Below are 144179 nucleotides of genomic sequence, written 5' to 3'. Positions count from 1 at the left end.
GAGGAATACATATGTAACAACAAATGCGAATGCTTGTTTACTATATTCTCCACCATAAATTCCTATGAATTTGCAATTATTAATGTATATAAATCACCCACAACCCCTAATTCAATCCTCTAATCATCATTATAAAAAATGATAGACAATATTAAAAAAACAACACACACTACCATCATAGGTGATAAATTACAACATCTCCAATAACAACACAAATCCAACATTTGCATTTCTTGAACAACAAATTATTCAACAACCAACTACAATACATGGATCAACCATTGACCACATATGGACAAACTCTACTACAAAAATGAATTAAAAGGAACAAGCTACATTTAATGGCCCGACCACTCTCTCCTTTACACAACCATTGTTGTTCCTCGAGGGCATGCCTTTTGAATGTAATTCACCCTGTTATGTGTGTCGTCAAAACTTGCTTTCGAAAAAAGTAAAAGCAATGCTTTTTTTGGTGCTTTTCAAACCCCGCACGCACGCTTGTTAAAACCACATTTTGAAACCTAAGTTCTCTCTCTCTCTCTCTCTCTCTCTCTCTCTCTCTCTCTCTCTCTCTCTCTCTCTCTCTCTCTCTCTCTCTCTCTCACACACACACACACACACACACACACACTTTTTGGCCTACCTTTGTAAGGGTATAGGGAAGGTTGGCTGCTTCCCAAAGGTAAAATAGGTATTTTTAAGACATTTCTTTTTATTTTAAGATGATTGGTCCAAAAATGCTCCTTGTAAGAGACTTTAATGCATGCATTTAGTGACTTCGTCCCCTTAGCCTGCCCCCCCCCCTCTCTCTCTCTCTCTCTCTCTCTCTCTCTCTCTTTGTCTCTCTCCCCTCTCCCCTTTCTCTTCTCCTTTTCTCTCTCCTTTCTTTCTCCTCTCTCTCTCTCTCTCTAGGCAAGCCCCCGCCCCCTCCTCTCTCTCTCTCTCTCTCTCTCTCTCTCTCTCTCTCTCCCTCTCTCTCTCTTCTTCTTCTTCTCTCTAGGCAAGCCCCCCCCCTCTCTCTCTCTCAATGAAATTCATCTTGTTAAATTTTGGACCATTTGCATTTACTACTCTTTGTACACTCTTTCCTTTTCATGCCTCCAATTTTATGCTCTCTCTTAAGCATTTCACTCACCCACAGGTAGGCCCAATGAATGATAGATATATATCATTCACCTTGTTTTGTGTGAAGAGTCTCTCTCTCTCTCTCTCTCTCTCTCTCTCTCTCTCTCCCACACACACAAACACACACACACACGCATGCACACACATATGAAGGGTGCTACATGGAGGGAGAGATTATTAAGCTTAGGGTGCTTTTTATATCCAAAGGAAAAATTATTATATGCTTCCAGCCTCTCTCTCTCTCTCTCTATACACACACACACACACACACACTTTCTCTCTCTCTCTCTCTCTCTCTCTCTCTCTCTCTCTCTCTCTTCTCTCTATCTCTCTTAAAGACTATCAATCAAGCGTTCCCCTCCGTTTTCTTTATCTTCTTCTACACCTCCATCGGTATAATAATCACTTCCAATTTTTTAGAATGTGCCATCTTTCTAGGTAGAGAAATCTCCCAAACTTGCAAGTTGAGATGGATTGGGTTTTGTGGTGGAACGTCTATGTCAAAATGCTATGACGAGCACTCATCTAGGCTATTGCAAACATTTACTAATTATCCAGCATGAACATCAATGACTGCACGAATTGCCACAGCCGTCTACCACATCAAGAACTTCAATATGACAGTTTGCCAAGTCCCCATAACCATGCCATGAGGAGTCAAAGACACACCCATCATCAACACTGGCAATTGAAATGTTTTAAGTTGGTGTAGGCTTTTTGTTGTGAAGAGTACACTCACCTCTTGCCTTGGAATGGCACCTACATTATGGAATTCACTTTCAGTTTCCCTTAGGTGCATATTCACTTGGGGGATCAATTAGTGTAATATGTCTATATCATGTGCATTCAAGGATTCTTTTATAAGTCCCTATGTAACCTATATCTTACATTTCCTTATACCTCCTCTGTGAAATTTTATAGAATTTATAAATCCCATACCGTAAATGTATTTTTTTCCTAGAGGAAATTTAAAAGTCCTTATGTGAGAGATACATTATGACTTTTTGAGGTACATTATTACCAAAGGCAATATGAGAGACTCGAGATGTAAGATATCTACATCGTTGAATCTGCATACATGAAAGAGAGGTTCTAACTACAACAAGTAGTGCCCAATACAACCGGGTTCAACTCCTAGTGATGCCAAAAGAAGAGGAAAAAAACGCAAAGCCAATTCTGAATCTAAAACTACGCAATGGTCAGTAGACATGCTCTAAAATGAGTGACCAGAGACTCAAGCTAGTAACAACCAAAAGTGGGAAATGGCCATGTTGGGTATCAACTCAAGTGACTCAACTTCTTGAGAGCTTAGATCAAGTTGATGTATTCTCTTTTGTCTCATAAGTCATTTTCTTTTGTCTCATAAGTCATTTTGGTGTTTGGAGATGGTACTCTCTCTCTCTCTCTCTCTCTCTCTCTCTCTCTCTCTCTCTCTCTCTCTCTCTCACACACACACACACACAATCTTAAATAAATTGCATCAAAGTTTGATGGAGAGTTTTAAGGCACCATTAGGGCATACCATGAATCCTAGAGCTTGGCAATGGACTTCTTCTCAAAGCCCAACATGATTGTGTTTGTTGGACATCTCTCTAATTGCAACATTTCCCTTTCAAATGGCCTCCCTTTCAGTATACTCCATCTATCACCTGTGGGTATCACAAGCTCAACCAGGTCATTCGAGAGGATATCCTATAGCTACACACATTCAAGACTTGGTTGGACCCGAGAGAGCTTCCAGTGAAGCTCATCTTCTATAGAGACCACTTCTCGGAGGAGGGCTTTGTTGTCCCACCAAAGTACACTCAAATCCACTTACCGCATTCACTAAGGATCTCCATTGGATAGTTCAAGTCTCATCGTATCAACTCAATATCAAGAATGGATGATCTGACAAGAGAGCCAAGGAGAGCCAACTATGCATGTTATGTGATTGGTAGGAGGTTAAGTTAGAGGATCACTTCGTCCTCAGGTGCCCCATATACTATGAGATACGCGGTTGATAGTTTCTTTAGGGACAACTTTGGGCCCCTTTCCAAACTTCTTTCATACCCAAAGTAGAGGTGCCTCACTACTTTCATCCATGAGGTGGTTTGACATTGAGAGCTTTTGCTCAGGATGCAGAGACAAACCTCAGGCACACTATCTGACTCATCTCAAAGTAGGATCAAGTAGTTTTTTCAGTCCAATCACATGAATAGCATGCGGTCACAGATATCAGGCACAACAAAGATCCATTTTCAAGACCTCCGCCTCTACCTCCACATCTACAATCTCATGGCCATCACATCCGCACATACGAGGACATGCATGCCACCCATTTTTGGAAGTTCCACTCAAACCTAACTCGACTCACTCCCTGCCAACTGGACCGCTACTACGTAGTCCTCCAGACGGTCCTCTCCACCCACCTCCTCCAGTGCAACTGATCTGAGGGTGGCTCAACAACAGGAAGGGGGGCATGTTAACATCCATAGGGTACGATTGCAAAATGCAGGGTAATCAATGATTAGAGGTGATTAGGCTTCATGATTTACTTCAACGGTTATAGCCATGGAAGGAGTATAGTGCAAGCTTCATGGGTTTGAACTGTAAATAACTCAAGCGATTACAAGCCTTAGGGGGTTTGAGCCCCAAATAACTTAAGCGGTTATAGGACTCAAGGGGTTTAAGCCACAAATAACTCAAGATCGGCCTCGCCACTCCAAGCTTTGCACAAGCAAATCCACCCCAAGGTTGTGATGCCATATATGTTACTCCGACAGTTCCAATACAACAGCTTCAAGCCGAGGAAGTGGATTCGCCATTCGAGTATGAAGCTGAGTACCCAGTGTACTATGTGGAAGGGGCATAAGGTTTAATACTAGTCTATGCGAATCAAGTTTGTCCCAATACATATCAAGCACCAATAGTTGTGGAGAGAATCACTGGATCACAAAGTGCCCTCATCGTGGTAGCCCCACTGCTTTCCAACCACTCTAAAGAGATTGTGGCATAGGCTATGCCTGTATGGATTGTCCCATGAAAAATAAGGTCCCACAACAAAATGAGGCTAAGCCTGATGTCCCAATTGGCATTATTGGGGTGGACCATCAAAGTCTAGGGCCGGCAAACATATTATCACAACCCGTGAATGTAATTACCAGCCAATAAAAAGAGGCCACCAAGGGCCCTAATATTCCAATTTAATCCATACGACCTCTTCAAAAGAAAGCACAAGTGCCTCTGCCTCTACCATGCAATGAGTAGCCAAACTCATCCACATCGGCTCTCAAGCCTCAAATAAAAGAATCTCCATACCCTAATGCAGAATTGGAGAAGGCTCGATTTCAGGCACTTCAACAATGGATGCAAAAGGAACAAGCTCAATTTGAGGCTGAGAAGCAAGCACAAGATCCATTCCCTAACTTGGCCCCACCGAGTATTAACATTGTATTTGAGCCTCTACTCCAACAACAAAATCCACCACATAATGTACCACCATGCCAACTTGAAGGAGCCGCACTCTCTAGCATTCTAAGTTGCCCTATGTCAATTCCCATTGGAATCCTCTTACGGAATTGTCCCAATCTCTAGGAGAGTTTCAAAGACTGGATTGAAGTAGCAAATCCCCCTCCACCTATGGAAGACATAGAAGATATCCCTGTGCGGATGGGTCAGATAGATAACATATGCAACATCATTGTGCCTTTGATTCATAAAGCATATGATGAAGTCCAAGCCATAGTGGATGGTGTAGTAGGTGTAAATGTCCTATATCCAAGGAGCTCTATGATGAATGGGGTCTCCTACCAATGCAAAAATGAATGGCATGTCAACAAAAGTCATAGGAGTCCGCTTTTCTCTTCAATTCACAATCTTGGATCTCCCCAAGAAATCCTATCAAATCTTGCTAGGACGTCCTTGGTTGCATGAAGCATCAGTCCTCCATGATTGGGGAACTGATAGACTGACAATCCAAAATCGTGCGACACAGCAGTAAAAGTCAATGTGGGGATAGGAGCAATAAAACCAATTGTGCCTAAAGCGTTGGATGAAACCTCTTCAACGATAATATCAAGCAAATCAGCTCCCCGCAACAGCATGCTATAGTGGGCAATACACAAAGCAATGCCAATAATTGGATCCAAGCACTAGTGACCATTGACAACTGCCATTCACTACATCCCATCTTCTCATAGATTGATGCTAAGGTCATGCAGGTAAATCCTCCACTCGCAGATGAAGAACCAATCAATCTAGAGCTACCATCCTTTATGGTTGACCTTGAGTGGAATAGTGAATCTGAAGAAGGTACCCATACCAATAAGGACTCAGATTTTCCTTGGGACCTTGAAACAGAGGCTAAAAATTCTCAATTTATCTTTGACAATGACACAGCCATTTTGCATGCCCTAATGGTGGTCAAGCTTCCCAAAGTTGAAACTCCAAAGTTGAATAATAGTAGAAGATCCGACAAGAAAGCTGAAGGAGGATATCGCCACAAAGCCAAGGTCGAACACTTCAATGAGCTCGAATGAGTCCAAGCTAGGATCATTGAATTGTATCTTACCAAGCCAACTTCCTCAAAATCTGAGCCACCTCCTCTTGAATGGTCCCCTAGTGTTCTTGAAGGAGTATGCACAACAAATGAACCCTTACTTGGGAATACTTTGCCAGTGGAAAAGTTACCCCACAGTTCCCAACGTAAGAAGTTTAAAAAGTATAAGCCACATGTGAAGATGAAGCTTGATAATAACGAGACTTCAAAAAAAGAAACTCCACAAGATCCTCAAAATTTGGTTAATGATACTATGCCACCCAATACCCATAGCACATGTTAGGCTAGTTCAACACCATCAGAGGTTGATCTTTGAGAAGTGCCGGAGTACTTCAAGAACTACACAAGTGGTAGTGTCCGAATAGTAATGCCAAGACCGCTAAGAGAATCTAAAGTTCAAGAAACCACTGATAGCATTGGAGAGACTCCAATCTATGAGGGACCAACCAAAACTCACACAATAAACCTCGCCCTTGAAGGGGAGCAAGAAAAATTGGTATTCATTGGGAAACAACTTACACAGGAAGATGAAACAAATCTCAAAGCACTCGTAATGGAATACCAAGACTGCCTAGCATGGTCATACAAGGAAATGAAAGGAATTTCACCTGAGAAGTGGCAGTACACATGATACCTATAAGGGAAGATGCCCACTCTAAGGTATGTGGACCTTATTAAACAAATCCAAAATATGGCACCATGGTTTATGAACGAACTAGAAAAACTCTTAGATGTCGGATTCATCTATGAGATCGAGCACACTGATTGGTTTCACCCATCGTCATCATGCCTAAATGCAACAAGAATGTGAATGTCGCCACAATCAAGGATCACTACCCCCTACCCTTAATAGAAACATTATTGGAAAAGGTGGTTGGATCAGAGATATGGATCAGAGATATATAGCTTCTTGGATGGCTTTAGTGGCTACAACCAAGTGCAAAATGCTCTTGCAGACCAATCAAAAATAGCATTTGCAACAGAATGGGGTATGTTTGCCTATAGTGTCGTGCCATTCGGCCTTTGTAATTCCTCGGCCACATTCTAGAGAGTCATGTTCATAGCTTTCAAGTCATTTTTGAATAAGTTTCTACAGGTGTTCTTAGATGATTTGTGCATCCACTCGAAAAAAAGACCACTTCAAATGTCTTGAAGCAGTTCTAATCAAATGTAGGGAGTATGGCATCTCCCTAAACCCAAAAAAATACTAGTTCACCCACAGAGTTGTTTTAGGACACATCCTTTCTCAACATGGGATTGCACCTGAAATGGACAAAATCAAAATCATCATGGAATTACCTCTTCCTACAAATTCCAAAGGTATATAGGTCTTTATGGGACATGCCGGCTATTATAGAAGATTTATCTTGTGGTATGCCATGATAGCCAAACCACTTTACAAATTATTAGTGGAATTCTTATGCACAGAAGAGTGCGACCAAGCCTTTGAGCTTCTAAAGTGATGCCTAATCACAACACCCATCCTTATATCTCCCAATTGGAATATTGATTTTCATGTTCATACTGATGGCTCCAAGTATGCAATTGGGAGTGTGCTTTGCCAACTTGGTGAACATAAGAAAGACTACCCATTCTACTTTGCCAGTTGTAACAACTCAATGATGCAGAGATCAACTATACCACCACGGAAAGAGAAGCCCTCGCAATGGTGTATAGTGTTAAGAAATTTCGACACTATCTATTGGTAAATGATCTTCTACACATATTTTTACCCATAGTGCAATTATCCCAAGCCTCCCACACTCTTTCTAATTCATTTTCTAGTAAAAACTCTTTTAGGAAGGCTTGTTCAAACTCAATCCAATACCTAGGAATTTTATCACTCTCCCTGAGGCTCATCCACCATTTATAGGCTTTATTTCCAAGGGAAAGACTTGCTTCCATGACTTGACTTTTAGGAGGAGTATTCCTGAGTCGATGGAAGTCTTGCCACTTTTGCAAGAACGTATTAAGCATCTTTATTATGCGCCTTTTCTTCCCCATTGAAAATTGGCAGTTTTAAGTCCTTAAGAATGTTCAAGGTTTCTCTAAGTTGAGAGGTGGACCTTGTTGAGAGTTGTGGTGCCATGAGCACATGTAGAGCAAAGGTATGGGCAAAGGATAAGCTGCCACATGGCATGGAGGAGATATCCCACATGTGAGCAAGCAAATGGATGTAAGTACCCTCACCTATAAAAGGGAGGTTCATTTGAAGGAATATCAATCAAGCACTTTGCACTATCTCAAGATTCTCTTTATGAGTCCAAGCTAATCTATCTTGGAACCTAATTGACTTGAGATACATGTCATGAGCACTCTCTTCATCATGTTTCCACACAGGTTCCATCCACCTTAGAGTGCTCCATAGATCTTGAGGCACACATGTTTTGTCATGGTATCAGAGCTTAGGTCTAGGTCTCCTAGTTTAGCTCATTAGTAGTTTACTAGGATTGCTCCCATTCCTAGATTAGTTTTAGAATGTAAGATTAGTTTTAGATCTAGAGAGTTCTTTAGAGTGTTTCTTGAGTAGTGAGAGAGATCTAGATTCATTCTTCTTGTGAAAGAATTCCGTCCATGAGAGTTGAAGATTTCCGTTCAATTGTTTTGTGAGAGTTCCATTGTGAAAAAGAGAGAGCTCTTGTGAGTCCACTCTTTGTGCTGAGAGAGAGAGATAGAGAGGTGAGGGATTTTAGTCTGAGTGCTAGCGCTCCTTTCAACAAGCAAGACAGCGCTCCTTCCAATGAGCAATAAACTCTGCAGCTCCCCATCTCCAAGAGCAAGCTATCAAGTGCCTCCATAGATGGCTCTCCATTGACGTGCTGCAGCACGACCTCTACTGAACCAACCTCCTACAGTATCTCTTGGCGGCTCCATGCACACGGGCTAGCTCCAGCTTCCAAATCTTTAACTGTTGTGACACAAAAGCCATCTCCTACGAGCAACGCTTTGCAGTCGACTGCCCTGCACACACGAGATCTGACGCTCAGCCCGAACAACTCCCAAGCAGCTTCTACAGTGCTCTAGCCTAGCCTAGCGTGCCATCTATGACCTCAACGACCTCTCCAAACGTTGCCAACAGTCGCCATCAGAGCTCGCAGCAGGAAAGCCTCAGCAGCCCAACACACTAGTGTCTAAGCGCTACTTCTCGACTACCTAGCAATAGACTCAACTCCAAAGGTGACTCTTCTACGAGCCCTCTTAGCTTTCAAGTGCCATAAGCAACCCACAGTATCGCTCCAAATGGTTCATACCCAACCTCTATGGACAGCACCAGTGCAGCGCTCAAGCCTCTACAATGCGCCTTGGACTGACTCCCGCGCCTCCAGCAGTGTGCTAAGCCGACGCTCCTCTAGCCCGTCCATACGCGAAGCCTTCCATGCTGCCACAAAGCCTTGACGGGCTGCTCCCTACAACCTCGGAGATTCACGGGCGCCTCTGCATTGTCGTCGCCTCAAAGTTCTTCCTCAAAGTGGTAAGGTTTCCCACACAAAAAGACACGTGGCAGGATAAGAACTAATCGTGGTTAAGTTAATCTAACTACAGTGAACCTTGGTTGAGTTTGAAATCACTATGGTTATGTTAACCTTGGTTAAAATTTATGGTTAGTTGGACCATGGGAAAGTTAATGTAACCTTGAGTTTAACCAAGTGAGGTTCAAAGGTCACCACAGTGTCACCTAAGCACACAGAGCCTCTTGCTAAGCATAGCATGGAATTCAGCATGTGAATCCCTGTGCCACATCATCAAAGGCTCTCTTCTTCACAGAATCTTCGACAAGCCATAACTTGCAATCCAGGAAGAATTTGAACACGCTCCAAAAAGGAAAAGTGATCGTCTTTTCGAGCTCTACGCGCCTGTCAGATTAGAATCATTGTATGCAATTAGACACTGCCAATATTGAAAGAAATCAATTGGTAAGACCTTTGCAACAAATGGAAAAGCAAAGCATGAATGCAAACATCGATGTAAAAAGCAAGCCAAAAGCACAAGTGCATGAGATGACCATAGCACGAAGCATGGCATCCACACAAAGCATCAAGGCACATGGAAGAAGCAAACGCCATCGACATGAAGCATTGAAAAACAAAAACCTTGCCAACCTTGCCTATATGTTTGTAATCAAACCTGACCACCTGAGAGTAGCTATGAAAGCACCCAGGAGAGGTATTGACATGTAAAAGCCACACTTGACCACCTTAAGTAGCAATGCATGCACTAAGGGGAGGTGATGGAATGTAACTCACATCTGACCACCTTGCAGTAGCCAAAGGATCATGGCACCAAGGGGAGGTGTTGAGAGTTGTGGTGCCATGAGCACATGTAGAGCAAAGGTATGGGCAAAGGATAAGCTGCCACATGGCATGGAGGAGATATCCCACATGTGAGCAAGCAAATGGATGTAAGTACCCTCACCTATAAAAGGGAGGTTCATTTGAAGGAATATCAATCAAGCACTTTGCACTATCTCAAGATTCTCTTTATGAGTCCACGCTAATCTATCTTGGAACCTAATTGACTTGAGATACATGTCATGAGCACTCTCTTCATCATGTTTCCACACAGGTTCCATCCACCTTAGAGTGCTCCATAGATCCTGAGGCACACATGTTTTGTCAGACCTCTCAACTTGATTAGGAGGAATCGGTGATTTTTCAGTAATAGATACCGATTGGGAATCGGCTATCTTAGTTATAGCTTCAACTACAGTTTTCAATGTATCACTGATAACTCCTAGTTGTGTTTCTATATTTTGTGTTCGAGTTTCAAGTTTAGTGAATTTCGTATACGGAATTCCATAATCACCATAGTCTATGTCCTCCATTTCCACGTTATCCTCTTGAGTTTCAATTGTACCTCCTCATGTATTTCCTCTCCAACAATTGCTTTTCCCTTTCTAGCCCTTCCTCGGCCTCCCTAATCATGCCATCCCTTTCTGGAGTTGTCATTTTAAAGATGTATATTTTCCAGGAATTTGCTAAACTTTTCATCACTAGCACAATATTCATAATAGTAAGCATTTTGGTAATCTCATCAAGTAGTTGGTATTTTTACTAAACTTTGGTTTTTAAAGTTAGCTTTAAAAACTGCATTAGGAGTGTATTTGAGATTTTTGGACTTTTCTTTAGCCTAGTTTTGAAATTGGACTTTACACAAATCTAAAATTTTTGAATAGTGTGTTCCTTTTCAATGCTTCCATTCTGTTGTTGTTTTGGTTCTCAATCTTCCCTTAGAGTGTTTCGATATCCTTGTGCCAACATTGACTCATGAGGATGATTATACAATGTTTGTGCTCTCAAACTTCTCAAAACAAGTTCACCTCCCTAAATTAAAAGAATTTAGTGAGAATTAATTCAAAAAAGTCACATAGAAGAATGGAACTATATACCCTGAAAATCATTTAGTGAATGGACTCACAAACTAGCCAAAATGGAACTTGCACCTCATCATTCAACTCAACTTCAGGTAAAGGACAAAAGTAATTATATCTCTTTATGTGAGTGATTGATATGTTGCGTAGTCTCCTTATTTTTTCTTTGCATTGTGCACAATCACACAAGACCTGTTGTGATAAAGACTCACTCCACTATCATCTTCTTTTAGATTTTGATGAGCTTGAAGACATCTTGCCTATTACATAACTATGTGATTACATTATCAATGCATGATGGAAAAAAATGCATTAAATGGACAAAACAATTGAATTTTTTGCTAGTGCTATGTTCAGTTGATATTTCCATTGAAAGCCTCTACGGAAAACTTACCAAATTTGATATTTTTGTTGATATTAGCATCGATAAAGTGTCAAATTTCTCTTTTTTTTATAGGACTCTATAATCTTACTTTGATGATTATAAATATGTTAATATAACTCATAAAACTAATGGGGGAAAATTACTATGTACTTACAGAGTTTGTTGTGGATTAAATACCGTTATGGTATACACTGACTATTTTCCAAGTGATAGTGAGACTTTCTTTCCTAGCAAAACATGCATCAGTTGGTCTTCTAGCCATGCAAATGATAGCTGATGGCCATGATATTTTCCATAGGCATTAAAACTACCTACTTTAAGGTTTTTGCAAAGAATCATGCCCATCGGGTACCATTTGCATGGCTTGGAAATAATATATCCTTAATCATCAACATACATCATGCATGAGCATAGGAAAACATGCATCGATGGTCTTCCAGCCATGCAAATGTACTGAATGGGCATGATACATTGTGTATCATGCCCATTCAGTACCATTTAGGAAAACATGCATCGATGGTCTTCCATGTATCATGCCCATTCAGTACCATTTGCATGGCTGGAAGACCATCGATGCATGTTTTCCTATGCTCATGCATGATGCATATTGAAAAACAAGGAAATATTCTTTCCAAACCATGCAATTTGTACCCAATGGGCATGATACTTTGCATGCTCCTTAAATAGGTGAGTTTAATGCTTTTGCAAAGTATCATGTCCATCGAGTATGATTTGCATGGCTAGAAGACCACTTGTGCACGTTTTGCATTAAAAATGCATGATGCATGGTGGAAAACAAGGAATTACACTTTCTTCATGATGCAAATGGTACCAGGACGGGCATGATACTTTGCATGAGCCTTAAAATAGGTGATTCTAAGTCCTATGCAAAGTATCATGCCTATCGAGTACCATTTTTATGGCTAGAAGACCACCAATACATGTTTTCCTATGCTCATGCATGATGCATTTTGAACAACAAGGAAATATTCTTTCCAAACCATGAAAATGGTACTTGATGTGCATGATACTTTGCACAGGGATTAAAATAGGTGAGATTAAGTCCCACGCAAAGTATAATACGCTTCAGGTACCTTTTTCATGGCTAGAGACCACCGATGCATGTTTTTTGCAAAAATAATTCATGATGCATGGTGAAAGACGAGGAAATGTTCTCTGCAAGCCATGCAAGCGATACTCAATGGGCATTTTATTTCTTGTTTTTCAACGTGTACCACGCATGAGCATAGGAAAACATGCATTGATGGTCTTCCAAACCATGCAAATGATACCTGATGTGCATGATACTTTGCACAGGTCTTAAAATAAGTGAGTTTCAAGGCTCATGCAAAGTATCATGCCCATCAGGTACTATTTGCATGGCTAGAAGACCATATATGCATGTTTTTCATAAAAAATACATGATGCATGGTGAAAAACAAGGAAATATTCTTTCTTAATCATGCAAATGGTACCCGATGGGAATGATACTTTGTGCAAGGCTTAAAATAATTTTTTTTATGTTTTGTACAAAGTATTTTCCCCCATTAGCTACCATTTCCATGGTTAGAAGCCTTACCCTATCAAAAATTTAGTGATGTTACGTGTGGTAAAAAATGGGATATGGACTTTAAAACAAGGCATCATGCTACTCCAAATGCAACAATACCTATCATGAATATTTGTACCATCATTAGTTAGGGGCTTGCCAATTTTGGTCCTATTTCGACCATGGAAAAGCGGCGGACCCATAATGCCCCACTGCTTGCCACATAGGATCTTTTTGATTTATTGGATGTGTAGAACTATTTTGTGGACAAGATTAGGTACAAAGATGGGGGTCTTAGTTTCACGGACCTTAAGGTGTCATGCTACTCAAAATGAAATAACACCTAGCATGAATATTTGTACCATCATAAATTTCTTGCTTGATCATGGATGCCCAACATATGGAGAACAAGAATTCTACAATTGCCTCTTCAGCCCCTTCTCTTCCTTCCTCCTCCTCCATATTTCTCTCATTCACCATCCTGAACTTTGGAGAGTCACGGAAACTAGATGGGTCAAACTACCCAATCTGGAAGGTGAAAATTAGAAGTCATTTAGTGGCTCAGAAGTTGTGGAAACTGACAACGGGGGTAGAGTCAAAGCCAAAAGATATGTTGGACAACAAAGGGAAGATTCTCATTCCAATATATGGAGAGGAGCTTGAGAATTGGGAAGACAAAGATGCCCACTCCCTAGCATTAATCTTAGGGTCCGACCACAGTGGACTCTATTCTTTCGCACATCCAGATGGCTGAGACATCTATAGAGGCATGGGCTATTCTAAAGGATCTATATGAAATAAACAACACATCTCGTATCTTGCTTCTTGAATATCAACTGTACAATCTGGATATGAATGAGGCAGACAATGTTCATGACCATCTGACAAAAGTCAAGGTGGTAAGGGACCAGCTCACTGGCAGTTGGTCAAAAGGTAGACTCAAGTCATCTACCATTTTTGACATTACACAATCTACCTCGCAGTTTCAAGAGTTTTGTGACTATGGTTATTGCAGGACAGAGGACCAAACTATTGCAAGAAGAGGCTTGGGAAAAGCTATTTACTCAATCCTATGAGAAGACTCTCATGGAAAGGGACAAGCCCAACAAGGGTAAGTTCAAAGGCTCCAAGAACAACAACAAGACCGAGGATGCAGAGAAAAAGAGGCAGATGAATTGCTTCAACTATGAGAAGCTTGGTCATTCTACTAAGGAGTGCTACAAGAAGAAGCCAGACCTCAAGTAAAGAAGGAGCCAAGTCCAAGGAGAAGCCAAAGGCCGAATCGAAAAATGTCACGACCGGCACTCTCTTCATCATTACTAAGTATTGCTCTGCCTATGTAATAAGTGAAGGAAAGGAAGGTTGGTACGTCGTCGATAGTGGAGATTCAAAGCACATGTCCAACAAGAAGGAGTGGTTCAAATCCATGGAAGGTATGCATCCCAATTCCAAGGTCATTGTGGGGGATAACCAGATATGCCCTGTGAAGAGTGTTGGTAGTATTCCATTCAATAGGACTGCACAAAATGAGGAGCTGATTTCAAAAAGTACTATATGTACCGAGCTTGTGCAAGAACCTTTTGTCTATTAGTCAGATGGACAAGCACAATATGTCGGTCTTATTCAACAACAACAAAGTCACTATCACATCCAAGGCAAACGAAAAGGTGGTGGCTTAAGGAGTCGAGGAGCATGGTCTATGTCGGCTCAATGCTCTATTGGTGCACGGGGACCATGGCAGATACAAATTATGGCATGAGCAATTCGACTCACGTCAATTATGGCACTCTCGCCAAGATGCAAAAGTCAAAGATGTTGGATGTACTTCCACCAATTGCAGGCAATGATCGTGTTTGCAGGGCTTGCTTAGAGGGCAAGCAACACAAGGACAAGTTCCCACAGGAGGCCTCGTCACTGGCCAAGAAGTCACTCAAGTTGGTTCATTCCGATATCTACGGACCAATGTCGACAAAGTCATTCGTAGGTTCACGGTATTCTCTTTTATTTGTGAATGATTTCAATCGCATGACATGGGTATTATGCTTGGCCAAGAAGTCTCATGCTTATGAGAAATTCAAAGACTGGCAGGCTCAAGTAGAGAAGGAGATCAGGGAGGTAATTAAATCCTTCTGCACCGACAAAGGGGGAGAGTTCACTTCTATCAAGTTCAATGAATTTTGCAAGAAGCACGGGATCAATAGACATCTCACTATAGCTCGCACATCTCAGTAGAATGGAGTTGATGAGAGGAAGCATAGGACCATCACACAGATAGGTTTGCCATGTTGCGGGGGAGGAATCTCTTGAAAGCTTACTGGGGTGAAGCCATGAACACTGCCGTTCACATCCTCAACAGAACCAAGACCAAGGCTGTTGATGACAAGACTCCATATGAAGCTTACTATGGTAAGAATCCCACAATATCTCATTTATGGGTCTTTGGTTCTAATGCATTTGTTCATGTGCATAAAGATGAGTGGACAAAGCTTGACTCCCATAGCCGAAGATGTATCTTTGTGGGATACAGTGAAGAATCCAAGGCCTATCACCTTTTTAACCCCGAAAAAAGAAGATCCTTATCCGCCCGCAAGGATGTGATCTTTGAGGAGTCAGAGCCACTACAGGTGCATCATGTCTACCACTAGCAACCTCAATTTGGAGGCATTTGCTAAGTTGGATAATTCAAACTACAACACATGGAAATACTGAATGGAGACCATTCTCGTACTTCAAGACAAATGAGACTATGTCAATGGGTCTATACCTAGACCATCTAGTGTACAAGCACCAACTCCCACCATTGCAGCAGCATAAGAAGAAGGGTCTACACCACCACCAATGGTGTCCACACCTGCAGTAGACCCTGCCATTTTCAAAGCACTAGAAGAATGGGATAAGAAATACAAATATGCATACCATTCAATCAAACAAAATGTGCAAGATGTCATGCTTGGACAACTCAACACACTGAAGACATCAAAAGAAGCAACGGATATGTTTATAGCACTTTATGAGTCTAAGGACACATCTAGGATTCTCACACTGAGAAAACCAAAGTTTTTGCAACATTAATGAAACTAGTCATGCTTATGTACTTTGAATCAAGGATTACAACAATCAACTCACAGTAGTAGGAGAGATTAAATCCTGTAGAGATGGTTCAAGCTAATTTGAATGGACTAGGAGAGGGATATGAGAATCTAGTATAGAGTATTGCCATTAAATGGCAAATGCCAACACTAGAAGAGTTATAGTTAGTGTTACTTGGTGAATAACTTAGGAATTTGACCATTCAAGCATGCAAAGTTCATCCTAATGATCAAGCATTCATAGCCTCAGATAGAGGTAGAAGAAGAGGTAGAGGTAGAGCCTAGGGCACCAACTCAATATGTAATATGTTACTACCTTCATCCAAAATATAGGGTATGGGAGGACAAGTTCCATGTATAATATGCATAGATTTTCTTTAAATTTTTCAGATATGCAAGGGAAAAATATGAAAATTTCATGTCCCTCCTCCCACAAAATATAAGGCATATATCTTGAAAAATATGCAAGATTTTAAGATTTGTACATATTTTTCATAGTATGAGGCCCAAGGGGGAGGGGGGGGGTTCTTTTGGATGAGGAGGGGTAAAATAAAAAATACACTAAAATATGAAAACCCAGGCTCTCCTTTCAAATTAATGTAACTTTTTCATGTGTTATCCAAATTTCAAGATGTAAAGACATATTTGAAGCTCTTTTAGTATAGAACACAACGATGTTAATTTGAATAATTTCTACTCATGGAATATACTCAAGATTTTGATAGGTTTTCTTACTAAAGGGAGTTGGCACCCCAGGAGGTAGAGCATCTCAAAGAAGTGGTCATCATTAACAAAATCAGCATCAACAGGATCAGCATCCACAATAGTATCAACATCAGCATCCAAGAGGAAATCATTCCAATAGAGGAAGACTTCAAGGAAGGGGGAATGCATCCACCAATCTTTCAAACATGCAGTGCAATTGCTATCATAAGTTTGGACATTGTGAAAGAGATTACCACAAGAAGCAATACGACCAAGGAGGTCAATCTAGTAGTAATAGAGGAAATTTCCATGGAAGAGGAAATCACCGTGGTGGACATCCACGTCATGGTCATTATGCTAATGAAAATATGTATCTTTCAAGTGAGAATATGCAAAATATTGAAATAGTGTACATTGACATAGATTGTAATTTTAAAGGGGAATGTAGCTATCAAGTTGATCAAGCAGATCAAGATCCCTGGTATATTAACAATGGCACATCATCTCACATGACAAAGCATCAAGAATGGTTTACAGAGATGAAACCATTATAAGGGCAAAAGAACATTATCTACACTTCAGATAACACATTGAATCCAGTTTAAGGGAAAGGAATTGTCCCTATGAACCATAGGTATGAAAGGATTGGTAAAATATGTACTCTATATTTTGAAGCTTAGCAAGAACCTCCTATCACTTGGGAAAATGAAAAAACACAACTATCGAGTCATCTTTGATAGAGATGAATGCACTATTAGAGACAAATCTAGAGGATATCAACTAGTAAGAAAAGCATTCAAGGACACTTGTTTAGAATGCTAGCTTCAGTATCAGACTTGCATGCCATGTCAGCTCAATAACAGCCAATGCCACTTTTCGTTGCATGGAATAAGAGATATGGACATGTCAATTTCAAAAGATTAATGCAATTAAGAAATCAAAATATGGCAATTGGAATTCCTAAGCTGTAGTTTCTTGGAAAAGTTTGCGAAGCATGTTGCTTCAATAAACAAAAGAGAACCAGTTTTGGTAGAATAACCTCTTGAGCAAGAGGTATTCTTAACTTGAATCATTCAAATGTATGGATTTATGCATAGACCCACAACATCAATGGTTCGCTGTACTACTTGACTTTCATTGAGACGACTACAACAAATATTGCTGAGTCTAATTTTTGAAAGAGAAATCTGAAGTTTTATCTAGATTTCAAGAATTCAAAGCCATGATTGAGAATCAAACAAGCAAAAATATCAAAGTCATGAGATCAAACAAAGGAGGTGAGATGAATACATGTCTTTAGCATTCATGAACTTTTGTAGAAGTATTGGCATTTGAAGACAAGTCACATGTGCAGATACTACTTAGTAGAATGCAATAGCCAAAAGGAAGGATGGGAGTTTAGCAAATAGTGCTAGAGAAATGCTCAGTGAGAAGCATCTTCCAGGGCAGAAGCAATTGCCACTGCAAACTACTTGCTTAATCGGATTTCAACCAAATAGATTCAAGGTATGACACCTTATGAAGTATTCACTGGATACAAGCCACACATTGTGCATCCCCGCATATTTGCTTGCATAGTATATGCCCACAACATACATGATGATCATCATAGAAAGTTGGATGTCAAGTCATGTAAATGCATCATGGTTGGCTACAGTGAAGAAAGAAAAGCATACAAGTTGCATGATCCCATCAACTAAAGGTCATTATCTCTAGAGATTTCATATTTGATGACGAATAAAAATGGAAAACATCAAATACATAGGAGATAGTCACACCTATTACTCAGTCACGTACTAAAAAGGTTGATGAAGAAGAGCAAAAATTACCAGAGGATCCACCTTAAGAAGAGCAACAACTCAGATTGTCTACCAAAGGACCACTAGCGAGATTGACATATGCTCAAAAAGGCAAAGCAATTCATTTTAAAACCACCAATTATGCGCTTATGAGCTATAGAAGGGCCAATGTACTTTGAGGATGCCCTTAGTAAGCCAACATGGCAAACTGCTATGAATGAAGAAATAAAAGCTTTGTATAAAAACAACAATTGGAAATTATGTGACCTTCCACCAGGATAGAAGGCCATTGCAAACAAATGGGTTACAAAGTGAAGTACAATCTAGATGGAAGCATTGAAAGATATAAAGCCAAACTAGATGTTGCAAAAAGATTTGCACAGCACAATAGTCAAGATTATGATGAGACTTATATGCTCCAATAGCAAACATGGTCTCTATAATATTTTTCATATAACTAGCGACACTTAGCATATGGAATGTGTACAGTAGCCAGATGCCAAAAATGCTTTTTTTAATGGTTACCTAGACCAGGAAGTCTACATGCAGCAACAGTAATGTATGTTGAACCAGGGAAAGAGAATCAAGTTCGCCATCTCAAGAAAAGTCTCTATAGCTTAAAGCAGGAACCCAAAAGTTGGTATAGAAGAATCGAAAAGTATTTTGCTAATTTGGGATACATTAAGTCCAATGCAGATCATACTCTCTACTACAAAGTTCAAGGGGAAGACATTATTTTTACACTTTTATATGTAGATGATCTAATTGTGACTGGAAGTAATGATAGTTTCATCAACAAGATGAAACAAGACTTCTCTGCAAAGTTTAACATGAAAGATCATGCACTATTGTCTTGGAATTGAGTTCTGCATAGACTCACGCAACACCTTTATGAGCCAACCGAATATGTGGATAGTCTCCTAAAGAAGTTTGACATGGCAGATTGCAAGATTGCAATGACTCCCATGGAATAGAGTTTGAAACTTGCTAAACATCTAGAAAAGCCTACATTGAATGACAATTACTATTGGTAGTAGTAGCTGATCGGATCCTTTATATATCACAAGGCTGTTGGAAATAGAGAATAGAATCACTCACACCTCACACTCAAACAACACTCAAGGAGATGGGGAGAGAGAGATAGCAAAACTTTGATATATTCTTCCACAACAGTGGGCTGACAAAAGCTCAAGAGGTGAGCATATAAACTAGCAAAGAGATGCTATCCCAATATTTGAAGCTAATCCTCTCCCTGTGCGCTTGCCTGTGCAAGGCTGGTCAGTGCAGATAATGAGGAATGAGGGGGGGAGTGGGGGATTTTTATAGGCCCTTTGCTGGGCTCTGAAAACTGACCAGCAGCATTGACCTAATGGGTTCCACCACCAACTAGGCTTGTAGGCCACTTGGAGGCTGATCTGGCTTGCTTGGGCTAGACCTATATAAAGGCCTATGTGCCCAGCAGATGGGCTGTTGATGCAGTCTACCAACCCCACCATTTTCTACTCCATGAGGTGCCTTTATTGTGCTGCACCATGTCTACCCGTAGCATGGGTTCCATGCCAAGTAGGCCCTCTTGCTTTCCCCCAGCCCCCTATAGTCTCCTGCCCCCTTGTCCCCTCAAATCGGGGGCTCACAGGTGGGGTAGTGACATTCTAACACCCCCTCTCAACAATGACACAACTATCGGCCTTGAATGAGGTGTTCCATCTACTCCCTGGGAAGTGCCTTTGTGACGATATTCGAGATGTTGTCGTCGATCGGGCAGTACATCAACTCTATGACTTCTTCATCAATGAGTTCATGAACAAAGTGGTAGTGGACCTCAATGTGCTTTGTCCATGCATGAAACACGGGGTTGTTGGCAATTGCTATGAAACTTTGGCTGTCGCACATAACCACCGGGTAACCACCATTGCATCTTCTTGGGCCACATTCATGTCCTCCAAGATGCACCTGAGCCACAATGCTTCGCATACCACTATACAAGCAGCCCTGTACTCCATCTCTGTAGATGAAAGGGCGACTATAGGTTGTTTCTTGCTCAGCCATGACATAACTCCTGATGAGATAAGAAACAATATCTAGAGGTCGATCTCCGAGTATCAATATCACCTACCCAATCACTATCACAAAAACCTCCCAACTCAATGCCTCTTGTATAAGTGATGCCGTAGGTGCAGGTACCCTTCAAGTACCTTAGCACCCTCATACCTGCATCCCAATGGGCCTTCTTAGGTGTGGCGGAGAACTGATAGAGCAATCCAATTGTGTAGGAAATATCCGATCTCTGGTATTGGTGAGGTAAAGCAAACTCTCCACCATGTATCGATATAGTGATGAATCAACCGGCTGAGATGGATCATGCACACTCAGCTTCAGACCAATTTCCATGGGAGTCACTGCTGCTTTGCAATTTTCCATCTAAAAGCATTTCAGCAGTTCCCTACAATATTTCTCCTATGAAATAAAGATATAGCTCTTTCCCTGCTTCACCTCAATCCCAAGTTCAAGTAGTGAAGTATGCCTAAGTCAGTCATCTCGAACTCCTTCATGAGAAGTCTCTTGACCTAAGCAATCTTCTTTGTATGATCCCATGTAATGATGAGGTCATCCACATATAGAATCAATACCAGCTACAAATCCCCATCTATGTCAAGATAAAGATTTGCCTCTCATGGACTTCACTGAAGCCCGATCTTTTGAAAGAAAACATATATCCGCTGGTACCAAGCTCTAGGGGCCTGTTTCAACTCATCTAAGGCCTTCTTTAGTTTGCAGACTTTTGATGGGGATCTTGGAATGTAAAATCTTGGTGGCTGTGCCACATATACCTCCTCCTCCAGGGTTCCATTAAAAAATGCAGACTTGACATCCATCTGAAAAATAGGCCAACTATGATGAGCAGCTAGGGCAATGACTGTCCGAATGGTCACCATCCTAGATGTGGGGGTGAAGGTCTCATCAAAGTCAAGTCCTTCTGACTGTGCATAGCCTTTCACCGCCAATCTCGCTTTGTACTTGTCCAAGATCCCATTTGACTTGAACTTAAGCTTGTACACCCATTTAGTCCCAATGACCTTCCGCTTAGTTTGGTTTGAAAACTAAATCCCAGGTGTCATTTTTCAAAATGGCATCCATCTCTAGCAGCATGGCTTCCTGCCATTTTGGAATATCCTTTGCTTCTTAGAAGGAACGGGGCTTCTCAAGCTGAGCCACCATAATGTAGTTCATGGAGGGAGTCTTCATGTTGTGTTGATACTATCGTACTCGAGAACTACTCTTAGGAATATACATGACCCGTGAGTCTGATAAAGTCTTCAAATACCACTGAGGTAGCTTCTTGTTTGATGGAGGTGTCTTTGTTGGAGTTGCCTTGGGAGCCGGGAATAGCATGCTCCTTCTCCTCCTCCTCCTCCTCCTCCTCCTCCTCCTTGGGGTCTTCGGTTATCTCCACCGGTCAGCAATATCCAAGAGGCTTTACAATGCTCAAAATAATGTGCACAAATGCCAGAAAATAGCCAATAAGGCTTTACAATGGTGGCATGTGAGTGCAAGAAAGAACTAATGTGCAATCTGCCCACTGAACAATCTACCAATACCTCTGAATCTCTAGAATCTACTCAATTGATGTGTAGACGGTCAGGTTGCAAGACATGTGATAATGTGAAACTACATGTGAGCATAGGGACTGACTCCAAGTAGTAGGCACTAGTCAGAAATTTTTGGGCAAGGCTTTGATTAGCTACTTTGGAGTTTTCTCCTCTATGGATGAACTATTCTACTCTGATCTAGAGCTAAACCAACCATCAAGCAATGAAAATAAGAAAATAATTTATTTTTCTTTTATTCCTTTTAGGTGTTCCATGGATCATATGCATCAATGTAGAGGCTTAAATGTGTGCACAAAGTGGATTTGATGCCGAGGCTAAAAGTTATGACATACAAGTTTTGAAATGTGTACGGGATGTGATGACTGTGTAGAGCACAAAAAATCGATCATTTTTCCTTTTTGGAGTACCCTCAAATTCTTCTTGGATCAAGAGATAAGGCTTGATCTATGTGGAGGGGCAAAAAATGAGAAAATGATAATGTGGCAAGAGGGGTCACATGCAGAATTGTTCTTATGAAGGGATGTTCCTATGGAGCACTGTGTGATTTGCCAAGTGGATGCACATGCAACATGCAGGGTGTTCAGGTGGAGAGATAACTATGCCTAGTAGGGGCCTGGGCCATGTGGCAGTGAATGAGGTGGCATTGTGCTGATGTATCATACTATCAACTATTGATGATGTGGCAGGTATGTGGTGACGTAGTAGATAAGGCTACCACAATGATAACATGGCAAGGTGCAGGAGCTAGCAGATAAGAGATAAGGTAGTTGTTGCTCAAATGCCACATGTCTTCTAGTTATGTTGCCACGTGTCCATTAGGAAAAAAGGGAGATCATTTTGGGGCCTTTTAGCCTAGAAGGAAAATAGCACTCCACCAATCAAAGGAGGGCCAATGTAACGTTGAAAATTTTAGAAAAATAAATAAATAAATACCATCGAGTATGCATTCAATGAGGATGCTTGAGATACTTTATTATATCTAACATACGATGTAGAATTTGGGATTTCTAACATCACCAATGCGTCCGGAGCAGACCAAAACCTTTGGAAGGACATTTGAAACATCAAAAATAGGCACCCGAAGGCTTGAAAAAGGCCAAAAAGGCCCGGAACACCAATTGTACAAAAGAATGCAATTGTACAAAAGGTTGGCACCATATGCATTCTTTTGTACAATTGGTTTTTCAGGCCTTTTGGCCTTTTTTGAGCCTTCGGCTTCTCATTTTTGGCGTTTCAAAAGTCCTTTCGAGGGTTTTGGCCCGCTTTGGACACGCCAATGATGTCAGAAATACCAAATTTTGCACCTTATGTCAATGGGATTATGACATATTTTATTTTATAGGAAAAAAATGAAGAAATCATGAATTTCTCTTAGGGCCCCAAAATGAGCTCCCGTTTTTCCTTTGGAAGGTGATAAGGTTCCCCATAATCTATGAGATTTTGATAGAATCTTTGTAAAATTCCATCAATGCCTATGGGGATTCCATTGCTACAGCGTGAGCTTGTGAGGTGCTAGTGTTAAGTGAATTTGTGGAACTTGTTGGGCGTGCACCGTGTGGATTTTGAGTCGACTGTTCGTGAGCTTTTTGTAGTCAGCTTAGAGATGGTGTGTGTCGTCTTCATTGCAGCCTTTGTAGATGGGCTTGTCTGCTTGTTGGTGCTATTGATGGCATCACCTTGAGTCATTGAGACTAGAAGATGCATGTCGCTTGAATTCGTGGTCGGTCTACTGCTATCGGGTTTGTAGCCATGTTGTTGGCATTTGGAGGGTTGTTTGCCTTGTTGGAGTGTTGTGTTGAGGTTGGTAGGAGTCCATCATTGAAGCATTAAAGTGGTGCTGCTAGAGTCTGTCTGGTCCGGTGGGTTGTAGATGGTAGAACGAGAGTTAAAAGTAGTTGATGAGCATCATGGATGCTGATTGGTCGGCTTGAGGTTGTGGGAGTTGAAAGGGCCACTGTAGCTGAGAGTCGCATTTGGCCATTGAAGGTCGATAAAGCCTTCATGTGAGTCGAGGGCACTGTTGAGAGTTGTAGCCATCAATGGAGCTTGCTTGGGGCTCATTGGATTAGGCAATTCATTATAGTCAGGGCTTGTAGCTTGCTGTATAGAAGCTCATCTGGTGCATTGCCTTAGTTGCCAATAGTAGAGCTATCCTCGCGCTTAGGATATGGCAGAGGAGCTGCCAGTTAAAGGAGCCGATGAAGGTTGCAGTTGCTTGCCTAGTGCATAGTGATGTAGGATGTAGCTTTGACGTGTAGAGGCTGCAGTAGTTGTAGAATTGCAGTGGTGGTAGGCTTGTAGCTTGTAGATGGTCAACTTTGGCTGCTACTAGTCGACTTTCTTGGTCACTACAGCGCACTAGGGAACCATGTGCTTTGCTTCTTGGCTAAGCTATGGATAGGACTTTAGGCTACAAGCTTGTAGTAGAGGTCATGCTTGCAAGTCATGTAGAAGTTGTTGCCCATGCTATTTTGCAGAGTCCAAGTGCTTGCCTTTGAAAGGCTTTGTTTACTAGGATCTCTCAAACTCTTTGAAATCTCAAAAATCTAGGAACTCTTAGAAAGCTCTCAAAGCATCTATCTCTCTCATGCTATGGATTTCCATTTCCCTTCCCCTTCCCCTTGCCCTTCCCCTTTCTTTTTCCCTTTCCCTTCCCCTTTCCTTTTCCCTTCCCCTTCCCCTTCCATTTTCCCTTCCCCTTCCCTTTTCCCTTTCACTTTCCCTTTCCCTTTCCCTTTCTTGGTGATACCTCTTGATGGAAGGATCTAGTAACAACTGCTCTTCTTCTGACTCATGAGAAATGAAGAACCAAGAGGCAGAAGAAGAGTAGTGATGAGTCCTTTTTTTGCCAAGAGGTGAGAGGAGACTGAGTTGAAGAAGAAAGGTTGCAAGCTGACAGCAAACATGGATTTCTGTTTCCCTAGCCATGGATTTCCCACTTCCCTATCCATGGATGTTTGTTTTTCCTTTCCATGGATTTTGGTTACCCTTCACCTTCCTCTTTTGTTTTCCCTTCCCCTTTCTCTTCAAAGTGTTTAAATAGAATGCACGTTTCCTTGTTTAAATAGAATGCATATCTTTTTTAAGTGAATGTCACATCCCTTTTTATGGGAACTTGCATCCTAAATTTTAAATGTAATGTTTTCTTTGATTTTGTGAAGGATGGCAAGAGGAGAATTGAGTGGACGGGGTAAAAAGAGACCCTCCATTACTAATGCCTCTAAGTAGCAGTATCGAGAAGGCTCGCAAATTGCTCATACGCTTGGATCCAAATGATAGGGAAAGACTCGTGCATGAATTTGAGCACGAGAGGCATCAAGTCTCAGATCCACCTACTTCCATATTGATATTCCAAGCTACCATCCATGGTGCAACTAGGGGGGGGGAGAGAGAGAGAGAGAAAGAGAGAGAGAGAGAGAGAGAGAGAGAGACAGAGAGAGAGAGAGTCAACGTAGATGCTCTAGCTCTTATATAGTGAGTGCCACAAGGGCTAGTTAAGTAGAATTCCAAACTTCCACCACCCTCCCCTATTCGGTTAATAAAGAGTTTGAGATACTTATGGATACTTGAGGTCAGTAAATTATTATCGAAATGCATGGGGCCTTTGCTCATAGGAATTGAAGGGGGTAGTGATGGACTCTTGCAAAAGCAGCCATAAAAGAAAAAGATTATATTTTGCACACATTGAGGGAGGAGTTCTCAGTGCCTCATGAGGAGCTGAAGTTCGACTCCCACTGGATGTTGAACAAGATGGCTACTATACTTAAGTCCTGACAAGACCAAATGTATAGAAAAGAAAAGAAATGGGAATCGAACCCTTCTTGGTTCCACCAGGAAGATTGGAAAATCATAAAGAAAGAATTACAAGATCCCAAGAAGTATGATCAACAAAAGCAGGCAACGACTGCGTGGAAGAGTAAAGTGGGCCAATCGTACTTAGGCTTGCATGGCAAGGCTTGATTTTATGCATTTTTTGTAAGTACCTATTGTTCACTTATTTTAGTATTTAATTTTGAAATGCAATTGCATGCAAGTAAAACTAACATGTATTCTTGTAATGTTAGGAAATGAAAATAGACAAGCAGTGCACAAATGACAAGTACTCATATGTGTACAAGAATGGCACACAAGCTCTCTTTGACTTAGCCATAAAGAGAAGGCAATTTGTGCCCTTCAGTAATGAATGTAAGCCCTTATTATAGCCATTTATCTTCAAATGTCAGAATCAAACAACTATAAGATATACTAACCTCTAATAGGAGGATGGAGACAAATACTTGGCTCTGAGCCCACCAAGATGACAAGAAGGTGGAGGAGCAAGAGGAGAGGAAGGTGGCGAGAGCAAAGATGAAGGTGGAGAGAGCAACAAGGAGGAGGAGGGGAGAAACGAGTTCGAACTAAAGCTTTTATATAGGATGTAGATATGAGTATGCTAGAGTAGGATGATTTTATACTCACACAATGTAATAGGAGATTTTATACACAATATAAACCATGTAAAATGGCAGTGTAATACAGACCTTTATACAAAAGGGCAAACTAGGGCTTGGACAAGCCCTAATCTATTCTTAAAAAAATTTGCCAAAAATGCATAAACATGGATATTTCCATCAATACAACTTCAAAAAATTTTAACAGCATCAATACTAACATGTTGATAATTTGTTACCAGCGTTGATATTAGTGTCAAAAATAGATGTTGCAAAAATTTTGTAACTGTAAAAAATAATGATGATAGTGATGTTGATATTTAGCAATTATTGACGAAAATATCAATGTGACTTGTGATGTATAATTTGATGCTTTTTTATCGACAGCTAATATCGACAAAAATTGTGACGCTTTCTAGAGTGGAAAAAAATTCCATTGTAATTTCTATCAAAAAAAGCATCGATAATGGAGTCAATGGTTGTCATGGGTGTTTTCCTACAATACATCGTAGCATATTGCTCAAACTATCTATTTGACAATCCATCTAAGGATGGTAGCTTGTATTTAAAAACACTCATGACCATTCATCTAAGGATGCTAGCTTTTTCTAAAAGTCAACTTATTGCTAGTCCTCTTCCATAAGGTTTTTGCAAATAACCAAGAAAATGAGTGTGCATAATTGAGGCAAGTACTCTTTGGTAATTGGAGAGCATTAGTTGCCGCTTTACAAGCAATGAGATGGACCACCTTGTTGAACTTCTCAACAAGCATCAAGGTGACCTATAAAATGTTACATGGGCTTTATACAAATTCATGTTCTAAGGACACATTTTAAAGCAAGAATAAGCATCATCTCATAGGGGGTTTATTTTATCCAGTTCATTTAGCTCGAGGGGGTCACTATATATAAACCGTCTATATCACGTGCATTCAAGGCCTATTTTTAAAATCCCTTATCTATCAATTTTTCATTAATAAAATGTACCCCTTTTCTATACAAATCTGTAAATTTTTTCCAAAACTATTTTAAATAGTCCCTTATGTATATTTATTTCTATAAATTTTAGAAATAAAAAATATATTTCTCTTGAACTCACGTGATAGGGTTACATATGATGAGTGACCCCCCTGAGTCATTTAGAAACAATGATAGGACATAATGTTGACATTACATTATATGGAAGTGTTTCTGTGATACTATTTCAAGAACACTCTCAAGATTGGGCAACAAAGAGTGGGTATGAAAATCTTGGTTAAAGGCAATCACAAGGTTGGTGATATAACATCCTAGTTTTAAGATTGGGCTAAAATGCATGTTGAAAGGGGAGAGGCGTTGATAATTCATATCTTCCCAAATATTTTTGTTCAAGCAAAAATTTATAGTTCAAAAGGGAAAATAGAAAGGGTTGAGAATGTAAGAAAACAATACAACATCTATGCTCAACACATAACAGGATCTCGTATGCAAGAGAGAAAAGCAGATAGTATGGAGAATCAAAATTTTGATTACTGTAAAACTGATACAATAGATGGCACTGCCTCCCAGCCGTGTGCTCCTGTGAGAGAAGCTTCGATGGCATGCTGGAACCAGTAGAGGACGAAGGCTAGATGCTAAGAAATCAGGGTTGCTGTAGCCAGTGATGATGATGGGCTTCACGAGCTTGCGCTTATATAACCACCAGTCGTAGTCGGTTAGACCCAATTGGGTGACCGACCCAGTCCACCCAAAACGGCTGACTAGGGGGCCACCGACCACAGCTCGCGTACAAAGTGATATTGAATCTCAATGTGTTTTGTGCAAGCGTGGAACACAGGGTTCTTTGCAATTGCCATGCAACTCTGATTATCACATGATAACTGTGTAGGCTTGTTTTGCACTGCACCCATGTCCCCTAAAATCCTCCTCAACCACACTGCCTCACAAGAAGCAAAGCATGCTTATTTGTACTCAGCCTCGGTCGAAGAAAGAGCAACTATAGGTTGCTTCTTACTAACCCATGACACAGCTCCAGATCCAAGTGAGAAACAGTAACCTATCACTGATCTCCTGCTGTCCACGTCTCTTGCCCAATCCGAGTCATAGAATCCGATCAAGGTGCTGCCCTTGGTATAGGTGATGCCATAATCAAGTGTGCCTTTGATGTATTTCAGCACCTGCATCCTTGCCCTCCAATGGTTCTCCCAAGGCTTATTGGAAAACCTGCTTACTACACCAGTTGCAAAACTGATGTCCGGCCGCGTGTTGCACAAGTAAATCAAACTGCCCACAAGACCTCTATACTTCGCTTCATCCACCAGTGGTGATGAATCCTCATTTGAGAGCTTCACGTCAACCTCCATAGGCGTGCCAACTGTCTTGCGCTCAGCCATGTCAAATGCCTTCAGTATCTCTCTAGCATACTTCAGCTGTGAGTTGAAGATCTGTTTTGGCTCTTGCCAAACTTCAATCCCCAAACAGAAATGCATCAGTCCGAGGTCTGCTGTCATTTCAAACTCTCTTCCTAGCAAATGCTTTGTTTGCGAGATCTTCTCTTCATGGTTCCCTGTTATGACAAGGTCGTCCACATAAAGGACCACGATCATACACCTGCCTCCTTCTCTAAAGATATACAAATTCGCATCAGATGGGCTCCTCCTGAACCCGTTTTGCAGAAAGTAGGCATCAATCCGCTAGTACCGCGCTTGTGGGGCCTGTTTCAGCCCGTAAAGTGCCTTCTTCAGTTTACAAACTTTACCTCTTCTGAACCGGGGATGAACTGGGGATCACAAAACCTGGTGGTTGTTCCACGTATACCTCCTCCTTGAGATCTCCATTCAAAAAGGCGGATTTTACATCCATTTGAAACACAGGCCAACTTCCCTGTGCTGCTAAAGCCAAAATACTACGAATTATGGTTAATCGAGCTGTGGGAGCAAAAGTATCTTGATAATCAAAACCATGTACCTGTGCAAATCCTTTTTTCATGAGCCGAGCCTTGTACTTATCCAATGTGCCAGTCGGTTCCCATTTGGTCCTATTAGCATCAGGGACATGCACAAAACAGTCACATCCAAAAACTCTGAAATGTGCAGCTGAAGGTTTCTTACCAGAAAAGGCCTGCAGTGGAGTCATCCCGTTCACAGCCTTCGTGTAGCTACGATTCAAAATGTAAACTGCCATGTTACATGCTTCAGCCTAGAAAGTCTTTGGCAAATCTTTCCCTTTCATCATACTCCTACGCATTTCGCAGATGACGCACAGCTTGCACTCTACTACTCCATTTTGTTGTGATGTATGTGGCGGGGGTTTCTGCCTCTTGATCCCGTGACTTTTGCAATAACTTTCGTATTCACTTGATGTGAACTCACCACCTCTGTCTGATCTCAACTTCTTCACCTTCCTCCCCGTTTCATTCTCGACCATTACATGCCATTCTTTGAACTTACTAAAAGCCTCATCTTTAGTCTTCAGGAAGTATATCCATATCCTTCTACTATAGTCATCGATCAGCGTCATGAAGTAGTAGGAACCACCCAAAGCTTCCGTCTCCATCTTTCTGCAGAGGTCCGTGTCAACGAGCTCTAGAGGAGCCTTTGCCCTACTGGCCTCTTTAGGAAAGGGCTGCCGATGCTGCTTGCCCATCATGCAAGCTTCACATACATCGAGCAAATCTGTAATGTCTGGTAGGTCTACAATCATTTCACTTTTATGCATCTCCTTTAAAGAGCTAAGGTTTAGATGGCCAAACCTCTCATGCCACAGCTTAGTGTTGCTCACATCAGCTCGAGCACTGAAAGCTGAGAGTTCGTAGATGTTGTTGCATCGTGTACCTTTACCAACGACCTTCCCTTGAAGATCCAAAATCTGTGTGCCATTCTTATCGAAGTGAACTTTGAGGTCCCGACGATCCGTGATTGCAAAAACGGACAACAAGTTCCTTTTGATATCTGGCACATAAAGAACATCGAACAACTATTTTACAACTCCATCTGACTTGAGAGCAATCGTACCTTTTCCTTTTGTTGGACATTTTGCATCATTGCCGACTACTACCAGGATGTCATTCCCTACCGGATGTAGAGAGGTATACCAATCCTTCCGACTGGTCATTTGGCGCGATGCACCATTGTCAATAATCCAAGGTTCATCCACAGCTACATGAACTGCCTCCATGCAAATCTCCTCAATTGCTATGAACAGCTCTACTTGTACTGCCTGTGCGCTGTTGCTGGACTCTTTCTTTATGCCGTTCTTCTCATCTGCAATCTTCTTCCAGCACTCATTCTACTTGTGCCCTGCCTTGTTGCAATAGAAGCACTTGACCTTCTTCTTTCTCTTTTTATCATCAGAAGAAGATGGGTTACCAGAGTCCTTACCCTTACCTTTCTTTGATCCTGTCGAGAAAGCCGAATCTTCTCCAATCCTGATCTTTTGACGGATCTCCTCCTCCAGAAGCATTGCGCTAAAATCCTCAAAGTTGAGGGGTGGATTTCTGTTCTGCATATTCAGCAGTGTAACAAGATCGCCGTATAACTTTGGTGGGAGAATCCGTATGCACCTTCGTGCTAGATTCTCATTGGTGATGATGATGCCAATCGCAGTCATCTGATCGTTCAGATTCTTCACCCTAGTGATGAACTTCTATGCCGCTTTAGACTCAGACAGTTTCTCATTCGCGAGTTGAGTCTCCAGATTCTAAATCCGCGTCTGATTCATGGTCTCATACTGATTTTTCAAGACCGTCCATGCCTCCTCTGCTATGGTGACATGTTGAATTAACGCCATGATAGAGTCACTTACACTGCAGACAATAGAACACAGTGCATCTGCATTTCTTCTTGTCCACGCGAGAATCTCATCCGCATTTAGTACTATCTATTGTCCTGCATTAGCTGGATTCTCGGTCTCGCAACCGGCTTCACGTCCACCCCAAAAGCAGTATCCCAAAGCTCGTATGCACTTAGGATGGTCTTCATCTTGAACTTCCAGAGTGGATAGTTAGTGCCGTCCAACTTTTAGCTATCACCGAACGGTGGGATTCGCAGTCTTGCAGGCTGGGCCATCTCTCACAATCTACTCACAAACAAAAACACACTACCAAATCTTCTTGCTAGAGCCCAAGCTTTGATACCATGTAAGAAAAGAATACAACGTCTGTGCTCAACAGATAACAGGATCTCGTATGCAAGAGAGAAAAGCAGATAGTATGGAGAATCAAAAATTTGATTACTGTAAAACTGATACAATAGATGGCGCTACATCCCAACCGTGCGCTTCTGTGAGAGAAGCTTCGATGGCATACTGGAACCAATAGAGGACGGAGGCTGGATGCTAAGGAATCAAGGTTGCTATAGCCAGTAATGATGATGGGCTTCACGGGCTTGCTCTTATATAGCCACTAGTCGTTTATCGATTAGACCCAATTGGGTTCCCGACCCAGTCCGCCCAAAACGGCCAACTGGGGATTGGTCCCGAAATAGATCATTGACCACACGATAGAACCGTGGCACAAAATAGAGCAACTGACCTATGGTAACCGTTCGGCCTAGAGCCATCCGGGATCACCTGGGGCTCCAAACGGGCCCCGCAACGCGAGAGTGGGCTACCCCGAGAAATGCTCCATCTACCCTCAGTGCGGTCAGTCATGGGATGCCTTCCCACACTTGCATGTAGCCTAGTTGGCAGTGTGCCAACTCTATCTGAAGCCGTCCAGCCATCAGGCCACACATGGCCCCCATCTGGTATCCAAACCAGGACCTACTAGATAACCGAGCTACTCAAATGCCTTCTCTTCATATGGGGGGGCTTACAAGTAGAATTAGCTGGTTCCCGCATAGTTACATGAGAGTGGAGCATTGATATCTAACAAAAAGGGAAAATAGAAAGGGTTGAGAATAATGCTTTTAAAAATTGGCACTCTTAGAGTATTTATTCCCAAAAGAAGACGTAAACATTTTTTTGTAGATAGAAAAATCAACTACATTTAGAGCACTTTAGGTATAAAACCAAATAAGGGCCTGTTTACTCTATCAATTAAGATAGATTGCTTAAAAGATTTTTATGAAAGTGTGCATTGGGTCTAGTTAATATGTTGAATCTCTTAGAAGCATGTTAAAGATGCTTTAAAATTTAACCTCTAAGAAATACACGCTTTAAGGATCTTTTTTGAAGGGATACAAGTTTGAAATACAAAAAAAAAAGGGTTTAACATAACGTTGGGCAATGGGAATGTTACTTTCCTTTTAAAAATTATTAAGTAGTTTTTACGATCAAGATAAAGTTAAAACTTTACACAAGATGGGTACTAGTTTGAAAGCTCAGAGAATGGACATCATAGATATACCATTTTATGTAAAAAAGATCCAAATTTCTTGTTAAGACCACTTTATGCATAATATAATGAGTAACCAATGGAAATGGAATTGTTATGCTAAGTGTACTAAAATGACATAATGGAATGTGTGAAAAGGCCCTAATCAAGGTGCACAAGGGGGTTACCAATTGGAGGGGTGTCCATGAGTAACAAGTTGTAGAGTAGCCCCAAACTCTACTAGGAGGATATGGTGTAGGACTGAGGGCTTGCTACTACGGATCATTTGTGCAACAAGAAGTAGCATATGTAGTCTCACCACTCTCTCTCAGGAGCAACATCAAGATTAGACATTATATCCCAAGCATAAATCCAAAGTACCTGGACCGTGAAGCTCCAACTATAGTTCTCTTGACTCACGGGGAGTCTCTCTCACATTGATTAGAGACCACCATTAGAATCACATTGATTAGAGACCACCATTAGAACCTCCTTGTAATCCCTTGACTAGGGACCAATGTGTGTGCTGATAGATTAGAGAACACCATCAAGATTAGGCTCCAACACACAAACGGTTTGGAAATTTGCCCAAGTCTTGTCTCCAAGGGGATGTGGTGACCATCCCCACATGTCCTCGGCAATGTTGTAAACAAGAAGCCATGGGTAGAAGCACTCCCAAGGAGACATGGAGTACCTGGTCAGCCCAGTCATGCACACATAGTCGTGATGGCAGATGAGCGTGGAATCGTTGAGACGATTCAGAGCACCGCGGGGTCCTCTCAGGAACCGGGGGGGTGTCCGGGAGATCTCAATCCAGGTGCAGGTAGAGTGCTTTGGAGATGGTGGGCATTGCTCCTGCGACTGTGCTGTTTGAGGTGGAGATGGGTGTGGTGCGAACTGGAGTGGATTATGGCGAGGGGGGTGTGGACGGAGGGGCAGTGGTTGTGGGTGGCGTGGAAGACGATGAATCTGCGACAGAGATTGTGCAGATGGAGGGAGGAGGCTGAGCGAAGGAGAATTTTGAGGGTGCTGAGGAGGATCAAGATGCTCCAATGGTGGCGGTGGAAATGGGCATTGTTGGAGGTGGTGATGAGGAGGACGGATCAGGCTGGGTAGATGAGAATGATTACGGCTATGGTGGAAATTCTGATGCAGAGATTGCAACGCTAATTGCTGCTGCTGCTGCTGCTGCTGCTGCTGCTGTTGGAGATCAAGGCTAGATTGGAAATTCTGTGGTCGGATCAAATGAGAGTGGCCATCGAGAAATTGCTGCTGGTCACCGCTATCGAGGCAATTGTTTTCTGTGGAATGAGCAATTTGATGCTGAGGTCGTTCAGATTGTTGCTGAAGATCACGGTCGTGAGGAGGAGAATTCTGATACCGAGATCGTTCGGATTGGTGCTGAAGATCGCGGTTGTGAGCAGGAGTATTCTGATGCCGAGATCGTTCAGATTGTTGCTGAAGATCACGGTTGTGAGTAGGAGAATTCTCACGCAGAGATCGGACTTCAGGTTGTTGCTGAAGATCATGCTGCTGGCGATGGCGGCGCTGCAATTCCCAGATTGCGAAGCCTTGCGAGGCAGTGTTGCGGCCGTCGCTCAACGCCAAGACGGCGGCGAACAGGACTCTCGATCGACCTCGCCGATCTTTCTGTTGAATCACCGACGGACATTTGAGACGGAACGGATTCGTCACCGGAAGCTCCGACTCCATCCATCGATCGCCTTCCACTTCGTACCAGTAGATCTTTTCCTTGGAGCTGCTGCGAAAGCCTCCGAATCGCGGCCTCACGTCCGTCAATTCTTCCGGTGGTTTGCTTCCCTCCGTCCATCTCCTCGTTCTCGATTCATACACCCTCACATCTCTGTGCCTCGTATCGCACAACGCCACTTTGTACTCGCCGCTCGCATCATCCCTCCATATCGCCATCTCCAACGTCGATTCGCTCCATCCTGCCGCATACGGAGGGTTCGGCAGTACCTTGTATGCCCTCGTTACCGGATTGAACACCACTATCGTCTTCCCCCCCCGCTTCGTCGCCCTCCCGCCCACGCAACACACCAGCCCTCCCCCGCTCTTGCACGTCGCGAAGTCGCACTCCATCTGCTCCACGAACCGCAGCGGCGGAAGCAGCCATCGCTGCATCGATCGGTCGCACAGATAGAGCTTCTGGTTGGGCGCGCTGGCTCTTCGCACGACGAGCAGCCATGGCTCGGGAGCACGGATTTGCCAGTGCAACTTGGCAAAGCCCGGGGAGTTGATGAGAGAATTCCAAGCTTTGCAAACCAGTCGCAGCCGAAGCAAACAAGCAACAGACACTCTTGCAAGAATTTCCTCCGTCAATTCTCTGGGGAGCATGTCGTAGCACGTCTCCATTGTGCCTTCAGGGATTGTCCTGCGCCAATTCGTCTGGAAATCTGTCGTAGCACGTCTACATTCTCTTTTCAGGGAACATCTGTCGCCACGCAGCCCTGTGAAGTAGATAAATATGATTCGTATTCTCTTGCCAGGGAACGTCTCTCGCCAAGCAGCTGATCTGTGAAGTAGATGATGATTCTAGCGCTTCTCCGTTCTCTTGTCAGGAAACATCCCTAGGCACGCAGCTCTGTGAGGTAGATGATGCATCGTTCATCTCTTCTCTCGCAATCAACTTTCTCATCTCTTCCGCTTTACTCAATCTTCATTTCATCTTCCAAGCATTCTCTTCTTCTGCCGCCATCCTGCTTTTACGACAGAAATGCTGCCCAGATTCATCTCTTCTCTCGCAATCAACTTTTAGATCTCTTCCTCATTACTCAATCTTCACCTATCAAGCAAGCATTTCTCTTTTTCTAGGATCAAACAATGCAACCGTGTCCTACTTCCACAACAGAAATGCTGCCCAGAACTAAGATTGACTGTGTTGGGGACTAATTCAGCAGAGAGTGGAACAAGAAGTTGAAGCTAATGTCTGCGCCGGCAGGAGGCATGGATTTGTCATGCAATGTCAGATTTCTCTTTCAATGAATCTCAACAGAACTCAAAAGAGAGAGAAAGAGAGAGCGCTTAAAACACGGGAGCAACAATACTAACTTAAAAAGAAGGCATGTGTCTGAGAGTAATTTAACCCCAAAAAAGTGTGTAATAAATACATATATAATGTGTTGTGTAGTAATACATATATAAAAGAGTGTGTGTGTGTGTGTGTGTGTGTGTGTGTGTTTTTGTGTGTAGTAATACATATATAAAAGTGTAGATTTGTGACTTGTCACAATCTTGAGATGGAGACCACCTTTTACATGCACACCATCTGCCCACAAGAATAGGTGTTCATTGCCTTTGGGACTTCACAGGTTTAGACTTCAAGGATGTCTCTTGCCATGTCTTACAAGCTAGTCACCTTTAGATGTGAATCTCTCACCATCTTCCCCACTAGAATAGGTGTTGCATTCTTAAGGGGTTGAGATTTTAATATGTGAACTCTCATTGTGTTCCGATGGAGACTCCCTCAAGCAGCAAAGCACTCACATTCTTGGAGACACAAGGCACTCAAAAGTTTTTAATAGTCGATTTTTGGGTCCCGGCCTATGGATGAAATACCCACTATCAACAATGCACATCCAATCTAATGTCACTTGTAAAGCATTAAGAGTTCGCAAGTGGATTTCAAGGGCCCCATCCTCATGTGTGGCAAACTTTGCAATCAAAGAAGGAGAAGTGAAAAATGATGCTCAGCTTCCCCTAACTAGTGGCGCTACTTGGATGCCAATTCTTTCTCCCCAAACAAGGCTCCCCAAAGTCTCCCCAAAGTCATGTACATTTCATGCATGTAGCTTTGTTTAGAACTTAAGGCTTTTTTGAGTATTCCATGCACGAGGCATGAACCGAGGGCACCTTATTGGCACGTTTTGAGACTCCCATATGTATTGTACTTAAGGGCAAGAAGAGGATAAATATCAAAGCATGCGATTAGAATGACTAGCAAACAATCAAAGGTATTGTACTGACAAGGAAGTATTGTAACTCCCAAATTGTGGAGTGCATGGCAAGGACTCCTAAATGGAGTGCATGGCAAGGAGGCAAAAGAATAAAGGTTTCATAGCATATTTGGTAAGTACAAATGCAAAAGCCTTCAGTAGTGTCTTCACAAATCACTCAAGCATAAATTAAAAGTCACGTATCTCCTTTTACCACTATATTATTTTGTGGGTGCCTTGATCAAACACTTTTTTAAAATGAGACAAGCATAATACTAGAATTATGATGTAGAAAATGTTTGATCTAAAATGCTTCTTTATAACACTCTGCAATCATATGCCTTGAGGAAAATCTACACTCGATCTTAAACTACTTATTTCACCAATATCAAAGCACAAAGGGTTTTGAAGTTATGTATTGTTTTAGACTTTAGAGGGGAAATTTATGTAAGAAATAAATTTATTGATAAAATATAATCAAATGATCTTTGATCCATTGCTTCAAAATCATTAGTCAAGATCTAGTTTGAAAAGACTAAAGATGTTATAACAAAGAAGCAATCATTCTTTATCTCCACATTCAATAAACTATATGATACACTCTTTGATATAAGTCCAGACTAACATATAGAAAATATATATTCAAGTAACCTGGTGGACTATTTACTACCGCCCAACTAACATATCGCCACAACTAAATTCCGTTTTCACTTCAGCCTTCATGAATTAGAAGGAGCATGTGATAGAAGTGTAAACAAGGCAAAGAACTTTTAGCAAGTCCATCCATCCCTCTCTTCCTTTGTCAAAGTTGGCCAAGTTCCTTGATCTTACTAAATTAGCCTTATTTTTAAAGTAAGGTTGTCTCCTTAGAGGGAGTGTTATCGGGCGATGTGCCGCTGGCAGTACATCTATGTGTCTATCATGGTCGCAATCTGGGAGGTCTGCAACTCATTGGCTTTTTGCAGTCAGATCGGGTCACTCAATAGGGAAACATGGCTTATCAACTCTTTAAAAAATGTCCTTCCCATTTTGGGGTGTGTCTTGAGCAATATAGACCGTGTTGTGAGTAGGTCAATCCTTGTTGTCAGGAAATGTATGGAAACATAGCTACGTGCAGCACTGGCTGATGGCGATTAGCCCATTTTGTCATCCCAATTTTGTATTTGGTCCCTTTTTTTGAAGGCCTGACCAGCCACCTCTTAATACATTCGGCATTTAACTTTTATTTTTTAAGTCTTTTCACACAAAAGGCTTCGGATACAAGCACCACAATCAACCTTCTTTGAAAATAATCTATAAATTTCAAGTTTACATTATCGATCTACTCAGAAGCTAGGGATAATAACACAAATTGGGAATTTATATGCTATAACAAGTTACACTTTGGTAAAATTTTAATGGTAGCAATATTTTGAGGGATTCACCTTTGTTTGAATATTAGATAATATGTATAAAACAAGAGCATTCAATAAATTCTAGGCCAATGTATTAGCCTTGGGTTCAACTTTAGAATGAGGATCTCTACATGTTTTACAACTTAATGACCTTTTTTGCAATTTTTGTTATATGCATTTATTTTTATTTTTAGTAATGCTTATGAACGCACTTTCCTTGAAATAAATAACTTGACCATGTTATTACCTAATCATGGAATTCATTGACCAAAACCTATTAAGCTATTAATTAATGTGGTCACTTTATGGGGGTTGAAAAAGGAAGGAAGAGTGATTACATTCGAAAATATCCTTTTGGACAAGAGTGATTACATTGGAAAAGATACTCTTTTGGACCAAAATCCAAAGAATTCTTAGAACAGTGTTGGTTATATAGTCTTATGTGCATAGATTCATATGTATGTAATATGAAATTAATATATCCCATCTAGTGTAGCATAGTAATTTGAGAACTCATCCAAGCTCTCCAAAGTCCATAAAAGCATAATAATTATTGAGGGAAGCCGATGGTGATTGAGACTAGGAACTTGCTAAGAACCTCCTCCAAAAAACTTACCATTTTACATGAACTGCAACAAACCATTCTATTGAGAGAAGTAGCTACATGTGAATTCTCTTCTAATGGTATGGTATTTAAAGAAATAATTAAATTGATGAGACTCGTACTCACTACTATTATCATTTCTTAGTAGCTTGATGTGGTTGTTGCCACTTTCCTTTTTAGAAAGAGGTTTGAAATTGTAAAGGTACACAAGAGCCTTAGATACTTCTTACAAGTAGTAAATCAAATCCATGTTCTCCTTGAGTAGTCATTAAAGAATGTGACATACTATGACTTTTGACCATGATAGATTCTCTACTTTACCCTAGATATTTTTATGCACTAGAAAGACATTAGTGGTTCATGATTTTGATCGTGAAAAGAGATTTCTATGTTGTTTCCTGAAACCAAAAGTTAATTCTTTTCACACAAATTCACCACTTAATCGATTAGAGAAGAAGAACACAATCACACCACGAAAGCGACAGCAGACTGGGTACAATCTCCCCCCCTAGATGAGTGGCTCATGCTTCCTCATCTAGAGTATTTATGATATTTCATAAAAAAGCACCAAGGAGCCAAAATTATCCCTCTCTTCCAAAATGAGGGATTTGCTTTACATAGCCATCTTAGGGCCCAAAAATGAATTATGTCCACTACAAAATATATTGCTCAAACTTGCAATAATAAAACAAATACAAAATTGGCCCATGGCCATATATAATGCATTGTACGACACCTTGATCGGTACCCTCAAACTAACTCCAATCTTTGCTATGAGTTCTATCACCTGTACTCAAGCTGCTAATTACATTAGTTATTAACAATCGATTGAACGAATCACCAAATCAACTGATCCCAACATAACCGTGCTCAAAGCACAATAATCAAGCACAACACTAATAACACTTGCGACATCAGTATTAACATGGAATCACCCACAATATGAACCATCTAGCATGGCAAAACATAGGCTAATCAGGAATCCCCAACTAACCACACAAAGTATCTACTAGGACCCTCATAGCGTCCAATGCGCTCCTATGGAGTACTTTGCCATAGTCACACTTGACTAAAATAATAATGTCCAGAGCAAGATATATCAGAAATATAATTTCTGTAACATCCCTCTTGCTTGGATTGCAACTGACCTTAGTTGTGTGTTTAATTATAGGAACTAAGGAGGTATAGGAAAGTTCAAAAGAATCGCTCAAGCATCCACTAAGCATCATCTCTCGGATGATTCTTAAATTTGAGCAAGTATTTAATATAGACATTTCCTTTTTGGGTCGAGGTCTATTGATGATCAATAATAGAATTTCTTCTTCATCAACAATCAATGGAGCCTCTTCATAGACAGGATGAATAGTAGGTAAAGGTCCTTTGAAGGGCTTTAAAAGGCTGATATGGAAAGCATTATGTATTTTCCAATTATCAGGTAATTGAAGCCTATAAGCTAGATCATTGATTTTTTGAATCACCTTGAATGGTCCATAAAAACGTGGGGACATCTTGATTACTGGCCATTTCTCAACACTCTTCAATCTTCTTTTCTCAATCCGAAGAAGTACATAATCACCTTCTTTAAAAAGCATGTGTTTCCGTTTCTTATTAGCTTGTTTTGTGTACTTCTCTTGCATGATTGCAATGGCTTCTCGAACCTCTTTGAGAATATTTTGATAGTCATAGGTAAATGCATCTGCCGCCTCCACTCTATGGGTCAATCGTGTGATAGGAATAGGTAAAACCTTCCCCTAGATAATCTCAAAGGGTGCTCTTCTAGTTGTAGAATGAGGAGTATTATTATAAGCAAACTGTAAGAGATAAATGTATTTGCCCCAAGTCTTTGGTTGACTTCCCGCATAAGCTCTTATCATATCCTGAATAGTATTGTTTGTAACTTCAGTTTGTCCATTCGATTCTGGATGAAAAGCTGATGAGAAATCCAACTTAGTGCCTAGATTATGAAATAATGTAGTCCAAAAATTACTACAAAACTTCGAATCTCGATCAAACACTATAATCTTTGGCAAGCCATGATGAACAAAGATATGCTTGATGATGAATAAATGTGCAGCTTGCTAAGCTATTAAAGTCTTCTTGCATGGGATGAAATAAGCTTGCTTACTAAAGCGATCTACTATCATCCAAATCATATCAATTTGATTTACTGTAGTAGGAAAACCTATTATGAAATCCATAGATATTTGTTCCCAAGGTTGCATAGGAATAGGCAAAAGCATTAGCAATCCTAGGGTCTTTCCTTTGTAACTCTTGATCTTCTGGCAAGTGATGCATTTGGCTACAAACTTAGCCACATCTTTTCTTATAGTAGGTCAATGAAATTCTCTTGCTATCACTTGTAAAGTGGTAGTCACTCCCCTATGTCCCATATATGGTGGTTGGTGCATTTCCTCCATTACAATTTGTCTAAAGGGTCGAGTGATGCATAATTTCTTTTGATATAAAAGAGGTATCCATCATTGCATGAATAGTCCAACATAGGATTCCAAGTATTATTCTCTAATTTGTTCCATATATCGGAAAAGTCTGGATCCCCTTGATAAGAATTCTTCATACCTTCAAAAGGTTGGGTCTCTACAGCAGTGATGTGATTAATACTTGGCTTTCTGCTAAGAGCATCAGCAACTACACTTTCTTTTCTAGGTTGATACTGAATCATGGGCTGAAAACTCTGTATGAATGATGCCCATTTGATGTGCCTATCAGCAGATATTAGTGGCTGAGTCAACAAATGCTTGATACTTTGTTGATCAATTTTGATAAGAAACTCAGATCCCATCAAATAATGTTTCCACATTTGCAAGGCATGTAGAACATCGGTTAATTCTTTATCATATGCATTCCACTGGTTTTAATTTTCTACTCTCATATGCTATTGGATGTCCATCTTGCATAAGTACGGCTCCAATTCCATATCCATAGCATCGGTTACAACTACAAAGAATGGTCTAGAGAAATCGGGTAATTGCAACACATGAGCTTGTGTGAGAGCTTCTTTCAAAGCTGTAAAAGATTTATCTTGGCACTCGGTCCATAAGAAATGCTTAGTTTTTCTAAGAAGGTCTATCAATGGGTGTGCAATGTATGCGAAATTCTTGACAAACTTTCTATAAAAGCTACACAATCCCAAGAATGATCTTAATTCATGTATATCTTGGGGTTTAGGCCATGTGACTATGCATTCAATCTTCTTTGGATCTACTCGAATCCCATCGGTGGATATAATGTGACCCAAATACTCTATCTGATCTTGAAAGAAACTGCTCTTTTCAGGATTTATGTACAATTGATTTTCTTTCAAGAGTGAAAAGACATGCTTCAAATGTTCCTTATGCTCCTCAATGTCTTTGCTATAAACACGAGAATATCATCGAAAAATACTACCACACAATCTTGGTGTTCAAGAATGATTCGGTTCATCATTCTACTAAAAGTAGCTGGAGCATTAGTTAGCCCAAAATCCATAACTAGTAACTTATAATGTCTCGTTTGAGTTCTAAAGGGAGTCTTGTATATATCCTCTTCTACGATATGAACTTGATGATAGCCGGATTTGAGATCTATCTTACTGAAGACCTTGACCCCTTTCAATTTGTCCATAAGATCATCAATTTTAGGGATTGGATATTTGTTCTTCACTGTGATCTTGTTTAGTGCATGATAGTCTATGCACATTTGATAGGTTCCATTTTTCTTTTTGACTAATAAGACAGGTGCTCCATAAGGAGAACTGTTGGGTCTTATGAATCCTCTCTCTATTATTCCTCCACTTGCTTTTGAATTTTCTTTTGTTCTAGCTGATTGACTCTATAAGGAGCTTTGCAAGGTGGAGTATTGCTCGGTAAGATTTCTATCTTATGATCTTCAAGTCGAGAACATGGTAGTCCAGGCGGCAAATCCTCTAAGAAACAATCAAAAATTTGAGAAACAAACTTTTGGCATGTAGGCTTAGTGTTTGGCTAAGTAGCCATTACCGTATTCACCAAAATCAAATATGTCTTCTCACATTTTCTAATTGTTCTTTTGGCTTGTGTGTGGTTGACTAAAGGATTGATCTCAGGTTTCATTGAGCTTTTTAGACATATTTCTTGTCTGCCCTTCTCAATTCACATCTGATGTGAATCATAATCTATCTTAGGATTATATTGATGCCTCCAGGGCATTCCTAAGATGATGTCCACTCCCTGTAGGGGTGCTACTAGAAAGTCTCGTCTATCCTTATAGGGTTTGATTGAAATTTCAAGATTCTTGCCTTCTCTAGTGCAATTGTACTTTGTTTTAGTAAAAGCAGCTTTGACCTTGTAGTTAGATGGGAAAGACTCTAGGTTTAACTTTGCTAAGGCTCTTTTTAAAATGAAATCATGTGTACTACCATCGTCATGCTGCCATCTAGTTTATGCTTGGAATTTAAAGCCAAAAGAAGTAGCTACATGTTGCATTACAAAAGCTAAAGAAATTCTTTCAACAATGTGACTTCATGGAGGCAATGTGAAGCTTAAGAAGGACAAGAAAATGTCAAGAAAGCCAAAATCTATCTACCATACTATCCACAGCTCAAGGAAAGGCAAGAAGATTCTTGTCTAAACATAGTACTGGGAAAGACACACATACCTTGTCTCACAACATCCAAGGTTGACAGTCCTAGAAAACTTTGTGTGAGTGTACTACCAATCAAGATTCACATCCTCAAATAGCTACCTCAAGAGAGAAAGTATGGACAAAGTTCATTCATCAATAAACTTGCTTCAACAGGGTCAAATCGAGGAAATGCGTTATGAAAGATTGAGGCGAACATTGAGAGAATTCATATTATTAAGGGTGAAAGCATGGGGGAAGCCACATATAACACATTTCCTTCTAGGAATCCTCCTTATGCTGCAATTTGTTCATTAATCTCATGTCCATTTATGTTGTTAACGTGATGTGTGTTCATTTGTACAATTTATTCTTTATGCACACACATTGTGGTTTGTGGAGAAATGGGTCCCTGTATCCATTTGGAACCCTCAAGGCATGGATAAATCACATTATAGAGGAAAGGAAGCCCATTTCAAAAATTCAAGGCATAGCAATCTTTTTATTGGTCTTATAGATGTTTCTTATAGGTAGGAATCTCAAGAGTGAGAAGGAAAATGAATTGAGAATTGCAAAAGCAATTCATTTTGTGCCCGGGTTGGTCACTATGTAAACATGTAAGGTGGTAGATTTGTTCATGGAAGGGGATTTTTAAATTTGGAGGACTTACAAGCCTTTAAGAGCATGAGGGGTTTTTTTATATATAGTTCTAAAATATAACTATAATATGTACATGTTAGGATGGACTTTTAAATTTGAGATTACAACATGTATACATAAGAACATGGGTTAACAATTACGTTAAAAAATGTACATTTTTAAATACAAGGGTATTTTAAATGTGTTCTTGCTCGCACAGGTTTTATGGAATTTGATGTAGTGATGATCGCCACCACTCAAGACTAAGATATGTGTAGTCAAGATGAAGGAATCTCACTTTGGTGTATAAGGAAAAGATGATCGGGGTGGGACCTTATGCAAATAAAATAGATGTATATATTCTTCATCATGTCATAGTAAGTAGTGTATAGTTACCTATCATGTGCATTCCTCTATCCCCCACTTTCTCAACATGATATCAAAGCCTATGATCTCTTATGTTTGCATCTACCTAAGTTGTAGTTTTGCACAACTTATAATCTAGGGAGAGAGCCACTTTTGCTTTTCATCGCACCTTAATTTGAGCTTCCTAGCTCAAGATATCTCATTTTGAAGCATTTAGCATCTTCTATTCCCAAATTTCCATTAGTTTGACATCCGGGTGGATGGTTCTTGGAGAGAATTTCAGCTTCTTTCAACTATAGGAGACCTCATGTGGATAGTTCTTGGAGAGAGTCTCAGTTCATTTCAGCTATAGGAGACCTCATGTGGAGGTTTCCTTTGTGCACTTTGTTGTAATTTCAGAGCTTGGAAGCACCTTTTTTTAAGGCTTAGATGTTAATCATCTTGGAGCTCAAGCACTCTCTCATGCACCATCTCAAGACATTCTTTTACACCAATCATTGGCCTTGATCTTGAAGGCACAACTTGATGCAACTTTAGACATAGTAGATGGAGCCCTCTACAATAGCCACACGCATCTACCACAAAAGCCCTAACTCAATTTCTTCCTCTATTGTGGGACAAAAAAACCATAATGCAAGACACGATAGTAGCAGTGGACTAGCAAATGCATAGTCAACAAGCAAGAGGATGGATATGCCTACAAAGATGGACCTATAGCCTACCAAAACAACCTATGTGAAAAGGCAAACCATCATAGATGAGACCAATCCTAGCAGACATTGCATAGCAAGAACATGCACAACCAAGCAAGCAACCTATGCACAATCAGCAAGTTGCAAATAACACCCAACATAGCTACATCAACAAAACTCCACTTAGATAATAAACACATGGTAGTTAGCTAGATCTTAATTTTCCATGTGGCCTATCATCCATAGTAGCAGAGTGAAATGTGGCATATCTCCTTCATAGTTGACATGTGGCAATATTGTTTAGCACACTCTAATTAACACAATCCTCAATTGACACATGGCAATCCTTGCATTTCTTGTACTAGCATAATCAACATGGCATTTCCATTTCAACATGGGTGATTCTTGGGGGATTGAAACTGATACCCCAACTATGCCCTAGCAAAGCACCCATCGGATCAAAGTTATTCAAATCTTGAAATTGCCATAATTTTTTATCTCGAAGGAATTTTCACACATAGTAAAAAGCATTAGTCTCATGCTCTACACAACTATCACCTCACACATGAGTTGTGACCTTTCCTTGCTATTTTTTTAATTTTATCTCCATCATTGGATCCATGTCTTGATTTGATTGAAGCCTCTCAATGATGACATGTTCATTCTCCATGACATGTAGACGAGCTTTTAGAGCATGTCTTAAAGGTGATTGAACTCCAAAATGTGAAGTAAGCTATGCTCAAAAAGTCACGACTAGTTCCTAATGGTATTAGTCCTAATGGATCTATCATTGATCTTGCACTCATGCCTTTGACACCTTAGTACCTTTGGCAATCTGTAGTTTTAAAGTTCACGCCATCAATGACATGCTTGGCATAGTCTTCCTTTCTTTTGGCCACTTTATAATTATATCCTTGTAGTTATCTTTGTAACCCTTCTTTGCTATTCCCAACATATTGTTGCCATAACAATTTTCACAGGTTTCTACAACATGATTATAAATGCACACATACCAATCAATATCCTGACACAATGAAGAAATGTTTAACGCCATTCAATGGGTAGAGCTTCATGAAGAAAAATCATGTAAGCCTCCAACAAGATGGAGCATGTATGATGATGCCATTCTATCCAATGTCATTCTAGATAGGTCTCTAAGCTTAAGTTGTCAATGTATGATAGCAACATTGTTGCAGAGCTTCTCCCTAGCTTCTTCCTGCAGCAATAGTGGACCCAACTAATCACAAGTCAGAGGTTTGGTCATCTGTCCTGCTGTCACAGTCGTAACAAATTTTTTGAAACTCCGAGGTAGCCTCCTCAGTACCATCAAGGCCAAATGGAAAAAGTCCACCTTCTAACCATCTAGTGCCAGTTTTTCCCTCACCACCTTGACCTTCATCAAGTTGTCATGTACCGAATCTCCCTCATCCATATCCAGGTTGTAGAGCTAATGTTGAAGAAGTAAGATCTGGGATGTGTTGTCTGTCTCATATAGATCCTTTAGAATTACCCATGCCTCTACTGATGTCTCGGCCATTTGGATTTGAGGAAGCACAGTGTCTTCCGTAGTCCCTATTATCAATGCCAGGGCATGGGCATCTCTCTCTTTCCAAGCTTCAAGCCCCTCTCCATCTACCGGCGTGAGTATCTTCTCTTGTTTGTCCACCATATCCCTCGGCTTCACCTCCATCGCGTTGTCAATTTCCATAGTTTTCGAGCCACTAAATGACTCCGGATCTTCACCTTCGAGATCGGGTAATTTGACCCATCTAGTTTCTTAGACTCTCCAAAGATAGGGATGGCGAAAGAAAGAAATCTAGGCAAGGAAGAAGGGAGAGCAAGGGCTAAAGAGGCTTTTGAGATCAACATCTCTGCTACTAAACCACACAACACAATCGAACAAACTCAACCTTTTGTAGACCAGACCTTTGAATGCACCTGACTGAACCTGAGTGACCCTCCTTCTCGCAAGGGCATTGTCCTCTAGTCATGGAAGTCAATTCCCAAGAGCTTATGAATGAGGGTCGTCCTTGACAAGGTCCGTCCCTTTAGGCTCCCACACCTGTGAGCCTACTACTTGGGCTTTGATACCATGTCAGAAATGGACCAACAGAGGGTACGCACAGTAGAAGATTGATAGAATAGCACAAGAGCTCACACAGTGTGGTGTGGGGTGAGGAATCACAAACTTCTTAACTTAATGTGCATCACATAGATGTGCAAACTCATCAATAGACAATGAACCAGCCAGATATAGAAACCACCAAAATAATATATTTTCATCCAAAGCTATGGACACAATACAAAAGAGATAGATCCAGAGTCCCACCAATGGTGTGGTTCTCTGATCTTACCACAAGGTACTTCTCCTATTTGCCGGCTATCTCTAGACTTGAGCCTGCGTGCTCCACCTCGAGTGTCTGTAGACTCTTTGTCCAGACTCGATCTTCTCAACCTTGTTGCTGTGTGTGTCAGCCTAGGTAGGTAGCCCCTTTCAAGATTTGTCTACAGTACACAGGTACTCTTGGTCCTCCTGAATGTAGGCCCCAAGGCAACTGCTCCACTACTCCAATCTTCTTGTGAATGGCTACTCTAGAAGATGTGGAATGAGGGCCTGGAGGCCCTCCTTTTATAGCCCCCAAGGGCTACTGCAAAAAATCAACCAGCCATGCCTAATCTGGCCGACCTGGTCTGTTAAAAATTGACTGGTTGGTTGCTTATAAGGGTCTTTCCTGGCCCTTTCAATGCCTTTGTTCTAGGGCATAAATCCCTCCCTTTATTGTTATAGGGTCCAACTCCTTCTATCCTACCCTCTTGTAGGCATGGTAGGCTGGTTGGAACTAGCTCTACCATCCTATACCTGGCCAACTAGGCTATTGGTCACCCCCTTCATGTTGAAACACATACAGGGCCTACTACTACAGGTTGCTTTCCTACCCACACCAACTGCCACGTGGCTCACCATACAAGCATCTACATCTCTCTCTTTGATTCTTGCCCACATGGTAGCCATGATGCTGCTCAGTCTCTCAAACCCTAGGTTCACCCCCCCATGTTATCCTCATTTGGGGGCTTACAAATGGGGAGGTGACCTTTCCAACACATAGCTAGTCCCACAAATGGAAACTATTTCTTTTTTGGGAGCTCATGCATATTTTTCTTGAGTAAAAGTAACCCATAGTGGCCATCTCTCAAGTGAAGTTGAGTACAAGATAGTCTTCACAACAACAATTGAGCGTGTATGGATCAGGAGATTGTTGGGGGATCTTCATGGAAGTTTAAATTTAAAGCAAACTTCTATTCTTGCCAATAGTTAGAGTGCTATTGCAATACGACAAAATCCTGTGTTTTATACTTGCACGGAACACATTGAGATACACTGTCACTTTGTCAGAGAGATTACATACAAGGTGATCTATTGTCCTTTACATGATAATGTTGCAAATCTTTTCACCGATGCATCATCCAAAGAAAAGTTTGAAGCTTTCTACAAAGCTTTAGGCTTGATACCTTGTGGTGATTGATCTAATTTTTTGTACATGTTCACACTATCATTAACGGGGGATTTGTTAGATTATTTGTAGCGTGATGTGGACACACCCTTGGGGCCCTTTTCCCTACACTTATGAGGTTTTCCTCCCTAGGTTTAGTTATAGGGTTACTTCTGTTGTAGAGAATATATTGCTTATGTTGGTAATTCCTTGTAATATAACTCTTTCATTCTCAATATGTCTCCATGTTTTTTATGTCCTCTCATCCCCATTCCCCACGTGCTCCATCCATCTCCCATCACTGTGATGCCACATCTCAAAGACTATTGTAGATAGCATATGTACATTATCCAATCAAATATCACCTTAATGGTTTAATGAGATACTATATGTTATGTGGTGTGATGAAGACCACCACACGTCATATCAACTTATTCCCTGACAAACCAATCAAAAAATAGTATTTATCTTTGATGTATTCTTCAACATCATGTCATATCTAAGGTAGAGAGAGTTGTTAACAAAGGAGGGGCAAGAGAGTGCACATGATACATGGTTAACTATACACCACTTGCATTGGTAACTATACACAAGATATGTAACTATACATGATACATGACTATACTACTTGTATTATGAACTTGATGAAGAGCATATATGTCTTTGTTCCTTAGGGTTAGAGTTAGGGATTGTCCCTATGCTCTAAAAGTTGAACATGCTATATCACTATGGATCATGGAGATGAATTATAGAAAGTTGTGGAAAACAAGGGTGCCATGAAACCAAGATGAGTAGCACCATTGCATAAGATGTTTGAAAGTAGAATAAGTTGTGTCAATTAATGAGATACAACTTTCACTATTGATAGAGGGGTCCAGGGGTTGAAGGAGCAACTAGGGTACTTGTAGATAATAGACTTTGCTTTATGCTGATGTCCCATAAACCTAAAAAGGTATGATAGTAAAAGGTTTTGGCAAATTCCATGGAATAGCCTGAATAGCTTGAAATGCTCAAGTAACGTGAGCTAAAGGTTACCTGCAATGGGAGTGTCTAAACATCTATCGCCCTCAGATGCCTTGGATTTGTCATAAACACATCAAGGAGCTGAATTTATGAAGGCCTAATAGCCTTGGTTGCAAAAGAAAATGAATGAGCTATCCCAAAATCATGTGAATTGCCGAATGTTGAAATTGTATAAAGGAATGCTAAAATTACATAAAGAGATGTTGTTTGGACAAATTGGTAGCCTTGGATGACACCACAAATTGCATCAACTATGGACTATGTAAAACAATCATTAATGTATGTTGGAATGCTATTATTTCTCAATTTTGCTCTATGGCAAAAGGTAATAATATAAATTGTACTATGGCAATATTAAATTGATGTCGAAATATCCATGTCCGCGTCAGCACTGCCTTCATTAAAAGGCCTAGTGTATTGAGTGCACTGTGCAGCCAGCCATCGCGTGTGCTGCCTCTGCATACTTGCAGTCATCGACAGTAGCATCCTCTGGCCCTCAGGCCTTTGTCAATGCAGTGCAACCTTGCAGTTTCCATAGCATCGCCATCCTTGGGAAAACCATCTCTGTAAAGCCATTAGCCCGCATCGTTTTTTTTTCATAACTGTGTAATAAAGGTTCAAAGGCCCTTTTTATTTTATTTTTTAAAAAAAAGAAAAAAAAGGAGAGGAAATTCAGCAAAGGTCACTTAGTCCCGGTGAGGCTCGAACCCACGACCTCCGACTCATAAGACCAGCACTCTAACCAACTGAGCTACGGGGCTCCTATAGGCAATCGGAGCTCAACAAAGTAAAGACCATAGCCAATTCTGAACACTTGAATCAAGAAGGTGATCGGAACCATGAATCACCAAGCAATTAATTGGAGATCAGTCGAGCGCAAAGATGACTACGAGCGACATCATCGGTCACATATCTCCCACTCTAGTCCTTTCTACCTCCGATCAAAGAGGGAGATAAGTGATTTCTGTTGCTTTATATTTCATACACTTAGTATCTTCCACCATCCATTTCTTACCTTACACTTGACTCACATTTTTCTTTCATCCGTTTAAATTCATACACTTAGTATCCTTATTTTTCTCTACTCCGCTTTATTTGTATTTATCGCATTATCATGGCACATCGGCCACAGCCACCCACGCTCCAAGAGAAACTAGATGCACTTCAAGCATAGTTGGCCAATGAGCATGAGCATAGGGAGAGATTGGAAAAGAAAATCAATGGTAAGAAAAGGAAGAGGCATTCATCTGATGATGAGTCATATGACGATGATTCTGATGATGATCTTATTATCAAGACAGTCAAAGCCACACTGAGAGCACATAATTTGAGAAAAGAGAGTAAGATAAGTAGAAAAGCTTTCTCATTTCAAAATTTTGATGGAAAGAAAGAAGCACGCACTATCTTAGTCAGCTAGATGATTATTTTTCAGGGGAGAAATTCTCTGAAAAAGACAAGATTAGATGTGCTACAAATCATTTAGTAGAGAGTGTTGCACTTTGATGGAACATCACTAAGCACAGTAAAAGGTGACCAAAATCTTGGAAGTCTTTTCAAAAGCTCATCAAGAGAGATTTTCTTCCCTCAGATTTCAAAGCAAAAGCTAGACAACAGTGGGATACCGATTCGATAAGGGAACGATCTCCACATATACTGATAGATTTTGGCAAACGTTGATCCAATTACAATCCTTAGAGAAAGTTAATAAGCGAGATCAATGCAGGAAGTATGTGGCAAGTCTAAAATCTAAGTTGAGAGACAAGATTAACATATTTCATCATCGCTCATTGAACTCTACGATTTCTCTAGCAATGAATTGTGAGAGGAAGAATGGGATCCTAAAAGAAGGGAAAGATTTGGAATGGCACGTACCCTTCCATAAGAAAAAGAGATTTGATAAAAATCCCTTCTTTAAATCTAAAAATGGTTTTGTTCCACAGAAGACAGATTCTTCTTCGAAGCTGAACGGTGGAAATTTTCCAAACAAAGAAATAAGGTGTTTCAAGTGCAACAAGGTGGAACACATAGCCACTGAGTGTCCCAAAAGAAAGAAGACCCCGTCGGCAAAAGTGCACATGATTGACGACGAAGCAACCAAGCAAGAGGGAGGTAAGTATAATTGTCATGCTCTTCTAAAGATGAAAGGTTTCATTAATGGCAAAGAAGGTAGTTCCCTGCTAGTCAAATGCCAGCCTAGAGAATTTGAAATCTGGGATCCCAGCCCAGTATTGGAGTGTTAGGAGGAAAGATCCTCTCCCATTGGTGGACAGGGTGACCAGATTCAGGTAGAGGGGGAGTCCACTTCAGGGTACAATTTGGACCTAAGTACTACACATTTATGGTGGGAGCCTTTGTTTAAGGATGCTCAAACTAAATATATGCAGTGTGATGTGTGCCAATGTACTAGAGGTCTATTGCCAAAGTCAGTCTATGCCATTACAACCTACTCGTCCTTGGGAAGCATTCCAAAGATAGGGATTGGTCCTTTCAAGCTTGATAGATATCCATAGAGCAAATATATTTTGGTTGCTACTACTGATTATGCTACTAAGTGGGTAGAAGCAAAGGCATTCTAGGATAACTTGGCTTAGAGCACTTCCAAGTTTGTCTTTGAGAATATCATTGTAGATACAGATGACCCATACACCCTGGGAGTGGCCAAGGCTCATATTTTCTAAATGAAGTCATGCAATTGTTGCTGAAGGTCTCATTCAAGATTATGCATACAATCTCCACAACCAATTATCCTCGAGGTAATGGTGAAGTTAAATCTACCAATAGGACACTTAAGTTGGATGAACAAGAAGAGTCTAGCATCTTGGACAGCTAATGTAGTACATACAAGCATCATGTAAAAGAGCCTCACACTCCACTGAGAGTTTGGAGAGAGAAGAGTGAGAAACCGTGAGAGGAGAGAGAGGGGCTAGAGAGACAGGGTGTGTGATTTAAGGGAGTAAGGAGAGGAGTAAGAGAGTACAACGGAGAGGAAGTTTAAAATTATTGCTACTCTGGATTCATATGAGCTTCTGGAGAGAAACGAGCTACAACCAAAAAGCACCAAATGTATCTTCTTAGGCTATTATGATGAGAAGAAAGCCTATAAGTTGTATGATCGAGAGGCAAAGAAGATCATAGCGAGCCGCGATGTGGTGTTCACGGAGCAGCCACATGCAGTGGAGGCAGAGAAGAGCTCTTCCACTTTATCATCAAGTGAAGAGGTAATTCATTATGGACCTGTCCCACGAACTATAAAGGAGGAGGAAATATGAGATGATGAAGGTATAAGTCACCAACCTATTATTACACCACCAAAAAAGCCATTGTCGCGATTGGTAAGGCAGCTCTATGACCATGATAACCAGATGCCTATGTCTGTTGAGCAACATGCTGATGGACCAAGGCGATCTCAGAGAATTGAGGAGCAAAGGAAGGCTTCTGCTCACATAGTCAATATGGCCTTGATGGCTAAGATTATTGTAGAAGTAAAGGAGCCTGCAAGTTTGGAGGAAGCACTTGCAGACCGAGATTGGAAAAATGCTATGCAAGAGAATATGACAGCATCACTAAGAATGAAACTTGGGAGCTGGTAGATCGACCACCTAACAGAAAGGTTATTGGCACTAAGTGGGTTTGGAAGGTAAAGTACAAGGCCGATGGGACTTTGGAAGAGTACAAAGCCAAATTGGTTGCACAAGGATTTTTGCAAGTTGAAGGGTTTGATTTTCAAGAATCTTTTGCTCCAAGTGCCAGAATGACCACTATTCGCACAGTACTATTGGTGGCTTCTCATACAAAGTGGCCACTTTATCAAATGGATGTTAAATCAGCATTCTTGAATGGTGACCTCAAGGAGGATGTGTACGTGGCTCAGCCACCTCGGTTTGAGGCCCCCCATTCTAAGAACAAGGTATGTAAGCTAAAGAAGGCCTTCTACGGGCTGAAACAGGCCCCAAGAGCATGGTACCAATAGATAGACAAATTCTTTCATAAATTAAACTTCAAAAGATGTGCCTCAGATGCTAACTTTTATGTACAGGAAAGGTGGAAAATCTGCTATTATTGTTCTATATGTGGATGATCTCCTTATTACAGGTGACTATGAAGACATGATCCAGCAAACTAGAAAGGCGTTGAGCACAGAGTTTGAGATGACAGACTTAGGCTTGATGCACTATTGTTTGGGGATTGAAGTCTGGCGAGCCAGGCAAGATCTTCATCTCTCAGTAGAAATATGCAAGGGAGATCTTAAAGGCATTTGGTATGTCCGAGTGCAAGGAGATAGCTACACCTATGGAGGTAAATGCGAGGTTGTCTATGGAGGATGCGCAAACATCAGGAGGTACAGGAAGTTGGTCAGCAGTCTCATCTATCTATGCAACACCAAATTGGACACATCAATTTTGCTATTGGCATTTTGAGCAGGTTCTCCAATTAGCCGTGGAAGAATCATTGGAATGCAGGGATGTGGGTGCTCAGGTATGTAAAGGGAACTCTTGATTATGGCATCACTTATGGTACGGGCACTTCCTTGGCTGGTCATTGTGACTCAAATTGGGCTGGAGATGTTGATTCCAAGAAATCAATTTCTAGATATTGTTTCTCTTTAGGTTCAGGTATCTTCTCTTGGATCAGTAAGAAACAACCAATAGTGGCATCGGCTTCTACTGAGGCTGAGTACAAGGCAGCATGTTGTGCCGCTTTAAGCAGTGTGGCTGAGGAGGATCTTATGGCACATGGGAGTGCTGGAGGATGAGGCAACTGTGCTGAGGTGCGACAATCAAAGTTGCATGGCCATTGCTAAAAATCTAGTGTTTCATGCGTGCACAAAACATATAGAGATTCAGTATCACTATGTGTGTGATTTGATCGAGGACGGGATAATGGAATTGGTCTACTGTCCAACAGAGCAAAATGGAGCAAATATCTTCACCAAGGCACTCGAGAAGGATCAGCTTCAAGGTCATCTTTAGAGACTCGGCATTGGGTCAAGAAGGTAGTTCACCTACAGGTGGACATTGAGAGGGGGTGTTAGATATGCTCAAAGCGCCACCCTCCTGGTAACCACCAGTGGTCCAAGGTGCTCAAGTTGTAAGGCCCCCATATGAGGAGAAGCCATGCATGAGCTCGGGAAACTAGATGGATCCCGACTTGCATGTCAGATGAGGTCTATCACAATGAGACCGTTGATGGTAGGTAGAAAGGTGATTGTGTGGGAGCCCCTTATTCTTGCTGGGGCTTGGGGTCCAAGTGGCCCCTAGCTGGGGGGTCCCAGGAAAGCCAGCAGCCCTCTGGTGGGGGTTTAGGGGCGAGAGCCCCTGAGGCGACTGTATAGGAAATATTCCTTGAATATTCCATGGACGACTAGTCGGTTCCACCGACTAGGTTGACTGGTCGGCTTCACCGACTAGGTTGACTGGTCAGTTCCACCAACTACGTTGATCCCACTACCGCCCTCATAGCTATAAAGAGGCGACCTCCCCAATCCATTGTACCAGATCAGATCTTCCAGCAAAGATCTTCCAGCTAGTAGCTCTTCACCTAGTATCTATCTAGATCACCATCTAAGCTCCACTGTGGAAACGCACGGGTGGACGAAGCCATCATGTGTACTACATCAGTATTGAAGGAAAAGTTTGTTCCTCTCCAGGTTGTTGTGTACTCTCTATTCTTTGTTCAGTTTCTATTCCGCTACGCCGTGTAATTTAATAGTGTCACTAAAACTCAAGGCTCAAAGCATCAAAAGGCATCTGACTCATGTGCATATACTATGCATCCATAGGAACAAATTTAGCCGAAAAGAAAATGCCAACTGCAATGGCAAAACAATGGCAATCCCAATGCCAATAAGTGCCAAAATGCCTCAAGCATAAATGTTGTCCATGAGCATATGCATCAAGAAAATCTCATCCAAGAGATCATAGCACAACATGTGCATCCACTGCAATATGTCAAAGCTATCCCTCAGCAAAAAATAGCATCTGTATGCTAAACGTCCATGAATAAAGCATCCCACAAGGCAATCTGGGCCTATCATCGCATTCAACAAGGATCGCAATGCATCCAAATAGCTTGTAAAGCATCCACTACAACCCAATTCAAACCACAAATGAGCGCACATAGCTCAAACTGCAACCAGAGTGATCTGCATAAGGTATATCCAAGAAATCACAGCTTTACGGCAATGACCGTTAGTGAAAATAGAACCTGGGATGCCTCAAAAAATGGGCTTCGGTGCATAATCATACTTAGCAAGACAATATGCAAATATCTCTCTTCTGTTAGAACTCCAAAATCCCAACCGATGACATAACTGGGATTAAGGTACAGTGGCCTTTAACCCCCACACTCCAAGCAGGTGGGAAGCCGTGACAAACAACTTGGTTGAGCATCTGTGCTAGGACCGAAGCTAAATCTTTCTGCCCATGCGCAAGTTACTCAATCTATAGGCCCTCGTGTTCCTGTGCTTTTCGATTGTGTAATTGACGGAGTGAAGCCCGTACATTCTGTGTGGTAAACAAATGACAATTCGTAGGCTAGGGCATAGAGGACATATTCGGTGGTGTCTACTTCTAGGCATCATAGAGGAAGCATGCATATGTCTGCCACACATCAGGGTCAGTGATGGGGATAGGTGACTTTCCTTTTGATAGAGGTCCCCATCCAATGGGATGAGGTCGCCTCCATGAAAGGATCCGATCATCTCGTCCATCCTAAGTATGAGAAAGGCTCCTTCTTATGCCAAATCACTCGGCGTGAGATATGTTGTGCCTCAGATAGAGTGAGGGCTCGCTCACGTGTAAGGTTAGCTCTCATCTCTCTATACTTGTCATCAAACCAAAAGTTTTGGGGCATCTTCCCATTTGGAACGTGTGTATCAAGACGTGGGAAAAGATTAGATGGCAGCATCCCATACTACTGAGACAAAGGACCTTCGAAGCACGCTCGAGGTTCATCTCGTCACCAAGTAGGGATGGAAGCTCTGAAGCTAGGTGGCTCTCATATACTGGGTCGAGAGCATGATCAAAGTGGATCTGAACACGAGTGGGAGTGGGAGTGGGAGGGGCCCTCCTTATGAGTAGCAAGGTAGCCGAGATACAAAAGGCTAGATATGAGTGATCTACATCAAGTGGGGAGGGAGGCACAACAAAATCATGTATCTGAGAGGTAAAGGTAGTGGGCCTAACTGGTAGTCCACGGTGCTTGTTCCCCCATCATGTGGAAAACAAGTGAGCCCACCTAATAAAGGCTATCTCTACAGACCATTGTATATCAAGTCGTGGACTAGCCCCAGCTCAAGTAGGTGTCAAGAGTGGCATAAAGAGAATAGGGTTGGTCCTCCCTTGAAAAGGTGGCATGTATAAAAGGCCAAAGGCCCAAATACTTGACTTTGTTCTTCACTTGTTCTTTGCACAATTTTGAAATACAAGCTCTCTTTTCTTTCCATGAGTTGTTTTGAGTGTTCTCTTGTTTCCACTGTAGTGCCCTTGTGATTGTCATCCCCCTCTCTCTCCTTCCCCTTCATTCTCCTCCTTCCGATCCTATTTTTCCTTCTCTCTCCCCATCTTGCCATCCCCTTTCTTCTTCATGGAATCACATTGCAACAATTCCAAAGCTGCTAGGGTGACACTAGCGATCGACAAGCCTCTGCATTGCTCCTAACTAGAGTTGGGTGGCATAGAGCTCATTGGCATATCCGCAACATCCCCACGACATGCGAGTCACTGTTGACAAACTACGTGGAACATAGCACGTTGCATTAATCACAACATAATGCCACATTGCATGAGCCTAACGTGATGCCACGTAGCATTATTTTTAGGAAATCATTCTCATGGGTAGACCTATGAGGAGCTAAGGTAGAAAGGGTTATTTTATAACGCTTGGTGATTGGTTCAAATCTGCATGCACGTGATGTTTTGCATGGTTGACGACGTGGCATTTCATGCAAAACTCATATGTAGTGGGAGGTCGTGTAGAGTCATCTTCATTCTCGTAGTCTCCAAGCGGTGATGAGGGTCGACCTCCACAATTCCAGGGAGGGCACACAACCCTTGACCTCTCCACACTATCAAAGACCTTTGGTTGATGAGCTGTTGGTGATCACGAGCTGAGGCGGCTCGTTGTGGTGGATATGTTCGTGGAGTATCAAGTCATATGTGACTTCATGGGGCGAATTCTATCGAAATAGCAGCTTCATAATTGAGCCAAAGAAGTTGTAGGTGACAATAATATATGCCTTTTCATCTTCCTCGGCAAAGGCTTCTACTATATCTAGGGAACCAATTCCCATTGTATCTACTGGCGATCAACCACCACCATATTGATCCTTTCATGAAAGCTAGTCATACAAAGATGAATTTGTCCCCAGACTCCCTCAGGAGTTTCAGATGCTGAAACATAGTGGACAAAGGAGTAATCCAGAAGGTCCACAAATAAGACCCCCACATTTGTAGGTCTCCCATTTCGTACTTGACTACAGAACATGGGAGGTATGCAATATCCAACAACCATCCCTTATAGGCCTATGCCTAGGGTGGGGACATGCCATTTCCTAGAAGACCTCTTGCCCAACCAGTTAGGCCTAACCGACCCCAAGTCTTGCCCAATGTGTCAGGATCTTCAAATCCTACATTTGTACAGCTACCAAATACATGGGACCCTCCATCGAGACCACCGATATACAAAGCAAGGTCACCATATCCTCAACTTCCACGGACTTTGCCTACGGGTCTTACCGATGAGGCAATGAGGATCATAGTGCAAGCACTGAGAAGGGGGGCAGCCACACCTCCAATATTTCCAAGAAGGGATACAAATCCCTCGACAAGCAAACTTGTTACAATCTTGAAATTAATCACCAAAATCTTAGGAGAAGTAGACCAATCTCCCATGTAGACCATCTTGCACAGATCTGTGAGACATTTGGTGATATCGGGGATCTAGACAAGATCAATGCTTTTGGCTTAAGACTTGATGGCAAGGCTGAAAAATGGTTTAGAGCATTGAATTTGGAGGAGAAAATCAAGTGGGATACATTATGTAAGTCATTTATAGTGGGATTCGCCCCCAGTGGAACCAAGTGGAGCCCCATCAACCAACTGTACAAGGTGAAAATAGAAAGAAATGGAATCCCTCAATGATTACATCACCAGGGTTAAACATTTAAAACTCTCGATGCAAACCCCATGAGAGGATGAGCGATGTGCAAATATTGCCACTCTTCCTCATAGACTTATGGGATCCAAAGCTTCATGACCATCTGTTTGCGATGAATCCGAGTTCAAGTTATGTAGTAAGACGGCCATCCACCTAAGTTACAATATGATGGAGAAGTCCCAATGGGAGAAATCTTTAGCTTCATCTAATGTGTCACAAATGAATAAGCTTCAAATTTACAAGCCGCCAAGAAAGCAAGTACGACCTACGAAGGATTGAACATGGAGGAATTGGCCACTAATCTATTGAATCAGCTGGGACAACACTGGAAGGCATGACCATCAAAGAAAGCTCCTATATTGAATCAGCTGGGACAACACTGGAAGGCATGACCATCAAAGAAAGCTCCTATACACCCCCCCCTAATTTTCGAGAAGAGATGATGTTTGGTGTGGGATATGCAATGGCAACCACCCCAGTAAAATGAGTGTTCTCGCCCTAGGGCTAGGATGTCTTGAGATGGTTCCCCAAGCAACATATCAACCAAGTCCATAACTTGCCTTGCCTACACCTCCGAATGTTCCCAATCAATCACAATTGGCAATACAAGGAGCCAGATCCAAGACATTTTCTCTGCCCACAAACATGCCACCATGGTGCCAAGTTTCGGCTTCTGAGTCCCACCTCTCAACCTACTTCAACTAGTCTCTAAACCAGATTCATATATATTTGCACCTGTTTTTGTTCGAGCTATTGAGATTTGTAGATTAGTTTAGCACTGAGCAAGGGCCCTAGTGCACCAAGGGCCCTAGTGCGCCCTTCACTCCAACCCCTTGAGGCTTGTATGAGATTTTCCTTTTTGGTGTACTTTGTACCTTGTCCCATGGGCCCGTGCGGCCTCCCGAGGACATTAATACATCTCTCTCTCTCTCTCTCTCTCTCTCTCTCTCTCTCTCTCTCTCTCTCTCCCCGCCCCCCAATCAACTCATCAAGATCATCATCCTCTATCGACATACTCCAAAGCTACATAAAAGTTTTAAAGAATCAAAAAAGTAAAGGCAGTGCTCACGAGTACTTGTACTCTCTTGTTTAGAGCTTTATATTTCTTTTCCCACGCGAATGTGGAATCCCTGCCACTCCGATATCAAACCTCAAGAATGCAAGCCAATCTAAGATGAGGATGTTAGCAAAGCACCTAACAAAATATGTTGACTTCATTTTTAAGATTAAGAACATGGTTTTTTGAACCAGCATTACTTTGGCAAATAGATTGCCACTAACCATATTTCAAAATAATAATATATATGTTTGTTCTTTTTTGTTTGCTCCATAATTAGGCTGACAAATTGTGGAAGAGAAAGGAAGCAATGGTGGCATGGAATTCTATTTGGCAAGCTACGCTATTTGAAGGCATAATAGGCATTCGACATTAACTCTTAAGGCCATCTAGGGATACAGCTTTCAATGTTACCCTATTTTCAAGTTCTACTCATGCACAACGTTGCTAAGGGAGAGAACAAAATGGTATATATCATTCCTTTAAGCTTAGCATGTTTTCTTTTCACCAAGTTGACTTTTTGGAAAGGACTTGAATTTGGGAAAAAAAGACATCATCACACCTTCAACCCCTGGTTCTCCAAACCTGAGAACATAATCTAAGGGCCATGGGCTGATAAGAAAAAGGGGTGAGCAAAGGGACAGATCTCTGGAACATGAAAATAAAGGCTACTAACTGGGAAGAGGTTCAAGTTACATGTGGTCAGGAAAGGTTTCTGTTTACCGGTCTGCAAGATAATTGTCCAGATTGCACCACATCAAAAATGGGGCAATACCAATCGACTGCATTCAGCTGATCCAGGGACTTCCCATTCTTTGAATCATCAGACGCTAGTGTGAACCATGACTTCTGCCATTCCTCAACCTCCTTACAGAAGATAGAAAATCTTAAGGGATTCAATATAGAGGTAAAGATGTACTTCAACATAGGTCTGGCTGAAATGGGAGCTGTCCTCATTGGTTTAGTTAATGAGTACTCATTTACTCTGGTATTTCAGAGAGACGTGTATACCCTCAGACTGACATAGAAAAAGTCACCGAATTTTCATGAAATTTGCACCATTGGTTACAGGGTAGGGAAAAGATGTTTGGTAAGAGTGCAATACTCCAACAAATACTCTCCTGAATTCCTCAAACCTGAACATCCTAGGCTCGCAAGTTTTTGATAGCAACACAAGAGACACCTTTGATATGTTTCTTGGTCATGGTTTGCAAGAAGTAAAACTTGTTTACAGAAGTTCATGGGTTAAGGGACTTTTGAAAGGAGCTTGGATTATGTCACACTAGGTTTTGATTGCCTTTGTAATCGACCCAATACAATGCAAAAGGTGTTCAACTTAAAGAAACATGATACAAGTAAACTACTGAATCTGAGCTTCTAACATTTGATCAAACAGTCACACAACTTCAGGAGTCCCGCCACTGCTCTGCACCAGAATTCAACTTGTTTATAAAAAAATGATACAACCAAAAAATTCAGATTTTAGATGTATAGGTTGAACAACCACGCTTCAAAGTGGACATCTGATATGCATCAGCTTGACATATAGATTGTGAAAGCTGTCCCCTCTCGAAACCACTAATAACTCATTGGCAGAAGAAAGCCCTGATCTCATTAAGAGCACTTGAGACAATCCTAGAAGACACTTATAGCTCATCATGCAAACTGATGTTATTTATCACCACAGGGGACTTTGGTTGGAAATGTTCATCTGTATCCACCTCTTCTATTTCCTGCAAAATACCCACAAATAAGAGACAGCAATACTATAGGGAACCTTGCTCCATACAATTGAATGCTACAACATTCCAAAGAACTACAAGATTCAGGTGAAGAGCTTGTAGCAAATACCTGAACAACATCCTCTCCTCGGACCACTCTTCCAAAGACAAGGAGTTTGTCATCTAGATGAGGTATCGCAGTTGTCGTGATAAAGAGTTCGAACCCGTAAGAATCAGCATGAGTCTTCGATGTTGCCAACATAAATGGCTCATGTTTCAAACTACACATGCACCATTCAAGGTCAATACAGATTCTTCATTGTCACCTTGACTAGAATGAAACTACTATTGACGATACAAACTTGCATGACCAGCTATATCTCTCAATCCCTCTATTTTTTCATGATCTTCAGAACAGAGAGGGATAACTCGTCAAGTTAAATGCCTCAACTGCAGCTGTTAAAACAAATCTTCCACAATATCCTACAAAGCAATACCTGGCCTCCAGCTCATCATTCAAGTGACCGCCTTGTGTCCAATCTTCTCTTGTCCCTGCTCTTTCAGGGTCACCTCCTTGAATCATAAAGTGCTTTATGACTCTATGAAAAGGTCGCCCATTGTAGTACCCCTCTTGGCTATGCACAATAACTCCGACAGATCAGACCTTACGTCCTACTTTCTATTTACAAGATGTCATTATCACTTGTATTTTATTGATGTAAAATAATTCGGCTTAAGTGGAGTTGCAGATTAAAAGTACGAAACAAAAAACCATGGCAGGTAAAATCAGCCTAAAAGAAAACTGCAGCAAACATAAAAGTAACTCCCATAACACGAGAACAGTTTCTTTCCATCAAATAAAACACCAATTACAAGAGATCTATCTTGTATTGGAGAAAGGTCCAAGAAGGCCTAATTCAGAATAACCTTGTTCCTCTAGGGAAGGAAGGAGGGTGGGATTGATCAAATATTGACATTACAAGTTTTGTACCAGCATGAAGTCCCCGCTGATCCAAAAATTTCACATCCACAATCTTTGTAATAATGTATATGTAACATGTGAAGAAACATTTGATGGACAGATGCATTTGAGCAGACCAAGGTGAATACATCTATAAAGGAAATGAATACATACTATTTGCATTTCAAAGGAGGCATTATTTGGAATAGTTCAAGGCCTCGTGGCACTCTCAGGCAGATCAGCAGCTTGGTCAGGGTACAGTTGAAGAAAAGCACTCCTAAAAAGCATTGCCATTGAGACTCAACAATGTACATTCTGTCTGTTCTGCACTTTCACATTGGCTTCTGTAGCATTTGTGGTATTAGCAACAAGGTGCACTTGTCTTCCCTTCTTGACCCCTACTCTCAGAATTCAAGCTTCTGGGGTAAGTGCCAGTGCCAGAAGTATTATACAAGTTCTCACAAAAATGTAATACTTTTCCACACTAAAAATTTAGAGCGATTTAAAAATACATGTAACAATTTACAAAATATTGGTAGCCATCTTCTATCCTTAACCAACCGAGGGAATTGGTCCCCCGGACAGCATAAATAAGTTCCACCACTCAAATTGTCAGCTCAGACGATGATCTCCATCCCTTTTTTGGTGTTTTGGGCTTTGGGGCTCCACATGGACAGACTACCTCCTTTCCAGTATAGCATTGATGCGCCATTTCTCCCGCTCAGATACCATGAGATCAATCATGGTCATACGCGAAGACCTTCTACAGCTACACACATTCAGGACCTGGTTGGCACCTAGTAAAGCTCAACTTCTATAGAGATCACTGCTTGCACATTGACGGCTTTATTGATCCTCCAGAATATACTCGGATTCAGCTCCCCCTCTCATTGAGGATCTCTATTAGGCAGTTTTGGGTTTCATCCCATTGATTCCGTATCAAGAATAGGCGAGCTGAGGGAGTACCCAAGGAGGATTTGCACCTTGTGTGATCTATAGGAGATCAAATCAAAGGAGCTTTTCATCTTCACGTGCCCAATGTACTATGAGATCCGACGCCGCTACTATTGAGGTTCACTATCACTATGTCAGAGAGCGATTATCAGCAGGTGATATTCAGTTGTCTTATGTTCCCATTGAAGACAACTTGGCATATCTTTTTACGAAGGCTCTACCGCAACCTAAGATGAAGGCTCTTGAAACCGGCCTCTAATCACTCAAAGGACAATGAAACTAAACCTTTAATCACTTCAACACTTATTTACAGCTCACAAAGCATATATCACAACCATTAACCATTGCATGATCACCATTTGGCATTTACCCATTTGTTCACAAACAAAACCACTGAAAAAGGGATCGAGGCTAGAATGCCCCTACTCAACAAACATAGACAAGTGCACCCGATTGGCCCCAAACACCTTTCGGTATTTCTTTATATTTCACAATGAAATGATTACGAGTTGCATCTCGGAGACCTTCCCTGCAACTGAGCACGCAGCCCTAATTCACTCAGTCTTCGCAAGGCTTTCAAGCATAGAACACCATCACATAAGTGCACTTAACCCATAGGCTCAATCCAAAGGCATTCTCTTTTCCGAGTGCAATTCCATTGACTGTCCAGATGCAATCACATTACACCCCAGCTACACTCTCTTTGAGTGGTTTCCAGATGGCATTCACAAAGCTTTCAAAGCTCCAAAATAAAATCAGCAAAGTACCCAACCAAAGAATGACTCATGTAGCACTGCCTGGGCACCTATGAACCAAGAAAGAGACCACGAGGCCAACCAATAGCTTATGGCAAAAAGAAATTGCAGCAGCAAAATCACAACTCACTAAGTCCTGAAAACTCGAACCAAGTCCTCAATCACCAAGAGGACATAGTAGCCGATGCCCAATTGCATTCTTAGCCAAAGAGAAGTGCAAAGGCATAAAGAAAGAGCATTTACAAGAGCCGACGAGCAAGAATTCCACTGAAAAATGTGAAAAGAATCACTTCTGTTGCAAAGGGAGTTCTTGGGCTCAAAAGAAGCGTGCTTCAGAGAGGAATGCATTTAGAAGGTTTTGGAGAAGTTTCATCGCTGAAAAGTTCTCCAAAACTGAGAAAAACCAATCAACCAGCGCATGGGACCACTTGAAATTCAACAGAAAGCTGTAGCTTTGCAAGAGGAGAGGCCCAAGAAGCTGTAGAAGCAAAAAGGTCCAAAAAAAGCCACTTTTGCAAATTCGACCAGCAAAAGAAGTGCTCAGTTCTGCCTGTTCTACCAAACGCACAGAGAGAGAAGCATATCACTGTGAAGGGAAGGCAAAGGGGAAGCCATCGGGCCAAACGGAAGTCGAGGAATTCAAACGGGTGAGGAGTTATGAAGAAAAACGAAACTCAACTGAAGGAAGCTGAAAAACCAGTCCAAAATCTCAACAAAGGGAGATGATGAGAGAGAAAACCACACATGTGAAGTTTAGAAGGCCCAGGAAGGCCCAAGAATGGCAGGAGCATGTAGAAGGCACTAGAGCCACCTGGATCTCTAGGGGGGCCATTGAAGGTACATGGCCCTCTAGGGGGCTCATTAAAAATGCCACATCATCATTTTCCAACAACCACTCTTTTAATTCCTTGAAATGCCTTTGAGCCTAGGGATTAATTACACTTATGTGCTAGGCACCATGCCGCGTTTAATTACACATTATTAAGCCCACGCTTGGACTTTTAAAACCAAATTTATCACAGTCTTGTAGTACATTAAAGTACTTAGAATTTCACGCCCTCGTGACATACCCCTCTCTTGAAACAGCAAACCACAACTTGCTCCCCTAAAACACAGGAGCGAGCATGAAATATACCATGAAAGAGTATACAAGAAAGCCGCAGATATAGTATACAGAGATAGTGAAAATATGGCTAGGAGAGACATGCATCCATCCATACACACTGCTCAAAATCTATGTGATCCTCGGCGATTTAATAGTCAAGATGCATCAATATCATGAAGTCTCACAGCAGAAATATTGTCAGCTCAGTATCTCGGATGAAACATACAGTGTCATCAAGCGACCTCATGAAATCACGATGAGCCCATCTGTACTGAGGGAGTAGAGGTGCTACCCCCCTCCTGAACACCAGGTAATGCTCCAAACGCTCGCTCTGTTGAACTACCTATAGAAGCCCAGACCGCAGTCGACTCTAACTCGAAAGCATCAAGGTAAAGCTGCAATATCCCAAGTGAATCTGCCAGTTCACCTTCCTCCATCCATTTCGCATCGAGTGATGGGTAATTTTAAAATTTTACCAAGTAACGACGAATAACTTTATCCTTGAGCTTTCTATCTCTATGTGCCAGAATCTGCTCTGGGACCAAAAGTTCATCCTATTCTTCCACTTCAGGCTGTACCTCGTCAGATAAATCCTCGGGAACATCTCCATGATATTGCTTTAACAAGCTCACATGAAAGGCATTATGTATCTTCCAATGCAGAGGCAACTTCAACCTGTAAACTACCTCGTTTATCTTTTCAGAAACCTAGAAAGGACCATAGTGACGCATGTTCAGCTTTGTGTACAACCTTTCCTTGCCTTTCTTATTTTTCAGCCTTGCCTTCTGAAAACACAGCAAAACCCATTCACCTTCTGTGAATACCAATTCCCTATGGTACTTATCTGCTGCTCTTTTCTGCGCGTCCTGACTTCTTTGCAAGGCATATTTGATCTTCTTGTAAGCCTCTTCAAGGCTTTCCACAAAACGATCAGCTTCGAAGATTTTCTCTTTTGTATGCAAAATGGGAGGTATCTTCCTGACACCTTCCACTATTTCAAAAGGTGCTTTACCTGTGGATGTGTGCACCGTATTATTCCAGCAAAGGCAAATAATGCTCCCATTTGCTTTTGTAGTCTTAGACATAGCATTTAAACATATCCACGATGGTAGAGTTTTCCTGCTCCAATTGTCCATCAGACTGAGGGTGAAAAGCTGACGAAAAATTCAGCGTAGTGCCCATATTTTCAAACAACCCTCTCCAAAAGAGGCTGGTCATCCTCGGATCTCTATCACTGATTATGGATTCAGGCATCCCATGATACTTGAAGACATGCTGTAGAAACAATTTGGCCATTTGATCTGCTGTAATTTTCTTTCTTACTGGCACAAAGTGGGCTTGTTTGCTAAACCTGCAAATTATTGTCCACAATCCATCATGTCCAGTAGGAGTACGTGGAAGATCAAACACAAAATCCATAGCTATGCTTTGCCATGGTCTAATCCGGAACTGGCAAAGGGTGTAATAACCCAGGTGCCTTCTACCTGTCAAACTTTGCTTTCTAACAAACCATGCATGTTCTCACATATTCTTCCACATCTTTCCTCAAAGATGGCCAATAAAAGTATTGCTCCACTGCTGTAATTGTCGCTGTAATTCCCCTATGTCCTGCATATGGAGGAGCATGACTTTCCATTATGACTTTCTATCGCATTTGATCAGTGACACAGAGTCGTCCATGCATCAAAATGAAACCCTCTTTCAACATATAGTAATCATGCCTTTGACCATCAGAAAGCTGATCATAAATAGTTGAAAAAACAGCATCATTAACATACTGATCTTTCATCACATCTAACACATTGTTATAAGCAATGCTCACTGCTGAAACATTGGGTTTCTTGGAGACTACTTCAGGGTGTGGTTTCCTGGAAAGTGCATCAGCCACGACATTTTGTTACCCGGCACATGTACAATTTGAAAATGAAACATTGAGAGGAAGTTAGCCCATCTCATGTGCTTTTCAAATAATTTTCTCTACGTGAGAAAATATCTAAGTGACTAATGATTTGTCTGCACATAAAAATCAACTCCAAGAAGGTAATGTTTCCATGTGGTCAAAATGTATCACTGCTAACATTTCCTTCTCGTATGTCTGCAAGTACAATTCAGCATCTTTGAGAACTCTACTCTCATATGCAACCACTTTGTCATCCTACATCAAAGTGCCTCCTATGCTGTTCCCACATGCATCACAAGTTACAGCAAAGGGTTTTGCAAGATCTGGCAAGATAACAGAACACAACTTTTGCTTCAGCTCTTCAAAAGTTGCATTTGCCTTTGGTCCCCATCGAAACGGTACAGCTTTCTTCTGTAAAGCATGCAAGGGAGAAGCAATTTCTGCAAAGTACTTTATAAATCTCCGATAGTATGAACACAACCCAAGGAAGCTTTTGACTTCATGCAGATTTTTCAGAATTGGCCAACTCCTTATGGCCTTAACTTTTGCAGGATCCATCTTGACTCCATCCTTTGACACTATATGACTGAGAAAATGAATCTCATGCATAAAGAACTCACTTTTCTTGGTGTTTATTAACAGCTTGTGTCTTCTCAACTCTTGAAACACAATAGTGAGATGTTTCATGTGCTCCTACTCATTTTTAGAGAACACAATGATGTCATCAAAGAAAGTGCCCACAAACTTTCTGAGTGCTCTAAAAATTTTGTCCATCATTCTATTGAAAGTAGCAGGTGCATTAGTTAAACCAAAAGGCATCACAAGGAACTCATATAAGCCAAATGAAGTGCGAAAGGCAGTCTTGTAGACATCTTTGTTGGGGTAAGTATGATCAAGGGCTTGCTCTATGGTGCATGGGTGCATCTAGGGGAGTCACATGTGTGTTTGTGTGTGTTGTAAAGGCACATCAAGTGCTATGATGTGTCTAGTGTGTGACCTAAGTGATGATGTAAGACAAAGGCAATCCCACGGATGTAGGAATTGATTCCCACTGATGTACGGACTGATTGCCACTATGTAGGGAAGGTATTACCTTCTCACCTTTTCTATAAGAGAGAGTCCTCTCTCTCACAATCATAACAGAGATCTACCATCTTTCTTTCATTGTGCTCTCACACCTCTTGCGAGATGCATCTATTCTATCCTACAGGATCCTACAAATGGTATCAGAGCTTTAGGTTCTAGATCTAATCTAGCCTAGCCTAGCATTAGATGCTATCTCCAGCATAAACTACAAGTTTCTTCATCTTCTCCATTTTCCTCCTCCTTCCCAAAATCTTTGAGAGCTCTGTTCTCTACCTACAAACGACCATTGCCCAAACCCTCTGAGCTGCAAACTCCTCTTGTATGGGCGAACTTCCAGCTGCAAACTTTTGGTGAAATTTCGACTGTACATGAAACGCCAACACTCACACTCTCTGACAAAATTTCGCACAATGCCGCCTCTGTGCTTATCCTTCTATCAATTCCTCTGAGCGCGAGCTGCATGACACTGAAGGGAACCTGCTATTGAAATCTGAGCTCATTTGGACAAGGAATGAAGGCGCAACAGACGACAAACCAGTCGGTCTTCTCAAGCTTTGCTATGGCGACCTGATGCAACATTGCACCTCTCCTTGCTGGTAGCCCTTCTCTGGTATAAGGCCCTTCTTCCTGCGTAAAAATCGCCTTGAATAGAGCTATGAGCTGTGAGAATTGCGCCCTCCAAGTTCAGGTCTCTGTTTTGGACAGTTTTGACAATGTTGTGAGTTTGATGCTACATTAGATGCTACTTTAGCATTTCTGATGTTTTAAAGTATTGAATAGCTTCAATACAACTATGGCTACACCTTTGCTTTAAGTTGCTACACCTGGATTTGCTTGGAATGCTTTCATTTAGCCACCTCTATGAAGCATGCAAGTGAAAGCATCATTTCCATTATGTTTTGTAGTATGGAATTTGGTTACAAGTCTTTGCTACTCTAAATGCTTGTATTTTGAAGCTCTTCAACTCTTTCTAGCCTTGTAAGAGAGTAGACACTGCCCATTTTGGGTTAGACCCTCTCATGGCTACCATCTTGAATATGGATAAGTTCAATGGTAAAGGCTTTCACACATGGCAGATGAAGATTAAGTTTGCATTGATGAGGGAAAACCTCTGGGGGCTTGTCAAACCTGCTTCAACTACTTCTTCAACAGCCTCTAATGCTAGAGAATCCTCAGCTCCGACACATCCGGCAAGAGATCCTGCTAGAGAGGAGAAAGCCTATGGCATCATTGCCCTTGGCTTAGGAGATGACTATATTTATCACATTTCTGATTGAGTCTCCTTCTGAAGCTTGGCAGAAGCTTGACATTAGTTTTGGTGCTAGCTCTCACATCTCAAAATTGTCACTTAAGATTGCTTTCTTTGAATTGAAGATGACTAGTGGCACTCCTTTGGCTGCCCATGTCAATTATATGCGGAGTCTCATGACTCAACTTGCTTCTATCAACTCTCCAATCACTACAGATGATGGCTCAAAAGTATGCCTGAAGATTATGATCATGTTGTTACCACTCTGAAAAATCTTCATAATCCTACTCTTGAAGGTCTTATTACTGCTCTTCGAGAAGAAGAAAGGCACATGGAACTCCAGAGAGGCAATGACACAGCCTATGCCATAAAAATTCAAAGGGGCAAGTTTTCACCTTGCAAACATTGTGGGAAGACTAATCACCTCTCAAAAGACTGCTTCAAGATCAATCCATGCAAACATTGTGGCAAAAACAATCACCATGAAAAGTATTGTAGAGCCAAAAAGGAAGAAGCTACAAAGTCAGAAACTGCCAATCTACTTTCATTTGATGAGTCTCCACATGATAAAGACTATGCTTTTTCGGCACTTTGTCTTTTTTGTTTATCATCACTTGGTCAAAATTTTGAGGTTCTCTGCCTAGAGTAGTACTCCAAAAAGAATATGTTATGTAAATCACCTCTGGTCACCATATGATGTAGACCATGTGATATGTGTTTTCACTATCCCATTTATGTAAAACTCACACCCTTGGGAACCCTTGCTAGCATGAGATCCTGGCCATAGTAATCCTTGACCACCATGAGATGGCATGAGAAACTATGAGACTAGATGAATCCTTGACACTGCTAGATTCATACCTAGGCTTAGGCATTAAGGAGGGGTGCAATGAAGCCGTGTCTGGTTAGTGAACAGTTTGAGAGCCCTTTTGTTTAGAGATTGTAACATTGGTATCAGAGCTAGCACTAGGTTTGTGGAAGAGAAACGTTACAAGCTTTAGCAATCAAAAGACCATGATATGCTCCTCTTGATTATCACCCACCTGTGATACGACTCTTCTAGTGCACATGTAGCTAAACAGTAGGCTTTATGCTATTTATGCTTGGCTGAACCATGAATGCAATGATGCTTGGCTACTGCTTGCTTGCCTTTATAGCTTAACGGTGATCTATGCAATCCCTTGAGGGGGGTTTGTTGGGGTAAGTATGATCAAGGGCTTGCTCTATGGTGCATGTGTGCATCTAGGGGAGTCACATGTGTGTTTGTGTGTGTTGTAAAGGCACATCAAGTGCTATGATGTGTCTAATGTGTGACCTAAGTGATGATGTAAGACAAAGGCAATCCCACTGATGTAGGAATTGATTCCCACTGATGTACGGGCTGATTGCCACTATGTAAGAAAGGTATTACCTTCTTCCCTTTTCTATAAGAGAGAGTCCTCTCTCTCACAATCATAACAGAGATCTATCATCTTTCTTTCATTGTGCTCTCACACCGCTTGCAAGATGCATCTATTCTATCCTACGGGATCCTACAATCTTCAGGCCGTATCCTTATCTGATGGTATCCACTTTTAAGGTCAATACGACTGAACATTGAGGAACCTTCCAACCGATCCAACATATCATCAATGCGTGGAATTGGAAAACGGTTCTTTTTTTTTTTTTTTTGCCGAAAAAACAGTGCTAATTATATTACTTCGAGAACAAAATACAAGAGGTCAGCTTATAGCTGACGGGCTGCGTTCACAAACCGGACGCAGCCCTAAAAGGTAGCATAATAAATCATACTCTCACGGAGGGATATGCTGAGTGTGAATGAACAGCCATCGGGGTGGTGAGTAGTGCCACCGAAGGCCCTGCGTAGTCTGCTCGAAGAAGAGGCTCTGTGTGTCCCAAGCCTGGAGGAAGCGTCTCCGCTTCTCCTGACCAGCCCGGGAGTCTCCCTGAATCTGGTCCCACTGGCCTCTGAGGGTATGAATAATCTCACTCCATATCTCCGCCATGATCTGGGCAATCGATAAGGAAGTGCCACCGAGGATCTGCGCGCAGCGCGAGGTCCAGATGTGCCATCCTGTAATGCTGCTGATAATCTCCCAGACTGGCTGTCTCTCCCGAACTCCTGTATCAGCCTCTGCTAGGTGCTGTGGGATACCCTCGAGCGGCCCCCACGTCCCCTGTGTGATAAGGAAGGTGGGGTCCTGCTGGCATGCCTCGAACAAGTGATGAAGACCGGGTGCGGTGCTGCACCAACAGAACGCGCCCCAAGTGATCACTCCTAGCTCTGGTGCTGCGCGGGTAAGAAGCCCGAAGGTCCACCTCCACACTTCCTGGGCGCGCCTGCAGCTCCACAGGCAGTGTTTTGGTGACTCCTCGTCCGCATGGCAAATCTGACAGCAACCGTCCTGGCCTATCTGCCTCAACCAGCTCCCCACTGGAAGACCTTTGTGGGCAAGAAGCCACAGGAAGTATGAGATCTTCCGCGGCCGCCAGCTCTCCCACAAGGCCTTCCAGAATGCCTGCAAAAAGAACCTGGAAATACCCTGTGCGTACCAGCTAGGTCGCTGGGTGGGGGGGCGGCTCTGCATCCTCCCGAGAACTCGCCTGCCCAGAGTCGTGCTGTAAGCGAAGAAGGAAGTCGGCCCCTGTCCTGTCACAATCTCTGGCCACCACCACTCTCCTGGGTCCCACTCAAGCTCTGACAAGGCCCGCCCCTCCCATAGCCAAAGACGCCAAAGCTGCAACTGGTCCTGCTCGATACTAGGGTCGGTACACCAGCCTTCCCCAGAAGGCCTACGACCCTAACCCTCTGCCACGGGAGTAGGGGGGCGATGAGCGCATCCTCTCTCCTGAGTCGTCCATCCCCTGAAACCGCGAAGAAGGCGATAGAGGAGTCATCCAAACGTCCTGCGACCACCAGTGGGATGCCACGGGGGGTGAACTGTCCCAGCCACCGGGTGTCTCCAGGCATGAGGACCTGAGGCTCAGGTGGAGCCAACCAAGCGGCTGGGATCGCTCCGTCAATCTCCGTGCGTCTCGCCTGGACTCCACGTGCACCTCCAGCTGCGACTGCAAGATCGGTCATCTCCAGATGTCTGTACGTATCCCTCCAAACTCGAAGGGACCGGGCTGGCCCCCTCATCCAGCAAACGGTTCTTAATTGTGACTTTATTCAAAGTCCTATAATCAATACACATTCTCCAACTGACATCCTTCTTTTGCACAAGCAACACAGGGAAACAGTGAGAAGAATTACTTTGTGTATTAATCCCTTTTCCAAGAGTTCCTTCACTTGTGACATTATGTCTTCCTGTTGTGCCTTACTGACACGATAGGGAGGTATATTAGGCAGTGAGCTTCCTAAAATTATATCAATTTGATGATCCTCGAGCCTCTTGAAAGGTAATTCTTGAGGAAGTGCATCTGAGAAACAATCCTGAAAATCTGAAATAAAAGCAGCCCTTTCTCTATCTAAAGCAGAAAGAGTAGAGCCTTCCTGAACTGGTTGGCTATCCTCTTTAACAAAAATCAAGTACGCTAAAATATGACGCTTTATTACATTGGAAATACAAGAAGCTGAAACTACAAGGATGGACTTCCCTTTCAACTTTACATCAAGTACATGATTTTTGTCTCTATGAGTTAAAGAAATCTTCTTGCTTCTCATCTGCACATCAACCCCCACCCTGTACATCTAAGGCATCCCAAGCAAAGCATCACACTCTGGCAAAGGCATAATGTAGAAGTCCTCTGCATCCTGATATCCTTGGATATGCATCCTCAACTTGCCAATGATAGAAGTGACAGGTGTGTTGAGTTCAGGGTTGGCCATATCACACATGCCGGATGGCCCCATTTCCTCAGGCTTGATGCCAAGCCTTCCTGCCATATCAGGAGTCATGAAATTCGCCTTTGCCCCAGAATCAAAGAAAAACGATTTCTGATTTTTCCCCATGCTCTGCACATCTCAATCTTTTTTGTTTCCTCTTCATCATGTGCATGTGGCAAACTCCCAATCACATCTGGAATAAGTCCTGCGGAAGGTTTAGGCCTTTTGCCCTTCCGATCAGCCTGTTTATCATCATTCTTATCATCATCTAACCTGTCTCTTTTCTTGGATGGGCAACCATAAGAGCCGTGTCCCTCTCCTTTGCATATAAAACATTTGTTTTGCTCCATGAGTGACTTTTTCTCTTCAACAGATAACTTGGTACGGGGCTGTTTATTAGGCTGTCCACGCCTTTGACCAGCTTTGAATTAGGCTTTTCCTCCCTTTATTTTCAGATTTGATGTCCTTCTTATCTTGGTGTTTGGCAATCCGTTTGCTGTCTTCTTTCTTACTATCCATAAAGCCCAAATTCTTCTCCTGCATCCATGCATATGCTGTCCTTGCATTCTCAATTAATTGAGTCATAGAACCCACCTTGGTTTTGATGCAATAATCACGTAGCTCACTAGGCAATCCACAACAGTACCTCTCTATTTGCTCTTTCAAACAAACATGCCTGTAAGAGCTCAATGGCAGCAAAACATTCCAAAACCTTTCAAAAGTAGCAGGTGCATCTCCATGAAGCATAAGGTTAAATTCCAGCCAAGTAGCACGTGCATCTCCATGAAGCATAAGGTTGGTGTACCACTTAAGTGCATTGCCTTTCAAAAATGTGACAACCTTCCTCATCTTGGATGCTTCTGTAAACAAACTGTTAGAAATGACCCAACAGAGGGTATGCACAGCGGAAGACTTATAGTGATGCCCAGGAGCTCACACAGTGTGGTGTGGGTGTGGAATCACAAACTTCTTTACTTAATGTGCATCACATAGATGTGCAAACTCATCAATAGACAATGAACCAGCCAAATAGAGAAACCACCAAAATATATATTTCCGTCCAAAACTATGGACACAATACAAGAGAGATAGATCTAGAGTCCCACCAATGGTGTGGTCCTCTGATCTTACCACAAGGTCCTTCTCCTATCTACTGGCTATCTCTAGACTCGAGCCCGCATTGTGTGGATAAAAATGAAAAAATGCTTTTCACTTGTTGCATGTTGATGGGTGAGTGCATAGCTATGTACATAGCTAGTTGGTAGTGGAAATGAACTATGGACACCCTCATGAAGGACTCCACACTGATGATATACTTTCTTGAGATGGTCGGTACTTCCACAGGGACTTCTGGGAGATAATGAAGTGCAGTGTAGGTGCACCAGACAATCCAAAGCATGGTATTCAGAGTGTGACGGAGTTTTGTTGTGGGATGACATGTACTCTTCATGGTTGTCCTGAATCCCTTTTTGATGAGGGCATGAGCATTTTTTTGTTGTGGTTTTCTTGAAAATCCATTGAGTCGAGATGGTGTTCACCACATGTGGTAGTCTGGGCAACTAAATGCTAAGTGTTGGAGGCATGCAAGTGATTGAATGCCTAGCTAGAACCATATGGGCATTAAGAGCCTTGGTATAGTTTGAAGGAAGGATTGAGAGAGTGGTAAAAAGCATGGGATGACATGGCTGATTTTTGGAGAAGAGAAGCATGCATGCACGTGGCTACGTGATAGGAAAGGAAGCCTCTAGTCATGAGCTGGTGGAACGTGAAGATGGCAACTATGAAGGTGGCACAGGGATCCTGGACGGAGGAAGATCTGGTTTAGAAGCTTCACGTGAAGGAGAGGCTCTTCTGGATGAAGGCGACGGCTAGAAGGAGCTCAGAAGGAGCTTGGAGACCGGGGGGCGCTAGGCAATCACAAGGAGGGAGGCTGCAGTGATGGAAGGAGAGCACCGAGGGAGAGGAGAACGAGTAGGAGGAGCTCATGGTTGGATCGGGGCCGAAAGCTTCTGAAAGGGGATCGCGCTGCTGCAGGGGGGCTCCTCTTGATAGAGCTTGGAGAGCTGGAGAGGCGTCGCTACTGAAGGAAGCTCTGAGGAGGAGAACTGTGATCGGAGGGGGGGTCTCTGACGACGTGTCTTGGTGCAGAAAGACTTCTAGGTGCTCAGTGATGATGAGCACAAAGGAGCTTGTGGCGCTTACAAAGGTCATGTTTTCTGAGTAGTGGGCTGTGTGTTGATAGTGTGGTTGAAGGATAGCTTGCTGACGGTGGGTGCAACCGGAAGCTGGAGGTGTGAATTGGGAGCACCAAAGAGCAGCTGTGCGTGTACTCGAGAAGAAGGAAATTGGCGTTTCAGCTTGGCATGCAAGGTAGCGACAAGATCGAGAGAAGGCGGACAGGGTGGAGGAGGTAGGTGCATGCTTTGCCGAGGGAGTCATCTGCTGGAACTATGCGAGCTGAAGAGAGGACTTGAGATGTCAGAGAGCACGTACTGAATAGCAGGAGAGGCTGTGGTAGTTGGTTGAGACGGAAGCTTCGGGACTTGACTGAAAGCTACGTAAAAGAGGTGGAGTGCAAAGCAGCTGTGCATGAGCTCGAGGATGGAAGGAAACTAAAGACCAGGAAGAGCAGGGGAAACTCGGTGGGAGCGTATAAGGAGGTGAAGGATTGCACAAGGAGGAAGAGAGGATCTCAGATGACGGATGTCGTGCCTGCTCAGAACAGGAGGTGAGTGATGGAGGAGAGGAGCGCGGTGGTCCAGAAAGGAGCATTGTGAGCTCACAGGGAGGTCACATGAAGAGGAGACCATGGAGCTTGGTCGTCAGAGCAAGAGAAGCCATAGCCTCGATCATGATTTTGAATTTTGAGAGAGGAAGAGGACTACTATAGGAACACCTTGGTAGGATCTTGAAAGAGGTCATCTTTTTCTTGATGGGAATTGCATGAAGAAGGTGCCGGAAGTGTTGTAAAGAGAGCATGGGCTTGCATTAGTTACGGGTTGAAGGCAAAGAGGCCTTGCCAGGCAGGATATCAAGATCTCCAAGGGTGGCGAACTGTGATATGGGAGCGTAGTGCACGTCAGATTTCCTTTAGTCCATAAGGAGCTTGTGGATGGTTGTCCGATGAGTTATGGGATTGGATGCAGTAAGAATCTGAATGCTTTGTGAGCTTGAGCTCAGTCATCAGTAGGAGCTTGTGTTGGGCTGTGTAGTCCATTGAGTTTTTTTTTAGGTTGTCTGGCTTCCGGGAAAATGTAGCCAGTGTATGAATTAAATGTGTAGAGACAATGATGTTGAATGAATGCCTTTTAACTTCTAGTGGTATTGGCCAATATATCTGCTGAATGTAGAGGGGTGTAGAGACAAGGATGTTGAATGAAAGTTTTTTCCTTGTGATTGTGTTATTCGGGTGTTTTAAACGTGGATGAGGGTGGCTGTCAAGGCGGATTAGGCTCTACTGCTTTTGTCCATCCACGTTTTGGTGCCTCCACGGAGGAAGTTCACTTCAGTTTACAAGACTGAAAGACCCGACCAGTCTGCCCCAAAACCAGCCCTTTCAGGGCTCCAAAACTAGGGCCCTTTGGCCCACACTTCTAGGGCTTTTGGCCCTCCAATCTAGGCAAGGGCCCAGCCTATATAAGGCATGCCACTGCCCACTGTCAGCCCCATTTGCTGCTCTACCAGGCCTGCTGGTTCTGCCCTCTGCCAGGTTCTCTCCAGCCATGCGTGCAGCGCCATACACTGCTGATGTCATCGCGTCTTGCCAAATCAGATCTAGGACTTGCTGTCCCCGCCATCTGCACTGTAATTCGCGCCATCTATTGCAGCCTTCTTCTCTTGTGAGGTGCTGCCCATGTGGCAGCCCCCTCTCTCTCTATTCTCTGGGCATCTTCTGTCCTAGGTCTCCCTCCCCCATGCTCTCCTCATTTGGGGGCTTACAGATGGGGAGGTGACCTTTCCAACACAAACCCCCAAGAAATGCAGCATCAAACTGTTGAAGGAACGTGAGGGCTTTGTACATGTCCTGTACTCCATTATATGAATCAAACTTGACATGAGAACCACCATCCTTAAATTCTTTATATACATTTGATGTTGCCTGTCCCAAAGATGGCTGTATTTTTGCAGCATTCCCTTCACTAGGGAGAGCCATGCTTGGCTGAACATTAGGCATGGGAGCATGTGCTGTGGCTTGCATGCCTGGCTGCAATCCCACATTGCCATACATGGCTTGCTTTCTATGCCCAGTTGGCGGTGAAATCAACATAGCATCAAAGATAGAATCTGTACCAAAATATTTAGTTTGTTCCCTCAAATATGGCTGAGGTGGCTGAGCCACATTTATGGACTGCACATTATTATTTTGAGGAGTAAAAGTACCCAGACCAAGGCCTTGTGCTGGCTGCTCATACTGTTGCACTAGCTGTACTTTTTGTACCTCTTTCTCAAGTACTCTTTTGGGGGATTCCTCTCTCTTGGAAGTCACTTTCTGAGTCATTTTTTATGGCTGTCCCTCATGGGAAACTGATGCATGAGTGTGCTGTCCACCATGAGAAGCTGATGCATGTGTGTACTCACTCTTTCCGTGCCTCTGCTTTCTTGATTTCTTCCTCTTCTTGGCATTTGTTTGCACAATCTAAGCCAAGTTTTGAGTCAGCTGAGTCAAAGCAGTCACTGCACTTGCAAGCTATGCATTCAATATAGTAGCATCATCTGACTCACTACTACAACTTGTATCACCGTTAAGCTGAGTTGTAGCTTCATGTGTGGCCTGCTCAAAAGGCATTTGTTGTGCTCCTTGCAGCTGTACACTCGCTGGATCATTAAGGCTTTCCTGCCTTCTCCTTTGAGGAGTTGTGGAGCTCCCTTGCTCATGGGTACTCACCATGTTTATGGCTGTAATATTCGGCCTGCTCAAAAGGCATTTGTTGTGCTCCCTGCAGCTGTGCACTAGCTAGATCATTAAGGCTTTCCTGCCTTCTCCTTTGAGGAGTTGTGGAGCTCCCTTGCTCATGGGTACTCACCATGTTTATGGCTGTAATATTCAGCTGTCAAAAAGTGCAACAAAGATATCCTTCCACCAAACTACCGCGGCCCACCTCTTGAGGAAGAGTGTGGTATCCCGGTAATGGAATCAATGAAACCGGCCTCTAATCACTCAGAGGGCGGTGGAACTAAACCTTTAATCACTTCAACTACAACTCACAAAGCATATATCACAACCATTAACCATTGCATGATCACCATTTGGCATTTACCCATTTGTTCACAAACAAAACCACTGAAAAAGGGATGGAGGCTAGAATACACCTACTCAACAAACATAGACAAGTGCACTCGATTGGCCCCAAACACCGTGGCGTCCCTTTTGGTATTTCTTTATATTTCACAGTGAAATGATTACAAGTTGCATCTGGGAGACCTTCCTTGCAACTGAGCATGCAGTCCCAATTCATTGAGCCTTCGCAAAGCTTTCAAGCATAGAACACCATCACATAAGTGCACTTAACCCATAGGCTCAATCCAAAGGCATTCTCTTTTCCAAGTGCAATTCCATTGGCTGCCCAAATGCAATCAGACTGCACCCCAGCTGCACTCTCTTTGAGTGGTTTCCAGATGGCATTCACAAAGCTTTTCAAAGCTCCAAAATAAAATCAGCAAAGTACCCAACCAAAGAATGACTCATGTAGCACTGCTTGGACACCTGTGAACCAAGAAAGAGGCGACACACGAGGCCAACCAATAGCTTATGGCAAAAAGAAATTGCAGCAGCAAAATCACAACTCACCAAGCCCTAAAAACTCGAACCAAGTCCTCAATCGCCAAGAGGACATAGTAGCCAATGCCCAATTGCATTCTCAGCCAAAGAGAAGTGCAAAGGCATGAAACAAGAGCCGACCAGCAAGAATTCCACTGAAAAATGCAAAAAGAAGCACTTCTGTTGCGAAGAAGTAGGAGTTCTTGGGCTCAAAAGGAGCGTGCTTTATAGAGAAATGCATTGAGAAGGTTTTGAAGAAGTTTCATCGCCGCCGCAAAGTCCTCCAAAACTGAGAAAACCCAATCAACCAATGCATGGGACCACTCGAAATTCAACAGAAAGCTGTAGCTTTGCAAGAGGAGAGGCCCAAGAGGCTGTAGAAGCAAAAAGGTCCAAAAAAAGCCACTTTTGCAAATTCGACCAGCAAAAGAAGTGCTCAGCTCTGCCCGTTCTACCAAACGCATGGAGGGTAAAGCATATCACTGCGAAGGGGAGACAGAGGGGAAGCCATTGGGCCAAACGCAAGTCGAGGAATCCAAACAGGTGAGGAGTTATGAAGAAAAACGGAATTCAGCTAAAGGAGGCTGAAAAACCAGTCCAAAATCTCAACAAAGGGAGAAGATGAGAGAGAAACCCACACATGTGAAGTTTAGAAGGCCCAGGAAGGTCCAGGAATGGCAAAGGAGCATGTAGAAGGCACTAGAGCCACCTGGAACTCTAGGGGGGCCACTGAAGGTACATGGCCCTCTAGGGAGCCCATTACAAATGCCACATCATCATTTCCCAACAACCACTCTTTTAATTCCTTGGAATGCCTTTGGACCTAGGGATTAATTACGCTTATGTGCTAGGCACCATGCCATATTTAATAACACATTATTTAGACTTTTAAAACCAAAGTTATCACAGTCTTGTAGTACATTAAAGTATTTAGAATTTCACGCCCCCGTGACAGCTCTACCTCCCCTGCCTTCACATCTTGCATCACTGATTTTACTGTAGCACCCCTCCCTCCCGGGGCTGATCATACCTATCTTTTCTTTAGCATTTCCACTCCCTGTCGCACAGCACCCTCCACCCCACTGAGTTCTTACTCCACCTATCATAATATACGCTTCGACCGCGATCACTCACCTACTTACTCTTGCCGTCTATACATACTTCTTGATTATATTGACTTCATACCCCTATTAGAGGATCATGTTGCTCTGGTCACCCGCTACTACACGAGGTTGCCCTTCACACTTTCCCTCACACCACCCGCTCCACCCGCCCACCACCCCCTGGGACCATACCCTGTAATGTCCCAAGATGTCATGTCATGATTGGACATGTCATGTCCAAGATTTGTGCATCAATGCTTGATTCCGAGATCAGCAGATTTGCGGAGTGTCAAGGACTTAGAGCAGTAGGACAGGCCGGATTCCGGCATGATCATGGAACCATGGACCACATTCTTACGCTCAGGTGTATCAGCGAGGAGGCGAGGGCACGAAAGCATAGGGTTTACTGTTGCTTTGTCAATTTCTGCAAGGCATTTGACACGGTTCCGAGAGCCTGCCTCATACGGTGCCTACACGATTTGGATTATGACAGAAGATCATTTGGTCTATCATGGCACTTTACGAGAGAGTTTCAGGCACAGTCCGGGTACGCTCTGGGAGGACAAACGAGATCATGAGCACTATTGGGGTCAAACAAGGGTGTCCATTATCACCAACCTTGTTTGGCCTTACGCAGATGACATGGCTCTTTTGTCTTCCTCAGCAGAGGAGCTCTAGAGACACCTTGACGCACTATAGTCCTTTTGTGAGTCTCGTGATATGAAGGTCAACTTGGATAAAACCAAGGTTATGATCTTCAATACATCTCGAGCCGTCATGCGCCAAGAGCAGTTCACATTTGATGAGTCACCTGTTGAGATAGTTTCATCATACACTTATCTTGGGGTTGTCTTTTCCAAGCCCATCTTCACTATGAGACCCGCGATGCAGGCACACTTGGGCAGAGGATATGTTAGAAATGACCCAACAGAGGGTACGCACAGCGGAAGACTAATAGTAATGCCCAGGAGCTCACACAGTGTGGTGTGGGGTGTGGAATCACAAACTTCTTTAACTTATGTGCATAGAATAGATGTCCAGACTCATCAATAGACAATGAACCAACCAGATAGAGAAACCACCAAAATAATATATTTCCGTCCAAAGCTATGGACACAATACAAAAGAGATAGATCCAGAGTCCCACCAATGGTGTGGTCCTCTGATCTTACCACAAGGTACTTCTCCTATCTGCTGGCTATCTCTAGACTCGAGCCCGCGTGCTCCTTGTCAAGCTTCTGTAGACTTGGTCACCGTGCCTTGATCTCTAAACCTTGCTGCCCTGGATGTCAGCCTAGGTGTGCAGCCCTAACTCAGCTTGTCTGCAGCTCTTCAGCCTCCTATACACCTCCTAGATGTAGGCCCTATAGGTGCTGATCTGCTGCTCCAGTCTGCTGAGGCTCTGCTGCTCCAGATGATGTGGAATGCGGCCAAAAGCCTCTACTTTTATAGGCCCCAAGGGGCTGGCAAAAAACCGACCAGTCAGGCTGCCTATGGCCGACCCAAACAGGCCGACCACTGACCTGGTCTGCCTATAAATGCCCCTTTAGGGCTCTCTTTTCTAGGGCCTGTGGCCCACACTTCAAGGCTGGGTCCAGCCCCTAGTTCTGCCCAATAGCTGGCCTGGTTGGCTAGCTCCAACCAGCCCTAACCAGCCAGTTCTATGGCTGACACTCCTGCGGGTTCCCCCCGCCATTAATGCGCCATGTGCTGGCCTTGTTACTGCAGACACCTGTTGCAAGCGCCTCTTCTTCTGGATCACCACGCAATCATGCTCCTCATCAGATCCTTTCTGCCAGGGCAGATCCAAGTCATCCTGCTTTGACAGCTGCCCACATGGCAGACTGTGTGCTGCCCATGTGGCAGCCTCTGCCCTTTCTGTGTGCTGCCCATGTGGCAGACCCAGTATCCCCTGGTCTACCTCCCCCATGCTCTCCTCATATGGGGGCTTACAGATGAGGAGGTTACCATTCCAACAGGATATGCTTCATTGGCCAGACTAGAGAGGCAATGCTTCCGCTCGCACTTTCAGGATCCACGAACCAAGGGGTTGCTTTTTGACTCCTTGGTCTGTCCAACGAGGATGTATGGCAGCCCATGTTGAGAGCCAGACTTGTCCGATACAGAGTGGGCCCGTGTGGAGCGGCTACAAGTTCTCATGTTATCACGGATGATTCGTGGTAAGCCATCCGTTCCTCACCAGATCTTTCAGGCTGAGTTTGGATCACCCCCATTACAGCTAGATGCTGCATTTCAGTTCACGTATCTGTACCGAGTTAGGGAGTATGGGGATTACACCTCTGGGCGTAGCAGGCTACCATGGCTAGCATTGTCCTCTTCTATGGCACCTTCAGCAAGAGGGGACCAGAGGTGTTGGTATGCAAGGATAGAGAGATGGTTTGAGCGATTGGGCTCCACATGGATAGACTACCTCCCTTCCAGTACAGCATAAATGCTCCATTTTCTCCCCTCCTATCACACGAGGTCAACCAAGTTATCCATGAGGATCTCTTACAACTACACACATTCCGGACTTGGTTGGGACTGAGTGAACTCCCAGTGAAGCTTAGCTTCTACAGAGATCACTGCTTACATACATAGGAGGGTTTCATTGACCCCCCAGAATACACACAGATCTACTTACCCCACTCACTGAGGATCTCTATTAGGTAGTTCCGGGTCTCTTCACATATACTTCGTATTGAGAGTAGCAGAGCAAAGCGACTACCCAAGGAGAGGCACATATGCACATTATGTGACATGCAGAAGGTTGAGAGAGGAGCACTTCATCTTCAGGTGTCCTGTTCACTATGAGTTCCGAGGGCGTTTATACTACCTCTTCAGAGTATTGGCCCGATTCCTCTCCTACCCAGACCAGCGATGTTTGGCAAGCTTCATTATGAGGTACTGACACCGCTTCGAGCACGGAGACAGGAGCAGACTTTTTCCTTGGCTGATCCCTCTCAGAGCTCTATCACGGATTTTTTCCAGCCAGATCACATGGACCTCCACAAGATGAGGCCTCGACATGATCGTGACCTGACAGCTCAAATAGAGGGTGACACATAGATTACACTTGGGGATATCCCCTCCCTGTTTAGAGTCAGAGCCCGACTGACAGGGGTCACGGTTGCCCTGGTTAGGCGCAAAGCTATGACCAGGAGACATGCCGGGGCCACACCCGTGAGTGGCCAGCACTCTATCGCCAATTTCATGCCTCCATTGCCTCATCCACCCAGATGCCCTAATGATGATGATGATGAGATTGATATATAGTCGACCACCAACATGACTATGTACTTAGGACTTAGTATTATCATTCCGCATTTTTTGCATTTTGCATTGGTGTGGATGCTCATATAGTAGCTCCACCACCACAGCTCGTTTGTACCAGGTTTTCCACAGTCTCATAGACCCATCCATCTTCTAAAGACTTTAATAAACTCTCTCTCTCTCTCTCTCTCTCTCTCTCTCTCTCTCTCTCTCTCTCTACTAGCCCCTCCGCTCAGCCTCTCCCACTAGCCCCTCTGCTTAGCCTCTCCGCCTCAGCCACCCCTCACCCGCTCCGCCTCCCCTCCACTCAGCCTTTCCACCTCTCTCTCTCTCTCTCTCTCTCTCTCTCTCTCTCTCTCTCTCTTTCCCCCCGTCCGTACCTCTCCCGCCCGTACTTTCCTGTCTGTTGCTTTGTAGACTTTCGGAAGGCCTTTGACACTATCCCGTGATAACGCATGATCAAGAGATTACAGGAGAGGCCCCAGAGACACTAAATTGGGGCGAGATGAGCCTATATGAATCATCAGAGGGAGAGTTTGTGCCCGAGGATGTTTATCGGATTGGGTCAAGAGCATGATAGGGGTGAAGCAAGGCTGCCCCCTCTCACCGACCCTCTTCAAACTCTACATTGAATGAGATTACATCCTTCATAAACCGCCTAGGGGGCAAGGGATCACTACTAACTGACCTCATGATACAAATAATGCTATAAGCTGATTACATCGTCCTAATATCATCTTCAGCGGAGGGGCTACAGAGACATTTGGAGGCCCTTGACATTCAACCTTAGAAAAACCAAGGTTATAATCTTCAACACCTCACGCAAAGTGCTTCACCGACATAGATTCTTCTACTGAGGTGAGCCCATGGAGATAGTGTAGGCCATCTTCTGGTGGTTCTAGTGATGCCCTATAGGCCATGGTATGTGCCTTGTAGACATAAGTGTAGGCACTTGTAGTGTTAGTGCCTTTTAGGCCACATAGGACACTTAGTCCTATGTGACACCTAGGACACTTAGTCCTAGGTCTAGGTACAAGTACCTTGTACCTAGATTCTTTCATTATCCTAGTTTTGACATGACAGCGTTTCTCATCGACCTTTGTACTTTGTACCTTGTACGTGCTCCTTTCAGTCTCACTGACCCTTCAATGTTATCAGAGCGCTACTGGACCTGTTCCCCTGCCTCCGGATCTACATCGCTCATAGCTTTCAACAGCCTGCGCTCCATCCGTACAATCCGTACGACTGTACGGACTTTCGTACGGATCACGTACAGATAACGAGTCCTGCCTCCCAGCTACGTCGCTAGCTGTTTTGCCCGTCGCATCTTCTTCCGTACCTGCGTTAAATACAACCGTACTGTATTTAAAGTTCTTCGTGAAAATGATAAGTTGGATGGCACCAACTATCCGATGTGGTCTTGTCTCATGAAACATATTCTTGTTGCAAAGCATTTGTGGAATATTGTTTCTAGGGCTGATCTGAGGCCAGCAAATGCTACAGTGGTTGCCTCTACTGCTGGTCCTTCTACAGGGGGTACTCCTCCTGATGCCTCTTGCTCTAGCACTCCTGCAGCTGCTCTTCCAACTCAAGAACAGTCAAGATGGGATGCAAGAGATGCAAATGCACATTCATGCATTGCTTTATCATGCAAGAGAATCATTATTCCACACATTCGGTCTTGCAGGACAGCAAAGGATGCTTGGGATAAATTGGCTTCTCTCTATCAGATTCGCAATGAAGCTCGTGTTGCATATTTGAGAAGGCAATTACAGGAAGTCAGTATGAATGAAGGTGAGTCAATGGATGCATACTTGACAAAGGTCAAGGACCTCATGGAACAGCTTGCCAACATTGATGAGGTGGTGCCAAATTCACAGCTTGTTAGTACCACATTGAATGGACTACCAGATACATATCAAGGGTTTGCTACAACCCTTCGATTAGTGACCATGGGTAATCCAGACCACTATTCTTTTGACCAGCTGGTTACTTTGCTTTTGCAGGAAGAGCAAAGTAGAGCTAATAGGCAAGCCATTATTCTTGATCGTGCATTTGCTTCACAGCAGACAGGAAGAGGCAAGGCTTCCAAACCTATGGGCAAGCCAAAATCTGCGCATAGCAGCTGCAATTCCTCCCATGCATCTAAAAATACAGCACATAAGGCAAAGAAGAAAAGATGCAACTATTGTCGCAAGCCTGGACATGACATTTCAGAATGCAGGAAGCGCATTGCTTCGGAGAAAAAGAAAGCAGGATTGACAGATAATGCCTCACATGCTATTGAATCCCATGAGCTAGCAGATGCTTCACATGCACATGCTCTTCAGGATGATTGGGCATGGGATGTCCATTGCTCATTTGATCCCTCCAAAGCCGATGCACTCTTTACTGCTAATGATGCTCAGTCCTGATACTTTGATAGTGGTGCTTCCAAGCATGTCAGATCTTGCAAACAGTTGTTCCATTCTTTAGCTGATGCACCTCGAGGGGGGACTGTTACATGTGCTAATAATGCTTCATATGCTGTAAAAGGAGTTGGAGATGTGCAGCTCACATCCATTTCAAGCCATCCTGTCACTCTGACAAATGTCCTTTTTGTGCCTGGCATTGAAGTCAACTTGATTTCAATTTCAGCAATTACTTCAGGTTTCAGAGTAATTTATGATGGCTACAGATGTCTAGTTTATGATCTTCATGATGACAATGCCATAGTTCTCACTGGCACTTTGCTTTATCACCTTGATCATCATTCAGTTGCACTTTCTATTGAAGCATTGGCTATTTCAGATTCACAGCTTGCTGAAACTCATCTTTGGCATGAGAGAATGGGCCATCTCAATTATAGAGCTCTTGCAAAGCTACATTCACAGCAGATGGCAAATTCACACAGTTTCCAAACATGTGTGTGAGGGTTGTCTAGGGTAACATGCATCGATTTCCTTTTCAAAAGAATTGTCCAAAACTCTCACAAAGGAAATTGCAGCTAGTACATAGTGATGTCTGTGGCCCAATGAGGACAAATGCCATTGTGGGGTATAAGTATTTCATGACTCTCATTGATGATTTCACAAGATATTGCTGAATATATCCTGTAAAGGCCAAATCTTAAGTTTTCTTATGCTTTTAGAGATGGCTGAATATGGTTGAGAATGAATCAAGAAGCAAGCTTGTCACCCTCAACACAGATAGGGAGGGCGAGTATATGTCAAAGGAGTTTGATGCATTTCTGTCTTCACGGGGCATTATTCACTCATGCACTACTCCTTACACACCTCAGCAGAATCATGTTTCTGAAAGGAAAAACAGGTCCACAATGGAGATGGCCAGATGCATGCTTAAGGCCAAGTCTTTGCCCAATAAATTTTGGCTTGATGCAGTAATGTGTGCCAACTATGTGCTGAATAGATCACCTACATGGGCATTGAAGACTATTACACCTTATGAAGCATGGCAAGGCAGGAAGCCTTCACTTTCACACATGAGAGTTTTTGGGTCTCTTGCATATGTTCATGTACCATCTCAGCCGAGACATAAGCTTGATGACAAGGCAATCAAATGCATATTTATTGGTTACAGCCAGGAGAGCAGAGGGTATCGGTTATATCAACCAAATTCTGGGAAGACTATTGTCAGTAGAGATGTAATCTTTGCTGAACATTCAGCTTCTCCTCTTGTGGACTGCCAAGCAAAGCCAGATGTTGACATGTTTGATGCCTTTGAATCTTGGTTACCTCTGCCATCATCAGAAGAAAATTTTGACCAGCAACATGAGCCTCTTGCAAGCCCTCCACTAAGCAATAATCAGCCACAATCTCATGCTGATTTGCTGGTTTCTCTTCCGGCACAAAATGATCCCACTACTCATGATGCAGTCATTGAAGCAAGAGCTGTCAATAGACAGCAAAAACAAGTTCCCAAATGGCTTCTTGATACATTGAGGGACAGCAAACAAGATCAGCCTTTGGCTGCCCGGACAAGATCAGGGAACAAACAGCATGGTCACTTTCTTGAGTTTGCACTTCTTGCTACAGCTTGCAATGAAGAGCCTCTGTGCCACAAAGATGCTTTTGACAGCAAAGAGTGGATAGACGCAATGAAAGCTGAGTTACAATCTATTGCCAAAAATGACACATGGGAATCAGTAGATCTCCCTCCCAGCAAGCATGCCATTGGAACGCGGTGGGTCTACAAATTAAAAAGGAAATCTGATGGCAGCATAGATCGATACAAAGCCCGTCTTGTTGCAAAAGGGTATGCCCAACAACAAGGCATTGACTTTGAGAAGACATTTGCTCCCACATCCAGGATTACTACCATTCGATGTGTCATTGCCATTGCAGCCCATCATCATTGGCAAGTGCACCAACTTGACATCAAGACCGCTTTTCTTCATGGGGATCTGCAGGAAGAAGTCTATGTCACACAACCTCCTGGCTTTGAGGTTATTAATTCTGAAAATAAGGTATGCCGGCTTAGAAAATCCCTTTATGGTTTGAAGCAGGCACCCAGGGCATGGTATGCCAAAATTCATGCACACTTACTATCCCTTGGTTTTCAGAATAGTCCCACAGAACCCACTCTTTATGTCCGTGGGAATGGATCTGATTTTTTAGTGCTGATTTTATATGTGGATGATATGCTCATCTGTAGAATCCCGTAGGATAGAATAGATGCATCTTGCAAGAGGTGTGAGAGCACAATGAAACAAAATGGTAGTTCTCTATTATGGATTGTGAGAGAGAGGACTCTCTCTTATAGAAAGGGGGAGAAGGTAGTACCTTTCCTACATAAGTGGCAATCAGCCCCTACATCAGTGGGAATCAGTCCCTACATCAATGGGATTGCCTTTGGCTTACATCATCACTTAGGTCACACACTAGACACATCATAGCACTTGATGTGCCTTTACAACACACACAAACACACATGTGACTCCCTTAGATGCACATATGCACCATAGAGCAAGCCCTTGATCATACTTATCCCAACATACCCTCCCTCAAGGGGTTGCCTCTTGCGGGTCAAGGATACATCTAGTCTCATAGTTTCTCATGCTATCTCATGGTGGTCAAGGATAAATCTATGGCTAGGATCTCATGCTAGCAAGGGTTCCCAAGGGTGTGAGGTTCACAGAAATGGGATAGTCAAAACACATATCACATGGTCTACATCATATGGTGACCAGAGGTGATTTACAAAAGACATAACATATGATATTCTTTTTGAAGTACTACTCCAGGCACAGAACCTCAAAATTTGACCAAGTGATGGTAAACAAAAAATTCAAAAGACAAAGCGCTTAAAAAGCATAGTCTTTATTTTCTTCATTTGGTGATGGAGTTCTTCCTTCAGGCATATTTGCTTTGTTGTTGAAATAGTCCTTCTTCATAAGAAATGCTTGATTCTCTTTGTTGTTCTTCATGGAATAACACATTCCCTTTTCCAATCGTAGGTAAAGGAACAAGATATATTTAAAGCATTTTCCTTGTGCACCAAATACTGTGAGATGATGATCCCAAGCTTCATGTGAAGTTTCAAAGCCATCAATGTGGTGAATGTATGAGTCTCTAAATCCCAAAGCAATGATAGCAAGAGCCTTCTTGTCTTTGATCAACCAATTAGCTTTTTCTTTTGTAGACCCATTCACAACATTCCATATCTTCTTTTTCATAAGCATAAACTCAGCTTTTGTTTGCCAAGTATGGAAACTAGTTCCATCCAACTTCTCTACTTGCTTGGGCTTAGTCATCTTTACAATTGAAGTACTCATCAAGACAGAATCACATAGTCATCATTCTAAATGCAAAGGACACTTATGAGCTCCATGACTGAGTTCTACTACTCAAGTACAATCAAAGCAATGAAAGTCTGCAGTAAATAATGAAAGCCCCAAACTAATAGTGATTGCTCAACACCTTTTGACCAAAATATGCAGAATTCTATCAACAGAGATCAGAGTAGATTGGAGGGTGCAATTCTCATAGCTCATAGCTCTATTCAAGGGGATTTTTATGCAGAAAGAACACTAGTATACCAGACCAAGGCTACCAGCAAGAAGAGGCACAATGTTGTGCCAGGTCGCCATGTAGATGCTTGAGAAAATCGACTGGTTTTTTGGCGTTTTCTCCTCCAAATCTTGACCAAACGAGCTCAGATTTCAACAGCAGCTTGCCTGTAGTGTCGTGCAGCTCGGGCTCAGAGGGATTTGCGGATAGGTAAGCACAGAGGCCGCATTGCGCGATTTATCGGCGAGCAATCTTCGTGTTGGCGTTGCGCGTACAGAGGGAAACTTTCTAATTGCTTGCAGCTGGAAGGTCACCCGTACACTAGGAGTCTGCAGCTCAAAGGGTTTCAGCAATGGTCGCATATAATGGGAGAACTGAGCTCTCACAGATTTGGGGAAGAAGAAGGAAAATGGAGAAGATGAAGAAGCTTTGAGAAAACTAGTAGTTTATGCTAGAGAAAGCATCTAATGCTAGGCTAGGCTAGATCTAGAACCTAAAGCTCTGATACAAAGTGTAGAATCCCGTAGGATAGAATAGATGCATCTTGCAAGAGGTGTGAGAGCACAATGCGAGAGCACAATGAAACAAAATGGTAGTTCTCTATTATGAATTGTGAGAGAGAGGACTCTCTCTTATAGAAGGGGGGAGAAGGTAGTACCTTCCCTACATAAGTGGCAATCAGCCCCTACATCAGTGGGAATCAGTCCCTACATCAGTGGGATTGCCTTTGGCTTACATCATCACTTAGGTCACACACTAGACACATCATAGCACTTGATGTGCCTTTACAACACACACAAACACACATGTGACTCCCCTAGATGCACATATGCACCATAGAGCAAACCCTTGATCATACTTATCCCAACATCATCACGGGCCTAGATACTCAGCAAATTGCAGCTTTCAAGGCTGATTTGCATCAGATTTTTGACATGTCTGACATGGGACAGCTCCATTATTATTTGGGCATTCAGTTTGCTCATGTTGAGGGGGGTATCATGATGTCTCAATCCAAGTATATTGGACAGCTCCTTGATCATTTTCAATTTGAGGATTGCAAGCCAATCTCTACTCCAGTCGACCCTGGCTTCTAATTCTCAGCTCATGATGGGAGCCCACCATGTGATATCACTCTTTATCAGCAGGCTGTAACCTGTTGGATGCCTTATTTATTTATGTCACATCAAACCTGACTTGCAATATGCAGTATCTCAGCTCAGCAGATTCATGTACATGCCCAGTTCACAGCATTGGCAGGCAGTGAAGAGAGTCTTCAGGTATCTCAGAGGCACTCATGATTTAGCCCTCTGCTATGGTGATCAGGGTTCACGTACCATGCATGCTTACACGGATAGTGACTGGGCATGATGTTCCGACACCAGTGTCACATACTGGCAATTGTTTTTTGCTTGGCAATTCATGTATCTCTTGGCTCAGCAAGAAGCAACCAACAGTTGCCACGTCTAGCTATGAGGCTGAGTACAGGGCAGCTTTCACCGCTACAGTAGAGTGTGTTTGGCCTCGACAGTTACTTACAGATCTTGGTATTTGCCAGACATCCTCCACTATTGTCTACACTGACAGCTAGAGTGCTTTGGCCATTGCGCGTAACCCAGTGTTTCATGCGCGTACCAAACATATTGAAGTTCACTATCATTATGTTCGGGAGCAGTTGTCAGCAGGAGACATAGAGTTGTCCTATCTTCCCACAGAGGACAACATAGCAGATATGCTTACAAAGGCACTTCCTCGTCCCAAGTTCGAAGTCTTCCGACAAGCTTTACACTTGGTTCCCTTTGTTACATGATCTGACATCCCTTGTACATTCATAGGTGGCTATATCCTTTTGGATGAACATGTGCCACCATGACCAGAAAATACCAGGTATTCTGAGGCGTTTCCAGAGTACTTCAGCCCATCCCATGGAGGGGGGTTTGTAGGCCATCTTCTGGTGCTTCTAGTGATGCCCTATAGGCCATGGTATGTGCCTTGTAGGCATAAGTGTAGGCACTTGTAGTGTTAGTGCCTTTTAGGCCACATAGGACACTTAGTCCTATGTGACACCTAGGACACTTAGTCTTAGGTCTAGGTACAAGTACCTTGTACCTAGATTCTTTCATTATCCTAGTTTTGACGTGACGGCGTTTCTCATCGACCTTTGTACTTTGTACCTTGTACGTGCTCCTTTCAGTCTCACTGACCCTTCAGATAGTGCAGTCTTGCACGTACTTGGAAGCAAGCTTCACAGGATCCATCTTCACGATGGCTCATGCAGCTAGGGCATAACTCACACGTGGGCAGTGTGCTTTGACCCAACTAGAGAGATAATGCTTCCAAGCACACTTTCAGGATCCACCAACGAAGGGCTGGCTTTCTGACACTTTCCTACGGCCGACTGCCACGTATGCAACACCCTTCTAGGGGAGTGATCTCCTGATGGCAGAGTGGTGGAGATTTGAGCAGCTAGAGGTGACTATGGGGTCTAGGATGATTCGGAGTAAGGCCTCAATCCCACATGAGATAGTACAGGCAGAGTTCGCCATGATACCTCTCCAAGTTGATGCCCTCTTTTAGACAGTGATATTCATCCACAGAGTTTGGGACTTACCTCACTGGAGACTATCGAGGCTGGCCTTAGAATCATCTAGACGACTAGCAGAGAGCGGAGTAGACACATGGTATGCACGCATATCCACATGGCTTGCCAGGCACGGTATTCAAATGGACACGCTTCCCCCCCTTTCAGTACACCATGGACGCGCCACTTGAGTGAGATCCGAGAACGATATCACTGCCTCTACCTGGAGAGGATCCGGCTTCAGTCCACTCTCCCAACTGATCCACTTCCATGACCAAGTATGCATTGGGCTCTGCCTGATGGAGATGCACCAACACAGAGAGACACTACTATGACAGATCTGAGAGCAACAAGAGGCGACCAGGCCACAGGATACAAAGGCTAACCGAAAGCAGCAAGGCATCACAGACTTCGATGCATTTGAGTCAGCTCCAAGGTACAACGGGATAGAGTCATCAGCTGATATGAGGACAGCCTGGATTAGCAGAGGGAGCCCGAGAGCCGACACGATGCCGCCGAGGGAGGGACGCAGAGACCACTCACAACACGGAGAGCGGCTAGAGTTGAGGTCCATCCTAACACATCTTTCCTCAGTGGAGACTGCCAGAGACAGGGCCACTCTAGACAGAGCTCAACAAGTTACGAGATCGAGGAGAGCACGCCCCCCGCCACAGCATGAGACAGGACGACAGACACAGATCCGAGATATTCACAGCTCACCAGAGAGCCACCACAGTGCCAGGCTTCGGCTTCTGAGTCCCAACTCTAAGTTTGCTTTGACTGAGCTCATTAGATCAGTATAGATCAGTACTCAGCAAGGGCCTTAGTGCACCCTTTGCTCCAGCCCATTAAGGCTTTTATGAGTTTCTCTTTTGTGTACTTTGTCCCATAGGCCCGCGAGGCTTCCCGCGGACGTTAATACATCTTTCTTTGCTCTCTCTCTCTCTCTCTCTCTCTCTCTCTCTCTCACACACACACACACACACATCAACTTTGGCTCAACCCATTTGACATTTGTTTTTAATCGTTCAAACAAATTTTTCCCTATAACATCATTGGAAATTACAAAGAAATTCAGGTTGCCCAACATGTGCACAGCAAGGTTTAAAAAGGCAGTTGTAATTTTAAAAGGATCCACCTGTATTTGGCAAATTGCTCCACTGTTTTCAAGGCAACTTGTACTGCTAGCTGCACACTTATAAGTCCTTTTGTCGTATTCAAAACCTGTTTTGACCACACAGTCTGCTCATGAGTTTCTAGGGTTTGTGCATGCCATTGGAAGATAATCAGCTATCCTGTCATAATACAAGCAAAAGGACCCTCATATCTATAAATTTCAGTAGAACTGACAAACCGCTTACAACAAAGCAATCCCAAAAACATCAACAAGATTTCATTCAATAAGTTTCTCTTTATTATACTAAAGCAGACCCAAAATGACTTACCGCATACCGTGGAGCCTTCTCAAGGCTTTGCCCTATCCGAAGCTCAAAGCTGTCACGACCCTGCAAAATGAGAGAAATTTAAGGCCTTGCAAGTTGAATCATTCCCTTAATTACCCAACTAAATATTAATTATAGGATTAAATATATTTATCACATGCAATATTGTTTTGTATTTACCCAGCTTCTCAACCTATCAAGCTGAGGGACAAAAGGAAATGTTAAATTACACGGCACAGCGAAATAAAAACTGAACAAAGAATAGAGAGTACACAGCAAACTGGAGACGAACAAAATTTTCCTTCAATACTGAAGTATTACAAATAATGGCTCCGTCCACCCGTGCACTCCCACAATGGAGCTTAGATGGCGATCTAGACAAATACTAGGTGAAGAGCTACTAGCTGGAAGATCTCTGCTAGAAGATCTGATCTGATACAATGGATTGGGGAGGTCGCCTCTTTATAGCTATGAGTGCGATAGTCGGATCAACGTAGTCGATGGAACCGACGAGTCAACCTAGTCGTCCATGGAATAAGGGGCTCCCACACAATCACCTTTCTACCATCAACGGTCTCATTGATAAACCTCATCTGACATGCAAGTCAGGATCCATCCAATGTCCCGAGCTCACACATGGCTTCTCCTCATATGGAGGCCTTACAACTTGAGCACCTTGGACCACTGGTGGTTACCAGGAGGGTGGGAAATTGAGCATATCTAACACCCCCCCTCAATGTCCACCCATAGGTAAACTACCTTCTTGACCCAATGCCGATTCTCTGAAGATGACCCTGAAGCTGATCCTTCCCAAGTGCCTTGGTGAAGATATCTACTCCATTTTGCTCTGTTGGACAGTAGACCAATTACACTATCCAGCAAATCACACACATAGTGATACTGAATCTCTATATGTTTTGTGCGCGCATAAAACACTCGATTTTTAGCAATGGCCATGCAACTTTGATTGTCGCACCTCAGCACAGTTGCCTCATTCTCTTGCACTCCCATGTGCCATAAGATCCTCCTCAGCCACACTACTTCACAAGCGGTACAACATGCTGCCTTGTACTCAGCCTTGGTAGAAGCCAATGCCACTGTTGGTTGTTTCTTACTTATCCAAGAGAAGATACCTGAACCTAAAGAGAAATAATATCCAGAAACTGATTTCCTGGAATCAACACCTCCAGCCTAATCTGAGTCACAATGACCAGCCAAGGAAGTGCCCGTACCATAAGTGATGCCATAATCAAGAGTGCCCTTCATATACCTGAGCACCCACATCCCTGCATTCCAATGATTCTCCCAGGGCTTATTAGAGAACCTACTCAAAATGCCAACAGCAAAACTGATGTCCGGTCTGGTGTTGCACAGATAGATGAGACTGTCAACCAACTTCCTGTACCTCCCGATGTCTGCTGGTGGTGAGGCATCCTCCATAGACAGCCTCGCATTTACCTCCATAGGTGTAGCTATCTCCTTGCACTCAAACATACCAAATGCCTTCAAGATCTCCCTTGCATATTTCTGTTGAGAGATGAAGATCTTGTCTGGCTCTTGCCAAACTTCAATCCCCACACAGTAGTGCATCAAGCCTAAGTTTGTCATCTCGAACTCTGTGCTCAATGCCTTTCTAGTCTGCTAGATCATGTCTTCGTAGTCACCTGTAATAAAGAGATCATCCACATATAGAACAATAATAGCAGATTTTTCACCTTTCCTGTACACATATAAGTTAGCATCTGAGACATCTTTTGAAGTTTAATTTATGAAAGAATTTATCTATCCATTGGTACCATGCTCTTGGGGTGTGTTTCGAGCCTTCTTCAGCTTACATACCTTATTCTCAGAATGGGGGACCTCAAACCCAGGTGGCTGAGCCACGTACACCTCCTCCTTGAGGTCACCAGTCAAGAATGCTGATTTAACATCCATTTGATAAACTGGCCACTTTTTATGAGCAGCCACCGATAGTACTGTGCGAATAGTAGTCATTCTGACAGTCGTAGCGAAAGATTTCTGAAAATCAAACCCTTCAACTTGCGAAAATCCTTGTGCAACCAATCTGGCTTTGTACTTTTTCAAAGCCCCATCGGCCTTATACTTTACCTTCCAAACCCACTTGGTGCCAATAACCTTTCTGTTAGGTGGTCGATCTACCAGCTCCCAAGTTTCATTCTTCATAATACTGTCATATTCTACTTGCATAGCGTTTTTTTAATCTCGGTCTACAAGTGCTTCCTCCAAACTCGCAGGCTCCTTTACTTCTGCAATAATCTCAGCCATCAAGGCCATATTCACTATGTGAGCAGAAGCCCTCCTTTGCTCCTCGATTCTCTCAAATCGCCTTGGTCCATCTGCATGCTGCTCAACAGACATAGGCATTTGGTTATCATGGTCGTAGAGCTGCCTTACCCATCGCGACAATGGCTTTTCCGGTGGTGTAACAACAGATTGGTGACTTATACCTTCATCATCTGATATTTCCTCCTCCTTTATAGCTCCTGGGACAGGTCCATAGTGAATTACCTCTTCGCTCGATGATAAAGTGGAAGAGCTCTTCTCTACCTCCACTGCATGTGGCTGCTCCCTGAACACCACATCGCGGCTCGCTATGATCTTCTTTGCCTCTCGATCATACAACTTATAGCTTTCTTCTCATCACAATAGCCTAAGAAGATACATTTGGTGATTTTTTGTTGTAGATTGTTTCTCTCTTTGTCTGGTACATGCGCATAGCAGTCACACCCAAACGTTCTAAAGTGAGAGACAGATGGCTTCTTACTGCTGTAAGCCTCATGTGGTGTTTTACCTTTGAGTGCCTTTATATAGCTACGATTAAGAATGTAAACCACAGTATTGACAGCCTCACCCCAAAAGTGGTTGGCACTCCAATACCTTTCAACCTGCACCTCCCCATCTCCACGGTGGTCCACATTCGACGTTCAACCACCGAATTTTGCTGAGGCGTATGTGGTGTCGTCATTTGTTGCTTGATCCCTTTACTCCTGCAAAAATCTCCAAACTATGTAGAAACAAACTTACCACCGCCATCCGATCAGATTTTCTTCACTTTTCTCCCTGTTTCATTTTCAATAAGCTATAGCCATTCTTTCAATCTACCAAAAGCTTGAGCCTTTTCGCAAAGAAAGTACGCCCACATCTTCCTACTATAGTCGTCGACGATCAATAAAAAATAGGAAGATCCCCTTAAGGCCTGTGTAGGCATCTTACCGCACAAGTCATCTGATTTTCTTCACTTTTCTCCCTGTTTCATTTTCAACAAGCTGTAGCCATTCTTTCAATTTACCAAAAGCTTGAGCCTTTTCGCAAAGAAAGTACGCCCACATCTTCCTACTATAGTCGTGGACAATCACTAAAAAATAGAAAGATCTCCTTAAGGCCTGTGTAGGCATCTTACCGCACAAGTCAACATGCACCAACTCTAGAGGAGCGTTTGCTCTACTCTTGCTTTCTTGTGGGAATGCCTTTCTCTGTTACTTGCCCATCATGCAAGCTTCACATGGTTCTTTGATTTCTGCTACTGCAAGTAAGTGAGCAACCATACCTTGCTTCTACATCTCCTTCAGCACTGCAAATCCGATGTGGCCGAATCTTTCGTGTCAAAGTCTGCTTGCGCCCACTCCAGCAGTGGCTGTAAGAGCACTTAGCTCATACACGTTGTTCCTTCTTACTCCTGTGCCAACAAGATTGCTAGTACTATCCAAAATTTTTGCTCCTGTCTTATTGAACCTCACCTCATGGTCAAGGTCAGTTATGAAAGCAACTGATAGCAAATTTCTCTTGATTTGTGGAACATACAGCACATTAGATAGTTTCTTAACATCTCCATTTACAGAAATAAATGAAACCGCACATATATCCTCAACAGGGCATTTTGTGTTATTTTCAACCGTCAGGGTAATAGGTTCTTATAGAGGCTGCATGGAACAATATAGACCCTTCTTGCAAGTCATGTGACGGGAGGCACCACTATCCAACACCCATGAATCAGTGCTTAACGCTTCTTGAACTGAGGAACACTCTTCCTCAATGGCCAAAAATAGATCCCAACTCTGCTTCCGTTGTGTTAGCTGTCTCTTTCCCCTTATCTGTCTTCTTCAGGGTACCATTCTTTTCATCTGCTTTCTTGACCCAGCACTCTGCAATCACATGGCCCTTCTTCTTGCAATAGAAGCATTCTCCCTAAAACTTCTTCTTGCCGCCCTTCTTCTTTTTGTCACCACTAGTAGAGGACTCACCTTTGGTGGAGGAACCACCTTTGCCTTTCGCAGTGGCAGAGAACGTAGCATTCCAATTGCCACCTCCATCTCGAGCTTTAAGCCTCAATTCCTCCTCCATAAGTAAAGCACATAACTCCTCTAAATAACAATGGTTGGGGTCTCACCTAAGTGTTAAGCACTGTTACTAGTCCATCAAACCTTAATGGACATATCCAGAGACATCGTCAATCTAGCTCTTCGCTAGTCTTTTGTATCCCAGCACCGGCCATCTAGTCACGTAGATTTTTGATTCGGGTTATGAACGCCTCCGCTGTCTCTCCTTCATTAAACTTCTCAGCTACGAGCTGATTCTCCAGGTTCTAGATCCTTGTTTGATTTACGCGTCTCATACTGACTCTTTAATATGTTCCAAGCCACAGTTGCCTTAGATGTATGCTAAATCAAGGTCAAAACACTATCAGTAGTACTTGTAACCAAAGCACACAGAGCATCTGCGTTCTTGTGTTTCCAAGCTCGTAGAAGGTCGATATTAGAGGAGGTATCGTACTCCTCGGATTTGCTAGGTCGGGGGTTCCTTGTGGTTCTGGGTCAGTCCCCAGTACTGCCTCCAGAAGCTCATATGAATCCAGAGTAGCAGTAATTTTAAACTTCCACATAGTGTAGTTCGTACCATCTGGCTTGCCTTCAGTGAAGGCTGGTGGGCGAATCCTCAACGCCTGGATTGTTGGTGCAGCAGCAGCTGCTGAACTTGAGCCCCTTCTTGTTGAGCCGCTTCATGTTGCCATCACTCCGTATGTTGTTGAAGCCCTGGCCTCTCTTCTATTCTTCGATCCTTAGAGCAACGGCGCAGCAAAACAGAAACTGAACAAAGAATAGAGAGTACACAACAAACTGGAGATGAAAAAAAAATTCCTTCAATACTCAAGTAGTACAGATGATGGCTCCATCCACCCGTGTGCTCCCACAGTGGAGCTTAGATGGCGATCTAGACAGATACTAGGTGAAGAGCTACTAGCTGGAAGATCTGATCCAATACAATGGGCTGGGGAGGTCGCCTCTTTATAGCTATGAGGGCGGTAGTCGGATCAACGTAGTCGGTGGAACCAACCAGTCAAACTAGTCGGTGGAACCGACTAGTCGTCCATGGAATATTCAAGGAATATTCCCTATACCGTCACCTCAAGGACTCTCACCCCCAAACCCCCACCAGGGGGGCCAACTGGCCCCCAAGCCCCAGCAAGAATAAAGGGCTCCCACACAATCACCTTTCTACCATCAACGGTCTCATTGATAGACCTCATTTGACATGCAAGTCAGGATCCATCCAGTGTCTCGGGATCACATATGGCTTCTCCTCATACGGGGGCCTTACAACTTGAGCACCTTGGACCACTGGTGGTTACCAGGAGGGTGGGGCATTGAGCATATCTAACAGAAAATTTCATCAGCACTAGTGTTGGACACAGTCACTTGTGACCAATAAGTGAATTCACACAAAATAAAATCCTGATACTTTTTTTTTTTTGTCGCAACTTATGGAGAAACAGTATGTGAGGGGCAACAAACTCGCATGAAGACAGACTGCTTGGTATTGTCCCAAGCTGTGGGCTGGCATTGTGCATATGCTTGCCAATATTCAAGAGACCAAACACACGAAAATGAACTCAGCTCTGCATAGAAGCAGAGGTAAGCTAAGGAACTTACGAAAGCAGGAAGAAAACTGCAACAGAAGAAGATCTAGGAATCTCTTCTATTGCTTACATACGCTACAGGTGATGTATTCTTGTGAATCCTGCCCCAAAGCTAATCCAAATTGCCCTGATACCATGTTGGGCCAGTGAGAAGTAAGCAGAAACACAAAAACAGGCTGGCTTGTATTGATTGAACCCTCATGTACGTGAGAAGCACACAAGAACAAGACACAACTACTCTATGTAGTTACATTTTTTGGGTTTCTAGAACCCCTGATGATGTGGCAATGCAACATGGCAAGCCAAAGAAAAAAATGAAGTAACCTGTTGGGTTCATAAGCTGCCAAAGCTGAGCTTAGCTAATGTCGAATTTTGAAAACAACCTTCAACAGAAATGACATAAATGAGTTTGCTAAATTAAGCATTACAATGAATTCAAGAGCTGGGCAAAATCAGGATCCTTTGGGCGGTCTCACAATGTTACAACAAAGCACCCTTAATATATGCAATAATATATTCCTACAGTTTTGTCTTTTTTAATATCACATTCTAACCAAACAATCGGCCTGATTCTCTTCTTTTAGTTGGATTTACTATCATAGCACCAATTGTCTTCTAAGACCTTGCCTCCAAAGGAAAGCTACACAAAAAAGACTACAGTCACCTTTGACATTTCAGATGAAAAAGCAAACCATCATTTGATAGGAATACGATTCGAGTTAGTTGAAGAGGCTAAAATATACCACCTCATCTGACCCTTTGTCTAGTATCATAGAAACAATCTGGGGACTACTTGTCAGTCTAGGCAAACAGTTTCATACTTCTGCATTCATTCAAATCCTTGCAGTTGACAGGCTAGGATACGCTAGGCTTCCACCTACTCCGCTAACTTACCAAACCAGTAATGTAAGGGACTTTGGTGCTGCGTGAGTCATGTTCCAATCCCTAGCAAAAATCAATTGACTTGCATTGAGAGACTTTCTAAACTTCAAATGTCACCTACAAGCAAAGTAATCATCTGCTCCCATAGATGCACAGAATCAAACCTAGGTCATTTATATGATTGAAAAAGGGAAGATGTTAGAAAACAGAGGTGGAAGTTGCTTGCTACAGCCAACACTCTTGCAGCGGAAGATTGTATAAGCGTATGCCCAGAAATCACACAGTGCTGTTTCAAATCTCCTTCTTTCAGTGATATGTACACAATGCTATTTCAAATCTCACTTCTTCCTTAATATGTACACAAGTGCATAGAGAGTTGCATACAGACTTAGATCTTTGAACAATGCAACAGTAGCGTAAAACAGTAGATTGTGTATTTATAGATTAGTCCAAACAATGGACAAAACCTGATACAAAAGAATGTGTTCAGTGTGCCACTATCTAGCAGACAGGTGCCGTGCCTAGATGTGGACCCCTGACCACCCAAAACTGTCATCTACCTCTTGCTGGCAGCCTCCGTGCTCTCCTAGAGCTTCAGTCGGCTACGTAGTGGTGCGCTTGTGGACACTCCTTGCTGCTGCTCTGCTTTTGGACACTCCTTACTGCTGCTCTTCCAGATGAAGACCTGGAGGCTGAGTGCTCCACCAATCTCAGATCTGCTTGCTGCTGGAACTGCAGCCATCTGAGAGCCGGTAGACCCTAAGTATAGGATACTGCTCTTCAACCTGTAGGTGATCTGCAGACTGTTCTGCCCAATCTCTTGATGATCCCTGGCCTCTCTGCTGCCCTGATAGACAGCCAATAGTAGATCCTTTGTAGAATGAATAGGTCCCAGGGCTAGGGGCCCTTCTATAGGGCTGGAGGCCCTCCAAAGTCAGCCAACCAGTCTCTCTGCAGGCCTATAACAGGGTCCTGATAGTCCAAATTGGGTACCCTTGCAGGGCCTTATCTGCTCCAGACTGCTGCTGCCTCTGTCGCGCACCCCAGTCCAAGCTCCAACCCATTCAGCCTTCTGACAGCATCCTTTGCTCTGGTCCTGGTACCTCCTGTGGGTCCTTACTGCCCACCATCTGGGGCTTGTCAGCAGCCTGATCTTGCTGCTCATGCTCCCACATCGCAGCCTGCATGCTGCCCATGTGGCAGCCCTGCCTTGCATCCCAGATCTGCCCCCGTGGCAGCCCCTTGCTCTGCCAGGTGGCATGCCTCACCCATGTCCTCCTCATTTGGGGGCTCACAGGTGGGGAGGTGACCCCTAAATCCCAACAGAAGACTGTTGCATCAAATGAACCTACATCAACATTCATAAAATGCTCTCTTTTAGCTAGGCTTTAGATGTCCCTTAGTGATAATATGAAACACAGCAAATGTATGTACAATAGTGCATTGTGTTTTCAGCAAATGTATGTACTATAAATGCATTGTGTGCAATTCAGATCAGCTTCTCAAACTTAATCCAACGTTGTGTGTTCTCTCCCTACTCATAAACTTTGCAAGAAGGTGGTCTGTAAATTGTGTAAAGCGTTGTGTGGACTAAAACAAGCATCTCGTGTTTGGCATTTAAAAATTGAACATTCCCATGAAAAGAGTTCCGTTAGAGAGAGAGACAAGGAAGAGACAAGGATATAAAAATCCATATCCCGAATCAAGTATGTAAGAAAGCAATGGAGTGGATGGTAGCTTATAGGCCACTCGTAGGAGATCGTGAGAGCATGCCTATATAACACATTGCAAGGTCGCATGAGATAGACGAATTGATTGATGTGTGGCATGTGGCACCCATCCCCTTCATCCATGGTGGATGTATATGGGGCTTGCCACCTCATTTGGCCCCTTAAAATCTATAACCCATATCCATGACCTAACGTCATGGATGTCCTAACCAAGGACCTAAGTTCTACCCACCACACTTTTTAACCTTTAATTAGGATTAACCCAAAATTACCCCAAGGGTAATTTAGTAAGCCAACACTCCCTCTTGATTAGAAATTGACTAGGCTTCATGCCCCTCGAGTTGGAAAACTTCTTTTGCTGAATCCTAGCAAGAGGTTTGCTTTTGATATCAGCCACCTGAACTTCTATCACACAATACATACGCTCAATTTCAGCACCTCAACATGCTTTGTCCAAGCATGAAATACACGATCCTAGACCAATTCAATAGAGTTTCGATTATCGATCAATAATAAAGTTGGATATTTTCGAATAAGTCCAACATCATTAAAGATCCTCCTCAACAAAATAACCTTACAGGCTGTGTTAGTGGGCGCTCATGCAGCTTCTATGGAGGATAAAGTGTTGAGATATCGAGCTCCACTCGTGATATGCCAGGGTGACCGTTGTGCATTTATGTCACCGACTTGTTAGCTGCAAATGCGGTTGGTACACCGCCCATGAATAATAGATGGATGACATCTATCCTTATGTACTCTAGTTCGTGGGCTCGATTAGTATGCCACCTTAGTTAGCTGAGTTTGGTTTGAGACCCACATATAGGGTTCTTCTATTTCTTTGTACTAGAGGTCTTTTGACTTTCACAACTAAGAAGAGGAAAACTGTTTTCAGCCTCCACCTTTGTGTGTATTCCCCCATTGTGTATGTGAGAAAGCCGCAAGTGAGACTCCTTCCTTCTCTCCCACTATCTTCACATGGTATCAGAGCCTGGTTCGTGGTAAGGAGCTCAAGAAAGCAAACCAAGTTCGCAGTGTCCTGGTAAGAGGACCAGTGTTGCTTTCCTTTTTCGAGTTTGGGAGCAAATCTTTGCAGGTAGCACAGTTGGAAAGTGCAAGAGTGCATTGTCTCAGATTGAGACGCCCTTCGCGGTGTGACTTTATTTTTTTGATTCAAGGCCATTTCGGGGCCCGTTTTGGAGGCGGAAGTTCTTCGGAAGCACTGAGAAAAGGCCCTGTTTTTGCTATGCGACCACTGCTCTGCAGGTCGGTGAAAAGTTGCCGCAGAAATTGCATCGTATGCCTGTGCGCAGAGATATTGGGAGTTACAGAATCATACTTATTGCCTATTGATGCAAAATCGTCACTAGGAAATGACTATGTGGTTAAATACCACTTTCGTCAGTTTTGCAAATTTGCCCTTGTGAGGCAAAAGCTGTATTTTTTGCAGTGACATAATATTTTGCAATGTTCTGTAATGGCGTCTGATTCTCTTTCACAAATTGTCGCTGAAAAGCTTGACAAGAACAACTTCCAGGCATGGAAGTTTAGAATGACGAATTTCCTTATGGGAAAAGGCTATTAGGAGTTCATTACACGAAATAAAGAAGAACCAGTTCTTCCTAATGTTCCCAATCAACAGGAAATGCAGGCATTTAAAGCATGGCATGAGAGAGCCAGAAAAGTTATGTACTGGCTGTCTATCAATATTTCAGATTCTATGATTGTGCATATTCAGGATGCAAGTACGCCAAAGGAGGCATGGGATACTTTGGCAAAAATGTACAGCACAAATACGCAAGCCAGGAAAATGCAACTCAAGCAAGAGTTGCACAATGTGCAGAGAGAAAATATGAGCATCAATGACTACCACATGAAGGTGAAGAAAATTACAGATGCACTTGCTTCCATTGAGTCGCCAGTGGAAGATGATGATTTAGTTTCTGTGACCTTGAATGGTCTAGGAAAGGATTATGCACAGTTCCGGACATCCATTGCCGTCCATGAAAAATTTCCTGATTTTAAGGAGTTGTTTGCTCTTTTAATTTCTGAAGAGCAGAGAAATGGTGGTGCATCTTCTTCAGGAGGAACTTCAAAAGAAACTGTCTTCTACTCAAATGTTGGCAGAGGTAGAGGCAGAGGTAGAGCAGGCCGATCTGGAGGCCATGATAGAAATCAGAATATGCAGCAAACTCAAGAAAACCAGTCCTATGGAGGAGGACGTGGTAACTCTAGAGGCAGGGGGAGCCAAAGAGGTCATGGTGAATGGCAAAGAGGCCAAAATACAAACAGCAATGTTGAATGCTACTACTGTGGTAAAATGGATCATATGGCTAAAGACTGCTATAAAAAGCAGAATGACATCATGAATGAAAAATTGCAGCAAGGGAATTATGCATCTTCTAGTAGACAGGGTGATGACAGAAATGAGCATCTGTTTATGGTGCAGCACATGACCAATTCTGTGACAAGTGCAGAAGAAAGCAATGATGTGTGGTATGTTGACTCAGGTACGTCAAACCACATGACAGGTCATGCAGAATGGATGCAAGATGCAAGGAAAATTAAAAGACCAGGATTTGTGGAGACAGGTGATGGTACTGCACATCCTATTGTGCAGATTGGTAAAATTCCTTTGTCTATGCAAGATGAAAAAAAGAAATACCTGTCTGATGTATTTCATGTCCCGAATATCACCAAGAACCTAGTTTCTGTTGGTCAAATGGTTGAGCGGGCCTTGTAGGTCAGATTTAATCCTCATGGATGCTTTGTTGAGGATATGAAAAATAATGGTCGCTTGATAGCAAAAGGAAAGAAGAAGGGCAGGATCTTTACGTTGGATGCGGACATGCCTGAATTGAGTGCAGCAATGTTTGCACATGGGACCGGTGTAGTTGCAGATATTGATATCTGGCATAAACGCATTGGTCATGTTAATGTACAGCGACTTAAATCAATGCAGGCCCAAAATATTGCTGCAGGATTGCCTAAATTCAAGGTTGCAGAAATGCATAAGGTATGTGAACCTGTCAATTTGAAAAACAGGCAAGGAAACCATTTCCTAGACATGTTCAAGAGAGTAAGAAGCCATTGGAATTAATCCAATCTGATGTGTGGACTACTAAAGTTGCATCTATTGGAGGCTGTCATTATTTTGTCACATTTATTGATGACTACAGCAGAAAAGTTTGGGTGTATTTTATGAAAAAGAAAAGTGAAGTGTTTGGGCATTTCAAAGCTTTTAAAGCTATGGCTGAAAAGGAAACATGCCTGCAAATAAAATGCCTAAGGTCAGATGGAGGGGGAGAGTATCTCTCAAATGAGTTTGCAAGGTTCTTGCAGGAGCATGGCATAAAGCAGCAATATTCATGCAGTCATACCCCACAGCAAAATGGACTTGCAGAAAGGAAAAACAGGCATATTAGAGAGGTATCTCGGGCCATGCTGAATGAAAAAGACCTACCAGATTATTATTGGGCTGAAGCAGTTGCTACACTAGTTTACATAATGAACAGGACTCCCACTGCAGCAATACATGGCATGACGCCAGAGGAGATGTATACTGGTAGGAAACCAAATATTTCTTATTTGAAAATTTTGTGTTGCATTGCCTATGTTTATGTGCCAGATGAGTTGAGGTCCAAGTTGGATCCAAAAGCTGAGAAGTGCATCTTTATTAGTTATTCTCTGCAGCAAAAAGAGTATAGATGCTATAACCCTTCTACTCATAAGTTTACAGTGAGCAGAGATGTTTTTTATGAGATGAGCAGCTGGTATAAACCACTAAATGTGATTGATGATGTAGATGCACAAAATTATAATGCTGCACAAAATTCACAGCAGCAATCACAAAATATTAGTGGACCTGCAGTGTCCTCTAGTAGTGGTTCACATACTTCACCATGGACGGGCACATTAAGATCAGGAGAATCTCCTCAAAGCAATGCAGATAGTGGTATGCAGATATCACGAAAAGGAAAAGAGAAGATAGATCAGCCATGTTTGATGTGAATGCAGGTCATTCTTATGTGGATGGTGAATCCAGTGGCTCAGAACAGAGCATTGATGATGAGTTGGGTATTCCTTCTGTTGTTACACCTGGAGTAAGGAAGACCAGGGATGTTTTGAGAGCACCTGGAAGTGAGCCTATTTTGCGCACGTCTACCAGAGCTAGGTATCCTGTGGATAGGCTGAATATGATGGATTTACAGCCATTCACTATGCCTATATGGTCAAAGTGATACAGGAACCAGAACCCACTTCTTTTGAGCAAGCTATGGGAAAAGAAAAATGGAAGAAAGCCATGGATGAAGAAATGAATGCCTTGGAAGCAAATGCTACATGGGAATTGGTGCCTTTGCCTAAAGACAAGAATGCAATTGGCTGTAAGTGGGTTTATAAGGTGAAGCACAATGCAGATGGTTCTGTGAACAGATACAAGGCAAGATTAGTTGTCAAGGGGTATGCACAGACATATGGCATTGATTATGAAGAAACATTCAGTCCGGTTGCAAGGATGGCCGCATCAAAGGGATGGTCTTTACATTCAGTCATTGCTATGGCTGCATCAAAGGGATGGTCTTTACATCAGATGGATGTAAAGAATGCCTTCTTGCATGGTGATTTGCAAGAAGAGGTCTTTACGGAGCAACCACTAGGTTATGTTCATGTTGTTCATCCTGAGTTTGTTTGCAGGTTGAAGAAAGCCTTGTATGGCTTGAAGCAAGCACCTAGAGCATGGTCTGATAAGATAGGACAGTATCTTGTCACTATTGGCTTTTAGATTTTCAAGGCAAATTTCTCACTTTATGTGAGAAAAACAGAGAAAGATATTATGCTGCTTGTCATTTATGTTGATGATTTGATCATCACAGGTGATAGTGATGAAGATATCCTTCATGTGAAAATGCTATTGAAGCAGAAGTTTAAGATGAAGGATTTGGGAGAGCTGCGTTATTTCTTGGGCATTGAGGTAATTAGATCACTAAGTGGGATACCGCTCTTGCAGAGGCAGTATGGATTGGACATGCTGTCCAAATATGGGATGACAGGCTGTAAGCCTATTTCAGTTCCTTTGGAGCAGAATGTGAAGTTGAGCGCAGATGCAGATGAGCTTCTGGAAGACCCTACTATGTATAGACACATAGTAGGAAGTTTGATTTATATGACTATTACCAGGCTAGATTTGAGCTATGCTGTTGGATTGGTAAGTCAGTTCTTCAGACCCTTGTATATTCTATGAGTCCTTCCTCACTATTCATCAATTACTTGACCTGCTTGATTATCTCATAATACCATCTCGAGGTACAATCTTTACCGCAAATTCAACCTCACCAGTATATGATGAAGGTTCTTCAACAATAAGTGGTTCAATCTCTTTGTCTACCGATAGGATAGAACGATGTATCCAGTTGTGAAGTATTTCCTCTCTACCTTGCAATCATCTCAACCTCTCTCAGCCCACCCTCGTCCCTTACTCCTCTCAGTCCCCCTCCTCTCCTCAGCTCCATTCTCTCAGCCTCTACTCTCAGCCCCCTCCTCCTCTCACCCCACCCCTATTCCTCTCAGCCCGAAGGCCCAACCCAATCCTCTTCTACTTCTCGCTCTCCCCCCCCCCCCTTTTTTGCTGTAAATTTTGCAGACCTTTCGCTGCATATTGTACCTCTAAGGCATTATGCAAATTGCAAACATTTTCATAAATGTAAATTTCAGTTATCTATAGATCTTTGTGTGTGTTTAAAAGTTTAAAGCTGAACTGGAAATTTTAGAGCTGATTTGTTTTCACATTCTGATATATTTCCATGTGATTAGATGACATGTCGTTTCACATGGCATTCCCGTTCCCCCTTCTACCTTCATCCATCCTGAAACACTACCATTCCAGCATTGGGCGTCCCTGGTAATTATGAAACCTAGTCTCCAAAATGGATTGGACACGAGCAACACAAAGGTAAGTTGTTAGAAATTGACCAACAGAGGGTACGCACAGAGGAAGACTGATAGAATAGCCCAAGAGCTCACACAGTGTGGTGTGGGGGTGTGGAATCACAAACTTCTTAAACTTATGTGCATAGGATAGATGTGCAGACTCATCAATAGACAATGAGCCAGCCAGAGATAGAAACCACCAAAATAATAAATTTCCGTCCGAAGCTATGGACACAATACAAAAGAGATAGATCCAGAGTCCCACCAATGGTGTGGTCCTCTGATCTTACCACAAGGTACTCCTCCTATCTGCCGGCTATCTCTAGACTCGAGCCCGCGTGCTCCATCTAGACCATCTGTAGACTTTCCGTCCAGAACAATCTTCTCTACCTTGCTGTCTGGAAACCAGCCTAGATGGGCTGCCACTCAAGCTCAGTCTGCAGCTCCTTCAGGGTCACCTTCACCTCCTGTGGATAGGCCCAAGGCTTGCCTTCTTGCTGATCCTGTCTGCTGTCAGAGGGCTGCTCCATATGATGAATTATGAAAGCACAAGGCCCTCCCTTTTTTTAGCCCAGAGGGCTGGCCAACCAACCGACTCAGTCAGGCCCAAAATGGCCGACTTGCTGGTCGGTCATTCTGCCCCCTCTGGCCTATAAAAATGTGCCCCTTCTGGGGCTTAAAACAAGGGCTCTCTTGGCCCACAAAACTAGGGCATGAACCCTCATTTCAAGGCAAGGGCCCAGCCCCTAGGTCTGCCCTATGTAAGGCCTGGTTGGCTGCCTCAAAGCAGCCCAACCAGCCTCTCTCCTGGCCGACCCATGTGCTGGTCTGTCCCGCCTCTGCTGTGCCCTTTCTTGGCTCCCTGATCTGCCCACACATGTGCGCCTCAGCTCCGTACTGTTGCTGACATCATCCGTGAGCTCATGGCCTCTTCTCTTGGGTCCCTACTGCTGTCCTCTACTCCGCCTTACGCTCCTGCAAATCAGCCAGGTACCCTCCTCTCTTCTTTTGGGCACATCCTGCCCTAGGTCTCCCTCCCCCACACTCTCCTCATATGGGGGCTTACAAATGGGGTGGTGACCTTTCCAACACCCCCTCTCACCGACACGCCTCAGCCCAATGCCAACACGTCGATGACGATGCTCCAGTAACTCCCTGGTCGTAGTCCTCTAGAACATTCAGTGGTTTCTAGGTCGGCATATCTGACCTCAGTAACACACAGGGATGTCACCAAGAACAACTCTTCGACTACCACATTTGCTTTGGCTTTTGTATCACCCTCTGAATCTGAGTCGGACTCCTCCTTTCTATTTTTCTGATCCTCCTCCTCCTTTCTGTAGTCCTTCGCAAAATGACCTAGCGTGTCACAATAGAAACACTTCTTCATCTACTTCCTCTTGGAAGTGTCCTCGTCATCAAAGTGATCCTTCTTAGACTTGCCACCATTAGGCTTACCCTTCCCTTTGCCAACATAATCCTTCGCCAACAACGCCTTGTCATCTTTGTTGTTGTTGTAGAGCTTCTCCCTAGCTTCTTCCTGTAGCAATAATGGACCCAATTCCTCAAAAGTCAGAGGTTTGGTCCTCTGTCATGCTGTCACAAGTGTTACAAAGCTTTTGAAGCTCTGAGGTAGCCTCCTCAGTACCATCAAGGCCAAATGGCACAAGTCCACCTTCTGACTAACTGACACCAGTTCATCCCTCACCACATTGACCTTCGTCAAGTGGTCATGTACCGAATCTCCCTCATCCATACCAAGGTTGCAGAGCTGATGCTGAAGAAGTAAGATCCGGGATGTGTTGTCTGTCTTGTACAAATCCTTCAGAATGACCCACGCCTCTACTGACGTCTCGGCCATCTAGATGTGAGGAAGCACAAAGTCCGCTATAGTCCCTATGATCAATGCCAGAGCATGGACATATCTCTGTCTTCCCAAGCTTCGAGCTCCTCTCCATCTACTGGCATGAGTATCTTCCCCTGTTTGTCCACCGTATCTTCCAACTTTGCCTCCACTCCCATTGTCAATTTCCACAGCTTTCGAGCCACTAAATGACTCCTGATCTTCACCTTCCAGATCAAGTAATTTGACCCATCATTTTCCCAAACTCTCCAAAGTTCGGGATGGTGAAAGAAAGAAATCTGGGGGAGGAGGAAGGGAGAACAGGGGCTGAAGAGGATGAAGAGATCCACATCTCTGCTGCTAAACCACATAGCAAAGTCAAACAAACTCAACCTTCCGTAGACTAGAACTCCTTACGCACCTGATTGAACCTATGTCACCCTCCTCGTAAGGGCACTGTCCTCCAGTCGTGGAAGTCAATTCCCAAGAGCTTCTAAATCAGGGTCTTCGGCAAGCTCCCTGCCTTCAGGCTCCCACACCTGTGAGTCTCCTACTTGGGCTCTGATACCATGTTAGAAATTAACCAACAAAGGGTACGCACAGCGGAAGACTGATAGAATAGCCCAAAAGCTCATACAGTGTGGTGTGGGGGTGTGGAATCACAAACTTCTTAAACTTATATGCATAGGATAGATGTGCAAACTCATCAATAGACAATGAACCAGCCAGATATAGAAACCACCAAAATAATATATTTCCGTCCAAAGCTATGGACCCAATATAAAAGAGATAGATCCAGAGTCCCACCAATGGTGTGGTCCTCTGATCTTACCACAAGGTACTATTCCTATCTGCCGGCTATCTCTAGACTCGAGCCCGCGTACTCCACCTCGAGAGTCCGTAGACTTTCCGTCCAGAACGATCCTCTCCACCTTGCTGTCTGGAAACCAGCCTAGGTGGGCTGCCACTCAAGCTCAGTCTGCAATGGAAAAGCAGCAAAAATACGCCTGGAAATGTAGAACTGAGTAAACCTGAATCAAAGAGCAGCAAGTAGATGCCCCAAAATGCAAGAATGAGCCAAGAGATATGCACTAGGGGGCGTGGAAAGCACTCCAAGTCTGTAGCAGGTTCGAAAGTCTCAAGAAGGTAGCTGCAAAGCTCCTTCGGGTCACCTTCACCTCCTGTGGGTAGGCCCAAGGCTTGCCTTCTTGCTGCTCCTATCTGCTGTCAAAGGGCTGCTCGAGATGATGAATTATGAGGGCACAAGGCCCTCCCTTTTATAGGCCCAAAGGGCTGGCCAACCAACAGACTCAGTCAGGCCCAAAATGGCCGACTTGCTGGTCGGTCATTCTGCCCCCTCTAGCCTATAAAATGTGCCCCTTCTGAGGCTCAAAACAGGGGCCCTCTTGACCCACAAAACTAGGGCATGAGCCCTCATTTCAAGGCAAGGGCCCAGCCCCTAGGTCTGCCCTATATAAGGCCTCGTTGGCTGCCTCAAAGCAGCCCAACCAGCCTCTCTCCTGGCCAACCCATGTGTGCTTGTCGGTCCTGCCTCCGCTGCACCCTTTCTTGGCTCCCTGATCTGCCCACATGTGTGCACTTCAGCTCCGTACTGTTCTGTACTATTGCTGACATCATCCGTGAGTTCATGGCCTCTTCTCTTGGGTCCCTACTGCTGTCCTCTGCTCCGCCTTATGCTCCTGCAGATCAGCCAGGTACCCTCCTCTCTTCTTTTGAGCACATCCTGCCGTAGGGCTCCCTCTCCCGCACTCTCCTCATATGGGGGCTTACAGATGGGGAGGGGACCTTTCCAACATAAGTGCACCCGTTAAAATATAAGCTTTTGCCAAAGAGTGTATGGAGCTGAACTAGAGATCGCTCCTGAAGATGAGGAAAAGGGGAAGCAAGCCAACCACAAATGAGGCTTGAGGTGAGATCTACCACCTAAAGCACTCCCAACCCCTTCCCCCCCCCCCAAGCGTGCAAGAGACTTTCTAATTCGGTCCCAATAAATTAATGAGAAATCTGTCCCTACCCACTCTTCCAGCATTCACAGCCAGACGGAAGCCAAACAAAGTTTGAAAATTCTAAATACAAAGAGAAGATTGAAGAAAATTTTGATGCGTTATTGACCAATTTCTGCTGTAAACTGATCCAAGTGGCTGTAGATGTTTCCTTGTGCAAAACCGCGAAAATGCTAGCACAATAGCAAATTGTCACCTTTGAGAAGGAAAAGCTGATCCAAACTATCAAGACTTTCTTGAAAGGCCTGAAAAGAGCAGGGATCTGTCTTCCTTCAAAGGACTACTAAAAGAGTGCCCTATTAGGTCACTTTAAGGCTTGTCATACATGCTGAAACTGAACCAATGGATTTTCATAACTTATTGCATTTAAACAAATGCAGAGCACAAAAATAGAATTATGCCATATACGTGAACATCCTGCATCATTTGGACTTCTCCAAAATATTCTAGATCTACTCCCAAGCAGACCAAGTATAAAATTTGACAAACCTGCCTGGTCTCATAACCACTCCATATAGCCTTTAAGAAATCATTCCATGTCCACATCCCAATACTAGACAGGAAGGAACGAATACTGGATTTATACACGTGTATCAAGATAAGATAAGTGTCTATGGCAAGGGTCCATTCACTTTCCAATGCAGCCATATCGATTCCCATTATTGACCCCACAAAGCTGTGCCAAACTCTATTGTTTTCACAAGTCCACACATAGGTTATAAGTACGAAACAGAATAGAACTGAAAATGACGCTTGCAACATCCCAAATATAAATTTAATTCCGCTCTAGTAGATTATCTCTACTTTAAATTAATATGATACCTTAATTCTTTTTACCACACATAGAAGATTTGAAAGGCAGTGCATATATTACCTCAAATAGTTCAAACTGACCTCCATGATCTTGATCCCTGGAGCCCCGATTCCCCCACGGTACAAAAAAACGAGGAAATAAGAAAAACATGTCAGCAATATCCACCTTTGTGTCTCTTTGTATCCGTGAGCAATAAAAACACAATGCAAAAAAGAGCAAGAAAGATGACAAGAATACCCAAATCTGTACAATAGAAGGTCCTCTCACATTATAGCCATGGAGACAATACAACTACAATATCTACTGCATTTGGTTACCATGACTAACTGTATACCATAACCTTTTCCATTACCAATACATCAACATGCAGTCTCCGCTTGCTATCTGTATCATAAATTCAATTTCCTGGTGGTGATAAAATGTGAAGAGAAACCAAGGAAAATAGTTACTGATCAAACAAAAACGTCTCAACATTTCAATTTTTGCAGCAGCACATGAGAAGGTGGGATGGACACAACAAATTATATATGCTGAAAACAACAATGTACATCCAGATATTGTCAGAAAGAGAGAAGACTGATCACTAAATTGGATAGGTGCCGTACACAAGTAGGCCTAGTTCCTATACATCCACGACACTAGATCAAGCAAACACTGTTAGTATAATGGTCTAGCTTTCTGACAGCCTAAACCCACAGCAGAAGATTTTCCCACACTAGACTCAACATGCAGGAACGCACTTGAGACCCTCAAACTACTCCAAATTGTCTCCTAAACCAAACTCTCATTGAGCTCCACTCAGGTCTGACTGTCAAGTCCACCAAGATAGCCTACAATCCCTCCTATTCTAATGACTCTGTCTATGAAACCAACATCTTTAACCAACAAAGCAAAAGGCTCCAAATGCCTCTGGCCCTCTGCCATGAGAACACCCCCTTTGTTTGTACAGAAAGCTTTTATCCTCACTTGAACAAACCTTGTGCCCAGAGCACACATGCCTACTATTAACACCAATGCATAGAGAGATAGCATACCCCAGTTATACTTCCCATCACGTGTTATTGCAGTAAGCAAGATACCTCCCTCAATCCTACTAGTTCGGCATCGCCATGAAACTCTGAGCTTATACACCAGTCAGTGTTCCAACTGCTTTACACATTGTCTCAGAGCGGCCTTCCTCATCCTCATCCCTACCAGTGCAACCGACACTTGTCCTCAGCACAATCTGAGCAACCTTTGCTAAGCTTCACCTTCACAAAGGAATATGGATCCTCCAACCACTGCTCAATATCGGACATGCACATTGTAACAAACCGGTCAATATATCAAACCTCCGAAGTGGGTGTAACCACTGCTCCTCTTCTTCTACCTGACTGACAATAAGGCCCTGCTGGTGCTCCCATAGGCTGCTTGAGGCTCAGGGCTGTTGCTGTGGACTAGGCTGCTCTAGGACATGATCATCAAATGAGGGAAAGGGACCATAATATATGTCTTAGACCAATCGAGTCTGTGGGCCTGCAGACTGCCTCAGACTGACCCAACTTGCCACATCACCTTCTGACAACTTGTTAGCGATGATGTCAACTGTTGATCTCAGCACTGTACTGCTGACATCATCGCCTGTTGCTACTGCTGCTGCACTGTGCTGTCTGCAGCTGTCCCTGCTGTCTGCGCAGGCCACTAGGCAGCCTGCGCGACTGCTGCTGTCTGCGGATGGCACATGGCAGCCGGTGTGGCTGCTGAGAGCTGTCTACTGCATGGCTGCCACATAGACAGCCATGACTTGGGCCTTAGAAGCCCATAACAACAAGACATAAGACTTGTTGCCTCCACGTACTACCAAACTCCAATAGGACTTCGATCACTCCATAGACCACATCTATTGTATCTTTAGAAAATTTACCTAGACACAATTTATAATGCTCCTAACCAGCCCAAGCCCATCTTGGGGGAAATCCCCCCCCACCTCAATGCTCTTCACCACAACGCGCTTAAAATCATACTTATTCACAAGGCAACGGATCCCATGGATGCAGGTAACTACTAGACTTTCATGGCTGGCAAGTTGATGACCAAGGTTTATGGATAAGCTCTCCAAATACACATTACTAAGCATGCTGAGAGCGCAAGCATGCGAGCAACTCAGCAGAAAGTTTCAGATGAGATCGATCGACACTAAATCACATCTTCACCCTCAGAGCCCTCATAGAGATGGTCTAACACCAAAAACAAAGAGTAATACCTACTCCTTTGTTAAATTCTGAAGGGCCTTCAACTCTATACCATAAGTTCGCCTCTTCACAAAACTCAAAGCCTTGCTATAGCAGTACAACGTTATATGGGCAGTAGTGGCTTCATATGAGAGTGTCACAAGCAAAGTAACCACCATAGAAGGGATGGAGCTGAGCAGCACTATTCCTCTTTTATGTATACACCGGGAGGCTGAGGACCAGCCCTCTGCCACAATCTATCATACCCATCCTGCTATATGCTCATGATCTAATGTTGATCTCAAACACACCAAAGGTACTACAGATTCATTCGATAGCTCTGCAAACTTTTTGTAAGAGCCATGAATGTCAACCTGGGTAAAAAGCAAGGTTATGATCTTCAACACTAATGACACTCAACTTCTCATATACTTGGGGTGCATTTTCGCAGGCCTCAAGTTTACCATGAAACCAGCAACATAAACACGCTTGACCAAGAGGCAAGTGAAACCTTAACCAAACCTTAACTCAGCTCCCACAATTAAAAAACTCATTTCCCTGGTGAATTCGCACCTTAGAAAACGAACCGAGAACTGACCAAATCGCAGCACGGAAAATCAATTCAGCACTTTTAGAAGGACATCACGAAGCTGGAAACTCCGAACAGCAAGCTGGACACTCAACGATGGGACTGGAAAACAAATCGCAATAGAGAGAGATTGTGGGAGAAGAAGTGAGAGAGAGAAAACACAGCACTAGGGGCCATAAATAAGGGCTGGGCCCCCCAAGTAGGTCTTTATTGCAATGGAAATCTATTGTACAACGTGGCTCGTGAGGGAGCAAGAGTTTGAGTACAGAGTCTAGCTCATGAGGGAGCAAGAGTCTGAGTACAGAATCTCAACATGAACTGAGAGCTTAGAGGCTCTTAATTTAAAGACTAGGCCAAGCAACTAGAAAGCATGTGCTTTCCAAAAGCTAGCCTACTTTCTTGGCTAGAATTTTCATGGGCTTGTCTCCAATAGCAAGCACTTCCTCCAAAAAGTGGGGCGTCTTTAATGCTTTTAGCTCAAGTGGGTGCTTCATTATATGAGGCGCCACTTGTCTTGTTCTTTTCCCTTTAAAGGTAGGGAATTAAGCACTCTCCAAAGTCTTGCACCTTGCACAAACGATATCCAACACTTTAACCCATTAGAGGTTAGCCAAATGCCTTAAGACTCATCCTAGTCCCTTATGGGCGTCCCCAAAGTGTTCTTTAACCAATGCAACACAAAGGAAAATGAAACTTGTTCTGGTTAACTGAAGTCAACTTTCTTTGACCAAAGTCAATATAAAAGATTTCTCTTTATTTCTTAAAAGAAGTACATATTCGTGACATCCCCTCGACTTCTAATCAATTGCCCTCAACTAAAAAGCTTCTTGGTATAATTTATATATATACCTTTGTAAGACTAGAATACGTCCAATCATAAAAATTTAGATTTTTTGTTGTTCTAAAGACCAAAAATCTACACAGAAAATAAAAGAGAAAACGAAAGAGAAGAAAAAATAGAGGTAAACAAAAACTTTAATGGCAAACAAAAGGAAGACATACTTAGCAAGCAAAGCAACACTTATGTCATCATCAGTGCCCAAGCATAAGCAGCTATATTGGGTTTCTAAAGACCCGCGGAGTCTCTTGGGCAAGCCCAGTGCTTACTAAAATATGTCCAAAAAAAAAAAAGAGAGAAAGAAAACAAGAAGTAAAGAAGAAAGAAAGAAGGTGACTAAGCAAAAATAAAGAAGCAAGTCAAGAAACAAAATCTTCCAAAAAACTGGAATAAAATCTCTCTCTCTCTCTCTCTCTCTCTCTCTCTCTCTCTCTCTCTCTCTCTCACACACATTTAAAACATAAAAAGCTAAAAGGACCCTTTACATTTATGTATCGCTTCCTACAAAGATTTTGGGAGTACTCAGAGAAAAAGTCCTCATCCACCAACTTGGCATCAAGCGCCAAATAGTTCTTGAACTTGACAAGGTACCTACGGATAACATTGCCCCCGGGGTCCTTTCTTCTCAGAGTGACACGATTTGTTCCGTTGAAGAACTCTCCACTTTTGGTGGTTCTGCTTGGATGGGCCCCATGGATACCAATCTTTGATATTTCTTTAGAAGACTCACGGGGAAGACGTTGTGGATCTTCCAATTCGCTAGTAGTTCTAGTCTATATGTGACTTCATTTATTGGCTCACTGACTCGAAAAGGTCCGTAATATCTATAGACAGCTTTTAATATATATTGTCTCTTTTCCTTTCATCTTAGTGAGTCTGGCTTTCCCGAACTTGAGGAGTACCCAATCTCCTTCTTGGAGATTCATCTCCCCTCTATGCTTATCCGCTGCTCTTTGTGCTTCTCTCTGGATCTTTCTATGGTTGTTTGAACCTGAGAAAAACCTGTCTCGAGGTCAAAAAAATACTGGTCCATGGGCGGTAAAATCATCCTTGGTCCTAAGAATGGGCGGTAAAATCACCTTCCATAGATTGCTTCAAAAGAGGCTTTTCCTATGGAACTATAGGTGGTGGTTTATGCAAACCATAGTTAGGGGCAACGGAAATGGGGAAACGGGAAATGAAAATGGAAATGAAAACGTTTCAAGATTCCGGGAGGGCTGAAATTGGAAAACGCCACATCAGCAAGGGGGTTTTGAGATTACATTCAGCACAATGAGCGCACACACATTTAGAATGCTACAGGTAACAGCCTATAGCCTACCAGTAACTTAAACATAGTTCATAGTATTGTGAGAAGTGCTGCGGAAATGAACGGGACAGAGAGAGAGAGAGAGAGAGAGAGAGAGAGAGAGAGAGAGCACGCCTCACACACAAATAAAACTGTGAAGGAAAGAAAGGAGAGAAAGGCACAAGAGAACTGCAAGTGATCTCTGGAGAGAACCAACAGGCTGCTCGAGAGCTCAGACGGACAGCTCAACAACCACAATGAAAAGGAGGCACAAGGAATGGAAGGACTGCTCCACAACCCTGCCCCTGAGAAGCTACACTGGGCTGGCTCTGCTCCTCCACCAGACACTGGAAAGAACTGCTGAAAACACAGGTGGGGGGGGCCTATATATAGCCCCCCAGCCTCCTAGTTGGCCAGCAAGGGGTAGGGCCGACCAGCCTGCCCATATGGCCGACCCTAAAGCCCTACAAGTGGGGCTCCCCAGGGCCCTATATCAGGGCTGAGCCCCTGCCACAAACAGGCCCACCTGAGGGCCAGCAGCAGCCCCACGTGGCCGACCATATGCTGCTCAAGACAGGCCTCCACACTGCCTCCATGGTGCACCACAGAGAACACCTCCAGGGGCTGCTCACACAGCACGCAATCGGGTCCATGAGCTGCCCTTATCAGCAGGGATCTGACCTGCAACCCTAGGCGCCTCCAAAGCCGGCTGCCCCGCCTACACAGCCCTAGACTACCCTCAACAGAGGGGCGGGCACACCCACAACACAAGCCCTCACTCTCTATGCTATCCTCACTCACTGGGCAGGCACACCCACAAGCAAGGTATGTGACAGTTGTCAAATAAAGCTCTCCAAAACAAACTCATCATCCGGAGGTCTTGATCACTTACTATTGATTTGGGCAGCCAATGGTGCTTGAAGATCTATGCCATTAACAATTGTGCCATGTGATCCATTTGGATGGTCTTCTTGATAATAATAAAGTCCCTAGATCAAAGATGAAGTCCATGGCTATGCTTTACCATGGGACTTGAGGCACTCAAAGTGGCATCAATAGCCCTAGGGTCTTTTGTCTGTCATACTTTACTTTTTGGCAAGTAAGGCATTCCGTTACAAACTTGTAGACGTCCTTCCACATACTTGGCCGAAAGAAGTACCTTTCAATAGCTTGTGTTGTGGTGGAGATATTTCGATGGCTTGCATAGGATGGTGCATGAGTTTCCTCCATTACTTACATCTGCATGTCAACACAGATGATCGTCCTTCAAGAGATACCCATCCTTGAGAAAATATTGGTTGGTTGTCTGGACTTGCTGAATATTCTCCATGATCTTTCCAAAGTCTAGGTCTTGTAAAAAGTGCTCTTTCATCTCTTCGAAATCTCTAGGATGAGCAGTGGTAAGATTATTTGCCACTCTATTCTATGCTCTTGGGATATGGACAATCTGAAACTGGAATATGGACAAAAAGTTTGCCCATCCCAAATGCTTTTTTGAGAGCTTGGTTTGGATAAAGAAGTACTTGAGGCTTTGCTGATTTGTCTTGACCATGAGATCAGCCCCCAAAAGATAGTGTTTGCAGATACTACGAGCATGAATTACTGCCAGCATCTCTTTCTCATACGTTCTCATGTGTCTCTTTGCATCTCACGATCTCCTACTTTCGTAAGCAACCACATGTCCATTTCCAGCTCCCTCTCTACAAGCATCGCAATCCACATCGAAAGGCTTGTATAAATCAGGAACAATGAGAATCGGCTCCATGGTTAGCTTCTCCTTAAGAGTGTTAACAGGGCTGTCCTTTGTCACTCTCCCCATCTGAAAACTGCAAATTTCTTGGTTTAAGCATGTAACGGAGCTGCAATATCAGCAAAGTGTCTTCTATAGCTTGAACATAGCCATAAAAAGCTGCGCACTTCATGCAACATTCTCAATTCGGACCATTCATGAATGGCTTTGATCTTTGCAAGATCCATCCGTATGCCATCTTTGGAGATATGGATTTCATCTAGCATTTCTTTCCATTGATAATAAGCTCTAAGTTCAGAAACAAGTTGGAATGGATAATCATTCAACTTTGCATTGGAAACAGCAAATACAGATCAAAAAGTCTCCATGGTCTCTCCCTCCCTCCCTCCACGCCTCATGGTCTCTCCCCTCGCTCCTTCACGGTCTCTCCCTCGCTCCTTCATGTTCAGTGATGGTGTATGAGGTGGAGGGTTGTGATAAAATCATCATCACTCAAATCCTAGACTGGGATCTACATGTAAAGTGTCTATGAGGTTGGAAAATCCAGTCCATCATCCTGTTGAAAGTAGCTGGAGCATTCGTTAAGCAAAAAGGCATGACTAAGAACTCATATAACCCAAAAGTCATCCGAAGATCCGCCTTATCAATGTCTTGGGGATGTATGATCATAACCACTCTTCAAGTCAATCCCACTGAAAATAATGGCTCCCTTTGAGCGATCCAACACATCATCAATGCGTGGAATCAGAAACCTATTCTTAGCAGTTATCTTGGTGAGGGATCTATAGTCCACACACATTCTATAAGACCCATCTTTCTTCTAGACCAACAACACAATGAGCAAAAAGAAGAACTAGGTCTAAGGAGTCCCTTGGAGAGCCCATCACTATCCCCACCTGTGAGACCCCGATTTGAGGGGACAAGCGGGCAGGAGATAATAAGGGGATGAAGAGGGCATGCAGGGCAGGATTGTGGCCTGCTAACTGCAGCCCAAGAGCCTGTTTAAGGGCCTATTTATAGGTGGCCAAGTCGGCCTGGTCAGCTCCTGGTCAGCCAAAATGGCCGACCCATTGCCTAGATAAGGGCGCCCCTTGCAGGTCGGCCATGCAGGCAGGGGGCCGACACCCTGCTGGCCGGTTTTGTAAGTCCTGGACAGGGCCTATATAACGGGCACCTCACTCCTTTCCCTTGTCCACTGGACTGAGGCCTCCACCCACGGGCAGCGTTCTTCGAGGGAGGAGATCTCTAAGGATACTCAGCAGTTTTGGACAGCACCCTTGCTGCCTACTTTGTGCTCTCTGGAGCTTGTTTATCCCACACTCTGTGGAAGAATATAGTCTGAGTTCTCTCTCTCTCTCTCTCTCTCTCTCTCTCTCTCTCTCTGTGGAAGAATATCCTACACCTAGACATGCTAGAGTCTGTACCCTTTGTGACATGCACACAGTTGAGACGGAGGCACATGTAGCTCTACAGTGCCCCCGATATGCACATATCAGGGAGGACTACCAGCAGATACTAGGGGACTCGCTCACTTGACATCAGTTCTCTTCACTGCCTCTCCGGCAGCATTGGGATCTTTTGTCACTCGTCTTTTTACCTGTCGTCAGGAACTCATAGACTCCTGACCCCTCTCCTTGAGGAGACTCTTTTTACATTGTATCGAGACGGGTCCCATGGGTCATTTTTTGGCCCCCCGAGGACGCTAATAAATTCTACTTCTACTTCTACTTCTCATGTGCTGTAGCAAGGTTTCATAGTATATGTGTGATCATCTATCAAAGTTTTCTGAGTGTTCTATGAGCTGAGATTGTAGAGACTGTCCTACTATTTCCAACATGGTATCAGAGCATGATTTCCAGCTCTAGAAAGGGGAGTTCCTCAGCAAGAAGGCAACTCCAATCGACACTCGGGTTTGCTACGTGGTCAAATTTTCCATTGCAAGTCCATTTTTCAGTTTGTTGTGTGCTATTACAATGAAGATGGAAGAGAAAGAGCCATCTATAGCCTCTTCATCCCATGCTTGTCCTTCCTCCTCCTTTTCTCATCCTCCTCCTTCATTCAACCCTAGCTTTGGCGAGTCTGGGAAGCTAATGGGACTAACTATCCCATATGGAAGGTGAAGATCCGGACACAATTGTCACTTTGCACCCAAGTGCAGGGGTGCATGTGACAATTGATGTGACCGAACTGCCCATGCCAATATTTGGATCTGCCATGGTCCCCGTGCCTTCTTTTGGTCTGAGAGGTTGCCCTCCTTCTTACCTTGAAAGACCACCTTGGGAACGGCGTTCAAAGCAAGGAAGACAGCATTTGTAGCAAAGGCTGATGGCGGGGCTGAAAGAGCCAGTACATTGGCGACGGAAAAAGTAGGCGCTTTCGCAGCCTTTTTGGCAAGCCACTTAGGACAATCCTTCTTGCCGTGCCCAACGATGTGACAATGAAAGTAACGATGTTCTCGATGGTACCGCTTTTATTCGTCAGGCTGTAGATAGCCTCCCGTAATGCCCGCTTTAGCCTTCTCATCTAGAGTCATCTTTGGGTTGGACTCCTCCTTTTGACCAGAAGCCTAGCCATCATTCTTTCGGTATCGGTTGTCCTTCTGATCCTTACCCGCTCTGTTCTTTGACTGTTGCGGGGCTTTGGAATCCTTCTGGACCTACTTGGGCTTTCCCCCGTTCAGCATCATTTCTTGATTTTGGACGAGAGTCAACGCCCACTCGTAATCGAGCAGGTCGAAGTTCCAGATGGTAAAACAGATGTCAGTGTCCAATCCTCGAGTGAATTGCTCTCAAACACACCCAACTGCTGCGCCAGAGTGATGACCTTATTACTATAAGTCAACACAAGCAAACCATTTTGGGAGAGACCAGAAAACTCATCCTCCAAGTTAAGCATATACTACGGCGGTAACGTTGCCCTAACGAAATTCGTCTTAAAAGTTGTTGGGTTCATATGCTTCCTATATATGTTGGGTTCATATGCTTACTAGCCCAATGTTGCCACCAGGTAACCGCCTCACCGGTAAGATGAGGGGTTGCTAGGTGGACTTTGTCTTGCTCATCTTGAATCTGTGCTGACAGAAAATGAGCCACAAACTGATGAATGAACCGAAGAATAGCTGAATGGTCACACTTACCATCATATTTAACAAAATTTGGAGTGGACCGGGTGAGTGGTGTTAGTTGATGACCAAGCTATGGCGGTGACTGCTGCTGCACTCAAACTTGCCTGCATAGTGGCTAACATCTGTTTGTGTTGGAGAAGGATCGCCTTTCGGTCTAGCTTTTGTTGTCTCTTTGCTTGGGCGAGCTCTGCGTGTTGCAGTGCCTCCTCATTCTTGTGTTCCTCACACATCACTAAGAGCAGTTTTTCAAAATCTGTGGTCCTCTTTCTTCCTGTGGCTTTTCAGCTTCTTTTTCCTCTAGACGTTTTGTCTAGTCAAACTGTCTTCTGCTTGCCCTCACTTCCCATCCAGCTCCCCAACCTTCAGCACTTCAAAACAGCTCCCCTCCTGCCTCTTGTGAGCAGCCCTGTGGACAGCATCAAGATCTCAGTATTGGTCGGTGTTGCCTCTCAAGTCTTTGGATTTGCAATACAAGTGCACAATGTACTCTTCAGAAGCGCGTTTCCGTGAGTGTTATTTGTATTTCTCAGTTCACCAAGTATAAAGCAAATTCTCCCCTGATTGGGGGAGGGGGCCTTGAGTGGGTACAGGGAGCCAATCGGTTGTCGACTCCATTCTCCCTGCCCAATTACGAGCGGGCACTAACTCTCGCCTAAAATCAAGAAATGATGCTAAACGAGGGAAAGCCCAAGCAAGTCCAGAAGGATTCCAAAGCCCCGCAACAATCAAACAACACAACGGGTAAGGATTAGAAGAAGGACAACCGGTACCAAAAGAACGACGGCCAGGCTTTTGATCAAAAGGAGTCCAAGCCAAAGATGACTCTAGATGAGAAGGCTAAAGCAGGCATTATGGGAGGCTAGACGAACAGAAGTGGTATGTTGCTTTCATTGCCCCCACATCGTTGGGCATGATAAGAAGGATTGTCCTAAGTGGCTTGTCGAAAAGGCTGTGAAAGCACCTACTTCTTCTGCCGCCAATGTACTGGCTCTTCCAAACCCCGCTACCAGCCTCACCTGCAAATGCTGTCTTCCATGCTTTGAACGCCGTTCCCACGGTGGTCTTTCAAGGTAAGGAGGGCAACCTCTCAGACCAAAAGAAGGACGACCACTCATTGTTGGGGACCAGACCTCTCCGACACAGAGTGGACTCGAGTGGAGAGATTACAGTTCTCCTACTCTCATGGATGATACGCAGCAAGCCATATGCCCCTCATTAGATCATTCAGGCTGATTTCAGGGCATCCCCACTGCAGTTAGATGCGGCATTCCAGACTACCACTTATCTCTACCGCGTGCGCGCGTACGGCTCATGTACCACAGGGCAACGCAAGCTACCTTGGTTGGCACAAGCATCTTCTATGGCATTAGCAGCTCAAGGTCATCAGAGATGTTGGTGCGTGCGCAAATGTAGGTGCTTTGAGAGATTGGGTTTTCATATAGACAGGCTGCCAGTAAAGCATTGATGCTCCATTTGTCCCGCATCGGGGCAATAAATTCAACCCAATCATCCGGGAGGATCCTAGAGTACGATCAATCATCACAGAGTTCTTCTAGGCAGAGCAGGTTGCTATCTCAACCACGGTTCGCAAGAGAGACAGAGACCTTGAGACCAAGACGCAACACACCCGGCATAGGACAAACGCACAGGATCACACTCACTAACATCTTTGTTTTCAAACTTGGGGTGCAACCGACCGGGGTTACAGTGGTGCTCGTCAGACATCACGAAGCAACCAGGAGGGCACGACAAGTTACTCGTCCAAATAACAGATAGCGATCCATGACGGGCTTCTTGCCTAAACTACCTTGTCCGTCGTTGGGTGTCTTGATGTTCTATATGCCTATTGTATTGTATTGGATCAAACTGTGTCTCCACATGAGGATGATGATGCCAAGATGGCTGCATAGGTTTAAGGTGGACATGTACTATGATATCATTGACAATGTCTACACAGTTTTCTAGCATGGGTTAGGATGCTCGCTCAGTACTCCACCCTTTTGCTCATTGTATCAAGTTTTTCTTCAATCTCATAGACCCATCGGTCTTCAGCAGACTTTAATAAACTCTCTCTCTCTCTCTCTCTCTCTCTCTCTCTCTCTCTCTCATATCATAGTGAGGGTAAGATGCAACAAATGATGGATATCCTCAGCATGTTCTGTTCGGAAATGGGCTGGCTGTGAATGTTTCCAAAACTAAACTCATGATAGTCAAGACTATACAGCCAAGTAATCCCCCTTCAATCTCATATATGGGTCAGCTTGTTGATACAGTGCACTCATTCAAATACTTAGGCATTGAAATTCCAGCCAATAACAAATGGAGCAGCTGTGTGCAACGGAGAATTGATGCAGGATGGGGAAAGTATTATCAATTTGAAAATGACTGCGGCAATACCAACACAAGAAGGTGGCAAGTACGAAACATGATTTTTGGGGCATATGTGGTACAAACAGTGCTCTATGGGCTAGAGGTGTGGGGGGGGAGTATACCATCATCAAAATGGAATGATGTAGAAAAAATGCAGAAATCTTTCATTAGAAGACACCTTGGCATCAAGGCTACCACACCCTACTCTCTCCTACTCCTAGAGACAGGATGCATACCCATAGAGTTGCATGCCTTGAAGAGAGTACTCAGATACATCACAAAGGTCAAGCGCATGAATAATGAAAGGCTGCCAAAGAGGGCATGGGTAGAAAGTCAAAAGTCCCAAAAGACAAATAAGGGTAAGATTTTGGCATCTGGATGGGCACTAGATTTAAAAAAATGGTTCCAAAAATGGGAGGTAGAGAGGTACTTGGACTACTCTCCAAAGGAGGTAGATGAGGATGCCTTTCATCATGACCTGCTGAATGCACTACACAGGAAATGGCAAACAGCTGAAAACAGAGATAAGTTTGAGTACTACCGTACATTTATTAACCCCGAATATTGGGCTACTTATACAGGAAGAGAAACAGCCACGTAGAAGTACATTTGCACACCTATGGCAATACATAAGCGAAGAGCTTTGGCCTCACTTCGCACCCGATCACACCAGCTGCAGATTGAAATAGGAGGATGGAAAGATATGCCAAAAGAGAGCAGAATATGCCAATTATGTGACCAGGGAATGGCAGAAACTGAAGAACACATGGTAATGATATGCCCTTACTATACTCACATCCGGAAAGCATTTAGCTCTCTTCTCGAGGGACATAACAGACTGGCTGATATGCTACATAGCGGGTCACTCCCAGCTTTAGGAACGTTTGTCTATAAGCTTTTCAAGCACAGGAACTCACCTAAGACATAAAGGTAGTTTCTCTTAATACCCTCCCCTCCAAGGGAGGAGTCTTTGTGTATGAGGATTTTGTATGGCTCAGGTCCCATAGGCCGATTTTTTGGTCTTCAGAGGACAATAATATATTCTTCTTCTTCTTCTTCTTCTTCTCTCTCTCTCTCTCTCTCTCCCTTTCACAAGGCACACACGAGCCCAATAGTGCCTTCAGGTTGCTCTAGTTGTTTAGTTATGGGCAGCTTGCAGTTATCCTAGTAGAGGCTGGATGTTAGTAGCTCCTCTGAGCAAGTTTTGCCCACAGTGTGGAGTTTTCTGCTGAGTTCTTGTGGCATTCTTTACTGCTGTTATTTCTCTGCATATTTCCACTTTGTAAGCATTGTATATCATGAGATTGAAGAGTGTGTGTGAAAGGCCATTCAACTGCCTGAGTTTGCATTTCTCGACAGGAAGATGAACTGAATCAATGAGAGCCAACTAGTATGGGTCCATCATGGTTGCACACAGATGCTTCTTGTTAGCTCATAACCTACTTCAACTTGACCCAAGAGCATGGCTAGATTGCATTGCCTCCAGCAATATTAGTTTCCTCTAGATGCCTCCACATTACACATAACTCCGCATGAGATGCATCGGAGATCCATAGAGAGTCTACGGCAAGTGTACATTCTACAAACATGGGTCTCAACAACACAACCATATGCTTTTTTGAATTGAGAGGACCCATTATTAAGAGTTTCAATCATCTCTTTGATTACAGATGGTTCTTGTCTGTAAGATTTTTTTTTTTAAGAGTTGTCACAATCTCTAGTGAGAAAGTGCAGCATTTAACAATTCGAGTGAGACTTGCAAGCCCAATCTGTCTTGCCTACAAGCAAGCCTATCACGACAATTGCTACATAGTTGAACACACCACGGTGCTTGTATTTAAGTTGTGTAGGCATACTTGAAGGTTCCATGCCTAGGTAGTCTAGACATCTTTGCTTGGCAAAAAAACAATTTAACTTATTCACAACATGCCATGTCTTAGGGCTTCATGTAAGATATAATATACATTTAGCTACGTGAATCCAAAAACATGTCCAAACTCATCCTCTGGAAAAAACAAATATGTATATATATATATATATATATATATATATATATATAGATGAATCCATGAACATGCCCAAACTCATCCTCTAAAAACACAACACATAGAGTTTCAATCTCCTTGTAGTCATTCATAAGGTTGAAACCATAAACTCCCATCATGCATAGCGGGGGACTAGCTACTATGACATCCCCACTAATGTCATCAGCGCCCAACAGTGGGTGTAGACCATAGTATAAACATATGTTGTATACACATACAAATCCATACACCCACACATACTTGAGCATCCATTTATACAAAGGTTTTCGTACTGAGTGTTTGTGTTGGCACTCCGGAGGTGAAGGGCAACTCAACCGTGACATAGTTTGAACACATACACTCCGTAACACAGAGCAAGGACTAGCTACTATGACATATCATCGTCATCCCCTCCCATAGTGGGTGTAGACCGTAGCATAAACAAATGCTCTCTCACATATTACATATCCATGCACAGCACATATGAGCAACCATTGATATAAAAAACGTCGTGCTGAGTTACTGTCAACACTCTAGAGGTGAAGGGCACACTTAGCCAGGATCAAAAAGTAGTTCATTCAAGTAGAAATTTATGTAAACAGGCATCATATGTTAAATACAAAGGCGAACGCATTTGTTCATATATTGCAGAGCAGTTCCGCTACAAAACCAGGTTTCAACTTAGTCCAGAGTAACCAGCTACGCTGACGAAAAAAAGATTGTCCTGACTCGTGCAACGTTGAGGTCAGAACTTTCCGCCCCCGCCCAAATACCAGGCGTATAAAACGTGCACATATGCAAAAAGAGGGATCCATTCATAAAATCAGAATAATCAGCTCACCTCTTCGTTCGATGTCTATGTACGATCACCGCAGACAATATTAGCAGAATAATGACAGAGTTACAAGCGATGATCGTGGAAAGGCCAATACGAACTGGCGCCTTCTTCTTCTTGCTCTGCAGAAGTAAGGCCTGTGGCTTGATCCGCGCCATAAAAATTAAATTTCAATGCATGTGGGGCGAATCCGTCTTCCTGGGCCTTGATTCGAATCGCAATAACAAATTCTTTGCAGGATTAAGGATCCTTGGACGAAAAACTGCAGATCAAATGAGAGATATTTGGAGCCAATCAGAGTAAAATCGCAGACTTTTGAGCTTGGTCAAACGTAAGTGTTGACCTCCTACTAACCTAACCTTGGTCTAGAAGCATTGTGACTCAAACTATATACAATGAACCTCGAACATTTTCATATTCATCTATGAAAAGTGTTTTCTTTCTTTGCAAAATATTAGGCAAATAGGGCCACACGACATTATCAAAAATTGTATTAGTATTAGTTAGGGCACGCATGGAAAACATTATCTTGAGATTGATTGCAAAGATTCCATAAGCTTCTTTTCTAGGCTACAATTCTCTGAAAGGTTCGTGGCTTCCCTATATAGAGGGGAGGGACAGGGAGGAAGCTCAGCAGGGCTGTAGGGAAAGCGAGAGTGGCAGGCCGCAGGAGCTAAGAGGGGAGAGCTCGGGGCGAGAGCAGAGCAAAGGGGGGGGGCACATGGACGGCCAAAGGTCCAATTAACGTAAGCTTAATGCTTAATAAGGGCAAAGACCTTCATCTCAGGGAGGCTCCCACCCTCCCCCTCTCTCCCTTAGCATCTCTCAACCGGCTGGGAATTTTCTACACAAAATATGAATCCTTTACAATTGATTTGGGTTGAGAATCGCTAGCAGATTGCTAGCTATGAATTTTTGCTAACAGAGGAGCGGTTAGATGAAAATCTAAAACCTTCAAATTTGTTTCTATTTTAGCTTTAAAATCTGCAAGTTCTCAAAAAAAACCTTCAAAATTCTGAAACCCCAAGTCCTATAATATGTTGAGAAAAAAAGTTTTATGAGCACTACCCTTGACCATTCATGTGAGATGGGATCAATAATAGTGGTAATAAAAACTATACCTTTTAGGTTGTTCATGCACCCACGCTTCTAAGCCCATGATCACTAGTCGATGTTTGAGAGAGCGTATGTGCACGACAAACTTAATGCATCATCAATTTAAGAGAGAAGTGGACAACCACCTAAAACATTGGTTTTGCTTGTGAGAAACATAATGAGGCTTTCATTAATAATAGTTTCAAAGGGGTCCCATTACTTTTTAAGTATACTTTTTCTTTATATCATTGCATGAGAAAAAGGGAAAGGGAGGAAAAATCCAATTCGCTAACCTCGCATGTTTAATGTGCCATCTCGCATATGAGGCTTCCTTGAATTGGTCCTCAAAATTCAAAAACTATGGCTCGAAGAAGGTTGAAAAGGCAATAAAATTACATGTATCAATAAGATATTTTGCATCTTTTTTAATCATGTATTAAAAATTAGGCAAATAAGTTGTTAACAAAATGTGAGAACCATCTTTGGTAAAACCATTACAGTAATGTGTGACGTCCACGATCTTCCCCTTATGCTTTTCTCCTTCAAACAAAGGGTTACATGCCTTCAAGCTCTCTAATTAAAAACCACATCAGTCTTACCAATTAAAGGCACATAACTTAAGAGGCAAATTGACCATATGCATGAAGCATATATTAAGATTTTGATAAATGGATTAAAGAAGAAAAGTAGACACTACTTAGTGCTATCTAGGACTCTATCATTAGTAGACACTAGTTAGTGCTGGCTAATTTCTTAGGACTTTACATTATGTATACATTCCGCTACTTGACCATTGTAAGCGTGATTTGTCTCTCATGTTTTCAATGCCTTAGATACCCTCAATCTTTGTGTGACACATACAAAAGTCTTCCTCCCTACAATCCTTTTAGCCAACTTTGCAAAATGAAGATTGTAATATGAGTGAAAGATACAAAAAGACCTACGCTTTGACGTGTGTGACTTTCATTAAAGCATTTTATTATGGCATTGACTTAAGTGATACAAGTCCTCATAGTCGTGCAAACCTTTGAAAGATGATGTGTCAATAGCGAACTATGAAAAAAGGGAGGTTTGTGACATGCACATAACCTTTCATGATTAATGACTTACAAAAATAACAAGATAAACATTTGCGACCTAAATGCCTCAATTGATGGTCTTTGACCCAAATGTATCAAGGACTTCCAATAATTAAATAGATAAAAAAGAACCATGTCTACTATTCCATTGCATCCTAGTAGCCTAAGGCTTAAACCCATCCTCCATCCATACTCTTAGTAATTGCTTCACATGTTGCTTCTCCAATCATTGGAGCTAATTGGCCATTCAAAAGGCATCCTAAGATTATGCATTAAACAAACTCAAACAAGCTGTGTAGACTGTATGTGCATACATGCACATATATGCGTGTGTGCATGTGTGCACCTGTGTGTTGTCTTGCGGAGACATGCATGTTGTAGGGATTCCTGAAGTGTGCTGATGGAGCTCTTGACTCTTGTGTTGTTCCTTGTGGGAGCATTGTGAAGTAAATCCTTCACTCATGTCACTCGAGTGCCTACCGGATCGTTGCAATGGGGTTTCCACCGAGAAGAAGGGGGTGAGAGAGAGAGAGAGAGAGAGAGAGAGAGAGAGGACACCATGCCTAGAAGTTTAAGAGAATGGGGTGGGCAGCTAAGGCTTGGAGATCGAAGGGTCGGAGGCTAGCAGGCTGATCATGGGAGAAGTAGAGACATAGCTAGAATAGGGCAACAATGGTTGGTATTTCGATGGAGGATGGTCGAGAGTGTGTTGGGTGGGAGACCGGTGACGAGATCGATGTGGAAGATGAGATTTTGTGCATGGAGTGCGCCAAAGTGCATCTGAAGTGTTTAGGGGATTGTGCATGGGGATAGTGTGTAGGTGGCGAGTTGTGCAGTACATTGTGAACTCATGCTGCTCTTTGTCTTTCAACGTGGACTCCTTTGGGCATCCAGAGGTGCAAAGCTGCTCATTTTCAGCTTGCAATGCGACAATGAGGGCTTGCTCCCATGCAAGGAGGTCCTGAAGCATCTGGATTTATCGATCAGCTGCTCGGCATATGTCCCTATCACTATTCCATAGTTTAGAGACATGATTTTGCCTTGTCCACTAGTAACCTCTAGGTCCATGACCATGGCCTTGTACTCCTCTGCTCTGTCTAGGGTGATTTGCCTGATAGCTTGTGCGGCGACCATGAGGGTGTGGCTTTCGCGTGCCCTGACTTGTGCTTGTAGTAGAGAGGAGGACACTTGGGAGGCGTGCTCTTACCTCCGCTTCAAAATTGTGTGTAGTACCTGAGGGAGTTGGGCCATGGCATCCAATACTTGGAGCTACATGTTGTTTGCCTTGATAACTGTGCAGCCGACATTCATTGTATCCTCCAGGTGTTTGATACTCAAGTGCACTACAAAAATGTAGGGCTTATGTGAGCCTATGTGAGCCCTACCCATGGAGAAGAGGAAGAGTCGGTGACAAAAGAAGATGGCTCTTGGGGCTGTACTGTGGTGGTGGCTATAATCTGGGAGCAGAAGCAGGGCGGCTTGATGGGGTCACACTCCGATCATTTATGAGCCTTTTGGGATTGGCTGCTGCTATCTCTTCTTTTGTTGGAATGTCTCTTGTGGCTTCTTTATCGGCTAGCCCATATCCGATTGGCGGCTGCTATTCCAACATCTTGTAAAGTACGAGCATGTAAAGCATTGGGTTGCCTGGACATTGCCATGTGTCTTGAGGTCCTCCCAGTACAGAAATAATCTGCACAGTTGGTGACCTGCGGCTCTGCGAGGGGGGGTTTTCAAAAACCAAGAGCTAAAAAAGAACTAATAAATAAAAGGTTAGAACTAAATAATAAATGAAAAAATAGTGGAAGATGATAGGGGGGTTAAGAATTTTATTTACCGAAATAAATAAATGGATTAGATAAAAATATATAATTAAAAGAAGGGAGAGGGGGGTGGGTTTAGTAAAGGAGCGGGGGATTAGTAAAGGAGGGGGGAACAGTAAAAAGGCACGTAGAGGAAGGAAAGGAATGTAAAATGCATGGATGTGAATACCTTAGAGTACATCGTGTGAAGTGGCGGCTAGACATGCCGACAAGCATCATGGGATGGTACAACGAGGGAGCCAGAGTCGTAACAGGGTAAGCAAGGCTGCTAGATAGAAAATTGAGGTGCAAGAAAGGCTGCACGGGGGAGAGAGTAGGTAGAAGAGAGGGTAGTTCATAGTGGATAGCGTAGGGTGAGGGGGTTAAATAGTTGTAGCTCAAGTAGAGGCAAAAGGTTGGAGTCGGGGAGGTAGTCGGAGGGGCAGTTGGGGAGCGTAGGGAGCTATGAGGACTATTAGTCGATCAAGAACTGCAAGTAGGGGGGAGGGGGGTAAGGTTTATTGGGGAGAGTAGTTAGGAGAAAGGAGAGTAGTTATGGTTTTTAGGCAGTGAAGTTAGTATAGTGGGTATAGTTAGGGAGTAAAAAGGGTTTAATTATGGAAAGAATTAGGGGAAATTTAGGGGAAAATAAGGGGGGAAATGGAAAAATATAACAAATAGGAAAAAATAAGAAAAATAGAAAAGAAAAATAGGGCTAAAGAGGAAAAATAGGGACAATAAGGGAAATTTCAAAAAAAAGAAAAATCGAGGAAATTTATAAAAAATTAGGGAAATTTAGGAAATTGTGAAAAAAATCAAAGAAAATTATGAGATTTGGGGAAATGGGAAAAATAATAAAAAATAGGAGAAATTTAATAAAAAATTAGTGAAAATAGAGAGTTAGGACAAATCAGGGCAAGATTAGAGGGTTAGAGAGTTTAGGACAAATTAGGGGAGAGAGGGGGGGGTAGAGAGAAATAGAAAGAGATAGGGCGTTAGTTAGAATTACATCATGGACAAATAATTGCATATGAAGTAAAATAAGTTGCACCATCTAAGTACTTCTTCATAAATTATTGGCTTAAAACCTACATTTGAGCAAAACCTGTTATAGCACTAGGAGTAGTAAGTCCTTTTAAAGAGCTCTATGAGAATTGGAAATTCTAAAAGGCCCACCAATAGAAGTGCCCTCTACTTAGGAAGGACAAGGACATGCCACCAACAAGGGAGACCTAACTAGTCTATTGTTCTAGTGTATGTGGGATATCCTGCCCTTAGCATAATTGGCATGTGATTGTTCTAGTGTATGTGGGATATCCTACCCTTAGCCTAATTGACATGTGATTGTTAGTGAGCTTGTGAGCGATCCTTAATGTCCTGCATTAGTTTGGTCAATTGCCCACTAAAGACCTAGATCTTTTGCATCAACAAAGCTTTTTCTTGTTCAACTAAGGAATAAACACTTCTTTGGAGTTATAATTAATAGATTCAATTGAAAGTTATTATTGGAAATGTACCACAAAGCAAGTGATCTCAAAAAACACCATTCTTCCCCACTTGACTTTAATTGAATACCCTAGCAAGATAACATTCCAACTAATGGGCTGTGCTTTGACCTTTTGGAGAACTTTCCACACCTTCTTGCATGATAGCCTATACAAAAGAGATGGAAGATGTCCTTATGTCCTAGGCATTTCTTGCATCTCCCATCTCCTTTTCCCATCCTTTTTCTTATGGTGTTTGTCCAAACTACCTTGTGTAAGATAACCCAAAGCAATGTAGACGTGTGTTTTGGTATGACCTTGTGCCGAATCCAGGAAAATCTATTCTTCTAGTTTGATTGATCATTAGAATGCTTCCATCTTTACTTCAAAAGCTAATCAATTTCATTGAGGTTAGCTTTGGGGGTTGGAATAGGAAGAAGATAAGAGTTGTCGCCCAACCAAATTCTTTTTCATAGAATAGGAAGTTTCCAAAGGCCACATAAGAAGCATGAGTTGGGCATGCTTTTATATACTAGGGCCTCACTTGTACATTCAAGGAGTGTATGAAGAGAAGAGCTTTAGTAAGGTCCAATTGGATTAATACTTGAGGGTTACCCCTTGGGTTAAAAAGGTATCCTTCTCTAACACTAGGATCACCCCTAGTCCACGAGAGAGGTTTGTTGTTTGTTTGCACAAAGACAAAGGCAAATCTTGTAGCTGAGCCTAGACAAGAGCCAAGGTTGATATTGGCTTGTTTGATGAGAAATCCACAAACTAGTCCTCTAAAAATGGTTTCTTATTGTCCAAAGCCCTTAGTGATGGGCTTTGGTAGCATTTTAGTGGTCTTAAATAAGAAAACATAGTTTCATCTCCTTAAGAACCTAACATTGGTAACTATCAACCCTTCTCTCACCCAAGATTTTAGATCAGGTAGTAGGAGGCCTTGGACCAAGAAAGAATCCATTACACCATGGTTTTTAAGCCAAGGAATAGAATGTGCATGCAGTCATTATCCAAGTTTGTAACTTTACCTATTTGAGCAAGGCCTGTTATTCCTTCGGTAGATCTACCTGCCTCCCCTTCTACTCCTTGTGATATAGTGCTGAAAGGGGGGAGCCATACAAACTAGATTCACCATATTTTGGAGTGAAAACCATGGATTCAACATAGTTTGAGTCCAACCATTTTAGGTCAATCATAGAGGACCTAGTTTACCAAAAGATACAAACAAGACCCATGGTATGTGATTAGTCTGGGGTGCTACAAATCAAAGTATCTTCATGCCTAGCTCCAAAGATATGATTTAGAGCATCATAGAGAATCCCAACATCAATACTTGCAGGATCACTTCATTTAGGCGAATCACACTAAAAAGTATGTTAAGAAGAAGCATCGAATGCACAAATGATCTTTGTCATTTGCACGAAACACGTATGGACAAACACTATACTTATATGGATTAAGTAGAAAAAGAAGCTAGGAGTGCAAGTGAGACTTTGCACTCATCCCAACGCAATTTGCAAGTGGCATCACTCTGCATTTAGTAAGCCATGACAAAATGGAGAGAAGAGAAAAAGGAGGTAGCTTTTGTGTAATAGAGCAACAAAGAACACAAGATGGTGCAACTGACTTGTTTTCCCATCGCTTCACGCAATTGGTGTCAACGTAGTTGCACCATCCAAGTTGATTGGTACCAGAATACTTGTCAACTCCAAGCAATAGGGTAAGATGACATGAAGGAATCTATTTGTATATTAGGGAGTATGAATTGACCTTTGAGCCAACTAGATTGACCTTTGTATAATAGGGAGTATGAATTGAACTTTGAGAACTAGATTTTTCATAGGACATTTGTTTTAGCCAATTGGCTACTACCAATTGATTGGTCTCTTCTACAACCTAACCCCACAGCCTATCACAATAGATTTCTTTGGAAAATATAGCATAGCATTTTCTTTAGAAGCAGCTCCATGTTTTATTTGGAAAACAATTATAAATCCATGCTGCAACGTGCGTATGCATGTGTGTGACGTGCATGTGCAATGTGCATGTTCATGCACATGTGTGTACGATGTGCATGTGCATGTGCATGTGCGCTTGTGTGATGGGTGAAGTGTGTGTGTGTGTGTTGTTATGGATAAATTTGACCAAGGTAAAAGGCATAAATATGTGTGTCTACTTGTATGTATGGCAATAGTATAATAAAATATGGTGTGCATAGGGCCCAGGGTTGAGGTGGCAGGGCATGACCATGTGCCACCCTTCCACGTAAGAGGACCCATAGGTGTGTTGTACATAAACCACGGTAGTGATATTATAAAATGTTGAGGTGGCATGGTTCCTCCATGTGCCACCCCTCCACCTAGGTGGTCCCATGCCTACATTTAGTGAGACATGGCCCAAGGACCATGTGAAAAGTAATATAAAATAGGTGGAGATGGATATTATATTGGATTATTCCCTCCATGTAGGATAGGCCGATGTGGGGGGGGGGGGTGTAGATAATCCAAGAATGCAAGTTAAATAATGGGGAAAGTAGGATGAGGTGGCAAGATTCCTTGTGCCAACACTCCAGTTCCTCCTAGATGTTTGAACATATTATAAAATTGAGAAGGGACCAAGGGAGTATCTTACACTTGGGATAGGGGTTTGATTTATGTGGAAAAATGAGGCAAAGTGTTGTCGCACACAATTGAGAGTGCGTACCCACCTAGCCCACATGGGAGATTCCTCCACACACACCATACATGTGGGAGGATGCATTTATTGGGAGAGACCCCCTCTCTTGGCTTTAAAAGGAGGGGGCTATTCCTTGATGTGGCATGCTCATTCTTGTATAGCCACCATGCTAGTATTTTGATTTCCCCCATCCTTCCTTTCAAATAAAGCATGACTCTCTTCCCTTAATGTCTCCATCTCTACATTCCACCTCCCATCATGTATATGCTCCTCTTCCCCCTCTCCCTTCACCCTTGTGCCATAGTCTCCCTCTTCATTCCCACCCCTCTTAATCCCTTTTCCCCACCCATGTTAACGCTTCCCCCCTCACATTCCCTTTCCCCCATGGCCCTCGAGCATCGCCATATCTAGCATGTAGCCTCATGTCTTGATTTCTTTTCTAGTTAATAATGCATGCGTGTGCACAGGGTGTGCACATGCGCATGCATGCACGTGCTCACACTATGTGGGCACACACACACGCATGCACGTGTGTGTGTGTGTGTCTGGTAGACAAGACAACAACCCCTTTTGCATAGTTAAAAGACAAAGGAGTCAGGGAAGAGAAAAAATCAAGCATTATAGAGTAAAAGAAGTGCTTGAGTGAGTAGGCAAAACACCTACGAGAATGTGTAAAAAAGTATGTAAGAGTCTAATTAACAAGGAATGCCAATAATGTTTTAGCAAAAAATATTTGCAAACAAAATTAAAGCTGGTGAAGTCCTAACAAGCATCTCTTTTATTGAAGAGGACAATCTGCATACCTACCACCATCCAATAAGAAAACATGATAAGAAACAAGTTAACTTAAATTCGGAAGACAGGTGTCGTAGACACTCCTCCCTTATTATCAGGGTCACAATAAATTAGAAGCATAGCCATAAACTTAACCACCAGCACTATGTAAAAAATTGAAGTATAAAAGATGTGTTTTACAAGAGTGGAAATGTATAGGAATAAACTTGGTTACAAATAACAAGAAAGTGGAGGGTGGGAAACATTTACTTGGGGGAATTAGTAAGGGGAAAAATATTAAATTGGGAGGAGAGGGGGGTTTGGAGAATAAGTACATATATGTTGAGGAGGATGAGAATTTTGTATATGTAGAGTAAATGAGTGCATTTGTAGAGGAGCATTACGGTTAGAGAGGGAGAAAAAATGTAGAGAGAGATAAGGGGATATAGTTATATATAAAGAAGGGTGCAGGAAAGAGGAAGGTTTAAAAATTAAAAAAAAGAGAGCATAAGGGATAGATGAGTACTATTAGAAGAGATAATGGAAAACGGAAAGTGAGGAAAAATAATTTCTATGCGAGCTTGGAATTAAAGCGCTTGAAAAAGGTACTGAAAAAGGTATGTTAAGTGCAATATTACTTTAGCGAAAACATGAACAATAAACCTTTTTTTAAATTAAAAAGGAGGTGTTATAATAAAGGAAATACTCTAAGGGAATTAAGGGGGAGGGGAGGGGGAAATTTGAGTAAACCTAAGGGGGAAAAAGGGGGGGAAGGAAGGAAGGGAAGAGGGGGGGGGGGGTAGGGGTTTATAAAGGAGTGGAAAGAATGTGACGTGAAGGAGGGGAAGAGACTAAAAGTAAAGGGGGAGTGAGGGGATAAGTAACATATTAAGGCATCACAAGGGACAAACCTGTGAGTCCATAATGGCTGACCGCATTGGAGAGCATGACGAAATGGGGAGTGAGATGGCCCAGACACCTTCCGAACCTAGAGAGGAAGGGAGGGCCTTTGGAAGAGAGCCGGCTAACGGAATCGCAAAACCGTGTGCAAGGAGGTCGATGAGACGAAGCATGAGGTAGTAGTATTGGATGCGGGGAATGAGGGGCAACCCAATTAGTCGAGCTAATATGGGCGGGAGGTGAGCACAGAGTTACGTGGCCAGTGGATGGCTATGGGATCAGCTTCGCAACAATGTAGTGAGGAGCTGCTGTCACTACGTTTACGCACAACGTAAAGGTAGGTACTAGGTAGGGAGATAAAAGTGAGTTCACACGCGTAGGAGGGAAAGAGTGACAGCAAACAAAGGTGAGTCATATGCAAGCGTGCTGTCATAGGAAATGTCAGTAGTAATGTGCACGAGTGGATAGGCGAGGGAGGCAAGAGTGATTGTGAGAGACTAGACTAGAGGAGGAGGGCTTTTATAGGCACGGGAGTCTATAGGTCGAGGAAGGGGGGTCGGAATAGAAAGTCGAGGAAAGGGGAGTCAGGTTTTTAGTTAGTTAGGGAATTAGGGGAGAGTGTTTGTAGTAAATAAGCTTAGTTAGGGAGCTTTAATTAGAGGGGGTTAGGAATAGGCTAGGGTGTTTAACTAAGTTGAATTACTAAATGAAAAATTTAATAAGAAATATAAGGAGAAAAAATTAAGAGAAATAAAGGAAGAATAGAGGTATTAAGATAAATAAAGGAAAAATAGAGGGGAGATAGAATATATTTATTAAAAAAACCACAAGGAGGGAGAAATTAAAAAAACAATGTTTAGTTAATGAAGGAAAAATTTTTAATTGATGATAAAAAATTAGGCACAAAGGGAGAATAGAAATTGGGATAACTTATGGGAGGTAGGTGTTGGGGGGGAAAGAAAAAGGATGGGAGCAAGATAAGTAAATGAGAGGGGATAAAATTTTATATATAAAAATTTAAGAAATTAAAAATACAAAGGAAGGAGATATTAAAAATTGTTTAAATAGTGATAAAAACTTAGGCACAAAAGGGAAATAAATAGAAATTGGGAAATTCAAGGGAAATAGGTGTGGAGGGGAGGGAAGGGGGGGGGTGGGGGGGTTAAGGTGGGAAGATAAAAGGAGCCAGGGATTAAACAAAGGGAGGAAGGGGGTAGGAAGTGTGTGTGTGTGTGGTCACTTTCAACTCTAGCAAATAGCCTTAGATAACTCTATCCACATTGTCTATGCGGTCTTCTTCAACCTCGCATCATTCAATAGAGTATGTAGTTCTACTACAACATACTGTACACATCATTGGCAGTTTTTTGGGTTGGTGACATCCTTGTTTGTCACAACTACTGGATTCTTTCTTCATAGCTACATCAACTAGCCTCAAATCCTGATGCCTTTTCTTTAGAGTAGCTGCACAGTCCACGACAACTCATGACATGTTCAGCTTTGACATGCTCAGCAAAAACAACCATACACACAATTCTTCACAAAGTTATCTTTCAATCGACCCGTCTTTGATCCAAATGGACTTTACTTTCTGCATATTTCCTTCCTCTCCCTTTTGGAGTATCTTCTAGGTTTTATTCCCAAAGGCAAAGTATGACCCACAACTTAAGAGGGGGAAATTCACATTATGTACAGGATCTAGTAAGTTGTACTCATTGTACATGCTTCTGCTACATAGTCAACAGTGCTCACATATGCACATACTACTCTGATTTCTTTTCAGTTTTCTTTTCCACTTTTTGATGCTATCATATGCACCAAACAAAACACAAAAATTTATTGTACACGCACCCTCTACTTACCTTATGCAATTTAAGAGGGGGTGTCAAGGATGGTGTAAATTGCACCATCTAGATAGTGTTCATAGGTCAAACCCTAAGGGCTTCACATGTATATATTCATGTTCATGTTCAATACAACATAGTGTGCACTCTCTCTCTCTCTCTCTCTCGCACACACACACACACTCACTCACTCCCCACTTCATCAAATTATTTATTAATACTGTAATGTTCACAATCATCAAGAGATCAAATGTGAGTTTTTAAAACACTGTGAGGTAGAGAAGGAATAGTTCCATGCCCAGACCACCGCACCTCCTACTGCTCCTCATGTGAATATGGTGTATATTCACTTGGGATGAGCTAGATGAATGGCCTACCAATGATGCTACTCTGGTTGATGTTCAATGTTGTAAATACGGTGCATATTGTCACTTGGTATGAGCTAGATGAATAGCCTACCTATGCTTGTTGGCCAAATTTTCATACTATGCACATCAGATATCCCTATGAATTTGAACATGGGGACTTCTGTAACAATGCTAGAGAAGGACACTCCTTGGGTGATCAACCATCCCCCCAAGTATATAAATTCATTGACAAAGCATGACAAGAATGACATCCAAGTATGGGAGTCTAGAACGAAGAGTCCCTAACGGGAAAAGGATATTGGGGATCTACTCTTTTTGAAGTCCCCTCTGTAGAAAGTGCAAGCATTCAAGATGGCATGAGAGCTATAAAAATATATACTAGCTACATGCCCATGTTTGACTCTATGACTATGCAAATACAAAATGCACACATGCCTAAGGAGATGTGGGTTCTCGGGGGGTCCACAAAGAATATGTAAGATAGCATGTGCGATCAACAAAAGGGGTTTTATACTTTTATGAAGTTACAAAAAATATACATACATAAGGGGTTTCTAATTTTAAAAAGTGAAAATTTTCATACATAGGGGGTACTTTAATCATCTCAAAATTTAGAGAGGGGGTGTATATAGGTTATAAAAATCTATAGGTAGGGGGTTTTTTTAATACAATCGCACATGCTATATGGGGTTTTAACATACTGACCCCCCCAGTGTGAGTTACCTTAATAATAATGTACAACAAGAGTGGATTATAAAAAATAAAGGTTCCATGCAAGTGTCTCCAAGCGTCCATGCTCCCTTGCACTTCACATCCAAAAGCATGTCCTAACCTTGCCTCCTACTCCCCTCTCCTCCAAACTTGCCTCCTACTTCCTCTCCTCCAAACTTACACCTCCTCCTCTCCCTCTCCTTCTCCCTTCTCCTCCCTTTCCCCACCCCCATGCTCTTATAGCTTCTTCCTCTCCCCAACCATGTTGATGCACGTTCCTTTCATACAAACATGCACGGTGTTTGCTTATCACACTTAAGCCTACATCTCTCACTAGAACACAACTCGAGGTCCTAAGCTACACTTATACTACAAATGACAATACCAATATATGTGTAGGTGACAAAAAGCCTCGGAACCCTGCATACCTTGAACACTCTGTTCTTCTTGTGGAAGCTATGGAAAGAGCCAACATTTGGCATCGCTATCGGGGAGACTAGCATCTCAAGTAACAAGTAGACATATGCAAGTATGTGTGAAGAACAAACCACCACGACCTATCATGAACACATCACTCAAGGGCTAGGAGAGTAAAAGTTTTTCCCAACTCTAGCAAAAAATATCAACCCCAAGCATCAACCATGGGTTACTACCTTAAGAAATTTTTCTTTTATTAAAAACAAGCCACTTTAAGAACAAATAAGGCTATTTAATGGACATCAATGTGTAGAGGTCAAAAATTTTGAACATTTCACCTATTTACAGAAGAGCGATCTGAGCGAACCATGGAAAGTTATGGCACAGGAAGATTTTAGAGTTTAACAGTAACCCTAAACCCCCCCCCCACCTTCATTTCTATAAAAACCACCCCCTCATTTTTCTTCTTCCACATCTAGCCTCCATCCTCTTCCCCATTCCAAGCCCTACGCAAGACCCTCCTCCCTCTCCATCAACCACCATCCTACGCCCATCCTCATCGTCAACTTGCTTTGAGCCCTTCTCGTAGCAATCACCTAGCCATCCACCCACCATCCATTTGTTTCAACAATCCCGTTACATGGAGAAAGAAATGGCTAAGAATTGTAGGTGATCATCTTCTCCTCTCTCTAAATTTTCGTCAACTTTTACGTCCATCAGGTTTCCACCACCCCCTCCCCCTCCCCCCCCCATCCCACCCCACCCCTTCACCCCCGCCCCCTCCTCCACCACCAACCCCCCCCCCCTTTTTTTCCACCACCACTCCACCCTTTCTCCCTAGCCCCACCCCCCCACCTCCCTCCAACCCCCCTCCACCACTCCCCACCAATCGCCCCCCTCACCACCACCAACCCTCCCTCTACCCCCCCCCCCCCCCAAACCTCCACCCCCCTCCCCCTCCACCCCCCCAACCCCCCCCCTTCCCCCCCCCCCCCCCTCTCTCTCTCTCTCTCTCTCTCTCTCTCTCACACACCCCCCCCCCTCTGTCAAAGACCCCCTAAGAGGCAGCCAACCAGTCCATCGCGCTCGTGCAGTGGCTACAGAGAGCCGCCTGCACCATCACTCCACTCGTGCCCGAGGCGATGCCCGCTCGCTTTCACTTTCACTCGCCACTAGCGATGCCTATGCCAGTCGAACCCCATGCCAATGACGGGGGTGCTTACGCCAACCACGCCTCATGCCTACACCCCTACTCTATTGCCTCCCTACACCCTACACCCACCCCCCTCCACACCTACCCCTCACCTCCCAACACCCTACCCCCCACCCTACACCCACCCCCCTCCACACCTACCCTCCCCCACCCAGTTGACCACTAGGCCACCGTCAGTGGCGGCTGCCACCCCCCCTCCACTGTTTAAGGAAATTATCTTTTAAAAAAAAGAGTAAACTTACTTAGGTTTGTCTCAGCCTAGGTTAGGTTAAACTAATCTTAGTTAGTTTAGATTAGCCTAGGTAAGGTTAGTTTAACTATCTTTAGGTTATTTTAATTGCTATTAGGTTAGTTTAACTATAGCTAGGTTAGGTTACTTGAAGCTTGATTAGGATAATCGTAGTTGTATTAGTTTAATCACAATTAAGTTAGAGTAACCACCAGTTCTTGATTAGGTTAACTAAATTGACTGGTTAGGTTAGTAGTGCTAATTGATAGTTAGACCAACCCCAGTTTTAGAGGCAAAGACACCCAAAAAAGCCATATTTTGCCCCTACTTTTACCCATCGTAACTCGCTCATTTGGTGGCCAAATTGGACCCCGAAGCAAGATTTCACACACAAAAACCATCATGCTACGGGGAATTTTTGCAGTCCATTACACCATTTTGGCATCCCTAGCACTCACTAATTTGTGCCCCCGTGTGGACCCCTTTTTGCAATAATTCGCTCATAAACATTCACCCGTGACCTCCGATTGATGATCCGTCTACATAGGCACATTCCTGCTCTCAAGGGGGACAATTAGAGGAACAATTATAACATGACAATCCCTAATACACTAACACATCTCTAATCCCACTAACACACATACATCAACATTAGGACTTGAGGGGAGGACTTATCCGATCCACCTCTCGACAATTCTGCATATAACTACACTCTGGCCAACGTCTTTGACTACCCTCTACCCCGAATTCCTCCCTTGCAATCCATACAATACATTTGACGACTCCAAGTCACAACATGGCAGATCATCATCACGTGATGGTGACATTGACTTGGAAGTAGATGGGGACAATTTCTTTAGAGCTCGCAACAATTATGGCTGACCCAAGAACAATTAATGCAGATGACCCTTGGGCAAACTCAAGCTTACAAAATACAATGGCCGGGGCGATCCAACAAGATTTTTCAAGCATTTTGATGTTGCATGTCGAGCTGGAGGAGATCAATCAAATGAATCCAAGGTCAGATCGTTTCCAATGGCCTTAACTAGTGGATGAAGCTTCCAAATGGTACCTCAACCTCCTAGTGGAAGAATGAGCCACATGAGACCTCCTACAAACCAAATTCAATAACAAAAAAACTTCAAGATGATCCTACTCTCCAACTAAGCAAGCTCGGAACAAGGTCAAAGGGAAGATGTATGCTTGTACCTAGGAAAAATGAAGCATCTAATTGCAAAATGTACAAGGTACGCCTATATCTGGGCAAAATGAAGTGCCTAATTGCAAAATGTGACCCACATCCCAATGATAAATACTTCACACCTTGGTTCATTGTAGACCTAAGGAAGAAGATTCACAAGGACATGAAAACGATTACCAATTATTATGAAACATTCAGTGTTGCTCATGCGGTAGCAATTGACATAGAGGATGGAATGATAGGCTCTGACACCAACAGTGATGATGGGAGAGCGAGTGTGCAAGATAAGTGCTCTGAAAAGGGCAAAGCCAAGTCCACTGTGGAAACATCTAATGAAGATCGCCTAGAGTCCCTGACCATGAAGCTAAGAGTAGAAATGATGCATGCCATGGAACAAAAGCTTTACATGTCTCAAGCGCCACGTAACACTTATCCAAGGTTCCACACCTCTCAGCACAGGGCTCATGAGACTATCATGCATCCTCATAACCTTGCAAGAGAGCTCACCAAAACTAAGGGAAGTCTGGACCTTTCCTAGAGAGCAGATTCAATTTAATTACGTGCAAGGATTCCCTTTTGGGAGCTTCGTGTGTTGCTTGAGACAAAGAGACGAC

General features: G+C 43.1%; 2 protein-coding genes and 1 non-coding gene across 3 annotated transcripts; all 3 read right to left on the bottom strand.

The window, feature by feature from the left end:
* Nucleotides 1–33426: 33426 nt before the first annotated feature.
* LOC147901296 (uncharacterized) lies at nt 33427–35268 on the bottom strand. Its single transcript, XM_087376464.1, has one exon. It carries the CDS (start codon nt 35266–35268, stop codon nt 33427–33429), a length of 1842 nt encoding a protein of 613 aa, XP_087232590.1.
* Nucleotides 35269–50340: 15072 nt separating this feature from the next.
* Nucleotides 50341–50414, bottom strand: TRNAI-UAU (transfer RNA isoleucine (anticodon UAU)). Its single transcript has one exon. It is a non-coding gene; the product is annotated as a tRNA-Ile (tRNA).
* A 10667-nt stretch (nt 50415–61081) lies between these two features.
* LOC147901294 (Cyclophilin-like peptidyl-prolyl cis-trans isomerase family protein) lies at nt 61082–128093 on the bottom strand. The gene is made up of 7 exons (XM_087375910.1): nt 127776–128093; nt 112802–112838; nt 93595–93654; nt 93288–93373; nt 62085–62222; nt 61718–61868; nt 61082–61599 (listed from the first exon to the last, which is right to left on the bottom strand). Exons 1-7 carry the CDS (start codon nt 127925–127927, stop codon nt 61513–61515), a joined length of 711 nt encoding a protein of 236 aa, XP_087232036.1. The 5' UTR covers nt 127928–128093; the 3' UTR covers nt 61082–61512.
* Nucleotides 128094–144179: the final 16086 nt, after the last annotated feature.

The sequence above is a fragment of the Dipteris shenzhenensis genome, chromosome 6, assembly GCF_047967505.1.
Source record: "Dipteris shenzhenensis isolate YYH24624 ecotype China chromosome 6, Dip_SZ_1.0, whole genome shotgun sequence".
Classification (NCBI taxonomy): domain Eukaryota; kingdom Viridiplantae; phylum Streptophyta; class Polypodiopsida; order Gleicheniales; family Dipteridaceae; genus Dipteris; species Dipteris shenzhenensis.
Note: the sequence above shows the minus strand (reverse complement) of the source record. Positions and strands in the feature narration are given on the sequence as shown.

Excerpts from the sequence above, each read along its gene's own strand:
- LOC147901294 (XM_087375910.1), bottom strand. The coding sequence starts at position 127,927 with ATGGCGCGGATCAAGCCACAGGCCTTACTTCTGCAGAGCAAGAAGAAG. Across the intron at positions 62,223-93,287 it reads GAGCAATTTGCCAAATACAG|CCAAGAGGGGTACTACAATG; the intron begins GTGGATCCTTTT and ends TATTGTGCATAG. Across the intron at positions 61,600-61,717 it reads GAGGAGAGGATGTTGTTCAG|GAAATAGAAGAGGTGGATAC; the intron begins GTATTTGCTACA and ends GGTATTTTGCAG.
- LOC147901296 (XM_087376464.1), bottom strand. The coding sequence starts at position 35,268 with ATGGAGACGTGCTACGACATGCTCCCCAGAGAATTGACGGAGGAAATT.